This window comes from Malus sylvestris, chromosome 16 (genome assembly GCF_916048215.2).
Source record: "Malus sylvestris chromosome 16, drMalSylv7.2, whole genome shotgun sequence".
NCBI classification, from domain to species: Eukaryota; Viridiplantae; Streptophyta; class Magnoliopsida; order Rosales; family Rosaceae; genus Malus; species Malus sylvestris.
This window is the reverse complement of record NC_062275.1, coordinates 26,319,366-26,463,544: the sequence shown is the minus strand read 5'-3', so window position 1 is coordinate 26,463,544 and position 144,179 is coordinate 26,319,366. Positions and strand designations below refer to the sequence as shown.

Genomic DNA, 144,179 nt, shown 5'->3' with positions numbered 1-144,179 from the left:
GAAGCTCCATTCTTGCACTTCTAAGATCTTGATTTGTCCGACCTCTTCTCTCTTCAACACCTTTGAAAATGTCTGGCCCCTCCGACCGTCGTTTTGACTTGAACCTTGTTGAAGAGGCAACCCCGCCTTCTCCAGACAACATATGGCGCCCATCCTTCGTCTCCCCTACTGGTCCTCTTACCGTTGGGGATTCCGTGATGAAGAATGATATGACCGCTGCGGTAGTGGCCAGGAACCTTCTCACTCCCAAAGATAACAGACTACTTTCCAAACGGTCTGATGAGTTGTCTGTTAAGGATTCTCTGGCTCTCAGTGTTCAGTGTGCAGGTTCTGTGTCTAATATGGCCCAACGCCTATTTGCTCGAACCCGCCAAGTTGAATCATTGGCGGCTGAAGTGATGAGTCTCAAACAGGAGATTAGAGGGCTCAAGCATGAGAATAAACAGTTGCACCGGCTCGCACATGACTATGCTACAAACATGAAGAGGAAGCTTGACCAGATGAAGGAATCTGATGGTCAGGTTTTACTTGATCATCAGAGATTTGTGGGTTTGTTCCAAAGGCATTTATTGCCTTCGTCTTCTGGGGCTGTACCGCGTAATGAGGCTCCAAATGATCAATCTCTGATGCCTCCTCCTTCTAGGGTTTTGTCCAGTACTGAGGCTCCGAATGATCCCCCTCCGGTGCCTTCTCTTTCTGGGGCTCTACCGACTGCTGAGACTTCTCCTAAGCAACCTTTGTGAAGGCTCCCTCTTGTTTGTTTATTTTGACTCAAGTATATGTACATATTTGTAACTTATCGGGGATATCAATAAATAAGCTTTCCTTCATTTCAACGTATTGTGTTAAATACACCAAAGCCTTCTTCGCTAAGTTCTTTGAATTTTCTTTTGTTGAAGCTTGTATGTTGAAGCTTTGTGAGTGGAGCATATAGGTTGAGGTAGTGTTCCCTTAATTTCCCGAGTGAGGAAAACTTCTCGGTTGGAGACTTGGAAAATCCAAGTCACTGAGTGGGATCGGCTATATGAATCTTAGAACGCCATTGTGTTCTGTCCTGTGTCATGTCCTCCGTTAGATCCAAGTACTCTAAGTCTTTTCTTAGGGTCTCTTCCAAAGTTTTCCTAGGTCTTCCTCTGCCCCTTCGGCCCTGAACCTCTGTCCCATAGTCGCATCTTCTAATCGGAGCGTCAGTAGGCCTTCTTTGCACATGTCCAAACCACCGTAACCGATTTTCTCTCATCTTTCCTTCAATTTCGGTTACTCCTACTTTACCCCGGATATCCTCATTCCTAATCTTATCCTTTCTCGTGTGCCCACACATCCAACGAAGCATCCTCATCTCCGCTACACCCATTTTGTGTACGTGTTGATGCTTCACTGCCCAACATTCTGTGCCATACAGCATCGCCGGCCTTATTGCCGTCCTATAAAATTTTCCCTTGAGCTTCAGTGGCATACGGCGGTCACACAACACGCCGGATGCACTCTTCCACTTCATCCATCCAGCTTGTATTCTATGGTTGAGATCTCCATCTAATTCTCCGTTCTTTTGCAAGATAGATCCTAGGTAACGAAAACGGTCGCTCTTTAGTATTTCTTGATCTCCGATCCTCACCCCTAACTCGTTTTGGCCTCCATTTGCACTGAACTTGCACTCCATATATTCTGTCTTTGATCGGCTTAGGCGAAGACCTTTAGATTCCAACACTTCTCTCCAAAGGTTAAGCTTTGCATTTACCCCTTCCTGAGTTTCATCTATCAACACTATATCGTCTGCGAAAAGCATACACCAAGGAATATCACCTTGAATATGTCCTGTTAACTCATCCATTACCAACGCAAAAAGGTAAGGACTTAAGGATGAGCCTTGATGTAATCCTACAGTTATGGGAAAGCTTTCGGTTTGTCCTTCATGAGTTCTTACGGCAGTCTTTGCTCCTTCATACATATCCTGTATAGCTTGGATATATGCTACTCGTACTCCTTTCTTCTCTAAAATCCTCCAAAGAATGTCTCTCGGGACCCTATCATACGCTTTTTCCAAATCTATAAAGACCATGTGTAAATCCTTTTTCCCATCTCTATATCTTTCCATCAATCTTCGTAAGAGATAGATTGCCTCCATGGTTGAGCGCCCTGGCATGAACCCGAATTGGTTGTCCGAAACCCGTGTCTCTTGCCTCAATCTATGCTCAATGACTCTCTCCCAGAGCTTCATTGTATGACTCATTAGCTTAATTCCCCTATAGTTCATGCAATTTTGTACATCGCCCTTATTCTTGTAGATAGGCACCAAAGTGCTCATTCGCCACTCATTCGGCATCTTCTTCGTTTTCAAAATCCTATTAAAAAGGTCAGTGAGCCATGTTATACCTGTCTCTCCCAAAACTTTCCACACTTCGATTGGTATATCGTCTGGGCCTACTGCTTTTCTATGCTTCATCTTCTTCAAAGCTACACCCACTTCTTCCTTCCGGATTCTACGATAAAAAGAGTAGTTTCTACACTCTTCTGAGTTACTCAACTCCCCTAAAGAAGCACTCCTTTCATGTCCTTCATTGAAAAGATTATGAAAATAACCTTTCCATCTGTCTTTAACCGCGTTCTCTGTAGCAAGAACCTTTCCATCCTCATCCTTGATGCACCTCACTTGGTTTAGGTCCTTTGTCTTCTTTTCCCTTGCTCTAGCTAGTTTATAGATATCCAACTCTCCTTCTTTGGTATCTAGTCGCCTATACATATCGTCATAAGCCGCTAACTTAGCTTCTCTCACAGCTTTCTTCGCCTCTTGCTTCGCTTTTCTATACCTTTCACCATTTTCATCGGTCCTATCCTTGTATAAGGCTTTACAACATTCCTTCTTAGCCTTCACCTTTGCTTGTACCTCCTCATTCCACCACCAAGATTCCTTTTGGTGTGGGGCAAAGCCCTTGGACTCTCCTAATACCTCTTTTGCTACTTTTCGGATACAACTAGCCATGGAATCCCACATTTGGTTAGCTTCCCCCTCTCTATCCCACACACACTGGGTGATTACTTTCTCTTTGAAAATGACTTGTTTTTCTTCTTTTAGATTCCACCATCTAGTCCTTGGGCACTTCCAAGTCTTGTTCTTTTTTCTCACTCTTTTGATATGTACATCCATCACCAACAAGCGATGTTGATTAGTCACGCTCTCTCCTGGTATAACTTTGCAATCCTTACAAGTTATACGATCCTCTTTCCTCATTAGAAGAAAATCTATTTGTGTTTTTGACGACCCACTCTTGTAGGTGATCACATGTTCTTCTCTCTTCTTAAAGAAGGTGTTGGCTAAGAAGAGATCATATGCCATTGCAAAATCCAAGATAGCTTCCCCATCCTCGTTTCTCTCCCCAAAACCATGACCACCATGAAAACCTCCATAGTTGCCTGTCTCCCTGCCCACGTGTCCATTTAAATCTCCTCCTATAAATAACTTCTCCGTCTGAGCAATTCCTTGCACCAAGTCTCCAAGGTCTTCCCAAAATTTCTCCTTCGAACTCGTATCCAACCCTACTTGAGGTGCGTACGCACTAATCACATTGATAAGTTCTTGTCCTATTACAATCTTGATTGCCATGATTCTATCTCCTACCCTCTTGACATCTACAACATCTTGTGTCAAGGTCTTGTCCACGATGATGCCAACACCGTTTCTCGTTCTATTTGTGCCCGAATACCATAGTTTAAACCCTGAGTTTTCTAGATCCTTTGCCTTACGACCAACCCACTTAGTTTCTTGTAGGCACATAATATTTATCCTTCTCCTCACCATAACTTCTACTACTTCCATAGATTTTCCCGTCAAGGTTCCTATATTCCACGTTCCTAAACGCATTTTGCTCTCTTGAACTCTACCCTTCTGTCCTAGCTTCTTCACCCTTCCCCGTCTAATAGGATCAAAGTACTTCTTTTGTGTGTCCCGTGTAAAGTTGATAGGAGCATATGCTCCCAAACAACTTTGAGTGGAGTCGTTCGAAAAGAAGTTTCTATAGCCCCCTTGCTCATTTAACACTGTATCCGGGTGCCGATGGAGATACAGCGACCCTTGCTCACTTATCACTGTGCTCAGGCCACACAGCGCGCCACTTACGGGTGACGCCCTAGCTTTAGCGCGATTTCGTTCTGGATTCATATTCATAAGGATTCGACAATTTCACATATTTCGCTGCTTGTCCTGCTGCCTCGTCATCCACACCTCAGTTGTCGACTCGAAAGCAATCCACCATAGTCCAATTATCTGTCTCACCTTACTCTGATTCAGACATACACAGGTATCGATTCAATTGGCAATGGTGCTCACTTACCATATCTCATATTGGCAATTTCATCATCTCTGGTTCACATGGATCTCTCTTTCTCTCTCTCTCTCTCTCTCTCTCTCTCTCTCTCTCTCTCTCTCTCTCTCTCTCTCTCTCTCTCTTACCGATGTTTTATATATTCCAGCCATCAAGAAAAATTAATTGTCAATTTTCGTCGCTTTTATCATGATAATCATTGTTTTTTTTAGATGGACCATGAGTGTTTTCATGTGAAGCTGTTGAACAAGAGAACCGACAGATACTTTTGATTTGGCATAATCATGTCAATCTCTACTATATTTGGATTGCTTCTCATGTCACTTCCAAGATTGTATTTTATGGCGAGCGGACTTCTCGTGATGTGGCATGCCCGCTTGGGCTATCCTTCAATTTTATGAAGTGTCAATAAATAAATACAACATTCCTCTTACTGGTGCAGTCTCCTCCATGCGTGTTGGTTAGCTTTTCTTCCCAGACTTCTACGGCTTCCTATCCTTTGGATCTTCTACATCTTGATGTCTCTGCCTCTCTCCACCGCCCTATCACTTCTCCATATTTCTCTCCTGCGCATCAGAAGTTCAAAAACGCCAATACTCTCACGTATGGCACAGACCTACACCCTCCATCACATGGTTTAACAGCAGATCTCCACGGTCCTCTCCTTTTAAGCCGTCCCACTACACTCGAGCTTCCAAATATTCTAATTGGCAGCCATCGATGAAGTAGGAATATGATTCCCTTCTCTGGAACAGTACGTAGTCCCTTATTCCTGCCAAACCAAATGTGAACATTGTGGGGTGCAAATGGGCCTTTCGATACAAACGGAAAGCAAACGACGGCTCCATTGAGATACACAAAGCTCCTCTCGTTGCTAAGGCGGTACAATCAACAAGTAGGTCTAGACTACCAAGTGACCTTCAGTCCTGTGGTAAAATAGGGAACTGTTCGGACCATTGTTCCCTTAGCCGTCTCCAAAGTTTAGTCATTGCAACATCTCGATGTGCACAATGACTTCTTACATGGGATTTTAGAAGAGGAAGGTCACATGAAATAACCACCTTGCTTCGTTGATCCCCAATCATCTCAGCATGTTTGTCGGCTTTGTAAAGATCTCTATGGGTTGAAAAGAGCCCCTCGAGCTTGGTCCAATGGTTGAATACATTCTTTTGTGGCCAAGGCTTTTCTCAAAGCAAATCCGATGCTTCTTTATTATTCACCACTCATCTGCATATTCATTATATGTTTTAGTATGTTGATGAATTAATCGTCACAAGGTCTAATTTTGATGCCAGTTACTAGTTCATCGGTCTGTTATGTGCTTCTTTTGCTAGTCGTAAGCTAGGGGATCTTAATTTTTTACCTGGAATGGAGGCCAGAGGATCTTAATTTTTTCTTGGAATGGTGGTCACACGAACAACTAGCCATCTTTCACTATCTCAGACTCATTATCCTGTCGACTTGTTCAAGAATTTACAATGGACCTGTTCAAAACAAATCCTACTTCATATCCTTCCTCCATGCGCTTGTCAGCGCTTAAGGTGAACTCGTTTCTAATCCGGAGACTTATCATAGTATGGTGGGTGGGCTCCAATGTTTAACTTTGTCTTGTCCCGACATCACCTATACAGTTAATCAAGTATGTCAATTTATGCATAATCTGGAGTCCACTCATCTTCAAGCAGTCAAGCGTATCTATAGTTATATCAAGGGCACCATCGAGCATGGCATACTCTTCCACTCCTCTCAAGACTACTCCAATTGAGTATTTTCCAAAGCTGATTCAACATGTTCCATTGACAACCATTTGTCTAATAGGGGTGCATGTATTTTTATGGGTCCTCATTGTGGAGCAAAAAATAATCAAGAAAATTATGGAGGCGACACGTGTACTTTTGGGTAAAAGGACAAAATTACCCTTGAGGCACACCGGGATTCCCATGCGCATGCAATGGACAATAATGGCTCAATCAAGGAAGAGTCAAAGGTGATCAAAATGGTATTTATTCAAAACCGTCTCATCACTCTTCATCAAATCCTCACTCAAAAGGTAACTCCCAATTTTCCTATTCAATTTGTGATTAATTGCCAAGTTAATTGCAAGATATTATTTCACATAATATCTTGCAATTACACTCATAATTTGACCATATATGGCCGGCTCCTATTCTCCAAATAGGGCTGGTCACTCCCCTATAAATAGCCATGTTTTCCTACTAAAATGCTAAGCCATTCTCTCCCCAAAAATTCCTAAACACTTTCTCTCTCAAATTCTAACTTTGTCATCGAAGATTCTTCGGCCAAAGCCCCCTCATTCATTGTGGGCGCGTGAGGCTTTGACCTTAATCTTAGGTGTTATTATTTTGTAGGCGCATTTTCGTCAGAGGAGAACACATCAGAAATTTGCATCCACAAATTGGTGCTCTCATTGAGAGTTTGATTCACATGCTTGAAGAATACTCTCACATTCAAAGTTTCTCGTTTCTCATTTCTCATTCGTTTGTAAATTTTTCATACGTTCTTATTTCTAGAATTTTTTAGTTTTTTGAATAGACGTAGGAGAAAAATACAATGTCGAGAAATTTGGAAACCACAACGAACAAAACTTCTTGCATTCAAAGATTCGGATCAAATGATGGAGATTGCCAAGGCTCAACGCGGCGGCAAGTGGATCAACTTTGCCACCCCGGAGCACCACTACCATGGCAGCCACGAGGACCACTGTGGCAGTGGGGAGTGGGCCAGCTCCATGGTAGTAGACCATAACCTTATGCGCTACCACTACAGCAGCCCAAACCCAGGACCAAGCCCAGGCCCAGGCACTGGCAGCAGCTACGCAAGTAACCCAGGAGGCGACCCACTCTGCAACCCACATAGCAGGGCAGCTGAGCTAAGCCAAGTGCGAGCAAGCTTAAACTACTGCCTAAGATGCATTGCAAGCCCGAGCTGCATCGACCATCCCCTCAGCCCAGATCTAACACGCTTCCAACGTTGCACGGCGCCCACACGCCCCGTACGTGGCACAACCCACTTCTGCGGCCCAACCCGCTCTCGTGGCCCACATTGCCATATCGACAAATCCAAAATCAGTTCAACTGTCCCAACTTCAGATTTTTGGACCGACGATTGAACCGGGGGCATTTTACCCTGAGTTTCTGTGGATTTGACCTATCCTAGCTTAAATTTTGCACCCGGAGTCCATTACACTTCCACCACCTATGGAGAAACCTACCATCCAAGCCCTTCTATCCCGCATGGCAAACAACACTGGTCCCGACAAGTCATAGAGTTAACAAGTGCCCTTACACCGGAGACAACCTTGGTTAATCAGTTTTTGCAGCGTACCGAGATACAGCATGCCTCAGATGAGGTGTCCCAAAGCAGGATAAGGGCAGACGACAAACTACTCCAATAGCATCCCGGCAAGCAGCCCCTCAACCAACCACGATCCAAGCCTTATAGCAGTTTACGCTCACACCTGAGTCATCGGGATAGCGTAAACTCTCGTCTTAGCGCGTGGAGGAGCGTGCACTCTCAATCAAGCCCACAGACGAGCATACGTTCACGGTTGAGGCTAGACTTCGATTATCAACAAAGATAACCTTGCGGGCAAAATGTTCATTACAACTAGGCTTGTAAGGAGTTAAAAGGCCCCTGACTGAACGATTGCGCAATTTCTAGAGCAATTAGGCTATTGACGATGCACTTCGATGGGACATTACCAACGTAAGCAAGTCACCATTCACAAATGAGATTGAGCGGACAGATCCACCTCGTGGGTTCACTATGCCTCACTTCACTCTATACAAGGGAGACAAAGATCCAGATCAACATCTCAAGCATTATCGTAGACAAGAACAACAACACGCTTATGTGCAAAATTTGTACCACAACTCTACAAAGCGAGGCACAACACTAGTTTCACACCCTATCGCCGCAGTCGATCTGGAGTTTCAATGAACTTTCCTTAGTTTTCATTAAGGAGTATTTGTCTAACCGCTTAATCAAAAGGACATCCAACCATCTCTTCAGCATCGTAAAAGACCTTTGGGAGACAATTCGCGACTATGTCAAGAGGTTTAAAGCAGAGAAGGCCAAGATTGTTGGCTACAACAAAGACATAGCAACGACAGTATTCAAAAATAGGCTTCCCACTGAACACCCTTTATTCGAAAAATTGATCATGGGAGAAGAACTGACCCTAACAGATTCGTATACTTTGGCGGAAAAGCACGCACTATGAGATGAGGCCAAGCAGTCTAACAAAAAAGAGTCAGAAAAGAAGCGTATGAAGCGTTCCCCGACCAAAGAAGACTCAGGGCCTGAAACATTCACCAAGTTCACAGTTCTAATCGGCCAATTTTTTTGTAAGCTCAAGAACGAACCTTGGTTCGAATTGCCGCCACCCATGAAGTACGATCTTACCAGGCTAGATTAGACAAAGTATTGCGCATTCCATCAAGGACCAGGCTACACTACCAACGGCTACCTGAAGTAGAAGTAGTACCTTGAGAAGCTGACAAATGAAGGCCGGTGCGACGAGTATTTGATAGGATTAAAAGCACACCACAAAGTAGTACACAAATGTCCTATTGATTTTCCTTATTAACACTAATATTTATCAATTGTAGCATATGAAAATAAGGGTCTTTCCCGCAAAAGATTGTTTTATCTAACCACTTAAAATGTCACAAAAACTGGGTTGCTGCCCCTACTGACCAGCCACCCAAAAAATAATTATTAGACCGACTTACACTTATCTAAAGTTTACGAAATTTTATATGAAAACACTAGACACACAGAGCTACACTCATACATATTTTTGGGATTTTTGGAGTTGATTTTCTATTTAAATTAAATCGAACAAAAACAGGACAGAAACAGATTTTAAGTAGTTCACAAATTAAGAAAAACGAGTTAGGGGAATTGCTATCCACCACCAAATAATCATGCAAACATGTTATGTTTCATTCAAATTCCTTTTATTTCCGGATGAAGATCCTCAAGTTGGCTCAATGTTAGAACTCAACCTATTACTCTTTCTTATGTAGTATGTTAAGAGAATGGCATTTTCAACTTAACTTAGGCCCTAGCATGCAATCTAGAATGGCATGTTCATAGATTTAACAAGTAGAAATCATTAAGAACGAAAAGAGTTTGAGTCATCGCAAGGCATCGTAAGTACTAGCGTTGTCTTACTTATCCTAGAAATTGGTTCACATGTTAATCACAATTAACAAGTACTACTCTAGAACATATGTAGGTCCTCATTCGACAAGGGCAGGCACACATATATTCATAGCGTTAGAATCCTAGATATGCTTACTACGTATGCATCCATAGAAAACACATAAAGAATTCATTAATGAGACAAGTAGTGAACCAATTTTCATCCATTCATAAAAGTAATTCAAACGAAATGTCATAACAAACTTGCAATCATATTCAGGGCTTCAAAAAAGCCCCTAACTACTAAAAATTTAGTTACACATAATCCTTAAGTTAAAACAAAAGATAGACATGAGTTTGAGAAGATAGAACCGAAAGAAATCGACTGAGGCCTCCTCCTCCTCTTTCCTTCCTTCCCTAACGCTACTTTTAAACCAATTCTTGCTGCATCATATTCTTCTCCTTAACTCACCTACTAATAGCCATTTAGTGATGACAATAAGTGAGAGGAAATGGTAAAACAATTGTAACTCTTTGGGTAGCCTTTATGCCAATTGCTCCCTCTTAATCCTCATCTTTAATTCCATTCCCTTTTATATTTGAGTAAGTGTCAGCTAGCTTGTTCTTGGCTGCATCAGTTTTGGCTGCTAGATTTATTGGGTTTATTGTTTCATTGTAGTTACAAACTGTCAGTCTCTTGGTAACCTTTCAGTGTTAAAATGGCTATAACTTCTTCTAGACAAATGATATTAACAATTCGTGAAATGCTCCAGACAATAGACATCCGTAGATTTCCAAGACTATAAGGCTCATTCTCTAATTCATTCTGAGCTGCATGCAACTTGCTTCCAAAGTCAGCTGATCTACACAAGCAGTTTTGACGAATTTGTTACTTAAAATCCCACTTGTGCTATTTTTCTTTTCTTTGCTTGACAAATCCTACAAAACACAAAAGAAAAGTACATAGCTCAAAAATATAAGGAACCAACTAAGAAAAGATAAGTGAATTTAATGTAAAATATATAAAAATGAACTTATTAGTATCTGGATAGGTCAACAACACAGCCTACACAAGCATGGGAAGTCTCCATCACCCCTTGAACCCCATTAGGCTTTTCCAAATAAGCTTGAAGTCTCAAGCAGCTCGATAAACAAGACCTTACAAGCAGAGGATTATCCAGTTTGTTATGCAGTTACTACCTTCCAGCACAATTGATCCATTTCTTTATTCTCAATAAAGATTCAAGAAGTTATTCATAAGCCTGGCTCAATTGTTGTCTACAACAATTGCTCAAACCCCTATCTAGGTTTTCTCTCCAGTGTGTGAGGATAAACTAATTGCTCTCCAATGCGATAAGGTAAACTAGTTCCCCGACACCTATCTGGGTCTGCTCTCCAGTGCGAGAGGGTAAACCAATTCCCCAACACCTATATAGGTCTGCTCTCCAGTGAGAGAGGATAAACTAATTGCTCTCCAGTGCGAGAGGGTAAACTAATTCCCCAATACCCATATAGGTCTGCTCTCCAATGTGAGAAGATAAACTAATTGTTCTCTAGTGCGATAGGGTAAACTAATTCCCCGACACCCATCTGGGTCTGCTCTCTAATGCGAGAGGATAAACTAATTACTCTCCAGTACAAGAGGGTAAACTAATTCCCCGACACCCATCTGGGTCTGCTCTCCAGTGCAAGAGGATAAACTAATTGCTTTTCAATGCGAGAAGGCCACACATCTTAAAAGATCAAATACTTGAAAACCAGTTAAGCAGCAAATTGTCAGGGGGCAGTAACCTCTTCGCACTCAACAGTTCGCTCATTTGACACTTCTTCTTCAGTAGCTCTGATCTTGACAGCTCTATCATTGATTGCTCTATCTATAGCAACCGAGAAATCAAACTCAAGCAGTTTCCTCATTCTTGGCAAACAGCCTAGACGTTGCAACCCAAACCATGGCCCATGCCACGCCACTTCCTCAGTCCATACTGAGCCAGCCTTTGGTTTTAGTTAAACCGAGCTCAAGCTATGGCACCTGCCATACCACCTCCTCTGCCCATGCCAAGTCGACTTCTGGCCCCTGTCAACCGACATGCCACACCACCCCGACAACTGCCCCATGGCAGCACCACTCAAAAAGAAAACAAAGAAAATTAAGTTTTTCTTACATTGATGGTGCGCGGAGAAGACAGAGAAATCAACAAAAGACGGTTCTTTGCACTGGCAAGCAAAGAAAAGTGCTAGGGTAGGGGAAAATATCCTCTAGCTTTCTCTCTTTCTTGTAAGGATAAATATTTGCCCTCCGAAGTTGATTTATTCCCCTACTTAAGGTAGGCTTAAATAGGCTTTGGAGGCGATTTATTTCCCTTGCCTAGAAGAGTCTAATTCCATGTCTAAGTGGGAATTTGCATCAAAGTTGGAGATCTCTACACCTGCTGCCCTTTCCTGCAAGCAGCCCAGTAGGTGTGGGGTATTTGTGGAGCCAAAAAATAATAAAAAATACTATGGAGGTGACACGTGTACTTTTGGGTGAAAATGACAAAATTACCCTCGAGGCACAACGGGATTCCCACGCACATGCAACGGACAATAACAACTCAATCAAGGAAGAGTCAAAGGTGGTCAAAATGATATTTATTCAAAAACCTCTCATCAATCCTTATCAAATCCTCACTCAAAATGTAACTCCCAATTTTCCTAATCAATTTAGGATTAATTTCCAAGTTAATTGCAATATATTATTTCAAATAATATCTTGCAATTACACTCACAATTTGACCATATGTGGCATGCCCCTATTCTCCAAATAGGGCCAGTCACTCCCCTATAAATAGCCATGTTTTCCCACTAAAATGCTAAGCCATTCTCTCCCCAAAAATTCCTAAACACTTTCTCTCTCAAATTCTAACTTTGGCATCAGAGATTCTTTGGTCAAAGCCCCTTGCCCTAATTAATCGTGGGCGTGTGAGGCTTTTGGCCTTAATCTTAGGTGTTATTATTTTGCAGGTGCATTTTCGTCAAATGAGAAGACGGCGAAAATTTGCATCCACACTCATCTCCTTACCTTGACAACTAAGAAGCAAAAGCACTGTATCCCGTTCTAGTTCTGAAGCTGAATATCATGATCTTGCCACCGCAACCACTGAACTACGATAGTTCTATTATCTATTTCATAAACCTGTCATTCCTATCCGTACCTCACCTTGCATCTTTGTCAACAATGTCTCCAAACTCCCCAAAATTGCAAATCCAATCTTTCCATGCTCAAACTCATCACATTGAAATTGACTACCATTTTATCAGGGAATTGCTTGCCCAAGGAGTTCTTGCTACACTGTATATCCCCTCTCACCACCAAATCATCGATGTCTTCACCAAAGGCCTTTCACGTGAACGGTTCTCACCAAAGGCCACACACAAAGCTATGCGAATATACAAACCATTGATTTATTCTCCCAAAATACATCTCTTTTTTTTCTTCACAAATTCTCTCCGTGCACGAATTCCTCTATGCAGTTATAATGACGGATAGACCGTGGATAATGTGCTACAATGTAACCCTAGGCCGAGAAATTGGCGGAATATCTGCAGCAGGGTTCTTTTGCATTTTTCAGGTGGAGAAGACTTGGATTTGGACCCTGCAATCTTTGTTTTGCCAATCAACAGAAGGGTTCTTTTGCATGACCGTAACTATAGAAGGCAGTTTATACGAAACTATCTTTACATGTTTCCTTGTTTTTATGTTTCCAAGGGTACATGCTTATTTACTTGTTTCCTTTTTTTCATTGAGATTATAGATATTTTATGAAACTACTACCTTAGAAATTTATGTCATGTGATGATCGGTGACTTACTCCCAAGATATACAATCCTTTCTTTTTATTTCCCTTTTTAATTTAATGTAGTCCTTTTCTTAATTAGGAGTAAATCCCTTACGATATATAAGATCTAACATGCAAAAAGAAAGTTTACCAAAAAGATTAGTTCCTTATATTGTATATCAAGGATAGAATGGTATATAAATAAGCACTGCTCTTCTGCCTAGTCTGCCATTCTGTGTTGAGGGAAGCAAATATGGCAGGCTTATTTGCAAAATCTGCTTCCCTCTCTCTTATTAATCTTGTTATTTTCTTATATTTATCATGCTTAACCACCAATCTCACGGCCTCCACGACCACAACTTCCGCCGTCAAAACACCAAGCCGTTTTGCCACAAAACTCATTCACCGTGATTCGGCTCTCTCTCCGTACTACAATCCTAATGCAACCATCAAAGATCGTGCTATAAGCACATTGAAACGCTCCAGGGCACGTTTAGCATGCTTGGGAGCAAAGGCCGGTTTTTCCAGTGACGATGACACCCGTGCTGGTCTTGTTGCCGAGGACAGTGGAGCACAATTTATGGCCAATTTCTCAATCGGTGAGCCACCAGTTCCACAGCTCTTAACCATAGACACAGGGAGCAACCTCTTGTGGGTTCAATGCCTTCCTTGCACCAAGTGCTTTGAACAAACAAGTCCGATTTTTTACCCTTCCAAGTCCTCTACATACACCCCATTACCATGCTCATCCCCATATTGCACAATTTCCCCTAGTGACAAATGTGACCCCTCAAACAATTGCAAATTCTCTCACACATACTTTGATAGCACCAAAGTAGCTGGACTTATTGGGACCGAAGTTTTCACTTTTGAGACGTCCGACGAAGGCATTAGCACTGTCCCGAATGTTGTTTTTGGTTGTGCCCAGGACAATGATGGTTACAACGGGCAGCCTAGTGGAATAATTGGTCTAGGCCCTTCAAACATATCTTTGGCAAACCACATGGGGTCAAAATTCTCTTATTGCATCGGTAGCATAAGGGATCCTAACTACCCTCATAACCAGTTAGTCTTAGGCGATGGTGCAAAGATAGAAGGCACTTCAACTCCACTAGAAGTCTACAATGAACTTTACTATCTAACCCTAGAGAGCATCAGCCTCGCGGAAAGGCGGCTTGAGATCAATCCGGAAATCTTCAAGAGAACAGAATCAGGCTCGGGTGGAACAGTCATCGATTCCGGAACAACAGTATCCTTCTTAGCTACAGGTGCATACTATGTGCTTAGAGATGAAGTTCGGAAGTTGCTTGATGGAAGATTGGAAAAAGTGGAAGAGCCCGGTGTTCCTTCAGGTTTGTGCTACAAGGGGAATATAAGGGAAGATTTAACAGGGTTTCCAGATGTTGTGTTGAACTTTGCAGGTGGGGCTGAAGTAGGGTTAGACGTAGAGAGCGCTTTTCAAGATTATGGTGAGGGTGAGTTTTGCATGGCAGTGCAACTGTCTCCTGAGGGCAGTGACTTGAACGTTGTTGGGATTATGGCGCAGCAACATTACAATGTTGCCTATGATCTTGCTGCAAGCCAGGTTTATTTCCAGAGGATTGATTGTCAACTTCTTGATGATTAATTGGGGGTTTATTGCGCATGATGTAATAATAATCAGGAAAAACAAAGTAATTAACAGTCACATTGATATGTCATGATGTGTTTTTTATATTAAAAGATTTTTTCTTAAATTTTTGGTTTAGTTGATTTTTGTTTATTTATTGATTTATAAATATGAGAGATGTGGTTGAAGATAGATTAGTCTCTCTAATGCTATATTACGGCAGCTTTTACATAAGGGTTTCTTTATATGATCTAACTACACAAGCCCAAAATCTAATATTATATATGTATAATTTGAAAGAGAATAAAATCACCTGACATAAGCCCCAGAAGAACTAATATAAGATATGTCAAGGTTGTGAAGGGCACTAGGCGTATAGCTGGATGGCGGGCAGAAGCCTAGCGCTTAGGCGTCTAGGCAGGGGCTTTGGTGGCTTTTTAAATTTTCACTAAATTTATTGTGTAACATATAAACATTGTCTACTTATGTTTAAAAAATATGTATATAATTTTATTGGGATACATAAATTGCAAAATAAAATGACATATAAATTATAAAATAACAGAAAATATTGAAAACATGGAGAATAAACATATAGGTACCGTTTGAAACGTGGGACGGGACGGAACGGAGTGGGATGAGATATTCCGTCCCACGTTTGGTGCGTCCAACCGGATTGCAACATAGAAAATATTGAAAACATGGAGAATAAGAGGTATGAGAATTGCAACATAGACGGTATGAAAATATTGAAAACATGGAGAATAAGCGGTATAAACATGAAAAATATTGCAACATAGGCGGGTGCCTAGGCAAGCTATGCATGAGTCTAAGCGGTTGGACGGGCTATTCACTACTTATGTGTAATATATTTTTAATACTTATTTAATTAGTGAATCCATGCCGCTCCCAAATCGGAATTCATTGAGAATTTTCACGCTCCCGAATCTCCTGGCTCTCGAATCTCTATTCAACTCCCGTATTCATGCTTCATAGATCTACACTAAGAGGAAAAAAGAGAGAGTTTGACTCATAAAGTAGTGAGATGAAAAAGAAGGCCCATCTACCAATTGCATCTTCTTAAGATCGATTCTAAACTTTCTTCCTTTTGATTGTAATCATCCTCTTTTACTATACAAAAATGTTATTCTTACTGTATTTTGCATACCACCTTTCTAATAGAGGTGGGACCTATTTGTATTGGTGTACCCTATCTCTGTTAAGAGAACAATTTAAATGGTACGAGTACAGCACCTCATGGCATATGTGTCATATAATATAAATCATTTTCATTATCAGAGAGGTGATACAAACGTGATAAGTTTGTATCTCAATAGTTGTAATTTACTCATGCTCTTCCTATTTATAGCAAGTTGTACATTTGTAATAAACTTGTAATCATGGCTCTCTTTGTTGCCAAAACAAAACCAATTCCGCTGATGGTCAAACTCACGCACCATGATACCATCTTGCATCCGTATTCCACACTAACAACATAACAAGTACGGATTAACACCCTCTCATACGTTGTACAGTTACACTCCAATTAAATTTATACTAGGAGCTATGAGAGAACGATTTGCACAAGAGATTCTTACTCCTAAGAAACTCTTCTAATGAATGTACATTACATACTAGTGTGATTAAGTTGAAAATCGAAAACCTTAATGCAAAGCTGGGCATAGTACTTGGACCAGAAACTCGACCATGATCACTGGCAACATAAGTGATCATCTCTACAACTATAAACAATTGAGGCACATTTTAATGTTGGAGATCACATGGAAAGGGTAGTGTTTATCACAGAAATCCGTACATTATGTTATCAACGCAACACTGCTCTCAAATTTGATGCTTCTTTATTATCAAGGAAGAAAATATCGGTAATATCGGAAATATCGGTAGTCCGAAAACACGGAAATATCGATGGAAATATCGGGATAATATCGATATCGATAAAAATTACATGGAAACCACGGAAATTGTAAGAAAAACTTGGAAATTTTTATTGAAACTTTGCAGGATGTTTATTTAGTCAATTATCTATTAGTTTATCACAAAAAATTGGAAGGAAATGCATTGCATGATGGATTTAACATTATCAAGTTGATTATATAGCGAGCTGACAAACATTGTGAGAATAGAAAATATGTAGAAATTAATGAAAGAAGTCTAAACACACCATAATCATTTATATATAATGAATTAATACAATATTTTACATTTTATACATTGCATGGTAAGATACATGAGTGACTTAGTACCACATAGAGTTCCTATGAGGTTCAAAATTTTCACTATCTTCATCATCTCTATGTGTAGAGTGAGTGTATTTTGAAGAGTAGTTAGCAACCATGGCAATGGTTTTCAAGAACCAAAACCCAAAAGTCAATAAGAAACCGAATACTTCGGTATTTTTCGGGATTACCAAACAAATGGGATTTGGAAACCAATCCCATATCGAAAATTTTGGTATTTTTCGGGATGGGATTCTCGAACTTCAGGATGGTTTTGGTTTGGGATTTTTCGGTTTGGGTTTGGGACTTTTTTGGTTTGGTTTGAGATTTTTCGGAATTTTTTCCAGCCCTACCATGTAAGTGACCAAATAAAAAATAGAAAAATAAAAAACCACATGCCATTGACTAAGTAATTAATTGACACAATTTAAAATATAATACCACAAAAAATTTGGAAAATGTGCAAATTTGTTTCTTGTAAAAAGAATTCAAAAAAAAAAGCATATATATAAATATTGTAGCATATTATCACAACAACATAAGTGGTATGGTGGTTAAGGCGCTAAGGAGTTAATGTGGGAGGGGTTCGAACCCCTCTGTGTTCAAAATTGTGACTTTTCAAAATTTTCAGGGAATTTTTGTACAAAATATCGCGATATCGCGATATTATCGATAATATCGCGATATTTTGACGAAAACTCATTGGATACTCATTAAAATATCGTTAACCCAAAAAAAACGAAAATATCGGCGATATTTCGCCGATATTTTGGATATTTTCTTCCATGTTTATTATTCATCACTCATCTGCATATTCATTATAGGTTTTAGTATGTTGATGAATTAATTGTCACAAAGTCTAATTCTGATGCCAGTCACTAGTTCATCGGTCTGTTATGTGGTACTAAAACCTATAGGTATTAGTTCATCGGTCTGTTATGTGGTACTTTTGCTAGTTGTAAGCTAGAGGATTTTAATTTTTACCTTGGAATGGAGGTCACATGAACAACTAGCCATCTTTCACTCTCTCAGACTCATTATCCTTTCGACTTATTGAAGAATTTAAAATGGACCTGTGCAAAACAAGTCCCAGTTCATATCCTTCCTCTATGCTCTTGTCAGCGCATGAAGGTGATTTCGTTTCTAATCCGGAGACTTATCTCAGTATGGTGGGTGGGCTCCAATGTTTAACTTTGTCTCGTCCCAGCATCGCCGATGCAGTTAATCAAGTATGTCAATTCATGCATAATCTGGAGTCCACTCATCATCAAGCAGTCAAGCGTATCTATAGTTATATCAAGGGCACCATCGAGCATGGCATACTCTTCCACTCCTTTCAGGACTACTCCAATTAAGTATTTTCCGACGCTGATTGGGCAGTTCCATTGACGACCATGGGTCTAATAGGGGTGTATGTATTTTTATGGGTCCTAGGTAATCTCTTTACTGGACAGCTAAGAAGCAAACCATTGTATCCCGTTCTAGTTCTGAATCTCAATATCGTGCTCTTGCCACGGCAGCCATTGAACTAAGATGGTTTTATTATCGATTTCGTAAACCTGGCATTCCAATCCGTACCTCTCCTTGCAACTTTGTTGACAATGTCTCCACTCTCCCCAAACTCGAACTCGTCACATTGAAATTGACTACCATTTTATCAGGAAATTGCTTGCCCAAGGAGTTCTTGCTACTCAGTATATCCCATCTCACCACCAAATGATTGATGTACAAGGTCACTTATATTTGTTGTAATAATTATTACTGTTAGAGTATAACTTACAGAAACTAAATCACAATACCAACTTCATCACATACCTGATGAAGACATTGCTGCTTTAGTTAGAAGGATTCTTCTGCAACTCTGCACTACCGAATACAAGGCTCAATCAATAAGGCTTGAGTATCTGAAAACTTGTGTGTTTGTGAGAGCGCAGGGACCCTAGTTTTATACCATAAACGATGGAGTTCAATAAGGACACTTCCCATTATGTAATCCTAATCAAACTATCTTTATCACCGTGAAAACCCTAATAAACATATCAGATAATAAAGTCCTAGTTCTATCGAGATTGCTTAAGGCTATTATCCTTATTATACAATTTCTGTAAAGCCATTCCATGTAGCTAATGTTAGTCTCCTTATTATTCCAAAACACTTTTACATGATAAACAAGTGTTTGCTCTCTATAGAACTTACATTCTCCCACTAGAGCTAATATTTGTTTATCGTATACACTTACAGAAGTGGAATAATACTTGATTGGCCAAGAGACTAATATCAGCTAAACTCGATTACAAGTTCCTGTCGTTAATAAGCATTCATAAAGAACCAAAGGGCATCACACTCCCACTGAAGAAGTATTGTCCCCATAGTCACTGTAATGAAGCTATATAACACATGAAACTCCAACAAGATATGTAATTCAATGTAAGACATGTTCGCATGTATATTCGAGTAACACATCTTACACTTGGTCCTCCACAAGATTGATAAAACAATCAATTCCAAATACTTCATAGTGAAGTCTTCAAGTTGTTTATTCCTTATAACAATTCTGAGAATCATTATCCATCCTGCATTATAAAGAAATACATGCACTTTCATAACTAACTGCTGAGCTTGATAGGAAAACTTTAACAACCATTCAGCATTTCACTTTATTAGCTAAGTGTTCTTTATTATTAATATTCAAAACATTCAGAACTAGATAACTCGCAGAGGAAGAAATTAATACTTGGCTCCCACTAATTCACTGCATCAAAATTATCCAGCACTCCCATACTCATCACATGCTTCTTGAACACCGCATTGGGCACTGCTTTGTTCATAGGATCTGCAATCATTGAACCTGTCTCCATGTCTCCAAATAATCAATTTTAACTAACCCAGCCACAACTTTCTCTCTCGCAATGAGGTATTTAATGTCCAAGTTCCTGGTTGCAGCTGATCTCTTATTGTTCTTGGAGAAGAATATTGCAGCATTATTGTCACAGTAGATTTGGATTAGCCTTGCAATTGAATCAATAACTTTAAGTCCCATTATGAAATTCTTTAACCAAACAGCTTGGTTAATAGTCTCACAACAAGATAAATATTCAGCTACCATTGTAGATGCAGCCACTGTGTCTTGCTTTACACTTTTCCAAGAAACAGCTCCACATGCCATCAAGAAAACATAACCTGATGTAGATTTAAGATCATCCAAACATCCAGCAAAATCGGAGTCACTGCACCCTTCTAACACCAACTCATTTGTCCTTTTGAAAACCAACATATGTGCTTTAGTTCTTTGAAGATATTGCAACACTCTCTTTGCTGCATTCCAATGAGCTTCACCAGCATTCGATTGGAACCTTCCAAGTACACTTATTGTGAATGCAAGATCAGGTCTTGTGCAGACTTGAGCGTACATTAGGCTTCCTACCAAGGAAGCATATGGCTTATCTTCCATGATCTTTCTTTCCAAATCATTTTTAGGGCACTGCAACTTACTCAACTTTTCTCCCTTTGAAATCGGCACTTCAGTAGTTCCACAACTGGACATGTTGAATCTTTTTAAAACCTTCTCTATGTACCCTATTTGCGATAGTCCCAACAAACCTCTCCTCCTGTCCCTTTTTATCTCAATCCCTAAGACATACGTTGCCTCTCCTAAGTCTTTCATTTCAAAATTTCTTTGCAAGAAAGACTTTGTTTCACTTAATAAACTCTGACTATTAGTGGCAAGCAGTATATCATCAACATAAAGAATTAAAATGATAAAACTGCTCCCACTAACCTTCATGTAAATGCAGTTGTCAGAAAGATTTTCAGTGAAACCATATTCTCTTACCACTTGATGAAACTTGAGGTACCATTGCCTCGATGCCTGCTTGAGTCCGTAAATATATTTCTTCAACTTGCAGACCAATTTATCTTTCCCTTCTTCTTTGAACCCATCTGGTTGTCTCATATAGATACACTCCTCCAAATCTCCATTTAAGAAGGCCGTTTTGACGTCCATTTGATGCAAAGTAAGATCAAAGTGTGCTACCATAGCCATGATAACCCTAAAAACATCTTTGGTTGAAACTGGACTAAAAGTCTCTTTGTAATCAACACCCTCTCTTTGTGTAAATCCTTTCGCGACCAATCTAGTTTTGTGCCTTTATATATTTCCATTCGAATCTTTTTTAGTTTTGAAAACCCACTTGCTTCCTATGAGTTTCATTCCTTCTGTCTGTTCAACTAATTCCCATACACGATTGTTTTCCATTGAGGTCAGCTCACTATTCATTGCTTATATCCACTTGTCAGCATTTGGTCTTGAGATTGCTTCTTTAAAACTTATAGGGTCATTAAATTCTAATAAATCAATGTCACTCTCAGCCAAGTATACAAAATCTTCTAGTGTCGTAGGTTTCCTGACCCTAGTTGATCTTCTGAAATTAGTGATGGTGTCGATGCTGCCCTCTTGTATTTGATGTTGCTGACCCATGGTGGGTGCTGCTGCCTCAATTGTTATGGTACCTTGATCATTGTTTATCACTTCTTGAACTGTTGCATCAACTTCGTGATCCTCATCACATGCATCAGTTTCACTGTCCTCCATGTGCCCAACAATTTTAAGAAGTGAAGCTGCCACACTTATCTCAGTTTCCATTGGTTGGACTGCGATTTCTTTTTCTTCTTCTTCAAACTCAAAAATGTCAACCTCAGTCCTAGAACCAGTATCGGTTTCAAGCTCTAAGAAGATTGCCTTGCCAGTTTCAACTATTTTGGAAGTGTAATTAGGGCAATAAAATCTAAAACCCTTCGACCTTTCTGCATACCCTACGAAAAAACAACTGATGGTCTTGGGATCGAGCTTTTTGTTGTTAGGACTATACACTTTTGCTTCTGCTCTACAACCCCAAACATGAAGATGATTCAAGCTGGGTTTTCTCCTTGTCCACGACTCAAAAGGAGTACCCTCAACAGATTTTGATGGCACCCTATTTAAAATATAATTTGCAGTCTTCACTGCTTCTCCCCACAAAGAACTTGGCAAATTAGTTCTACATATCATGCTTCTTACCATGTCCATTAAGGTCCTGTTTCTTCTTTTTGCAACCCCATTTTGCTTGGGGGTTCCAGGTGTAGTGTATTGAGCTACAATCCCATGTTCTTGCAAGAATAGTGCAAAAGCTCCAGGATGTCTACCAGTTTGAGTATATCTACCATAATATTCTCCACCCCTATCAGACCTAACAATCTTTATTTTCCTTTCCAACTGATTTTCAACTTCATTCTTATAAATTTTGAAAACTTCAAAAGCTTTAGATTTCTCATTGATCAAATAAATGAAACAAAACCTTGAAAAATCATCAATGAAGGTTATAAAAGTATTTGTTTCCTTCTATGGTAGGCGTTGGAAAAGGACCACAAATGTCCGTGTGAATAATTTCTAGGACTTGTTTACTTCTAGTTGATCCTTCTTTCCTACTATTTGTCATTTTACCTTTGATGCAATCCACACAAAAATCAAAGTCATTAAAATTCAAAGATGGTAAAATGTCATTTTTAACAAGCAACTCCATTCTTTGTTTCGAAATATGGCAAAGTCTCTTATGCCATAGGTTTGAAGATTGAGTTTTGGTGTTCCCATTTTGGATGTTAAAAACGTGTTCATCAAGGTTTAACTTTATTTGGAACATCCCATCATTCAAAGAACCAGAACCAATTTGAGATGACTTGTAAAAAATGTTGAAGCCAATATTATTAATAGTAAAATAAAAACCCAACATAACTAGTTTTGAAACCGAAATCAACTTCCTTCTCATAGAAGGTACATAAACGACATTTTCCAATTCTAAACAAAAACCAAATTCTAACTTTAGCCTAACACTTCCTAAAGCTTTGACTTCAACTCTTCTTCCATTGCCAACAGAGACTTTGACTTCATCTTTATTTGGTGTTCTCTTTGTTATGAAGTCCTGCAATGAATTCGTAACATGAATAGAAGAGCCTGAGTCAAGCCACCATGCAGTGCTAGGTATATCAATCAAATTTGATTCAAAACAAGCAAAAATATTTTTACGTTTCTTTGACTCTTGTTTAGCAAGCCAAGCCTTATATTTTGGACAATTTCTCTTCATATGACCTGTTTTCTTGCAAAAATAGCATTTGAAAATCGATGGTTTGTTAGGTTTAAAGTTCCTTTTGGTAGGAGATGGAGCCCTTTTGGTAGTTTCTTTCCTGGTAACATCAACAGCCGAAGGTTTGTGTGCTTTATAGGCACCATGCACAAGGTTGACAGACTCAACCTTTTCCTTTTCATACTTCTCCTTTTTCATCCTTTCTTCTTCACTTACACATATAGCAATTAACTCATTCACATCCCATTTTTCACGCAAAGCATTATAAGATACTTTCAGTTGAGTGTAGCTATCAGGTAGTGAGTTCATTATCACATGCACAAGGAATGTTTCAGATATAGGTACCTCGAGAGCCTTAAGCTTTCCAGCAGCATCCATCATTTTCAAGATATATTCACGTACGCTTTCAATGCCATCATATCTCATGGTGGTAAGTGAGTTCATGAGATTACCTGTCTCGGATTTTGGAGACTCCTTGTACTTTTCTTCGATGGATGCAAGAAATTCCTTGGCATTAGTAGCATCAGGGAAGCCACCTCGAACCACATCAGTCATACTCCTCTTGATAATCATCAGGGAAATCCTGTTTGATTTTTGCCATTTTTCATACTTGGACCGTTGGCTGGATGTGCTCCCATCTGTCGGCATAGGAGGCTCTTCAGTTCTGAGTGCTAAATCCCAATCCATGACTCCCAGCACGATCTCTAGATCCTGTTTCCATTTCTTATAGTTGATACCAGTAAGTGGTTCAACAGTGTTGAGGTTCATGGAGCTAGGATTCATGGCTGTCAAAGCATAAAACTTTCGAATATTAATCCTTATCCCCAAACCATATATCACAAAAATCAACATTCTTTAGATTGATGAAAGCTGTGATTATTTTCTTTGTTCATATCACTTTTGTAGCTGATACATGAATTTCTTTAACTATGATTATAGGTCTTTATGATCTGACAATGATAATTGTATTCATGTATTGGCTGCCAAAACGATATGCCACTCAAAAACTAAATATGAACATCTGAACTTCTTTAGAAGATCAACGTTCACGATTGTTGTTCAAGTGCCATTTTTGGTATACATATTAAGATGAAAAACCCACACGAATAAGAATGGCTTTAACCATCACATACTCGTGTTGTTTTTCCCAGATAATATGTAACCAGTTCTGTAACCTGCACAACAATAAGAAAACAAAAATTCTCGATGCCTCCAACATAGGATTAAGATGATACGTGAAGGCTCTGATACCAACTGTTAGAGTATAACTTAAAGAAACTAAATCACGATACCAACTTCATCACATACCTGATGAAGACATTGCTGCTTTAGTTAGAAGGATTCTTCTGCAACTCTGCACTACCGAATACAAGGCTCAATCAATAGGGCTTGAGTATCTGAAAACTTGTGTGTTTGTGAGAGCTTGTACAAGGTCAACTTGTAATATATATATTCAGAGCTATGTGAATACAAAAACCATTGAGCTATTCTCCCAAAATACATGTCTCTTTCTTTTCTTCACCAATGTTCTTTCTGTGCACGAATTCCTCTATGCAGTTGTAATGACAGATAGACCGTCGATAATGTGCTACAATGGAACTGTAGGCCGAGAAATTGGCGGAATACCTGCAGCAACGTTTCATTTTTCAGGTGGAGTAAACTTGGATTTGGACCCTGCAAGCTTTGTTTTGTCAATCGACAGAAGGGTTTTTTTGCATGACCTTAACTGTAGAAGGCAGTTTATACGAAACCATCTTTACATGTTTCCTTGTTTTTATGTTTCCAAGGGGCACATGCTTATTTACTTGTTTCCTTTTCATTGAGATTATAGATATTTTATGAAACAACAACTACTACCTTAGAAATTTATTTTATGTGACGATCGGTGACACATGCTCAAGATATACAATCCTTCACTTTTTTTTTTCCTATTTAATTTAATGTAGTCCTCTTCTTAATTAGAAGTAATGCATTACGATATATAATATCTAACATGTATAAAGAAAGTTCACGCAAAAAGATTAGTTCCTTATATTGTACATCAAGGATAGAATGTTATATAAATAAGCACAGCTTTTCTGCCTAGTCTGCCATTCTGTGTTGATGGAAGTAAATATGGCAGGCTTATTTGAAAAATCTGCTTCGCTCTCTCTTATTAACTTCGTTATTTTCTTATATTTATCATGCTTAACCACCAATTTCACGGCCTCCACCACCACAACTTCCGCCGTCAAAACACCAAGCCGTTTTGCCACAAAACTCATTCACTGTGATTCGGCTCTCTCTCGGTACTACATATTGGAAAACCAGTACTATATAATATAGGGTAAAGTACAAAAAACTACCTCAACTATTGATGTCATGATACTTTCATACCTCATCTTTTAAAATTGACAATGTCATACCGCATCTTACGAATTTGTGACAATGTCATACCTTCGTCAATTTTTCTGTTAATTTCTCTGTTCAATGCTGACGTGGCCCGACACGTGTCCCACTCACTAATCTAGCTGGATTAAAAAATAATTAAATATATTTTTAATAATTAAATATTAAAAAATTAAGAATAAAAAAAACAAAAAAAAAAAAAACTTCGTAGGGATGCGGCATCCTTTCCTTCTCCCGCACCAATTTCATTTTTTTTTGTTCTTCTCTCTCCTCCTTCTTCTTCATCTTCTTCTTCTCCTGGGCGATTTGTCACCTTTTTTTTTTTTTTTTCCGTTTTCAATTTTTTTTGTTCTTCTCTCTCCTCCTTCTTCATCATCTTCTTCTTCTCCTACGCCGAAACATCCAGTCACTTTTTTTTTTTTCGTTTTCGTTCTTCTTCTTCTTCTTCACTTTTTTTTTTCGGCTTCAATTTTTTTTGTTCTTCTCTCTCCTCCTTCTTCTTCTTCTCCTGGGCCGAAACATCCAGTCACTTTTTTTTTTTTTGCGTTTTCGTTCTTCTTCTTCTTCACTTTTTTTTTCTTCGTTTTCAATTTTTTGTGTTCTTCTCTCTCCTCTTCCTCCTTCTTCTTCTTGGGACGAAACTAGGTTCGAATTTTTTTTTTTTTTTTTTTCTAGGTTGCAGGCCGAAACTGGGTTCAATTTTTTTTCTTTTCTGGGTTGCAGGTAGAGGGAAAAGGGGACGAAGATGAAGATGGGGAGGAGACAGAGAGGGTTCTTCTTCTTCTTCTTGGGCCGAAACTGGGTTCGAATTTTTTTATTTTTTTTATTTTTATTTTTTTTTGTTTCTGGGTTGCAGGTAGAGGGAAAAGGGGAAGAAGATGAAGATGGGGGAGGAGAGATGAGTGTGCGTTGGGTTGGGGGGGACGAACTGGGTTGGCAGAGTGAGGGAGTGGCGAGAAAGGGGGGAGAGAGAGAGAGTGGGTTGCAGAGAAGAGAGAGTGGCGAGAAAGTGACTGGATGTTTTGATTGGTTGGTTTACAGGCATATCAATTTAGTTGGGTGGTTTGATTGGTTGGTTTACAGCCATGAAGAGAGAGAGTGGGAAGGGGTTTTGGGTTGCAGAGAAGAGAGGGTGGCGGGAAAGGGGGGAGAGAGAGAGGAGAGAGTGAGAGAGATTTAATATATATATATATATATATATTATTTTATTATTCTTAATTTTTTAATATTTGATTATTAAAAATATATTTGATTATTTTTTAATCCAATTGGATTAGTGAGTGGGACACGTGTCGGGCCACGTCAGCATTTAACAGAGAAATTAATAGAAAAACTGACGGAGGTATGACATTGTCACAAATTCGTAAGATGCAGTATGACATTGTCAATTTTAAAAGATGAGGTATGAAAGTGTCGTGACACCAATAGTTGAGGTAGTTTTTTGTACTTTACCCTATATAATATTAACAAGTTTCCTAGATTACTAACAGATGTTAACATGATACCTGAGGCAGCCATTGCAAAACAAGAAAATGATATCTTTTACTCGTTGAAAGACTTAATGTTCTTAAGGTGATACACAGAACCTTTCTTTACGAGCAGGGAGTCCTTATATAAATTAACATTCACCAACTTCCCTCTATCATGGAGAGTTGGTTTTTGTCAGTTAACAGCAGTTTCATCAAATAAGTGGGACGTAAGTTATCTCCACAATTGTTATCCATATTTCCTTAATAATAGGTAGCAGTTTTTTTCCACGTTTGCAACTTATGTCAAATTGTATTGTTACCAAATACATTTCTTCCTTCACTAAATGATAGTTTAGTCCAATTAAGTTTCTAACATTCTCCCACTTGGGCGTAAACTGATCATTTCATCGAAATGTTATTACAATTACAATATCAACTCCTTAGTGATCACATCCAGTTACACGTAATTTGCTTCCCCACATCTACCAGTATTAGTTCAAATGTCGAACTCTAGAAAACCATGTGCAGCTCATTGGCACATGCACTCTAAAATCACTATCATTTGAATCTACTGTGTATGATGTCAAACTTTCAATGAACTTAACATTCATTTTTCTATGAATCAATTCAATCAACTTTATGGATCATCTTTGGATAATCACAGTTCCTTTACTGAATTGAAAATCATATACCACTTTGTGTTATATAAGCTATATAACTCAGAATAATCATAAAGATTCAGCACATGCATATTTATTACTGCAACTCAGTCTTAAACCGTCACTTCATAATTGTAATGGCATACTGAAAATCATGCAAATACATATAAATACACATTCATACATGCAATTACCCAGTGTACCTTTATAAAGCTAACTTTATGTTGCCTTCAAACTTAATCACTGGATACTAGCTTTTCAAGCTTCCTGCATAAACATACGAAACCAACATGCTCTTTGGAACATAAGTCAATTGTACTAATATATATCATAAACTGAATCAACATGGCATTATTTACAATAACCACAGGGAAAATAAGTTAAGCCAAGCATCACCATAAGGAAAATAAGATAAGCCAAGCTTCAGGTCCAGATGCTATCAAAATTACGCAGCAGTGCTTTCTTTACTCCCACATTTCAGTTGATTCAAAATCTGGTGCGCTTGGGTGTACGCAACCTCTACACCCATCAAGAAGAGCCTTTGTCTTTCCTTTTCTTGCAATGAATAAAAATTTGGCTATCAAAGACATGAAAAACTTGAAACAACCATTAGTGATTATTAAATGCATGTTTATATCGCACCTTTGGGCAAGAGATATAAGCTGCCATTGACCTTCATTGTATAGCCATCATTCAAGAATCTTATCATGCATTTATTATAAGTCTTAGGACAAGAATATGACCTGATCTACATGATACCATACACTAATTAAAAATACCAAAAACTTATACATCCCCATCTTTGGAAAAGAATGTGAACATTTCATGAGTTTTAAACCACAAATATTCTTCCTTTACTGTAATAGAACAATGTTCTTAACATTTTACTACAAACCAAACTGTCAGTATAGGAGCAGAAAAAATAGAACCGAATTGTGAATGAGATGGAATCGGATTAACGTAGTGAACAAGCAAACATCTGTAAGTGTGAGTTCATCTCCACACAGGTATCTTCAACTGCTTAAATGATCTTCGATCGTGTCCAGTGTGTCGAACGACTTGTTCACCGCTGTATCATTTTCTTATTGAGAAATTGGGGTAGATTATGCTATTCCACTTCTCAATCTTAGGCTTCAATGGTGTTGGTGAAAGATCCAGACCTGGATTACGAACCAACTCATTAAGTCCGGAGTTGAACAATTGGATTATATGGAAGCTCTCGTTGCAGGCCACTTCATTCCTCTTCGCATACTAAAGCATTGGTATTGTGGACCTCCCGTCGTACCTTCGAGCCCGGGATAATGGTATCTCTCGTAGAATCCAAAGTGATGTAGTTATTAACAAAATAGAAACCAGCAATAACTAAAACAGTTGAGTACCATGTTATCTCTGTCATGCAATTTAATTATACAATGGATCTAGGGCCTGCTAAGTTGGCTTTCTGCCACTTTTCATGCTTCAATCTTTGCTCAGCAGTCGAAGTGTCAGTCAGTGGTGCAGGTTCATCCTCTCTTAATGCTAAATCGAGATCCATCAGGCCCAGCAAAATCTCAATGTCTTGTCTCCACCTTTTGAAGTTTCCTCCATTGAGAGGCTCGATCGATGAAAGGCTAAGTGCAGATGATGTTGCTGAGGCAGCCAAATAAAACATTAAATACAATTTTAATTTCATGCATCACTTACACATGTTCATATATCCCCTTTTTGTTAGAAATATAAACACCCCTTCAAAGTCATCATGTACATTCTGACCACTTCAATCATCTTTTATCACAGCTATATCAAGTCTTTGGACAAGATAATTACAAGATTATACAAGGAATGATTCATTGAAACCTTAGGCATTTTATATACTCTTTCCTTTGGAAAAGAGTATGAACATGCAATGAATCTTTAAACCCTTCTTTGCCAGAATATACATCCAAATCATTCACTTTGGTGAATTCAAAATATTATCGTAAGTGATGCATGACATTAAAAAACTTCTGACGCAAGACTACCTCATGCATTTTATTGAAAGTATCGGTGCTGTCATGTGTTGTCGGATGGAATAATGGAAAGCATGAGTGCTACTGTCGATGCTGTCATGTGTTTTGGTTCAACACATTTCATACAAAATTCACATGCTGAAAACATATGCAGTTTGACACATATATTCGAATCTAGGATTTGTTAATTTGGCTCTAATACCAAATGTTGGAAAACTAGTAGTATATAATATTAACAAGTTCCTAGATTACTAACAGATGTTAACATGATACCTGAGGCAGCCATTGCAAAACAAGAAAATGATATCTTCTACTTGTTGAAAGACTTAATGTTCTTAAGGTGATAGAACCCAATAACGCAGAACTTTTCTTTACGAGCAGGGTGTCCTTATATAAATTAACATTCACCAACTTCCCTCTATCATGGAGAGTTGTTTTTTGTCAGTTCACAGTAGTTTCATCAAATAAGTGGGATATAAGTTATCTCCACAATTGTTATCCATATTTCCTTAATAATAGGAAGCAGTTTTTTTCCATGTTTGCAACTAATGTCAAACTGTATTGTTACCAAATACATTTAGTCCTTCACTAAATGATAGTTTAGTCCAATTAAGTTTCTAACACTACAATCCTAATGCAACCATCAAAGACCGTGCTATAAGCACATTGAAACACTCCAGGGCGCGCTTAGCGTGCTTGGGAGCAAAAGCCGGTTTTTCCAATGACGGCGATACCCGTGCTGGTATTGTTGTCGAGGACAGTGGAGCACAATTTATGGCCAATTTCTCAATAGACACAGTGAGCCACCAGTTCCACAGCTTTTAACCATAGACACTGGGAGCAACCTCTTGTGTCTTCAATGCCTTCCTTGCACCAAATGCTTTGAACAAACAAGTCCGACCCTTCCAAGTCCTCATCATACACCACATTACCACGCTCATCCCTATATTGCACAATTTCCCCTAGTGACAAATGTGACCCCTCAAACAATTGCAAATTCTCTCACGAATACCTTGATGGCATCAAAGTAGCTGGACTTATTGGGACCGAAAATTTCACCTTTGATGCGTCCAACAAAGGCATTAGCACCGTCCCGAATGTTGTTTTTGGTTGTGCCCAGGACAATGATGGTTACAATGGGCAGCCTAGTGGACTAGTTGGTCTAGGCCCTTCAAACATATCCTTGGCAAACCACATGGGGTCAAAATTCTCTTATTGCATCGGTAGCATAAGGGATCCCAACTACCCTCATAACAAATTAGTCTTAGGCGATGGTGCAAAGATAGAAGGCACTTTAACTCCAATTCAAGTCTACAATGAACTTTACTATCTAACCCTAGAGAGCATCAGCCTCGCGGAAAGGCGGCTTGAAATTGATCCAGAAATCTTCAAGAGAACAGAATCAGGCTCGGGTGGAACAGTCATCGATTCCGGAACAACAGTAACCTTCTTAGCCACAGGTGCACACGTTGTGCTTAGAGATAAAGTGCAAAAGTTGCTCGATGGAAGATTGGAAAAAGTGGAAAAGCCCGATGTTCCTTCAGGTTTGTGCTACAAGGGGAAAATAAGGCAAGATTTAATAGGGTTTCCAGATGTTGTGTTGAACTTTGCAGGTGGGGATGAGTTAGGGTTAGACATATAGAGCGCTTTTGAAGATTATGGTGAGGGTGAGTTTTGCATGGCAGTACAAGTATCTCCTGAGGGCAGTAACTTGAACGTTGTTGGAATTATGGCGCAGCAGCATTACAATGTTGCCTATGATCTTGCTGCAAGCCAGGTTTACTTCCAGAGTATTGATTGTCAACTTCTTGATAATTAATTAGGGTTCATTGTGCATGATCTAATAATAATCCGGAAAAACAAAGTAATTAACAATTACATTCATATGTCATGATGTGTTTGTTATATTAAAAGAGATTTTTTTTTTTAAATTTTCGTTTTAGTTGATTTTTTTAATTTATTGATTTATAAATGAGACTAGCCTCTCTGCACGCACTAACATGCGTGCGAGAGGCATTTTTGCATCATGCGCCCCTAAAAGTGTATTGTGTTAGTTTTTTTTTTTTCATTGTAATTGTCAAGATATACTTTGAATGTATTCACTAGTAGAAAAACATGTTTGTGCAACGGAATCTTGCGCGACGGAGCAAATTTCGTCGCTCAAAGTATGTTTGCGCGACGCAAAACACAAAACGTCACGCAAAAGGACTTTGCGCGACGAAGACTGGTTTCACGCAAAACAGCTTTGCGCGACGCAAGCCTTCGTCGCGCAAAGGCTATTTGCATGACGTTTTGTGCGTCGCACAAAATTTTGGCACCAAACCATCCCAACTTTGCACGACACAGGTGCACCTACGTTGCGCAACGTAATTGAACCTAAGTCGCGCAAAGCTATTTTGCGCAACGTATGTGGCATCGCGCAAAGTCGACGACTTATTTTTCTAAAATAACCACACACAAGGGCCTTTTTCTTCACACTCAACCTCTCTCTTTCAGATTCTCCATCTTTTTCAACCTTCACCTTCAGGTATTGTATTTATTTGATTAATTAATTAACTATTTATTGATTACATTTATGTTTGCATTTTTTTATTTTTGTGTATTTATGTTTTTCTTTAATTATCTTTGTCAATGCTTATTTTTAACAAGTTGAGTTTTGGTTTTGAACAATTGAATGAGTAGAATGAATGACTTGGCGCCAAACAAAGAATGTTTTACCATTTTTTTCTCCAACTTTGCGCGACGTACATGCACTTGCGTCGCATAAAGATGTTTTGCTCGACACAGTGGCACCTACGTCTCGCAAAGTCTATTTTTATTTTTTTGGGGTTCTTGCATTGTCTTTTTCTCTTGTGGTATCCACTTGTGTAAATGTTTTAAATTGATGATCGAATTAGTTTATTGTATTCATATAGGGTTAACGAGTGTAGCTGTAAAAAATCATCAAAATCAGAGTTAAAATAACCGTTAAATCATTATTTTTCATTTATGACTGTTGTTGATGCACAAAACCGGAGGGGTCTTGGAACAACGTAAATCCGACCGTGAATCTGCTAGAAAGTAAATAACACAAGATGTATCGTGGTTCACCCCAATGTTTGAGCTACGTTGACACTGATATTGTATTTCTCTAAGAGGATTGAGGATGAGAGGGTGAGAGCTTCTAAGGGTGAGAGAGCTCTTCCCATGGCCTAAGAATTGGCCTCCCTTAATGAGGAGAGTGAGGGGTCCTTTTATAAAATAAGGGCTCCTCACTTATTACATATTTGCCCCTTCATTTATTACATAATTACATTTGAGTCCCCCGAGTATTTATACGAGATCTAAATACGGAAGCCCTAAGTATGGTATAAACAGTAGTCCCTCAAGTCTTCAGTTAAGAGAGTCTTTTAGCTGAAGACTTGAAATTCAGTCCATGTGTGGGCTGAAGTAACTAGATGTCGTCTTTAACTAAATACTCGATATGAGGCAGTGCTCAATGTGAAAATGATGCTCAACTAGAAGTAGCACATGTTAGGTTGCTCGGCTTGTAACTTATGTTTCCTTGGTTGGCTCGGTTTGTGGCATTGAAGATGAGGGAGTCCCTTTTATAGAATAAGGGCTCGCTCCTCAATATAAAAATGATGGGCTAAAGTTGATGCTCGCGACGAGGCGGTTGCTCAGTAGGCGGCAATGCTCTCTAATGATGGTGAGGGAGTCCCTTTTTATAGAATAAGGGCTCGCTCCTTAATATAAAAATGATGGGCTAAAGTTGATGCTCGTGGCGAGACGGTTGCTCAGTAGGCGGCGATGCTCTCTAATGATGGTGAGGGAGTCCCTTTTATAGAACAAGGGCTCGCTCTTTAATACATAAGTGATGGGTTAGGAGTGATGCTGGCGGCGAGGCAGTTGCTCAGCTGGCGGCGATGTTCTCTAATGATGGTGAGGGAGTCCCTTTTATAGAATAAGGGCTCGCTCCTCAATACATAAGTGATGGGCTGCTCTCTAATGAAAGTGAGGGAGTCCCTTTTATAGAATAAGGGTTTGCTCCTCACTACATAAAGAATGGGTGTTCTCTAATGAAAGTGAGGGAGTCCCTTTTATAGAATAAGGGTTCGCTCTTCAGTACATAAATAATGGGCTAAGTCCCCCAAGTATTTTTCATGAGGCCCAGTTGAGGCCCAATATATGGTACATAATGTAGTCCCCCAAGTCTGCGGTCAATAGAGTCTGTTGACTGAAGACTTCAAATTGAATCCATGTATGGGTCGAAGTGGTGGTTGTTCGGAGGCGGTATTTGTATACCCTGCACTAAAATCTTGTAGGTGAAGCTTTGCAAGTGAAGCTTTGAAGCTAGACTGACATGAGTGATGCTCATGAATGTTTATGTTGATTGACATAAGTGATGCTCATAGATGTTGACATGAGTGATGCTCATGAATGTTGACATAAATGATGCTCATGAATGTTGACATGAATGATGGTCATGAATGTTTAAGTATGATTGTCATGAGTAATGCTCATGAATGTTTATGTATGAATGACATGAGTGATGCTCATGAATGTTTATGTATGAATGACATGGCTGATGCTCATGTATAATTTTGGAGTACTGGGCGTACTTTTGATCACCTAGTGGGTGATAATAGTGGCAGGTTGCCGAATAATTTGGGAGTACTGGGCGTACTTTTGATCACCTAGTGGGTGATAATAGCGGCAGATTGCTGAATAATTTTGGAGTACTAAGCGTACTTTTGATCACCTGGTTGGTGATAATAACGGCAGGTTGCCGAATAATTTTGGAGCATTGGGCGTACTTTTGATCACCTGGTTGGTGATAATAGCGGCAGGTTGCCGAATAATTTTGGAGTACTGGGTGTATTTTTAATCACCTGGTTGGTGATAATAGCAGCAGGCTACCGAATAATTTTTTGTAGTACTGGACGTACTTTTGATTACCTGGTTGGTGATAATAGCGGCAGGCTACCGAATAATTTTTTGTAGTACTAGGCGTACTTTTGATCACCTGGTTGGTGATAATAAATGACCTGGCTCTTTTGGGCATATGGGCATTCGCCTTCCACATAACACTCTAGCCCATTATTTTGGGCTTGTCGTTTTTTTTTTTTTTTTTTTACCCTCTAATAGGGTTTATACTGATGTCTTCGAAAGATAAGAAAAATAAACTACATCATTCAAAAAACAAGAAAAGTAAATCACATCATTCTGGTGGGTGTTTACTCCTTACTTTTGTAGTGTGGGTGTTTATTCCTTGCTTTTGCTTTTTGCTTTTGTTTCCCACTACGCCTTCCTCTCTGTCTCTGTCTCTGCGCTGCTGTCCATTTGTAAAAAGCATCTTTGGAGGTCATCACTCATGAGCTCTGCGACCACTTTATTTGGAGGTCATCAACCCACATGTGCTTGCATGCACCTGATCCATTTAATCATAGAGAATTAATGGAAATCATCGCCGGGCAAAAGCAAAAGCATACCAATATCAGTCTCCCTTTTTCTTTTTCTTTTTTCTATTATATTCCCTCTGTTTTTAAACCCACGGAGAGACAAAAGAGACAGAAAAGCTGAAGCTCTTCGCAGGATCCTAGAATTTTGAACTAAAGCACTTTGCCTAGCCATTTTCAACCATGTACTCAGAAACAGTTGGAAGAGCACGGCACCAAGGCATGGCCAGAGGAAGCCGGAGACGAGGTAAAGCAATGTCCCTTTCTAGATCTTTGAATGTAGTGGATGTTGAGCTGGAATTTTCTTGGAAAATTCAGGCAGGATTTTCCCGGAAAGTCGCTGTAAAACCCAAAGCAAGAGCTGCACTACATTACCTTCGAATGAGGTGGCTAGAGCGGGGAGCTTGGAGATAAGGCAAGCGGACGCAATGGTGTGGAACGGTTGAAGAAAGCTCAATTCTCGCCTCAACAGCCTCGAGGAAGGGGAGCGACGAGCCATGAAATTGGACGGAATCGAAGGGCATGGCGCTGTTGAAATTCTTGTTCTTGCTGTTGGCGTCGCTGCTCAGAAAAACGCGCGTAGAATTGTCGATCTTCCAGTGATCGAAGCTGACATTTTTTTTAGCTTTGTTCGTCTTCAGTATTCGATGTAAAGAATGCTGATCAGATAAGCAGTCCAGTTCCCCATGATTCCGTAGAAAACCTGGAATATGATTCCCAAGAGCATTCCGAGTTGGGAGAAAAAGTAGGGCACAGTCAGCAGAACCTGAGCAAACTGGTTCGATGCGCAGCTGAACCAGGCGTCGTAGATGGATCCGCCATGCCAGAGGAAGCTTTTAAGGTTAAAACCAGAGTTATCATCTGCTGCGTGTTCTTTTTCTTCCTTCATGTCAACAGTCTGGTTGAAGGTTATGGCTTCCTCTGATTGCTTCTGTGCTGCCATTGCTGACGGATTAAATGATCAAAGCATGAACCCTTTTTCTTCTCAGTTTCTCTGTCTCTGTGTACTGTGTTTCTGTTAACTGTTGCAAAGAAGTTACCTTCTCTCAGTGAACCTCTATCTCTCTTTTTCTCTCTCTCTCTCTCCTCTGTCGATTGAATGGGTGTGTCTCTGAGTGTGGGAGTTGGGTTGTTTGGTTCTTGGGTTTCTGCAGATTCACGGTGGAGGTGAAAAATTGAGAGAGAACTGACATAACTTTTCGTGTCGATTCCCACAGACGATGCCAAATGTTAATGCATAAAACCGAAGGGGTTTTAGAACAACATAAATCCAACCGTGAATTTGCAAGGAAGTAAATAATGCATGATGTATCGTGGTTCATCCCAATGTTTGGGCTACGTCCACACTGATATTGTATTTCTCTGAGAAGATTGAGGATGAGAGGGTGAGAGCTTCTTAGGGTGAGAGAGCTCTTCCCATGGCCTAAGAATTGGCCTCCCTTAATGAGGAAAGTGAGGGGTCCTTTTATAGAATAAGGGCTTCTCACTTATTACATATTTGCCCCTTCATTTATTACATAATTACATTTGAGTCCCTCGAGTATTTATACGAGATCTAAATATAGAGGCCCTAAGTATGGTATAAACAACCGTAAAAAAGTTTTGTCTCATTACTTGATCTCTGAATGTTTGTTTTTTACGATTTTTGGCGTATACGATCTCGAAGCATATACAAACAAGTTTAACGGTTGGATCGTTCAAACTAGTTTCATACAATGCGTTTCCCATCAAAACAATAGATTCACTAACATTTGGAATTTATTAATACTTTCATCAACTATAGCATAAGATTTTGTGGTATCCACTTGTGTAAATATTTTAAATTGACGATCGAATCAGTTCATTGTATTCATATAGGGTCAATGAGTGTAGCTGTAAAAAATCATCAAAATCGGAATTAATATAACCGTTAAATCGTGATTTTTTGTTTATAATCATCAAAAAGTTTTGTCCCGTTACTTGATCTCTGAATGTTTTATTTTTTTTGCGATTTTTTATGTATGCGATCTCAAAGTATACAAACAAGTTTGACAGTTGGATCGTTGAAACTAATTTCATACAATGCGTTTCCCATCAATGATATATGTATTTACTAAGTACATTTTCATTTATTTATTTTGTATTCATAAGCAAAAGGGTAAAAAAAATAAAGACCTTGCGTGACGTAGGTAGAACTACGTCGCGCAAAACCGTTTTGCGTGATGCAGTGGCACCTACATCGCGCAAAGTCTTTTTTTTTTTTTTTTTTTTTGGGTTCTTGCATTGCCCTTTTCTTTTGTGGTATCCACTTGTGTAAATGTTTTAAATTGATGATCGAATTAGTTCATTGTATTCATATAGGGTCAAAGAGTGTAACTGTAAAAAATCATCAAAATCATAGTTAAAATAACCGTTAAATCGTGATTTTTCGTTCATAACCGTCGAAAAGTTTTGTCCCGTACTTGATCTCTGAATGTTTATTTTTTACAATTTTTGGCGCATGCCATATCAAAGCATATACAAATAAGCTTGATTGTTGGATCATTAAAACCAGTTTTGTACAATGCATATCCCATCAAAATCAATGGTATATGTATTTACTAAGTACATTTTCATTTATTTATTTTGTACTTATAAGCAAAGCGGTAAAAAAAAAAAAAGACTTTGCGCGACGTTGGTACAACTACGTCGTGCAAAGCTGTTTTGCGTGACGCAGTGGCACCTACGTCACGCAAAGTCTTTTTTTTTATTTTTTATTTTTTTGGGGTTCTTGCATTCCATTTTTCTTTTGTGGTATCCACTTGTGTAAATATTTTAAATTAATGATCGAATTAGTTCATTGTATTCATATAGGGTTAAAGAATGTAGCTGTAAAAAATCATCAAAATCAGAGTTAAAATAACCGTTAAATCGTGATTTTTCGATCATAACCGTGGAAAAGTTTTGTCCCATACTTGATCTCTGAATGTTTGTTTTTTACGATTTTTGGCATATACGATCTCGAAGCATATACAAACAAGTTTGACTGTTGGATCGTTAAAACTAATTTTGTACAATGCGTATCCCATAAAAATCAATGGTATATGTATTTACTAAGTACATTTTCATTTATTTATTTTGTACTCATAAGCAAAACAGTAAAAAAAATAAAAAAATAAAAAAAAGACTTTAGGCGACGCTGGTACAACTATGTCGTGCAAAGCTGTTTTGTGTGACGCAATGGCACCTACGTCTCGCAAAGTCTTTTTTTTTATTTTTTATTTTTTTGGGGTTCTTGCATTGCATTTTTCTTTTGTGGTATCCACTTGTGTAAATATTTTAAATTGATGATCGAATTAGTTCATTGTATTCATATAGGATTAAAGAATGTAGCTGTAAAAAATCATCAAAATCAGAGTTAAAATAACCATTAAATCGTGATTTTTCTTTTATAACCATAAAAAAGTTTTGTCCCGTACTTGATCTCTGAATGTTTGTTTTTTTCGATTTTTGGCGTATACGATCTCGAAGCATATACAAACAAGTGTGACGGTTGGATCGTTGAAATTATTTTTGTACAATGCGTATCCCTTCTAAACAATAGATTCACTAATACTTGGAGTTTATTTATACTTTCATTAAGTATAACATAAGATTTTGCGGTATCCACTTGTGTAAATATTTTAAATTGACGATCGAATTAGTTTATTGTATTCATATAGGATCAAGTAGTGTAGTTGTAAAAAATCATCAATATCAGAGTTAAAATAACGGTTAAATCGTGATTTTTTCGTTTATAGCCGTCGAAAATGTTTGTCTCGTTACTTCATATCTGAATGTTTATTTTTTCCGATTTTTGGCGTATGCGATCTTGAAGCATATACAAACAAGTTTAACGGTTGGATCGTTGAAATTAGTTTTGTAGAATGCGTACCCCATCAAAACAATAGATTCACTAACACTTAAGAGTTTATTTATACTTTCATTAAGTATAACATAAGATTTTGTGGTATCCACTAGTGTAAATATTTTAAATTGACGATCGAGTTCATTCATTGTATTCACATAGGGTCAAGGAGTGTAACTGTAAAAAATCATCAAATTCAGAGTTAAAATAACTGTTAAATCATGATTTTTCGTTTATAACCGTTGAAATGTTTTGTCTAGCTACTTGAACTCTGAATGTTTTTTTTTTTTTGCAATTTTTAGTGTATGCAATCTTGAAGCATATACAAACAAGTTTGATAGTTTGATCGTTGAAATTAGTTTTGTAGAATTTTATAATAATTTAAAAAAAAAATATATATATATATATATATAACTTGCGCGACGCCTTAATGGGATCGTTGCACAAAACCACTTTGCGCGACGTTGTAATGTATACATGCGTCGCGCAATGTGTTAAAAATTTGGCGGTAGTTTTGTAAAAATTAGGCGCTTTTTTTTTTATTTTCCCAAATTTGGTCTCACTCGGTCTCTCAGGCCATCTCCAATCGAAGGGTCCAGAGGGTCAGAGGGCCAAAAATAACCCTAAAACTGTCTCCAACCGAGGGCTAGGCCAGAGGGCTCGGGAATCTGGGACGGCCCCACGGAATTTCAAAGGGCCAAAGGGCTGACTAATTTTTTTTTTTTTTTATAGTTTTCCTATTGTTGTCAGTTATAATCGACAGCATTAAGGAAGGATTTTTTAATATTGTCGGTTATAACCGACAGTAATAGGTATTCATAGGAATTTTTTTTTTTTATTTACTATTAGTGTCGGTTATAACCGACACTAATAGTTTGAAATTTTTTTTAATATAACAGCTAACTGAGTCAGCTAGCTGTTGCAGCTAGCCGTTGGTTTTCCTTCAATATATTTTCCAATATTTCCTTCATCTATAATATTTGTTTCAATTTTTCAATAATTTCCTTCAATATTTTTTCAATAATTTCCTTCAATAAGTTCCTTCATTTTTTTCCTATAACTTATATATCACAAAATTTGTTTCGTATTTTTTTTAAATTTCATTTTTTTCCTATAACTTCTATTTCACAAAATTTGTTTCATATTTTTTTTAAATTCCATTTTTTTTATAACTTCTATTTCACAAAATTTGTTTCATATATTTTTTTAAATTCTATTTTTTTTCATATAACTTCCTAAGCCATTATACAACATTAAATTAAATTAAATAACATGAAACAACATTAAACAATACGAAACAACATTAAATAACATTAACCAACATAAAAATTATACAACATGAAACTTAAACAATATTTTTAAAAACATTTAAAAACATAAAACGTAAATGTCTACTCCATGCTTCTTTGGGCCCAAAGATGTGCAACAAGATCTTGTTGTAGGTACTTGTTTGTGGTTGGATTTGAATTTAAGTTGTAGTTTTTAAATAATAAATTATATTTGGTCCTATTGCCCTTTGGCCCTCGGTTGGAGACGATTTTATGTAAAAGGGCTAAAACGAGCCATCTGGCTCTGGATTGGAGACGGAGGCAAATATGATCTTATATTGTTCATTAAAATATTAGTATCTTAAAGAATCTTAAAGGACCAGAGGACTAAAACGAGCCACTGTCCAACCTTCCGTTGGCCTCACATCTCGCGTAGCAGCCTGAGCCCTGAGCCTTGAGCCTCCTCTCTCTCTCGGTCTTCAATCACTCTCTCAAACTCTCTGTCTCTCATTCCCAACACCATCTCTCGATTTCTCTCTATTTCTGCCTTCATCCAAAAGAATTTCACACGCCTCCACCTCGGCCAAGCTCGCGCCGCCGTCAATTTCGCTCTATTTCTGGCACATTCAATCTCATTATTTGCATATTTAATTTAATGATTGTGGTCAGATCCATGGTTGAAAAGGATGGGTCTGCAAAGGGAATTGTTTTCAGCCAGTTCACATCGTTCTTGGATATTTCAAGGTTCGAATACACCCAGATGAACAAGTCCAACGACAACGATTGGTTCCGAATCTCCGCCGCCAAACCCAAGGGTACACGATGGACTGGCAAGTGCTGGTACGTCTACAACCTCCTCAAGTACGAGTTCGATCTCCAGTTCAATATCCCCATCACCTACCCCGCCACCGCACCGGAACTCGAGCTCCCTAACTAGACGGCAAGACCCAAAAGGTCGGCCTTATTTTGATTTTACGATTTTCCCTCTTCCCCCATTTTTGTTTTCTGATTGTAATTGAAGTCCGTTAATTTCTGGGTAATTTTGGATTGGTTCAGATGTATAGAGGGGGGAAGATCTACTTGACAGTGCATTTCAAGCCGCTTTGGGCCAAGAACTGGTGATTTTTCTACCTTGCTATCTTTAATTTGTTGTATGTATTAAATTATTGTGAATTTTTTAACTATTTGGTCACTAGAAATTATAAGAAATGAAAGGAAAGTTGTTTTTCTTTTTTTTAATTTTTTGTTGGGAAATTTGTAATATTTGGGTTTACTTAAGATTTCGAAATCAGCTGTGAACTCGGCTCTTAATTTGCTTTAGAAGATATGACATAACAGAACAATAAAAACTCAAATGTTGTTGCAACTGACAAAGAAAACTCGAAATTTGTTTGGCTTTTTGATTATTTGCTTCGAGCAGAAAATTAGGATTCTGAAACCAATTTATGTATTTAGATTAAGTATCTTTGCCTCTGTGAAAGGAATTTCTTTTCGCATAACATGACTTACCTTGCATTTTCTTTGTGGTAGAATTATGTTTGTATTCTTTTCTGTGGATAGAAAATAATTTGTGTAAAACTTGCGCAACGCATTTTCTTTTTCCTTAATTTGAATTGTAGTGAGAAACATCCGTCTGTGGAACTTTTGCTTTTCATGGCATTCACATGGTAATTGATTACCATGAAAGTGTTAGTCTCCCTTTAATCTCCAACAAGGAACGTACTCTAATCTCTTCTGGAAAGCATTAATGCAAACAAACAACGTGCTCATTTGTTTAATTAAACATGTTTGGAGTTATCGGCTAGTAGTACTTATGATCTTTCTCATGTTATGCAGTCCAAGATTTGGTATGGCACATGCACTTTGTTTGGGTCTTGCACCATGGCTTGCTGCATTCATGCTTATAAGAGTAGCACATGATTTTTCTTTTTTATATGAAGTTTATGAAAAGAGGATTGTGGCTGAAGCTGGATGCTTCACAGTATCGTAAGAAATAATGTTTTAGCATTAATTTTCTACGGTTTTGCATCTCAATTATTAATATTAGAACAAAAAAAAAATTTGGGCTTCCAATTGCTGGTAGAATTGAATCCATGGCTGTTTAGCAAGTTCATAATCTATCATGTGTTTATCTTTTTTCAAATGATCCCCCTTAATATGATTTTTCAAGAGTTCTACCTATACAAGTACAAATTTTTTTCTTGATCCATATGCTTATGTCCGTGTAGATAGAGAAAGGCAACAATTGCTGAGGCTTAAGCATTAGGGGCAGTAGTTTTCTCTCAAGGTCCTTTGTTTGCAGGTGTTAAAAAAATGTGAAGGCTTCAAGTGACAATGTCCTTGTTTGTTGGTCTCTGGATAGTTTGATATTTCCTTGTATATCTCATCGTTTTATTGTTTACTTTAGAAGATTACTTGTTTTTTCTTTTTTGTTCGGACATCTTGTATGTACATTTTCATATATTTTATAATTAAATACTTTTGCTTGGTTAATTAATTATTGTTTAGAATTTAATTACAATATTTATAAAAAAAATAAAATTTTGACCAAAACAAAAAAAAGGGCTTGCGCGACGCATGTCCTACGTCGTGCAATATTTATCAAAAATAAAAAAAAATTTGACCTAAACAAAAAAAGGGGTTTGCACGATGCATGACTACGTCGTGCAAAGCGGCTTTGCGTGACGCATGTCCTATGTCGTGCAAAGTAACTTTGCACGACGCACATCCTGCGTCGCACAAAGCGGCTTTGCACGACGCACGTCCTGCGTCGCGCAAAGCCACTTTGCACGACGTAGCCATGCGTCGCGCAAAGTGACTTTGCATGACGGAGGACGTGCGTCGTGCAAAGCCGCTTTGCACGACTCATGTTACTTGTTCATTGCGCAAACCCTTAGGCAACGAATTTTTGCTTTGCACAACGAAGGTACGTACGTCGTGCAAAGTGTTTTTTCTACTAGTGATTGTGCATTCGTATGTATACTCCCTCCAGAAAGCTCGCTAATTCGCAATGTTAAAAGGAACATGGCATTTTTACCATTCATTCTTACTGCACGCATTTATACTTTCAATGTTTTGTGTGTAGTTATTGTATAATTATGCTTCAGTTTTTGCCGTAGTATAGGGCATAGGATTCAGTCATTGAACATTGTATATCATCAACATCATCACGTGCAGCAAAATGCAAAAATACTTTCTTTTTTTTTTTATCAACGCCCCTATCTATCTAATTTGACAAAATAAAAAGAAAAAAAAACTATATAAAAGAATGCAGAAAAATTCAAAAACTGCTTGACAAAAGGGAGTCATCTTTACTCATCAACTTATCACAAATTTGTGCAAGTATTTTTGGGCTCTCCCCTATATATAACTTTCTGCATCCCCATGTAGTTTGTATTTAATTTAATTCCTAATTACATTTGATATATATAGTTTAGCAGTAATACAAATTGGAATTTATATACTTGTAATGTCTAGATTCTCGACATATATACTTGGCCCTTTCTAATCCTAACCGCGGTCGCGTTTTGAAATCCTATAATTTAAAAGTAAGTTCAGTCCTAGTGCTTAAGTTCAAATACAAAGCAAGATGTGAAAAGCAAAATCTCCTCAAACTAAAATATCAAAACGTCCCAAAGCAATATATCAACCAATCATGTTCCCATACCCATGCCCTCTTTGTCCAACTTTTTTTCTATGAACAAAGATTGTCCTTAGGCCTCTCAATTTGAAAGCAAATCTGCATATTTTTGTGTACCTACCGACAAAAATCAACAGAATAGAAGTTAAAAGGTGACTTGATGACTGAAATGAAATACTCTATATCTTAAACCAAGGGCAAGGAAATTATCAAATGAAAAGAGTTAAACTAAATCAGACATTTCGACAAAAAAAATAATAAATAAATAAATCAAGCATTATTCTTAATTTATTATATAAGCTATGACTTGTAGGAGGGCAAAGAAGTCAATTTAGTAATAAAAGCAATAACACATACAATTAATTTATTCTATAATGAATTTGTTCCATACAAATTCGGAGTTTAGGCATTTCTTCCTAACAACACACCCAAAATATGAGTTTTTAGTAGATCCAATTTGTTTCATACATAATTGTGGTAGGGTTATTGTGTTCCTCACTTCCTGTTTTTCTACTCCCAATAAATATAAAACCAAACCTAAAAGCTCACATGTGCACATTCAATCACTCAAATAGAATTATAAGAGAAAATTTTTAACATGAAATTAAAATGATGTCGCATACTTGAATAATTCTCGCCATTTACCTGGAACGCTTCAAAAGATAAAAAAAAATAGAGAAGTCAAAACTCAAGGCATAGATGAAAACTACAGTAAAACTAAATAAACACATAAAATAGAGAGAAAATAATACACTCTCCCATTGTATATCCATAAACTCTTCATTAGCCAAATTGTTTGAGAAATTAGACAAAAAATAAGCCAAAAATAGAAAGAATCAAATCTTAAGAGACAGAATATACAAAACCTCAATTTGAAAATGGCCTTCACGAACTGGCTATAGGAAAGGGATAAAATTTCATAAGAAAGGAGAAGTCGGACGGCGAGGTTTCAATGCAAGCAACCCCTTGTCTGCCAACCCCAAGAGAGTCTGAAAATGAAGAAGTCAATTTGTTATTGTTATTTGGGAGGATTGGGGAAAGGAACCCGAAAAATGCGAGAAGAAACCCAAAAAATTACTCTAAAAAGAGAAGTAAAAGAACATCCAAACCTAAAGACTTTGATTCCATCACTGTGACTTGAGGATGTCCTTAAGTCCTGTGAAGAAAAATAAAAAAAAATGAAAGCCTAACCTATCAATTGATTTATTTGATATGTTAAGAGAATAAAATCCTGCAGAGAACAAAAACCACAATCAAACCACTACAATTAACGTGCAGAATTTTCAATAATCCTGTGAAAATGCATGAGAAGATTAAGGAATAAGAAGCATTGTGATGGAGAACAAAACACACAAATTTAATAATTGAGAACTACAAAACGACCAGTTCTTGTTGGTTTTTTGCCAATTTGATCTTCTCCTCCAAGCTCTAGCACAACAACTTCAAATTGTTCTCTTGAGGTTATTTTATTTTGTGTTTTATTTACATGTCCCACAAGACTACTTCCTCTCCCATGTTTGCTTTTATTTTCATGCATGTTCATGTTTATCGTTCTTCAAAACTGTTTCCTTCACACGCTTGAAGCCAACAACTGCTGAATAGCAGTTCTACTCTAATACATATTAGGTCTCTTTTTTTTTCTTTTTTTTTAATTCCATTAGCAATAACATGAGAGTCTGTAAATTGAAAGCAGTATAGCAGTTCTACTCTATACATATTAGGTCTCTTTTTTTTTTCTTTTTTTCTTTTAATTCCATTAGCAATAACATGAGAGTTTGTAAATTGAAAGCAGTTTGAAAACGTAGTCTCTCTCCCACATTTCTTTCCTCAGTTTCCAATAATTTTTTTATTTTGTTTTTTATTGGTGTTTTTACTGCATCTGTCTCTTTGTGTTTTCATTTTTTTTTATTTTAAAACAAGACCAGTTACCAGTATTGCATTCATCAATTATCAATTACGTGGACTTGTTTTACCAGTATTCGGTTTAATTTCCGTTATTTATTTATTATTATTATTATTATTATTATTATTATTACTAGCATTTGCCTACACACTTTGTGTGTATGAACACATTTTTTAGAAAATGAGGAGAGAGGGAGAGAGGGAGAGAGAGAACGTGGGGGAGTTGGAGGTTTTTTTATTATTTTTTATTATTATTTTAAATTTTAAATATTAGAGATATTTTAACATCACCTGTAGTTGAGGCTTCAATAAAAAACAATAAAATTTGGTCTTGTGAAATTACATTATTGCCCATCATTTTTTTTGTGTGATAGAAGACTAAATTGTCTTTTTATCCTCTTTTGGTTGACAAAAAGGGTTTCATTAATTAATAGAGATTATTATTTTTATTTCTTTCTTTTTAGTAAAAATTTAGTTTTTTCTTTCAATACAGTAAATGTTCGGTTATACGTTTTTACCAGTTTGTCCTATTTTTGTTAATTTTTTTGGACTTTTTTTTTAACAAACGATATTTTATACACTAAAGAAGATGAGATGGGCTAAACTCTTTTTTGAACTTGATTGTAAAAAAAAAAACAGAGTGGCATTTTTGGCATTTCGAAATGCTTCACCATTTTGTTGTTCTGGCTTTATCTATAATAATTAATGAAACTCTCATTGTCAACTAAAAGAGGGTGAAAAGATAACTCAGTCTTCTATCACATAAAAAATTGATGGGCAATAATGTAATTTCATAGGTCCAAATTTTACTGTTTTTTATTAAAGCCTCACCAACAGGTGATGTTAAAATATCTCTAATATTTAAAATTAAAAAAAAACAAAAACAAAAACAAAAACCTCCCACTCCCCCCATGTTCTCTCTCTATCTCTCTCCCCCCCCCCCCTCTCTCTCTCCCCTCTCTCCTTCTCATTTTCTTAAAAAATGTGTTCATACACACAAAGTGTGTAGGAAAATGCTAGTATATATATATATAGATGAGGAACTGGATGCACTTTTTTCTTTAGTTTACTTTTTAGACCGCAAAACTAATAAATTTTAGAGGATAACTATCCAACAGGATCTTCTCCGAATCTTCTTTGTGAGGATCTTGAGGATTCGTGAATCATGTTTGTTAATCGTACATCGTGCGGTCAGTTTTTCGTTTTCACTTTGCATAAAGTAATGATTTAAATGTTATTCATGTAATTGTCAAACAACATGGGATTTTGGATGCAAGTTCCTACCTAAAGTCCATGAGCAATAGAAAGTAGATGAAAACATTAAGTACTCGTAGCAAAATACAAAACAACTTAAATGTCAAAATATAAAACCTACATCACAATATGTACAGTATTCACAATACCCATTAAGTCTATATTGCATTGTTTCTTTTGAAAAGAAAGTTTACATATTTACATCAATGCTGCAATTTCCACCCATTTGTTCCTGATTGATGCTTCAATTTTTCATTGTCAATCTACAAACGATAGTGAGAAAATTAAAAATCAAATAAAAAGAGTTAATTGATAAGTGAGAAATGCATACTGAAAGTTTATCGTTAATAAATTTGTTATCTATTAGGAATCACCATAATTAGCTGGAATGAAGCAAGACTTCTTTGTATACTACATTCCGTGTAAATAAACCTTGTTGGCCTACTATGGAGCCATTTTTTACTAACACGGTTGTGGTTGACTTTGAGACCCCCTCAATAAAGCCACATATAATTGTCCATGACTGAAGACGTGATCTGGAAGGTAAATGCCTACATGTGGTATTGTCTGACCTTGAGATTTGTTTATAGTGATAGAGAAACTTAGTTTCACTGGAAACTGCTTTCCTGTAAGTTCAAATGGAAGCCCAGTAGTATTAGTGTTTTTTAGAGGGATTCTTGGTAAGAAAACTCTAGATCTAGCCAATTGTCCAGTTAGAATTTCAGCATCAATAAGATTTCAGTAAGAACCACAACACAATAATCTTGTACCATTACACAATCCCAATTTCGGATCAATATTTCTCAAAAGCATGATTGGAGCACCTCTTTTTAGAGTTAATTTGTGTAGAGGAAAACCACCAAGTGAGATTGAATTCAAGAACTATGGCTGATACAAATTCCTTGTATCATCCTCAACTGAATCAAATGAATACATTGTCACTTCTAAACATGGAAACATATTGATTATCTTTTCATTCAACTTATCAACGTCTTCATTTATAAGAGTTACCATTGCCTTTTCCACAATGTAGGTTGCATCATTTATATGATCCTCTAAGTCAGGGAAGATTTTGGCAATTAATTGATTAATGGAATGCTCACTCTCCCATGGTATCACCATGCATTCAGGTAGTTTTACCATATCATCCATAATAACATCTTTATTCCCATCACCAACACGAAGTAAAAATTTTGAAAATTCATGATCATTTATGGATCTCATGTTTTGTTTGAGTTTTAAAATATTTACATGTGACCAAAATGATGCTTTAACAACACCGGCTTGGATTAGTTCGGACTTGGTTCCTTTCCAGATAATAGGAAGAACTTGTCAAAAGTCTCCCTCAAATATCATTATCTTCCCCCCAAATCGTAATTCAATATCTGTTAAGTCTCTGAACATTTGATCAAGTGCTTCAAATGCATGACGATGCGTCATTGTTGCTTCATCCCAGATAATTGCCTTTGCCTTGTATTAGCTTTGCTAAATCAAATTGCTTACTGATCGAACACATCGAGACTAAGTGGTATCTTGAATTTAGAATGTGTTGTCTTCCCACCAGGCAATATCATAGCTGCTATTCCAGATGATGTTGTTACTCTACCTCAACCTTCTCAAGTTTGCTAACAATGCTCGATAGAAGTAAGTTTTTCCAGTTCCACCGGGACCATTCACAAAAAAAAAGTTGCATTCTCCGATCGTTGAACTGCACCCATTATTGTGTTAAACACACTTCTTTGGTCATCATTTAAGCGTTCAATTGTATTAAGATTTTGTTGTGGAATACCTATGGATATTTCATCTTCAACACATCTTGTCATTCCTGAACTTGATTCAATTCCTCTTGTCATTCCAGGCAAATCAAACTTGTTTATACTGTTATTAAATTGAACCAAAAGTGTGTTCAACTCACGCAAGAGTCTGTTGGTAGCAAGTCTGGAAGTTATGTTAGTCATGGAAACATAATCTTCTATCATGAATGGACAGAACTCATCCCATAACATTCGAACACCAATTGGTGCACAATATACCAATATGGTGACAAATAATCTTCTTAAAGCCGACGACATCTGAATTGTGGATGCCTCTAGCAAACATTCTTAAATACTGTCGTCTTTTTCTAACGAACCTCGTTGTTCTCCTGCCTGCTTATATGTTGGATACAAAACTCCATTAACTGTTCTCAAGTTTGTGAAGAATGTTGGTCTTCTAACATGATTAAGGGCTGGTTTGGTATTGCTGTGCTTTGAAAAAAAGCTGCTGTGAGAATAAGCGGCTGTGCTGTGAGAATAAGCGGCTGTAAAATAAATCAGCAGAGCGTTTGGTAAACTTTTTTGTAAAAAAGCTTTTGGAAAAAAAAGTAGTCTGATAGTGGGTCTTTTCATTAAAGGAGCACTGTAGCTCCGTGTGCTTTGAAAAAAAGCCAGTTTTCCAAAGCTACAAATAACAGCTTCAGCTTTTTCCTTTGATTTCAGCTTATTCTCACAGCAGCTTCCAAAATAAGCCCTTTTTCAGTTTACCAAACACCTAAAACCCTCACAGCTTTTTTTCATAGGTGCTTTTTTTTTAAGCACCTCACTCCCAAACTAGGTCTAAGAAGAATCTGAAGGTAAAATTTTTCGCCTTCAGCAGGTGAAACTGCATATATTCGCCTAATAACATTATTACGATTCATTCTTTAAGACCACTTTCTTTGAGCTTGAATCCATCTGTAATGTGGTGGGATCTTCATGTATAAGTACCGTCGCGCTTTTGCATCTACATGATTAAGTGTGAAAAATTCAGTCAACATTGTCTTTCTTGTACTCTCATCATGTAGAATATTTGTTATACTCTCGTTGGCACAAAACTGAACTTGGTACATATTAGGAAGATGTATTTGCAATCGCTCGTCGGCACGAAACTAAACTTGGTGCATATTAGGAAGATGTATTTGCAATCGCTCAACAGATGGGTAAATTCAATTAATAATGAACTTGAATATCTTCCATAGTGCCTCTGGTGTGCAAACCCATGTTGCATCTTGAAACTGTCTTATTTCATCGTATTCAGGGTCTGATTGCACTTCGACTGTCACTCTATCTGGGCTTTTGTAAACATACTTATATAAGTACTTCACACTTTTTATGCTTGCAAAAATTTAGGTACTGTTTGGTACGTGGGACGAGACGGAATGGAATGGGATGAGGCGTTCCGTCCCACGTTTGGTGTGCCTAAAACGGGTGGAACGTGTTCTACGGGATAAATTTTGAGTGAATTTTTGTTCCGCCTCACCCCTTGAAACGACTCGTTCCACATCCATGGAACACAAAATTATAACATCTCCATCTCCTTCTTCTTTCTCCTTGTTTCTATCCGAGGGCATCTTTGCTCCCTCTCCGTCCCGTCCCGTCCTGTCCCTTCCCGTCCCGTCCCATTCCGTTCCGTCTCGTCCCGTCTGCATAGCAAACGATGCTAGCAACCATGGATTATATGGAATGACCCAACTATTATCAACCATTATGTTTCCTTGTTGATCAAGTGAGACTGGCAATTGATTTCCTCACCTTTGATAAATTGGATACAAATCATTCCCTTGAACAGTGACTGATGCAAATGGTTTGGGATACTTTCTCTTACAACTCCCATTTTTCATACATGGAGATTGAGGATTATGAATCCCACACGGGCCATGAATCATATGCTTTAACACCACATTGTAAAGTTGAGGCTCTACATCTTCGTTTGGTATTTCAGCTCTAACAATTCGATCATACTCATATAGGTTATTGATCTTATCATTTTCATCTAACACCACCAACATATGCACATGTGGAAGACCACGTTTCTGAAACTCAATAACGTATGCGTAAGCAACACTGCCCAGTACCCCATTTTCAATGATGTCTTCTTTTAGTTGCTCAAGTTTTGCACAAAATACTTTAGTGAGTAAGTCAGGACGATCTTGTGGTGTTTGTCCAACGAGTAATTTGCTTTTGATTTCTTCCCAACTTTGGTTACATGTCATGGTAATAAAAAGATCTGGCTTTCCAAATCTATGAACTAGAGTCATTGCGTCTTGATATTGTTGGTACAATCACGTGGGCTTCCAACAAATGATGATGGTAAAATAATTCTACGCTCGATGCTAGCTGATAATTTTTTATTTTCAATTAGTAGCTATATATATTGTACACACTTTGAACAAAGTTATATTCCTAAATAACAATGAGTTAAATGATATATATACCTACATTGTGTTGACCTGCATTTAAAGAGTCTTCAAGTTCTTTGTAGAGATCCGCTCTAATTGTGGATTGATTAGAACGCCACCATCTAAGTTTTTATGATTCAATTTTAATGTAGTTATGTACAACATATTGTTGCAAGAGACGCCCACCTCAAAGCAAAAGTGATGATTTGTTATGGCATATCTGCAAAAGCAAATTTCATATATTGCTTTTAATATGGGAATCATCATTCATCTATATATACTACTGGAAAGTAAATTATGTTATCGGTACAAACCTATAACATATAAGCATAATAGTCGCAACTTGTTATTGCTCTTCACCATCATCATGACTATTAACATCCCAACCATATGTACCATAAGGTAGCTGATGAGTAGATTTTATATTATATATTTTACCCTAATCTTAGTATATTTTGGTTAATATATTGGAAGAATTTTGATACTTTGAATTGTATTTTCAATATAGGACTTTCGACTTCCTCTGGAGCAAAACAGGACCAAATGGACGAATTTTGGAGTAATTCCAGTTGGAGAACGTTCGTGAGTCACTTAGCTTGATCGTACCAAAATTTGGGATTTTTTCACCAAGCGGTTATTTTCTGGCGATGAAATAAAGAAGCAGCGCGCAGTGCTGGAAAATGACGTTTTTGGGCTTAAATGACGTTTTTGGAGCCCAAGATGACCTCGGATGGGTTCGTGGCCTTCTGGAAAAGTGTTCAGAATATTCCAAACATTAAATCCAGCTATATTGGGCCAGTTTTGGAGCAGCTTATGGGCCAAAACGTGGCTGTTCAGATTTTAGACGAATTTTACTATTTTTATTTAGGGTTTTTATTAATTTTAGTTTGCTAGGGTTTGTGTGGTGGCTTAGCAAATATATTGCTTGGCCGTCTACAGTTTTAGGGTACGCTTTATTTTATGCAATATTGGAGACAGAGAGAAGTGCTAGGGTTTTGAAGATTTTCTACTTGAAGGTGTTTTCAATCCTTTTCTTAAGAGATATTTCTATGATTTCAATTATGAATATGCGGAACTAATTTCTTTTGCTAGGGCGAAGCCTTGAGCCTTAGCATGAATATGTGATTTTTATTTAATTGCTTATGATTGATTGCATGCATATTTTGAATTGTTAATCACCTGAATAAAAACTATCTAATTGTCTTAATGCCTGATCACCATTAGGATCTTTAGAAAAGTAATTTGATGCAATTTTGGTCGGAAGGTTCCCTGAAATTAACGCTGGCTTCTTGTTATTAATAATTGTAATTTCTCTTAGGATGAATATCACGTCTTAAGGATTGCATGGTTTTTCATAGGATTTTCATAAAGCATAATGAGTCTTTCATGTTTAGATTTGATCCGAACGTCCGGACGGGTTGCATGTTAGATATACGTTCTATGTTGGAGGTTCCAAGTAGAATATGAATTAGGAAAATCTAACCTTCAAAGTGGCATGTGTATATCATAAGTAATTGGTAAAAATTCATAGGATTGCTAGGTGATGGTGGAACCCTAGTGCTTTCTTAATTTTATTCTCCCAAAACTGTTTTCTTTCTCTCTAGCTCTAATATTGCAGATTATTTATTTTAATTCATTAATTTCGTTTTTATTTTAATTAGGTTTTAAAATCAATCACTTCAATTTCTACTTTACAATAATTAAATGGAATCTGATTAGTTCGAATTATTTAATAATCCCTGTGGAGATGACCTTGCAAAATCCGTTTATACTACAACAACCTTGTGATTCTTGCAAGTAAAATAGGAGATTTAAGCCCGTTCACATGAGTAGTAAAAATCCTATCAAGAAAATAGCGCCGTTGCTGGGGATTATTTAAAATAATCCCTACAAATCAGATTTTCAATTAGTTATTGCTGTTAATACATAAAAAAATATATAAAAAAAATTTAATTTTCGTTTTATTTTCTTTTTACAGATTACAACAGTACAACAGTGCAGATTTCAGAAATCTGTGCATGGTCAACACCCGCTCAACAGTGCAGAAATTAATTCCATTTGATCCAAAATTTGAGCAGCATTTAAGGAGGAAACGCAGGGAGCAAAATTTGCAGCAGGTTCGTCCTCAGGAGACTTTTCTGCAATCAGTCTTTGACCTGCACAACAAAGAAAAAATGGCGTTTGTAATTCCAGAGGCAGGTCTGCCCCTGGGTGATTCACTGACTGCCCATACCACATCACATATCCGGCAGTGGAGGAAGGGACTGCATTTGAAATAAAACAGCACATGTTGATTATTCTACCTACGTTTCTTGGGTTATCATCTAATGATCCTAACATGCATATTGCAGAATTTTTAATGGGGTGCAAAAACATTTTGGTGAGAGGATTTTCAGCCGAATCTATTAAGCTGCGGTTGTTTCCATACACTTTAAAAGATCAGACACGGAGATGGCTCCTCACACTCCCATCTGGAAGCATTACAACTTGGGCCCAACTCAGTGAAAAATTTCTAAACAAGTATTATCCGGCTTCTAAGACTCTTGACATGAGAACTCAGATTTTATCTTTTGCCCAAAAACCAAACGAAAGGAGTTGATTAGAAAATGTCCACATTTGGGTATTAACACTACTGATCAAATGCACATATTTTTCAGAGGGTTGAATATGACTACAAAAACTCTCGTCAACGCTTCAAGCGAAGGTACGTACAAAGACAAAAATGCACAAGAAACTTGTTTGTTATTTGAAAAAATGGCAGAAGATACTCAGCAGTGGGCAGTTGAGCAGCCACAATCTAGGTCTGTTTTTGAGATGTCGAATGGTTCACCATACGTGTCGGCACAAATTGAAAAAATGGAGAAAAAGCTTGAAAGATTTGATGCAAAATTTGACATGTTTTTACAAAGAATTTCAGGTTCACAGGTTGCTGTACAGCAGCCTTTACAAGCTGCCTGCAGCATTTGCAGCTTGACAAATCATGATTTTTTGAGCTGTCCACATAAAGATGCTTATCCGGAGTTTACAGCGGAGCAGGTTAATTCATTTAACAATTTCCAGCGTCCCCGATATGACCCGTATTCTAATTTCTACAACCCAGGTTGGAAAGATCATCTTAATTTAAGGTGGGATAAGGAACAGCACACTAGGCCTCAATTTCAACAGCAGGTACAGCAACCTGCTGCACCTAAGGCTGCTTGGGAGGTTGCAATTGAAAAAATTGGCAAATACTACCACCCAAGAAATTCAAAATCTACATGCAGCAGTGAAAAACATAGAAAAACAAATGGGGCAGATTGCTTTACAGGTTTCAGAAAGAGCTCCGGGTACATTTCCTAATCAAACAGTACCAAATCCAAGAGGACGAGAAGAATGCAATGTTATACGGACTCTACGGTCCGGCAAAAGTTACAACAACAAACATGAAAATTCTGTTGGGAATTCACAGGCAGCAGAACTACCCCAAACTAAATCTGCAATTTTTGCAGATTCTGGGCAGTCCCAATACAGATCCGAAAATACTGCAGAAGCTTCCACAAAAACTGCAGAACGTGTTTACGAGCCCCCTATGCCTTATCCAGAAAGGTTGAGACCTAAAGCTAAAGATCAACAGTTAACAGATTTTTTGAAAACTTTGGCTAAAGTTCAAATTAATCTGCCGTTGATTTATGCCATCAAGAACATTCCGTCTTATGCCAAGTTTTTTAAGGATGTTTGCACAAAGAAAAAGAAGCTTGTTGATTTTGAGAAAGTAATTCTTACAGAACAGTGCAGCGCTGTTCTGCTTCATAAATTGCCTACAAAGAACAATGATCCAGGGAGTTTTACTATCTCTTGCACCATTGGAAATTGTGATTTTAGTAGTGCTTTAATTGATTTAGGTGCTAGTGTAAACTTAATGCCACATTCTGTTTTCAAACGTTTAGGTGAAGGTGAGCTGAAGCCAACCTCCAGTATTATTCAATTGGCTGACCATTCAATTACCTACCCTAGAGGAGTCATTGAAGATGTTATTGTGAAGGTTGACAATTTATATTTACCGGCTGATTTTGTGGTGCTGGACATGGATGAGGATTTGACAACGCCCAAAATAACCATTTCTGGCAACAGCCCGGACTCTTATTGACGTTGAAGCAGGAACATTAACATTCCGGGTTGAAGATCAAACTGTTGTTTTCAAGTTGTTTGAAGCAAGCATACATTCAGGTGACAAGCAAGAATGCATGCGTGTTGATGCACTTGATGGTTTACCAAGTGCCAAGTTTATGAACAGATCATCAACTGACCATCTGTCCATAAAGCCCCCAAATTTAACTCGTGATTGTACAAGTCCTAAACCACAGCAGCAAAGGGTGATACATGAAGACCAGCCAATTGACACTATGAAAAAACATGAAAATTTGGCAAGCAGCCCAAATTTTAAGAAAATACAGCCTGGTAAAAAAGTGTGGTTATTAAGTTCAGATTTCAAGTCATTTCCAGGGAAACAAGAATCTCGATGGAAAGGCCCTTTTCTGGTTACAAGAGTTTTTCAGAATGGTAATGTGGACATTAAGGCTAAGGGCACAGATTTCTCATTGAAGATGACCAAACATCAACTAAAACCATGCATAGAGAAATTTGGTGTATTTGAGTCTTTGACTCTGAAGGCACCAGTGATCTAGCCACCGGACTTCCGCAACGTCTAGCTACAGACTTAAAATAAAACGCTTATTGAGAGGCAACCCAATTTTTCTAAACTCTTTCCTAATTTTAATTTTCGTTTGATTTTCTCTTTAATATAAAAATAAAAAATAAAAACAACATACATAAAAAATAAAATAAAAAATAAAAAAAAATTAAAAAAAAAATGGAAGATTGCATATTGATTTTATTTACCCAGTTTATTTGATTTTATTTTAATTTTTTTACGCATATTGGTTAATTGCAGGTGGCGAACGTGGAAAATAAAGCGCGTCCTATGCTGGAATCCTGCACCCAGCAGCAAGTCTAACGTTCACATCAACCACATCTACACTATGCTGAAAATTTAAAGCAGTCAACATAACAAGTCATTCACAGATGCAAGTTTGGGGGTGATTGTTGCAGATCCAGCACATAAACAGAATTTAGAGCAGTTAATTTCTGCAGCTCAGTTTTGCGATGCATGGAGGAAGCACAATTAAATCACAGATCCATACACCACAGAACTGAGTACAGCTATTATTACCAGATGTACAACAATTCCACTTGCAAGGATATGAAATTTTACCTCCCAGATTCACCGATCTGGGCTCTTGGAAGCTTGTGCTGTTTGTTTATTGAAGCCGAGATTTGTCCACCCTTCTGTTTCCTTGGCTCTATCATTAATCCGTATACCCCTACACAAAGAGCACAAATATGAGTACATGCAGGACATCAAACGAACACCTATACATGTCAAAACAGAACTAACCAGATTCGTTAGTTCGCAATCAGACTATTTTTCACCTGATTTATTATTCATGCATTGAAGTTGAATAGTATGTCATTATTCAAGTCTGGGATGGTTCTTCATTATGTCCTCGAACGGTTCTTGTTCATATGGTCTCCGGTATGTTCTCAGATCAGATCTTGGGCGTACTTCATTTTCTTTCTGGGAGCCCATGTGTTTTAGTTCGCAGTTGTTACCAGTTCAGAGATCCAAGTTATTCAAGTGATTATATGTGTTCAGTTCGTATGGCATCATAAATAAAATGTAGTTGAATATGTAAATGTTGAGTCCAGCAGAAGCAGAATACAAGATCGTTACCTTACTTATTTGCAGAGGCCGAGACATTTGTCATTTATGCTGCCTTCAGGAACCACTAGACCGGAAGCTCACGGTTGTTGTCTCTCGGTTGTACGCTGGAGTTGAGGGAAAATTTTTCAGTCCCAGTAGTGGTTATTATTCCAGTATCAGATCTTAATCAATCAATCAAAAGGGTTATGGTTTCTACCTCACAATTTGCAGATCCGTGAGTTTGGAAGCTTTTCGACTTTGTCTCTTCTGTCTCTTTGTGCATCTCGGACACGTACTACAGAAAAAAAAAATCCCTGTAAGCTTCTCCAGAGACGCATCACGCAACTATAACTTTAAGAGATTTTTCGCAAGCTGAGAGACAGGGATCTTGAGCTAGGTAAGAGTGATTACCGTGGCATGTGCAAAATGGTACTCAAATTTCTGATGTCTTGAGGCTTGGGAGACATGATTTTGTGGAGTTGAGACGGCGATTCAGGGTGATGTTGTCTCGGATTCGAAATTATTGGGGGTCCTCACATAGCTAAAACGACATGCATGTGTTAGATTTAGTTCTATTCCTCTAAAACAAATAAATCTGAGACATGAAAACAAAAGATTGGAAGATGATTTTACCTTTAGGTTTCAGTTGTTCCGATTTTCCACCACGGCTGGGTACTCACGGAGGTGTGTTGTTGTTGGATTATGGATGGTTACGGATGGGGGCTGCGAGGGTTGAGAAAGAATGTGGGGGAAGGATGGCTATTTTTCATTTTAAAGAGATATGGGGTCTGAGTGAAACAGAGAGAAGGTGGCTGAATTTCTAAGAGACCGAAGGATTTTGCGTTTCTGAGAGCCATGATTTTAGAGAGAGCAGAGGAATGGGGTCCTAAGGCAATGCGGAGAAAGAAGGACTTGCTGAAAAAATGGAGAGAGTAGTAGTATTTTCATATTTTCTAGAGAGAAAGAGATGGGCAAAAGGGGTTGATCTTAACCCTTGATTTGGAATCCTATGGACCTTCTCTTTCCGATGCATGACAAGTGGGCGCATCCTCCTCTTTTAGGTTCCCTAGGACATGGTTTGAAGAGAGGGAAGAGAGCCGTTTGGGCTCTGTGTTTGATGACTGAGCCTGATGCTGCACGCCACTTTTCACATTTCCAAGAAGAGAATCCAATGCTTTTCACAAGTTGGTGCTAGGAGTTGGTGCACATGTGCCGTGCACATGGCCTTGGTTGTGGGCCGGTTCTCCATGCATGGGTTCGTGGCCTTTATTTGGCCACTCATTTATCAACCAGCACTTCCTTTTCAACGCCCAGGTAGTCTTTTTCTTTTTCTTTGGTTTTGTTCCTCATTTTCCCTTTTATAATTCTTATATGTTAGTTTAAGTTTATTTCATTTTTGTCATTTTTCTTTTATTTTCCACACCTTGAGGACAAAGTGTGAAATAAGTTTGGGGGTGGGAAAGTAAATTTTAGTTTTTTTTTATTATTGTGTCCGTTTAAAAATTTTCATTCTTGTTAAGTTAAGATCCATAGATTATTTTAAACATTAGAACAAATGGACATGGTGAAAGTTAATCCCACATTAGAGTCTTTTCTATTTATCGTTGCTTAGACACTAATTCATGAATTATACTTTGAACTTTGCACATCACACCAACATGGTTTGTGGGGAGTGAGATTGAAACACTTGTTTTTAGTCTAAGTTTATTTTTAATTTTTGTTTTAAGTAAAGTCAGTTATTATTGTGAATAAAGTAATAATTGTCTCACCCGAGGTTTTGCCTAGTAACCGGGTCAGTCCTGCCTAATCAGCAGTGATTCTCGCGTCAAACGGTAGAGTTTTGGCATGGGGCAGGGTGGTTAGTTGGTTTCGTAGCCTTTTCAGCTCGGGTTAATAAGTCCTTAGGGGTGTTCTACACCTAGTGCCCTAAAACCCTAGTGGTTTGGGAGTCATTGACCTAAAGCTCGCTACATGGGTTGGATCGAAAGCTTAAGTAAACCGACATTGCACGACCACTACTGTTACTAAAAAAAAAAAAAAAAATTTGTTATATAAAAAAAAACAGAGAAAAAAAACAAAAAATTGAAGAGAAAAGAAAAAGAAAAATAGTTATATTTAAAGTTAGTATGTGTGAAATAAAGAAGGACGAGAGGTAAGGGTTTTAGTCGAGTCTCTTTAATTATGATGGTTCACTTTACACCAAAGGAAGTTTGTGAATTCTTTTCTAATTGATTCTAAATGGCTTAGACTCTGTGATGGGATTGGTTGGAACTTTTGCAAAAATGTTCCAGTTTTTAAAATTTGATATGGATTGCAACTTTGAAGGTGAAAATTTTTGTCAGTTAATTTTAGCTAGTTGTCTAGTTTGTTAAGTTTTTATTTTTGTTTGAGTCTTGTTTTGCTTGAGGACAAGCAAAAAGCTAAGTTTGGGGGTATTTGATGAGTAGATTTTATATTATATATTTTACCCTAATCTTAGTATATTTTGGTTAATATATTGGAAGAATTTTGATACTTTGAATTGTATTTTCAATATAGGACTTTCGACTTCCTCTGGAGCAAAACAGGACCAAATGGACGAATTTTGGAGTAATTCCAGTTGGAGAACGTTCGTGAGTCACTTAGCTTGATCGTACCAAAATTTGGGATTTTTTCACCAAGCGGTTATTTTCTGGCGATGAAATAAAGAAGCAGCGCGCAGTGCTGGAAAATGACGTTTTTGGGCTTAAATGACGTTTTTGGAGCCCAAGATGACCTCGGATGGGTTCGTGGCCTTCTGGAAAAGTGTTCAGAATATTCCAAACATTAAATCCAGCTATATTGGGCCAGTTTTGGAGCAGCTTATGGGCCAAAACGTGGCTGTTCAGATTTTAGACGAATTTTACTATTTTTATTTAGGGTTTTTATTAATTTTAGTTTGCTAGGGTTTGTGTGGTGGCTTAGCAAATATATTGCTTGGCCGTCTACAGTTTTAGGGTACGCTTTATTTTATGCAATATTGGAGACAGAGAGAAGTGCTAGGGTTTTGAAGATTTTCTACTTGAAGGTGTTTTCAATCCTTTTCTTAAGAGATATTTCTATGATTTCAATTATGAATATGCGGAACTAATTTCTTTTGCTAGGGCGAAGCCTTGAGCCTTAGCATGAATATGTGATTTTTATTTAATTGCTTATGATTGATTGCATGCATATTTTGAATTGTTAATCACCGGGATAAAAACTATCTAATTGTCTTAATGCTTGATCACCATTAGGATCTTTATAAAAGTAATTTGATGCAATTTTGGTCGGAAGGTTCCCTGAAATTGACGTTGGCTTCTTGTGATTAATAATTGTAATTTCTCTTAGGATGAATATCACGTCTTAAGGATTGCATGGTTTTTCAAAGGATTTTCATAAAGCATAATGAGTCTTTCATGTTTAGATTTGATCCGAACGTCCGGACGGGTTGCATGTTAGATATACGTTCTATGTTGGAGGTTCCAAGTAGAATATGAATTAGGAAAATCTAACCTTCAAAGTGGCATGTGTAGATCATAAGTAATTGGTAAAAATTCATAGGATTGCTAGGTGATGGTGGAACCCTAGTGCTTTCTTAATTTTATTCTCCCAAAACTGTTTTCTTTCTCTCTAGCTCTAATATTGCAGATTGTTTATTTTAATTCATTAATTTCGTTTTTATTTTAATTAGGTTTTAAAATCAATCACTTCAATTTCTACTTTACAATAATTAAATGGAATCTGATTAGTTCGAATTATTTAATAATCCCTGTGGAGATGACCTTGCAAAATCCGTTTATACTACAACAACCTTGTGATTCTTGCAAGTAAAATAGGAGATTTAAGCCCGTTCACATGAGTAGTAAAAATCATATCAGTAGCAATAGTGGATTTTGTAACAAATCATAAAATCTGACATAGTCTCGGATGTGAGAAAGTCGTCCATTAATTGTCTCCACCACGATATCCCTTCCATTTGCAATTGTGGCATTATCTCCATCTATTATAATTGCCGCAACTTGTGAAGCTAAAGGTAAACTATACTGACGCCGATCTATTGGTTGCTCTTTTAGGATCAACTTGCAATTCGACAAATCTTGGCGTTGTCCGAGGCTTCGCAATGTATGAATAAAAGGATTATGGTTGTTCAACATCTGTTGTATCTTTTCAACCACACGTCTATCTAAAACTTCACTTTCACACATTCGATTTTCAACTTCATGCTCAATGTCATATATATAAGCTTGTAAAAATCACGGTATGTTCCCTTCATTTGGTAAAAATCCACAAATCTTGTGATATAATGCACCTTGAGCACGAAATGTGTAAATCTCATGACCACCAATATTTATTCTTTCATCCACGTGTACTCCCATTGAAGTGAATGAAAATGCGTGATTGTAAGCTCAAATATTTTGCTTGAAGTGTCTACCCTCAGTTGTTTGGTTAGAGAAATGAGCAACCATTTCTAGTGGAGACTATATTGGGGGTAAAGCAACTCTTCCTTTCAAGCAACACATATTCAAAGTTTCTCGAGTAAACAATCATTCATAGTAGTAAGGACATGTGGTTGGAGTAGGTAATTGGCAACCTAAGATACCCCGGTTCTTATTGTAATTTCTAGCACAATTGTGGTTTCTTCTTCCTCTGCTTTGGCACACATGATGATTGGTTCTATTAGCATGTTCTTCTTCTGATATTTTTACATGAATATCCAACACTCAGTATAAGAATTTTCTTTGTAACTTGTTTATACCATATTTAAGGCCTCCGTATTTAGACCTCGTATAAATACTCGGGGGACTCAAATGTAATTATGTAAAAAATGAAGGGGCAAATATGTAATAAGTGAGGAGCCCTTATTCTATAAAGGACTCCTCACTCTCCTCATTAGGGGGGGCCAAGTTTTAGGCCATGGGAAGAGAGCACACAGAAAATAGGCTAGAGAGCACATTACCTCTAGCCTTCTTGTATATTCACCATTTAGAGTGAAAAAATATCAACATTAGTGTGGACGCAGCCTAAACATTGGGGTGAACCACGATACATCTTGTGCTCTTTAATTTCTTGCAGATTCACGGTCGGATTTAAATTGTTCCAAGACCCCTCCGGTTTTGTGCATCAACATTTGGCGCCGTATGTGGGAAACGACACAAAAAATTACGTCGGTTCTCTTTTCATTTTTTCATATCATACTCCACTGTGAATCTGCAGAAACCCAAGAACCAAAAACCTACAGAGTCACTGCAAAACCCATGCATTCCGCTCCAGCTCCCCGTCACGACAACAGCTACAAACGAGCTTCACAATACTCATATTTGTCTATCTCCTCTCTCTCTCCTATGAGTAATCTGTCTGTTTGTCTTCATACATATAAATCTCTTTGCTTCCCAGCTATTTTGACAACCAAAACTCTCTCTGCCTCTCTCATGCTTCTGATCTCTTTCACCTCAACAAACTCAACAAACCAAACAACTTTCAACTGAGAGAGAGGGATAAATGGGCGGACGAGATTTATCTGGAGAGAGAGGCAGGGGTAGCGTAGTGCAGGTAAAGAGAAAGCAAAATCAAAAGCGATGGCGGAAGAGAAAATAAGGGCGAGAGTTAGATTCCTTCCTTCATTCTCTCTCCTCCTCATAAAAGCCGAACGTATTTCCCAACTGCAACTCCCGAGCACACATCCATGGTGTGACTGGGTGTGGAAACACCCAAATCCTCAAAATTCCTCAGTCGACGATTCCAACGGTGTTAATGTCCGGCATTTACTCTGCTTCTCCGACGATCACGTGCCACCTGAAACCGGCGAGTTCGCTGCAGAAGGATTCCGTTCCTGTTTCTGTTGCATTTCCCGGCCGTGTCAGATTTACATTGGTCGATCGTGGCTTTGCTCTGTCGATGGCTCGGGAGGTCTCGGCGGAGTTAGCAAAGACCACCGATGGGTTTCCGAGTAAGAAGAAAAGGCTGGTGAATGACCCATATGCTCTGTGGCGGAGGTACATTGACTGGCTGTACCAGCACAAGGAGCTCGGTTTATTTCTGGATGTGAGTCAGGTCGGGTTCACGGACGAGTTTGTTTCCAAAATGGAGCCCCAGTTCCAGGTGGTGTTCAAGGCCATGGATGAGCTGGAGAAGGGCACGATTGCTAATCCCGATGAAGGCCGCATGGTCGACCATTACTGGCTCTGAAACCCAAAGCTCGCCCCCACCTCCTTCTTCAGATGGTAGATTGAGAACACCCTCAAGGCACTTCTGAAGTTCTCGAACGACGTCATCAGCGGTAAGATTAAGCCGCCATCTTCGCCGAAAGGTCGGTTTACTCAAGTACTATCAGTTGGAATTAGAGGCTCAGCACTTTGACCACAGTTCATTGCTGAGGAATTAGCTCTTGATAACCCTCCTCTTAAGATAAGATCTATGAAGCATGGATACAGATACGGATACGGCGATACGATACGACACGACACGGTGATACGAAAAATCTCTAAAAATTAAGATATGATACGCTATGGATACGGCAAATAAAAATGTATATAGCAACAAAAATATACATTTTAAAACATAATTCATCATTCAAATTCAAGTACATTTGAGTTGTTAGAGAAGGAAAATTCGAAATCTAATCCTCTTTATACAATAGAAGAAGTGTGAGAGTCGTATTCATGGTTTTAATTAGAGGGAAGCTCTTTTTATTTAGCAAATTTCAATTATAGATGTCTCCTATTAATTTTCTCTTCCTCATTATCTTTTTTTGAAAGTGTAAATGTATCTTAAAAGCAGGATATGTGTATCCTAAATGTAGGATACGCATATCCATCATGTCAAATTCGTGTCAATCAACCAGGATATGTGTCGGACGAGTATCCGAGAGTATCGGGCAAGTATCGTATCCGATCAAGTATCGGATACGGAATACGGGACCAAACAGAAGTATCCGTGCATCATAGGATAAGATTTATTGACAATACTGATCCAGGAGGAATTGATCATCAGATTGTACAGCTTGGGCCCGAGTTGGCTTCAACACTTATCATTGTGATTTCAAAGAGTGGAGGTACTCCTGAAACTATAAATGGGTTACTGGAAGTATAGAAGGCCTTCCGTAAGGCCGGCCTGAACTTTGCAAAACAGTGTTGGGCAGTGCTTGCTGTTCCACAGTGATGTAACTTGTTGTAGAGGCCCCTGCCACTTTCGGTGAGCATGGAAGCCATGATTGCGGATCCGGCCCCTACCACTGTCGATGAGCATGGAAACCATGATTACGGATCCGGACAGCAGTCATCCACCATCCCACTGAAAAACCCACGGGAGAACAAAGTAAAAGCAAAGCAGAAAAAACCGAGAAAAAGCAAAAGCAAAAGCAAAAGCTTAAATTCCCTTCAATTGTGCATATGGGCTCTGCCAACCTTAACGTTTTGAAAGTTGCAGGAAATGGAATGGGAAAAGCAAAAGCAGAAAGCAAAAGAAGATAAAAAAAAAGCAGACATAATTGTGGTGGTGATGGATAAGGGAATTATGGGTGTGACCCATCGAGCAGGTCCTGCCCCCGCAACTGCCAGCTGCACATGTTATCCCATTATCCAACCATCTGCTATACCCACCTTCTGCAGCAGCTTTTTTGAATGATATGATTTACTTTTCTTATCTTTTGCAAACATTTGTATAAACCCACCAGAGGGTAATCATAAATAAAGAAAGAAGGCAACACGCCAAAAAAAAAAAAAAGGATAAGCCCAATATAATGGGCTAGAATGTTATGTGGAAGGCGAAGACCTATAAGCCCAAAATAACACCAACCAGGTGATTAAAAGTACGTCCAGTACTCTAAAATTATTTGGTAGCCTGACGCTATTATCACCAACCAGGTGATCAAAAGTACGTCCAATACTCCAAAATTATTCGGCAGCCTACCGCTATTATCTCCAATTAGGTGATCAAAAGTACGTTCAGTACTTCAAAATTATACATGAGCATCACTCATGTCAATCATACATAAACATTCATGAGCATCACTCATGTCAACATTCATGAGCATCACTCATGTCAACATCCATGAGCATCACTCATGTCAATCAACATAAACATTCATGAGCATCACTCATGTTAAACAGCTTTGAAAGCTTTATTTACAGAGCTCCAGCTTCAAAAGCTTCATTTACAAAAGCTTCACCTACAAAGCTTCAGTGGAGAGTATACAAAGACCACATTCGAACAACCGCCAATTCGGCCCATACATGGATTCAATTTGAAGTCTCCAGCCAACAAACTCTATTGACTGAAGACTTTGAGGACTACACTATGTACCATATATCGGGCTTCCGCAACTGGGCCTTATGAAAAATACATGGGGGACTTAGCCCATCACTTATATATTGAGGAGCAAACCCTTATTTTATAAAAGGGACTCCCTCACCTTCATTAGAGAAAGACTCTTAGCCCATCACTTATGTATTAAGGAGCGAACCCTTATTTTATAAAAGGGACTCCCTCACCATCATTAGAGAGCATTGCCGCCTGCTGAGCAACTGCTTCACCGCGAGCATCACTCCTAACCCATCATTTATGTATTGAGGAGCGAGTCCTTATTTTATAAAAGGGACTCCCTCACCATTATTAGAGAGCATCACCGCCTGCTGAGCAACCGCCACGCCGCGAGCATCACTCCTAACCCATCACTTATGTATTGAGGAGCGAGCCCTTATTCTATAAAAGGGACCCCCTCACTATCATTAAAGAGCATCGCCGCCTGCTGAGCAACCAACTCGCCGCGAGCATCGACTCTAGCCCATCATTTATGTATTGAGGAGCGAGCCCTTATTCTATAAAAGGGACTCCATCACCTTCAACGTCACAAGCCGAGCCAACCAACGCAACATAAGCCACAAGCCGAGCAGCCTCGTAACATGTGATACTTCTAGTTGAGCATCATTTCACATTGAGCACCGCCTCATATCGAGTATCAGTTCTAAACGACATCTAGTTACTTTGGCCCACACATGGACTGAATTTCAAGTCTCCAGCTAAAAGACTCTCTTAACTAAAGACTTAGGGAACTACTGTTTATACCATATTTAGGGTCTCCGTATTTAGACCTCGTATAGATACTCGGGGGACTCAAATGTAATTATGTAATAAATGAAGGGGCAAATATCTAATAAGTGAAAAGCCCTTATTCTATAAAAGGACTCCCCACTCTCTTCATTAGTGGAGGCCAAGTTTTAGGCCATGGGAAGATAGCGCACATAAAATAGGCTAGAGAGCACATTGCCTCTAGCCTTTTTGTATATTCACCATTCAAAGTGAAACAATATCAACATCAATGTGGACGTAGCCCAAACATTGGGGTGAACCACGATACATCTTGTGCTCTTTACTTTCTTGCAGATTCACGGTCAGATTTACGTTGTTCCAAGATCCCTCCGGTTTTGTGCATCAACATAACTAATAATATATCTATCTATAGATAGAATTATATACTAAGCTCACCATTGTGGGGAGGAATTAAGAGCATCCCATCAGATATTTGTGACCTATTCGAATGTGCTAATTGTCCTATATGAGTACGCATTCTAACAAAAGTATGGTCATCATGATTTGTGATATCTGACAGAACCCTTGAACTCACGATTTCATGCTCAATTTGTTCTAATAAATAGACCACATTATAATATGATTAGTTAAAAATTTTGTGTTTAATATTTAATATATTTAGTTGTGAGTCTAATATTTCGTAAGACTACCACTAAAAATAACTACATCATTGAGATCAATATGATTTCCAAGGAACTGCTAGAGGTATCAGCGTGCAATTGATATGCCGCAAGTTGAAGACAAGTTGTTATTTCCATGGAGCTCCCACAGACTAACTTCTTCAACTTGAGCTTCTCAACCTCTAATTCCTTACGCTGCAATTCGAGAGCACGCGTCAATTTGCTAACTTTAACAAATTAACACAGGACACTTTTTTCCTTTTCAAGCCGAAGCCCAAACATGGTATCGCGTAACTCTCCCAATTTCTTGACTAAGGAACCCACTGGCACACCCAAAGCTACCACATCGTTAATCATGTCTTGCTAACATAGCAACCTATGCTCTGTGATTTCCAATGTGGAAGTATGTTCCATGCCATAAAGTAAGGTCCCTAGTTCCTCAAAAATCATTCCACGTATGAAGGAAAATAAACCTATCAAGCTCACATTTGCATCATCGGCACGCTCAAAGAACTTGCCCAACGCCTCAGCTAGTCTAGAGCGAACCTTTACTCTCATAAAGTCAACCCGAGAAGAGAAAGCTTCGCTCGAAGGGATCAGTTCCTCAATCGAATTTAATACCCTAGTTTCATTAGTGATATTATGCTTAAGCTTCCTGAGGGCTTCAACACCTACTCTGGCCCCCTAAAACATTTACTCTGACCCCTACAACATCAGTATTCACCTATAAGGGAAAACGAGAAAATATGCACAAGTAAGGAAACAAATCAACAAGCAGAGGCACAAACTAGCACAGCCTACAGATGCTATCTGATATAGAATTCCAATAGACCAACATGCTTATACATGCACAAGAAAAAACACGAAGAAAACATGCTAGGCGAAATTAGCTACTTTCTACATGCACATGCAAGTCTAAACAAGATTCAAATACTCAAAGAGAAGGTAAACAGTAGCAAATTCACGCAAGAGCAAGCATCAACGAAGAAATGTACCTCTGTACCTTCCATTTCTGCCTAAACATCATCATTCAAAAATCCATCAACTTCGTCAAGATCAACATCCTCTGTTGCTTTACTATCATCCTTGTCACTTGGCTCACTGCCATTCTCTTCACCCTCTGTGTCCTTCCCTAAGGAAGCCTGAGGATGTTCTCTGCTTCCAAGGTCAGACTCGACACTTGTATTGCTACTTTCATCAGTGGCCAAGCCTCCTTCAACTGCCTTATTGTCGTCAGCTTCCCCAGCGCTCCACTTTTCCTCACTTGCTTTAGTGATATCGAGGAACTCATGAGGCTTAGAAGTGCCAAAAGAAGCAGACGCTTAGGCACTCTTAGTCCTACGAGCAGAGCCAGCAAGAGCTACTTCCTTGGTGAGAGCCTTAGATGTAACAAAGTTATAATTAGCATGTAACCACAAAGTGAGATGAGCAAGAAACAAGGGAACAAGGTCTATTACCAGTCTTTGGCTTCACTGTGAAATCTTCACTCTTCAATTTCTTCAGAGTATGGGAAGAGTCAAGCTTGTTGCTAGGTAGACTGTCCTTCACCACCCGAGGCCTGAAGTGTTTCACTGCGTCATCTGAGGCATAACATGTGAAATAGTTTGGAAAAGCATGCAAGAGGAAAGTTAATAAGATAAGTCAAGCTAAGAAAATATACCTGAAGTCACCTTCTTCCCTCGACTTGTAGACTTCCTGTTGTCAACACTAGACGCCCTACTCTTCTTCATACTCCGAGAAGAAGCACCGGAAGCATTGATTTCCTCAGTTACGGTAGGGTACCGACGCTTCAAACCGGAAGCAGCCGATGTAGGCTCTAGCACTAGTCGGGGATGGTTGATAACATTGGAAGACAACCACGATTGTTTGTCACCATAAAACTTGGCAATGGTAAAGAAACATTTCAACCAGTAAGCAGCATAACCTTTAAAGATGGCACCTACTCGGGTTCGATTGGTAATGCATTAGAAATGACGAAAACATGCCGGAGGCTATACACGGAACTCTAAAACAGATTGTTGAAAGAGGTCTTAGCTTCAACAAGGAAACATATTAGCATACCTTAATCAAAACCCAGTTGCCGTCACACTCGGAAATGAGAGTAAATTACACTCATTTCCTCACTATCATCCCCTTTGAAATGGACTGAAGAAGCTAACATAGCTAATGATTTTTCGATGAGCGAAGGAAAATCTAGATTCTCGGAGAGAGGAGTTGATGTCACACTTTAATCATCTTCAAATGCAACATCAGTAAAAGAACATCACAGAGGCAAAACCTTTAAGGACTACATGTATGAATGAAAAATAAAACTGTTCACATCATCCAAAAGCTCCAGGAAGTCCTGCTTCTTAGGTAAATAAAAGGCGAAGTCAATAATGTAACGGCTTTTCATTGCGCCAGAGGGGTAAAGAGTTATCTTCAAACCATTGATAAAAATTTTGAAGAAAGGTAGCACATACAAAAATTTTCAATGGGGCACTACCCGCGACTGCTCTTCCAAGGTGTGAAGTTGGTCCAATTCATGGTAGAGGAGCCCGAGGAACAACGAAGCCAGCGAAACCACTTGGCCACGTGCGATTACCATGGCCCAATAAATCACTTAGCGACTAAAGGTATCCTTGTTATCACAGAAGATGAAGCAATCTAGCCATAAGCACAACATGGCTTTGAACTTGCAGTTCGACTCTTGTTTATTCTGCCAAAAGTGTTTGATCCATTCCTTGAAGCGAAAAACCTTGCTTGGAGAAGTAAGAGCACATTTCTTCAAAACATCAAAAATGTCAATGTCTGCCGAAGGAATGAAGTAACGGAAGGGATCCACGTTACCCACAATCCAAAGTGGGGGTGAATTCTCCCCAAGCATAAATAAAGGTGTGGGTCTCTGTACTCCACCTCTTAACCATGTGGCGAAAAAACTCGGGCTCGAGGCGAACAACCTGCTTCTTGGTCATGAACACAGTGTCCAAAAACTTGGCCTTGTTAAGGTCACACATTGGTTCTTAAAGTTGAGCTCGGTCTTTACCCAATTCGCCCAGCCAGTAGCCTCGCAACGGGAAAACTCAAAGTGGATCGGCACGGCGGTAAACATCCTGTTTTCGATGCAACATCGAGAAATATGTCTGGGATCAATAAGAGACACTGAATCTAAGAAGGGCTCTTCATCCTTGAAGGTCTTGCTCTGAGGACCAAGAGGAGGCAGCGGCCTGCCTCGTTGAAGAGGGTCATCGGTAATGATGGAACCATCAACGACAGTAAGACACTTTAGTGATTCTACGGCCATTATGCACCTATAGAAAGAAAACGTCAAGCTATAGACATTACAAGCCAGTGCATAAGGAATGCACCCCGAAAAACAAGCAAGCGCATCTTGGGAAAGCAAGCGAAAGCGCCCCAGGAAAGCAAAAGGGTATATGCATAAACTTCAAAGCTTTTCATGCAAAAGTCTATGACTTTAATATGGGACTATTTTCCCTACATGCTATCATGCAAAGCACATGCATCTTTCCTTACACATGCCATGCTATCAAAGTTTTAAAAGATCTAGCTAGGGAAAGTGTGCCTTACGTGTACCCAAGCAAAACACAGGTTATATCCAGTCAAGCTAACATGCCAAGCAGATCAATGCAATTAATCAATCGATCCCACTCAAGTGCACACCAACATGCAAAAAGGCTTAGCTAAACGACAATTGCATAACATATATGTGGAAAGCAAGAGAGAAATCGCAGAGGGCAAACACACATAATTTTGAAGCTGCAAGGCTACCTAAGGATTGGAGTTCGATTTCCCGAAGGAAACCCCTTGCACGTCCGTGCTGAAACCCTAAAATCTTTAGAACACATAATCAAGAAAGAATGATGCATGCTTAATTTCATCACCATGGCAAACACAAAAGACAAAAATGAGAAGAAAAATTCAAAAAGTGGTTAAAGGAAGAATTTCTTTACCTGAACAAAGCCTTGTCGCAGAACTTGAAGAAGTATGAATGGGAGAACACAACCCAACACAAAACGCTGAGAAGACTTTAGAGAGAAAAGTAGTTATGAAAAATTTGAAGAAGGAAAGAGAATTAAAGGAGGATAGGAAGAGTAAGGACAAATTAAATACTTGTCCTCGGGAGAAGAGCAGTTTGTAAAGGTTACCAAGTGAAGGCGGGAGAATACCCAGAATTTTTCTATATGATTGGATATGCCGAGAAGCAAAGGAGCATAATGGTAGGAAGTGATCAGCTACCACGCAGGAAGAAGAAGGGTCCCATCAGGAAGCCCACGTTCCAAAAAATGAGGGAAAGAAATCCCTTGGGCCTGGGGTTGATTATTTAGCCCACTCAAAGTATCTCATAACCCAAATAATCAAGGGGGCTAATGTTGAGGCCCAAAAAGGTCACACACCAATCCAACCAAGTCTCAAGGCCTAATTATCATGCAAAGCCTACATTCAAGCCCATGCACATGCCAAGGCACAAGATCAACAAGGAATATATTTACAAACATGTCATGCCACGGTGATTAAGCCAGATATTCACTCCATGCTCAAGCCTATTCATCACGCCATGCTTCTTTAGCCACAATTCATGTTAAGCCCAAGTCGCATATTCGGAGCTTGCCAAGTGGATTATGGTGTGGATAAGCTGCTTGGCAGCTCAAAGATCTAAGCCCATACTCTTTGCATTTTACATGGGCAACATTGAGAAAGAACTAGCCTAGTTTATCCCTTTCCCTGGTAGGCCAACTCCCTTAGTCAGGATAAAACTTGATTCTTGAATTAAATGCATGTTAAGCCTAACAAGTCAAGCATTTAATGATGACTTTCCCTTCCCAGCTTGCACAAATAGCCAACACACAAAAGTCGCAAGGCGCGCTACCAGAATTAGCGCTTGTGGAAGGCTGCCTTGGGGAAGCTGCATCTCAAGAAGAAGCGATCTGCAGGTCTCAACAGTGCAGCTAGTTTACATCAAAATGAGAATAGTATGAGAGATATGGAGAAAGGAAGGGAAAACCAAGCCACAAAGGGATGTTCCCTTGAAGCCTAGAGAGGAACCTTTCACTTACATGAGGAGGGGGAGAAGCCATTAGAGGGATTCAAGGGAAAAACACAGAGGGAGAGATAGAGAAAACATGGTGAATGAACCACCCAGGAAAAAGCCCATAAAGTTCCATTTAGTCCAGAAGTATATTCCAAGCCTCAAGCATCACGTTCCATGCAACCTTAGTAATTCCTACAACCTTCCATCAAACTTGTCAACCATTAGTAGCTTTACTATCACCCTAGGAAAGCCTAAATCATGTAGCTAAGAATGCCATGCAACCATGTGAACCTTCTCTTTCATGTAAACTACTAATAATCTTCTAGCTTCGACACCACGCTTCACTTGAGCAAGTCATTATCTTGATCTTTCATGCTATCTCTGAGCCGTTGATGTTACCGTTTCCTAAGACAAGCTATCTCTTTCAAGATATCTCAGGACTTGTTGTGAACCCGCACCAAGGGAGACAAGAGGACATTCTCAAAGACCAAGTCCACCTCGACCTAAAAGTCCCCCAACAGATGGCTTATTCACTAGTTAAATGTAATATATTTTTAATATTTATTTAATTAGTGAATCCATGCCGCTCCCAAATCAGGAGTCATTGAGAATTTTTACATTGCCGAATCTCTATTGAACTCCTGTATTCATGCTTTATAGATCTACATTAAAAGAAAGTGAGAGAGTTTGAATCCATAAAGTAATGAGATGAAAACAAAGGCCTATCTACCAGTTGCATCTTCTTAAGATCGATTATAAACTTTCTTCCTTTTGATTGTGATCATCCTCTTATACCATACAAAAATGCTACTCTAATCATATTCTGCACACCACCTTTCTAATAGAGGCGCAACCTACTTGTATTGGTAAACCCTATCTCTATTAAGAAAATTGTTTAAATGATATGAGTACAGCATCACATGCAATAGGTGCCATATAGTATAAATCATTTCCCTTATCAAAGAGGTGATTCAAACGTGATAAGTTTGTATCTCAGTTGTTGTAATTTACACATGCTCTTCCTTTTTATAGCAAGTTGTACATTTGTAATAAACTTGTAATCATCTCTTCGTTGCCAAAATAAAACCAAATCCGCCGGTGGTCAAATTCACTCACCATGATACCATTTTGCATCTGCATTCCACACTAACAACATAACAAGTAGGGATTATCACATTCTCATACGTTGTGCAGTTACACTCCAATTAAATTTATACTAGGCGCTATGAGAGAACGATTTGTACAAGAGATTCTTGCTCCTAGGAACCTCATCTAATGAATGTACATTACATGCTAGTGTGATTAAGTTGAAAATTGAAAACCTTATCGGAAAGCTGGGCAGAGTAATTGGACCGGAAACTCAACCCTAACCGCTGGCAACATATGCGACCATCTCTACAACAATTGAGGCACATTTGAATGTTGGAGATCACATGGAGGGGGTTGTGTATATCATGGAAATCCATACATTACGCTATCATCGCAAGACAACCATGCAAGAGTCAAATTTGACGTTGAGCAATCTGAACGGTTGAGATTTTACTTAATTGTGTCGTCACTAGAATAAAGTAGCAACAAAAAACAAAGCACCAGAAGAAACAAATAAAAAAAATTAAAAAAATATTCCTGCTCATTCCTTTAACATGGTACTGTAATCAAACCCGGTGGTTCCAGTCCATGCTGCAAAAAGAAATGGATTGTATAAGGATGTCCATCGAAGACGGAAACAGGACAAGGAATTCTACATGAAAATGGTAAAGACAAAAACGCATCTTTCCTGGCTTAGATGTTTTTGACTTGTTACAGAGACCCATTTATGCCTAACACGTACCTCTAAGCCTCTATCCTTTAGTTTAATAACCATCATCAGATAACACCAACTCTACCAGCAGCTGTTTGCTATTGGTTGTTCAATGATAGCACAAACGTAAAATAACAAAAGCTTATGCGCCCTTTGTTAAATGCACAATATAGTTTAACCCAACAAAATGATAACAAGACCCGAAATACCAACATTCACCAACAGCAAAATCTTTCATCAAAATAATTGAAAAGGTAAACACTGAAAATAACTCAAGATAAACAAAGGTCTTCCAACACCAAGCATGCTTCTAAAGATATCAAAGACTCGAAGCCATAATAAGACAATGAGCACATATTTTCCGAGGAGAAAACTGAATTGCAAAAAGGAGCAGTAATTAGATATTTTATTAAATAACTTGGTCTGGTCAAGGAAAAGAAGTTGATCGACTTCCCATTGTCCTTGAGAGACACTCACCAAGGCACCAAATCTGTAGTAGAAACGACATTAGCAATCAGTTTAAACTTTAAAGACAACAATAATATGTCAAACAAAATCATCCTATCAACACATGACCAGCATATAATCTCCTATATAACATCAAAGAAAGTAGAATAAAAGTGCCCCACATGATAACTTGCACATTCTCATGGTAACAAGAAAATTCCAACAAGAACCTTAATCACCCAGGTCACATAATATGTTCGTCTCTTTCTTCCACCACGCTCCCTTAATGAAAGAGTAAGTGTTTCTCCTGCTCCAACATTGTAAAATGCAAGTGACATGTTATCCTTAAGAAAACTAGGTTTTCCACTCAACTTCTGTTTGTTTGCTGGAAGCTGGATCTCCCCAGAAATTTTCTCTTTCAAACACCGAACAGTTTCTGACAAAGACTGCACCGTGATCTCCAAAAGTTGTCCTTTTAGATTACCTTCATCCACATTGGGCACAGATACTGTGATGCGAACAGGTCCCTGTAACCAGAAAGATAAAAAGAATATAAAAGAATAGTTTATGTCAGGCTACTAACAATCCATTATACAATAGCATTGTACTTACTAAAGAATTTATGGTAGAAAGACAAGGATATCGAAAAAATCCATACCGGATGTTGTGCCGGAAACTGATCTTCTGAAATAAGCATAGAATCGTCAAGCTTCTGCCGTTTTGGATCAAGTTCTTCTGGAAGCGGTGGAGAAGCTCCTTCAAGGAGTGGTGGAGGCATTCCCTAAGGCAAAGGTGGGGGTGGCATCATTTGCATTGTAGGTGGAGGAACGAGAAGAGGCATATAAGGTCGGGAAACTTGCATTGGTGTAAACTGAGAACCAGGTGGAGGTGGTACAGAAATACCTGGTGCATTGATAGACATGGATGAAGGCATAGGAGGTGGTCAATTGAGCATAGAGGACTACTATCCAGAACTCATGGGCATTGGAGGTCCAGGAGGTCGAATTCATTGATATTGGACAACTGAGGGCCTTGGTGGAGGAGCAGGGAGACCATCGCTAGTTGAAGTAAAATACTGGACTGTGTTTGGAGGACGAGGTAGATTCAAGGCAAGACCAGGTGGTGGAGGAAGAGGACGAATTGAAGGCACACCAGGTTTTGGAGGAAGAGCTTCAGGACCAGGAAGGTTCCTAGCATCATTGTTGAAACCATCATTTTGGTCCTCTCCATTGATATTCTGCGACATTGCTTGATTTGTTGTGTGGCCAATACTTCCAGTGTGACCATCCCAAATGACCTGCTTTGGTTGCTCATCTTTCTTTTTCTCAATCTCAGCCTTGACTGCATTAGAAACTTCTTCCTCTATGGTACCAAAAATATCAGGACGGGTTCGTGCAAGGCCCACAATGTTTCTTGAGATTTCATCATCTTGAGCAAGAGTAGTCTCCCGAATCTTAGCAAACATCATTTCCTTTTGCTCTTTGTATTTTGGATCAATGAGAGAAATCTTCATGTGTTCAGACATCTCGTTAATAGGGATAAGCTCTCCAGTGATTGTGGAAATAACATACTTTGTTGGGTCTCTTTCGGCAGGGATCCTGTCCTCGGGTCTCTTCCAATTCTTCACAATTCTCATTGGTAGTTCGGGGTCCTCTGTCACCATGTTCTCATTCTTCTTTTCATCATCATTCTTTTCAAGTCTGGATGTCCTCAAGCCCTCTTCAACAAGTTGCATCTCTTCTTCATTCATTTCCATTTCCACCTGCTTACCAGGCTCAACGTCTTCTTCCATATCTGCAACCTTGCTTCTCCTTATAACCTCTTCAAGGGTCATCAGAGGAGGTAAATCCTCATCCTCATCATCTGCGAAGTCTATCATTTTAACCACAACAAAATCATGCCAATCAATCATAGCCATTTGTATCCTTTCCTGCTCAATCTCATCTTCAGCCTTCTGTCTTGCTTGCTCTTATGAACGCTCCCACTCTAGTCGATGGACACACCTTTCGAGCACAGTTGTCATGTTTGCAACACTTTTCTTAAGCTTATCTGGCAAATTCTCTGGAGGCATCAACACCTTAGAATACGCATCAGCCAGAGAAGTGAAAAACGTGAACATACTATGCATAGGCTTCAAAAAATGGAACTAGTGGTTGTTCATTCCCCAGTAATACCTTCAGGAAGACGAACCGTATACTTCTCAGCTTGTGGTGGTTTGAGCACTTTGCGGACTGGTTTAAACTGGGCAGAGGGATCAGGCTTTGGGGCTCTTATTTCACCATCGACAGCTGGAGTTGGTGGAGCAGACTCAGGTGAAGCAAAATCCACAGGCTGTGTATACGGTCGCTGTCCAGAAGACTGATTCTGGGCACGGAATTCAGACAACCGATGTTGATAGTATGCATGGTAGGGATCGGTCGAAATCAAGAAATTGAACTTTGCATTTCCGATATTATTAGCCATAATCCTTTTCTCAAATTCCAGTCCATTCTTTGCCACGAATTGGGCAGTTTTGTCAACAATATTTCTAATGTCTGGAGGAGGATGTATGATACCAATAGCCCTGGTATGCGTCGCAACAAATGTAGAGTTGGCTTTGCTCAACTCCTCGTCCAATTGCTTCTCATCCTGATTGACTTCAGTCACTTGGGATTCCGGAAGAGGCCCTAGGTCTCCATCAGAAGGAGGAGCTGGTAAGGGCAAAATGGACCCTATCATTTTCCGTTGAGAAAGAAAAACAGAACACTTAAGTATGAATCAACTAATTAACAGGCATCAAAACAGCCTTGTGCTAACTACAACCTGCACATTACAAATTTCAGGAAAACTCATGCGAATTGTCCAAGCATTTATAAATACGCATGACCACTTTAGTAAGTACCGAGTTGTTTTACTACTAAATACAGAAAACCCGAATTAATGTCGACTAGAAAAACTTTTAAAGATGGACCCCAAAACAATGGGAACACAAACCATGATAGGATTCAAGCACCAAAAAATAAAATAAAAAAGAATTGCATTATTAAGCAAAACATACATAAAATTTTGTAGCAAAGCCTAGTTAAGAGATTAGTCCCGCCTACCCTGCCGATGTGGGCGACAAACGAGATCTTCGAACTTTTGGGAGTACGCAAAATATTAGGGTTTAAGGCAGAGAGAGAGAGTGTGTGTACCTTAGGGTTCTAACCCGATGATTGCACCTGCTCTAAGTAGAGATGGGCAACGGTTATGGCGGGCAAGTAACCGCGGTTAATTATCCATAACCGTTTATATTCATACCCACATAACCGTTTATCCATTGGGTAATTGCATAAACGGTTATACTCATACCTATAACCATTTATAAACGGTTAACCATACCCATAACCGTGTACCCATTTAACCATAACCATTTACCCGTTTTTGAACCCGTTTGTCATTTTTTTACCCATTTTCCCTTTTTTTCACCCGTCTACATGTATTTTTTTAACAACTTGAAAATTACAAAAGAAAATTTTGTCATAATTTTCGTTTTCTGACAATTAAACACCGTTATAGGTAGATTTTAGCATACATTTCCCTATTTTAATCATTTAAATCCTCATACAATTCCAATAATTGAAATAATAGTTTACGAACGATATTTTTCTCCTACACCCAAACAAGTCTTTAATTTCAAGACCGATCCCAAACCAAAATTTCGGAAATCCCAAAATAGTTTCGGAATTTTGGAACGAATCAGGAATCCCGAAATTGCTTACTGTAACTCAACCATCGTTCCATTCTACAGAAGTTTATCTGGTGGATACCACCATACTAGTAAAATGACAAATACATTCATCACTCGATATTGCAAAAAGCATATTTTTCAGTGCATTGCCAGGTAATATACTAGACAACACAAAGCATCAAACTTCTTCCAGCCTTAGAAACATATAAACACGGGAAAAAAAAAAAAAACCTATCAGATACGATTATTAAATTATATATATATTAAATTAAATGGGTAAATAGATATCAGTTATAACTGTGGGTAATAACCAAAGCAGCCCACTTAAATTTTACGAATAAACGTTGTTCGTCTAAAAGGTTATTCATAACCGTAATTGTGAACTTTAAATGAGCGGGTAACTGCGGTTACCCAAACCCATAGATATTTTGTCCATCTAGGGTTTTGAAGCTCCAATGTTATCGAGGCAAATGAAGATGGGCATTCGGTCTTCTAACTCAAAAGAGTGCAGCCGTACTTTTTCATCAATTCCATTACAATTTTATCAAAATCAGTTATGGCAGAAGGATATTATTATAATTGGGTTAAAGTTGGAGGATCATTTCTTCACTTGGATTAAAATTAGAGAAAACTAATGAAAATAACTTGAAAACTTTGAGTTTTAACGATAAGGACAAAATAAAAGGTAAAGTAAATAGTACCAAGATTGATTTTTTAGTGTAAAAATGTGATTTTTCGTTAAAGTGAACAGTACTGAAAGTTTTTCGTTAAAGTGCCCTTAAAATTAAGAAATTATTGCTACAATTTTTTTCATTTTGTTTTTCATACTTGCCATTTGATTCAGCCAACGTGACTCAACGGAAGTTCTAGCGGATTTGACGAAAATGATTATAACTATATATTTTGATGATTTAAAGAATTAATAGCCACATAATTTTAGTTAATGGGTCATTACTCTAATGGGTTTAAATTGAAGGACTATTGATATAATTTCCTTCGTAAACAAAACAATGCTTAGTACGAGGGCAGCATTGTAATTTTAGCCCATGTTTTGAGTGTCTCCCGAACTTCCAAGTACCACCTCTTTATATGATGATAAGGTTCCGAACAAGAACTCATGTACGACATTTCTCTCCGGACAAGAACTATAGTCCAAGAGAGATGGCAGAAGTTGGTCATCTGTTATCAGCAAGGCATATTAAGCTTCTCTCTGTAACTCCGGCAAACCCCAAATTCTCCGCTTCGGTGTCTCGTTCTTTCACAATCAGAGCTTCTTCTAAAAGGAACTCTCTCTCTCTGGTACTAACCTCAAACAACACAGATTTCTCTCATGCTTTTTTGCTTTCTTCATTTATGTTGTGTATATTAAGATGCTTATGGTGTCGAACTATAAGTCTGTGTACCATTGATCACGTCGGTTGTTATATGGATGTGTGGTTTTTTGTATGCATACGCGATATAGATTCACAGTCTGATTACGTAAGTCTATAAACCGAACATTGTTCTAGGCATAACTACTCCATAGTTATAAATATAGTTGAGTTGCCACTTGTGCTTCAGGGTAACAAAAAGAACAGCAGGAGCAGTAGCCCACGGAGTGTGATCAGATTATCAACAGCAGATGGGAAATGGCATGGGAATTGGAGCTGTGATTACATTCTCTCCCTCCAAGACCTGCGTTTGGATGATTTGATCGAAGATGAAAATACACATGACGCTCAAATTTCGGTTAATCTCTGCGTCCACAAGGTCGCTCCCATTTTTTTCGAATAGCAAATTAGATAATCGTCCTTAACGAGACAGTTTTTTCGATTAAGCACCAGTGTTAATTCCCTACTGCTTATACCTACCTGCAGCATGCTAGCTTTGGCTTCTCCGTTGATGGAAGGATATTAACATCATTCAACAGAAAATGTAGCAACTGCTCTTCTACCTACTGCAGAAAGGTATTTATTTTCTTAGCAGAAGCATGAAATCTTATTCGTTACTTCAATTATATATAAATTCCAGACAACACATTCACCAAATTATGCGTTGGTAAACATATTAACATCGTACTTTATGGAAATAAACGAGACACAAAGTTTGCAGCGCTCATCTGGTTATGCTGTGTCTAAACAGATTGACACACAATTCAACGTGTGGGTTCTGTCATCAAGCAGAGACGAACACACGGTTCAACTTCCTGAAATCGGTGGCGATGATCCATCATTAAGTCCCTAAACTCTCTGTATCTCTTGCTCTCTTTCTCTCCCTCAGCCCCCCATGATAGTGTGTTAACACAGCTGCATGCTGCAACAGGTTATCTACGTGAAGCCTGGAAATGAAGCAGAACTTGATTCACTCATACAGGACACGATACGGCTTGCAACCTCCATTAAAGTATGAACCAGTAATGAAATAGTTTCGATCATAATACGGACATAAGGCACGAAAGGAAGACCCTTAATGATTGATTAACGACGGGGTGAAATTGTCCTTTGCAGGATACTTGTTCAGAGCTGTGTGAGAAATCATATCCCACCGTGCAGTGTGAGTGTTGCGTGACAAGAAAAAATTAGCAATTATTTTAAGCAAGGAAAGTAATTAATTCCCCATACAATTTGTGATTTGCAGATATTGGTGGAAAAAGCACTGCTTCTGTTGATAAGAGATGGTCTAGGCTTTTGGAGCTAAAGAATATGCAATAATATATGCCTATGATATTATCTGATATTAAGCTCATATATTTTGAACAAGTGTGTGCAATGTACTGTAAATAGTATAACGCAGTTGGAACTACGGTTTAGCGATACACATTTTTAGTAATAAGTTGAAGAGAAATTCTGATATAGACGCTTCAAATTTCAAATTTTTAAATCAAGTATCTATAGATTAAGCTTTTCTTTTACTAATTTTTTTTAATTTAAAATTTACAACTTTTCAACTTGTATCAATTTTTTCAAGAGCAAAAGTTCCACAGGATTTATGGCCATTCTATATACATTGTCAAATCCTCCCAATCCTACAGCATACCCTTCATCGAGTGACTCACATATGTGTCAAACATTGTGTAATTTTAATTGGGGTATGTATAAATATGTTGGTACGTTATGTAATTCTTCTGTTGGTCTCAATCCCAATGTGAATGATCAGTCTCTCGGAATCATCGCCTTAATAAACTATTGTCTCAACAGCTTCTGAGCCTCTGATTTAAGATTATCTTCAGCGGCATGGCTTGCTGTTACATTTTGTTGTAATTGTCATCAACTTGTGTGCATCTATTCCTGGTGCCATACAAGAGCCATTGCTTGGGCATGAGGTTGCCGAGGAATACGTGCAAGCCCTTGTAGAAAATGAAGTCCATGTGATCCTTAAAAGATGTGGCTTGTCGCAGAAGATGCCTTACTTTCGCGACTCACTCAGCAAGGACACTGGCACTACCCTATTGGTAGAGAATAGAGATAGATGACACTTCTCCAGCCTCTCTTTCCGAGTGTTTCAAGGCTTTCTTTGGGCTTGTTTTGGGAAGCGAGAGTTCTCTGCCGGAATTTGAGCAGATGCAGGGTCCAAAGTAGCGTTCTGAAGCTTGTATCCAAGTGGCTAAATCATTGGCCCAAGCATATGACATTACATATGAAGCAATTATGGATCCCAAAAATGGCTCCTCAGATCCCAAGTCACCGGCAAGGCATCCTCCAGAGTCCAGACCAGATAAGGACCATTTTGGGAATTTGAAGCACCCATGAAGCATCTTATTTCCGTCGAACAAGTTCTACTTACTGTTTGATTGTGATTGTGAGATATTAGGTGAAGAAAATGAAGAAACTCTACATTTCTGCATTTGCAGCAAAGAAATCGTAATTCGCGTGTCTTTTTTCAAACCAAATGTTAACCAAGCCCAAATCATCCGGAGGTGATGAAACAACGTGCATGGTCCTACAAACACCGTTTTCTTAAGGCTGCTTTAACACTACTTTCTCTTCTGTTATAGAGCAGGTTGACAACAGGTTTCACCAGACCCCATTTGTTGAGTAATACAGGATTTCATACAAGTTCGGATAATACTAAATCGAACTAGTATCACCGGGTTGTGGCAAGTCCCTTGGCTAAGATTAAAGAGAGAAATTGTTAGCTCATCAATCAATACCGTACAACAACAACAACAACAACAAAGCCTTTTCCCACTAAGTGGGGTCGGCTATATGAATCCTAGAACGCTATTGCGCTCGGTTTTGTGTCATGTCCTCCGTTAGATCCAAGTACTCTAAGTCTTTTCTTAGAGTCTCTTCCAAAGTTTTCCTAGGTCTTCCTCTACCCCTTTGGCCCTGAACCTCTGTCCCGTAGTCACATCTTCGAACCGGAGCGTCAGTCGGCCTTCTTTGCACATGTCCAAATCATCGGAGCCGATTTTCTCTCATCTTTCCTACAATTTCGGCTACTCCTACTTTACCTCGGATATCCTCATTCCCAATCTTATCCTTTCTCGTGTGCCCACACATCCCACGAAGCATCCTCATCTCCGCTACACCCATTTTGTGTACGTGTTGATGCTTCACCGCCCAACATTCTGTGCCATACAACATCGCTGGCCTTATTGCCGTCCTATAAAATTTTCCCTTGAGCTTCAGTGGCCTACGACGGTCACACAACACGCCGGATGCACTCTTACACTTCATCCATCCAGCTCGTATTCTATGGTTGAGATCTCCATCTAATTCTCCGTTCTCTTGCAAGATAGATCCTAGGTAGCGAAAACGGTCGTTTTTTGTGATCTTCGCTAGATTGCTCCGGTCATTAGTGTGGATAAGTATATAAATGGATAGAGATAGGAAAGCAAACACAAGATGTACGTGGTTCACCCAGATTGGCTACGTCCACGGAATAGAAGAGTTCTCATTAATTGTGAAGGGTTTACACAAGTACATAGGTTCAAGCTCTCCTTTAGTGAGTACAAGTGAATGATTTAGTACAAATGACATTAGGAAATATTGTGGGAGAATGATCTCGTAATCACGAAACTTCTAAGTATCGGAGTGTGGTGTCGTCTTGACTTGCCTTATCTGTCTCATAGGTAAATGTGGCATCTTCTCTGGAAGTACTCTTCCTCCATCCAGGGGTGGTATCTTTAACTGGTGGAGATGCACAATGTAATGTATCAATTTCACTTGAAGCTTACTTGTAGTCTCAGGCTTGGTCAAGCGCGATACAAACCATGTAGTAGGAGTCCCCCAAGTCGCCGAGCTAGGGGGTCTGCTGAAAGAGGTGACAGACAAGGTAAGCAATCAGAGCTCCGACTGATTGTTCACCTTCTCCCCATCTTGCAGCAGCATGAAGGATAAAGAGAAGAAAAATGAGAAGAGATGATATGAGATACTTTTGCTTTTGAAGAAGTAACTTTCCACAGGCTTATTCTTGAACTGAGCTGGAGGGTTTTCTGGTTTCCTCCAGAGTATAAGGCCGACTGAAGAATTTGAGGGTCAAAACAAGTCCATCAAATCTAGAGTACGTTCCACCCTGCTGATATGGGATACTTTTGCTTTTGACAGAGTAATGGGTGTATCGGCACGTGTGCTGTTACGCTTGTCTCCACATGCTTCCTTGTATCCTTCGCACTTGCCCTATCTGTTCCTCAAGCAGATGCGGAATCTTCCCTGGAAACATAAGATGTTGAAGATGAGTACTCGAGAGCAATGCTAGGTAAGTAATCAGGTAAGGGGTTCCAGGCAGTCAGTTCCTGGCTGGAAGCTTGATCCAAGTGCTGACTGATTGCTCTCTTTCTCCTTGTCTTGCAAGTAAAAACAAGGCCAAAGGAAAAGACAGGGAAAAAGCATGATATGGGATACTCTTGCTTTTAACCCTGATGATATGAGATATTCTTGCTCTAGTATAGCTTGTTTGCAGAGGTATTATCGGGGGGAAAGAAAGCTGAATATTTCGAAAGGCTTCGTTGGGAGTGCCCTCTCAGATATGATGAAGGGTTGAGCATTTTTGCAGGTCTGCCTGTCCGTTGGGGATGGAGGTCGACATATATAGGAGTCTCCCTAACAACAGGTAGTAATGCTATTCATTTACCCTGCTTGGTCATAGCACGGTAGTGGGAGCTGCCAGTTTCACATGTTTTAACTCTGTCAGAGCACTTTGAAAAAGTGGTCTGTGGTATCTGGCTCTCGAGATTCGGAGAACGATGCCTCTTCGATTTTTGAGAAAGCAATCATGCTGGGGGTCTGGCTCTCGAGATTCGTAGAGCAGTGTCTCTTCGATTTTTGAGGAAGTAATCATGTTGGGAGTCTGGCTCTCGAGATTCGGAGGGCGGTGCCTCTTCGATTTTGGAGCAAGCAATCCTGTTGGGAGTGTTGTCTCGAATGTGAGTAAAGGTTGGGCATGTTTGCTAGTCTACCTTGCCACGAAGCACAAAGGTTGACACACAGAGACTTTCCAATTATCCAGCAATGGTACTGTTCCTTTACCCTCTCTTCGCTTTTGAGAAAGTAGTCATGTTGGGAGTCTGGCTCTCGAGATTCGGAGGACGGTGCCTCTTCGATTTTGGAGCAAGCAATCTTGTTGGGAGTGTTTTCTCGAAAGTGAGTAAAGGTTGGACATGTTTGCTAGTCTACCTTGCCACGAAGCACAGAGGTTGACACACAGGGACTTTCCAATTATCCAGCAGTGGTACTGTTCCTTTACCCTTGTGGGTAATAATATGGTAGCTAGACCTTCAAAATTTATGTGTCTAAACTTTGTTAGTGATGTTTCTTTGCTATTCTTTTACCTTTCTTGGTCAGAGCGATGTAGTGGGAGCTGCAAGCTTCACGTGCTCAACTTTGGCAGAGAACTTTGGCAAAGTTATCTGTGGTACCCATGAGCTATTGTTGCGTGTGGGAAGTGGGTGATTGAACAGTAAGATTCATGTGCTTTCTACTTCACCAGAAGTCTTCGACAGAATGCCCATAATTTCTGCAAAGCTGAGTGTGCGTGTGACAGGTGCTGACAAGGCTAGAAAAGTAGGTGCCTCTTCGATTTCTGAGATCGGCCCTCGTGGTCTCTGAGCAGCCCAGCTTTTGAGAAAGCAAGCGCCTCTTCGATTGATTCGGAGAACGATGCCTCATCGATTTTTGAGAAAGCAATCATGTTGGGGGTCTGGCTCTCGAAGATTCGGGGAGCAGTGTCTCTTCGATTTTTGAGAAAGTAATCACGTTGGGAGTCTGGCTCTCGAGATTCGGAGGGCGGTGCCTCTTCGATTTTGGAGCAAGCAATCTTGTTGGGAGTGTTTTCTCGAATGTGAGTAAAGGTTGGGCATGTTTGCTAGTCTACCTTGCCACGAAGCACAGAAGTTGACACACAGGGACTTTCCAATTATCCAGCAATGGTACTGTTCCTTTACCCTCTCTTCGATTTTTAAGAAAGTAGTCATGTTGGGAGTCTGGCTCTCGAGATTCGGAGGACGGTGCCTCTTCGATTTTGGAGCAAGCAATCTTATTGGGAGTGTTTTCTCGAATGTGAGTAAAGGTTGGGCATGTTTGCTAGTCTACCTTGCCACGAAGCACAGAGGTTGACACACAGGGACTTTCCAATTATCCAGCAGTGGTACTGTTCCTTTACCCTTGTGGGTAATAATATGGTAGCTAGACCTTCAAAATTTATGGGTCTAAACTTTGTTAGTGCTGTTTCTTTGCTATTCTTTTACCCTTCTTGGTCAGAGCGATGTAGTGGGAGCTGCAAGCTTCACGTGCTCAACTTTGGCAGAGAACTTTGGCAAAGTTATCTGTGGTACCCATGAGCTATTGTTGCGTGTGAGAAGTGGGTGATTGAACAGTAAGATTCATGTGTTTTCTACTTCCCTAGAAGTCTTCGACAGAATGCCCATAATTTCTGCAAAGCTGAGTGTGCGTGTGACGGGTGCTGACAAGGCTGGAAAAGTAGGTGCCTCTTCGATTTCTGAGATCGGCCCTCGTGGTCTCTGGGGAGCCCAGCTTTTGAGAAAACGAGCGCCTCTTCGATTTCTGAGATCGGCCTTCGTGGTCTTTGAGCAGCCCAACTTTTGAGAAAGCAAACGCCTCTTCGATTTCTGAGATCAACCCTCGTGATCTCTAAGCAGCCCAGCTTTTGAGAAAGCAAACGCCTCTTCGATTTCTGAGCAAGCGCCTCTTCGATTTCCGAAGCTCCGTCGAGTGCAGATTTTTATAGAGGCTGACATTAAGTTCCAAAGCACACTTGAATCTCCACCAGTAGAAGCTTCATTCTTGCACTTCTAAGATCTTGATTTGTCCGACCTCTTCTCTCTTCAACACCTTTGAAAATGTCTGGCCCCTCCGACCGTCGTTTTGACTTGAACCTTGTTGAAGAGGCAGCCCCGCCTTCTCCAGACAACATATGGCGCCCATCCTTCGTCTCCCCTACTGGTCCTCTTACCGTTGGGGATTCCGTGATGAAGAATGATATGACCGCTGCGGTGGTGGCCAGGAACCTTCTCACTCCCAAAGATAACAGACTACTTTCCAAACGGTCTGATGAGTTAGCTGTTAAGGATTCGCTGGCTCTCAGTGTTCAGTGTGCAGGTTCTGTGTCTAATATGGCCCAACGCCTATTTGCTCGAACCCGCCAAGTTGAATCCTTGGCGGCTGAAGTGATGAGTCTCAAACAGGAGATTAGAGGGCTCAAGCATGAGAATAAACAGTTGCACCGGCTCGCACATGACTATGTTACAAACATGAAGAGGAAGCTTGACCAGATGAAGGAAACTGATGGTCAGGTTTTACTTGATCATCAGAGATTTGTGGGTTTGTTCCAAAGGCATTTATTGCCTTCGTCTTCTGGGGCTGTACCGCGTAATGAAGCTCCGAATGATCAACCTCTGATGCCTCCTCCTTCTAGGGTTCTGTCCAGTACTGAGGCTCCAAATGATCCCCCTCCGGTGCCTTCTCTTTCTGGGGCTTTACCGACTGCTGAGACTTCTCCTAAGCAACCTTTGTGAAGGCTCTGTCTTGTGTGTTTATTTTGACTCATGTATATGTACATATTTGTAGCTGATCGGGGATATCAATAAATAAGCTTTCCTTCATTTCAACGTATTGTGTTAAATACACCAAAGCCTTCTTCGCTAAGTTCTTTGAATTTTCTTTTGTTGAAGCTTGTATGTTGAAGCTTTCTGAGTGGAGCATGTAGGTTGGGGTAGTGTTCCCTTAATTTCCCGAGTGAGGAAAACTTCTCGATTGAAGACTTGGAAAATCCAAGTCACTGAGTGGGATCGGCTATATGAATCTTAGAACGCCATTGTGCTCGATCCTATGTCATGTCCTCCGTTAGATCCAAGTACTCTAAGTCTTTTCTTAGAGTCCCTTCCAAAGTTTTCCTAGGTCTTCCTCTACCCCTTCGGCCCTGAACCTCTGTCCCATAGTCGCATCTTCTAATCGGAGCGTCAGTAGGCCTTCTTTGCACATGTCCAAACCACCGTAACCGATTTTCTCTCATCTTTCCTTCAATTTCGGCTACTCCTACTTTACCCCGGATATCCTCATTCCTAATCTTATCCTTTTTCGTGTGCCCACACATCCAACGAAGCATCCTCATCTCCGCTACACCCATTTTGTGTACGTGTTGATGTTTCACCGCCCAACATTCTGTGCCATACAGCATCGCCGGCCTTATTGCCGTCCTATAAAATTTTCCCTTGAGCTTCAATGGCATACGGCGGTCACACAACACACCGGATGCACTCTTCCACTTCATCCATCCAGCTTGTATTCTATGGTTGAGATCTCCATCTAATTCTCCGTTCTTTTGCAAGATAGATCCTAGGTAACGAAAACGGTCGCTTTTTGGTATTTCTTGATCTCCGATCCTCACCCCTAACTCGTTTTGGTCTCCATTTGCACCGAAAGAAAAGAATGAACATGATTTAGGTGTTATCATACACAATAATCTATTCAGACTCCGCAGTTAAGGTTGCTTACAAGAGAGAAATGTTTGATAATCTGGCGTCATGCTGCAGCTCTCCTCTATAATTATGGAAACGAAAAGTACTTATAGCAGAGGAATCTGCAAGAGGTTCAAGAAAAAAACAATGACAATTCAAGAGAAAAGACAAAGAAGAAAAAGAAAATGGGTCTTTTGCAGATATACAGACAGAAAGAAAAAAGGCAAACGAAGCAAAATAATCATCACGCCCCAGATTTAAGTACGAAGCGAGTAGGGAACTGTATATAAAATTTAAAACTTACTTTGAATACAGAGTATCATCAAGAAAGTCTCAATCCTAGACTAGGTAGCCCAAATATTTGGGGAGGCAATGAAAAAACAGCGCACGTTACAAAATAAAAAATAAAATAAAATAAAAATAAAAACCGGTGAGAGTTTAACCTGTTACTCATGCATCTGAGCTGGTGAATTACCTGGGGCACAAATAACCATCCAGTTTTTCCATCATATGCTTTGACGGCAGCAAGGGCGACTTAAGGTTGAACACCACACTGTGCAGCAGGTTTCCGTAACTAAGCAATAAATACCAATAGACAAAAGAAACAAATAAACAACGAAAGAATTGAAACAATATAGAGGGTTACCTTTTCATCTTCATGATGCCAAAGCAACGAAAAAGTTTATATGGCGCAAACCTTTTCATAATAACCATCGGTTTCAAGTTCCACCAGCTGATACTGTTTAGTTTGACAGTACTCTGTTGCAGGCAAAACTTATACTTAGGGCATAGTGATCCAAAGAGGTATGTATACATATATGTAAGAACGTCAGTACATATAAATATGCGTTCACATAGATGCAGAGATTAACATAAGCAAAAATACAAATATTAACAGCAAATCATAACAGTGTCAGAACAAAGATATTGAACCATGAAGTATGTTGTTAAATTTTAAACTTTCCATCAATATGTTGAGAAAGATAGCTTATCTGGAAGTCCAAAAGTCTTCAGATACCACCAGGAAAAAGCGGATAAATAATGTCACTCATATCACTTATATCATCAATTGAATATATGCATACAAAGATTGCAGATAAACAATACATATGTCTTTCCAAGCTTAAAAATCAAATGGCATAACATAAACAAATAAATAACGAGAGCACACTTACATACCACACACGCAATTAACAATTATCTAATTTGAAAGGGTAGAAAAACCTTCAAAGAATGAGAAGATATACCTGTAGCTGCTTTCACGGTACCTGGTCCCTTATTGAAGGGGAAGGAAGTTACAACACCATTTTAGCCAGATTTTTCAATTATACTAAGTGGCCCTGCCAAAATTGGGAACCATCTCCTTTGCTAGCTGGCTAGCCTTTTGTATCTCCCCACTTGAACAGAGTATATTAATTTGTTTATAGCAATAGTCAAAGTCATTAAACTGAGACCTTCTCTCCATGCCATCATAATTTTCCGCCACCTTCTCTACTTTCTTCATTTCAGAAAGCAGACTATCCAACTCTGCATCGGTGTTGGTTACAGAAGTTGAAACAACTGTACCAGAAGCCTCCCTATCGAATTCTTTTGTCTAGTTTATGAGATTGTTGGTGAGTATTAGGTGAACCTCTAACAGGGAAAAACATGCACCCAATTTCATTACGGACAGTAAGTGCTTTTTCGATACGGCCTTGTTCACACAAAGAAACAAGAAAACCTTCTAAAGAATCTGTCTCAACCTCAACATCAACTCTGTTTATTAGCTCAACAACAGATTGGGAGTGAAGCATTTCTTTCAAGATGGTTCAGGCTTCTTCCATCCTTCCCTTGGCGCATAGACCTCTTAGTAAATACAAGAAACCCAAAAAATCAGGTAATGTACCCTTTCCTTTAAGCTCAACAAAGAATTCGATAGCCCCTTCCATATCACCCTTTAGACAAAAGCCATTGATTACAATGCTAACAGTGAATTCATCAGGCTTGAGGGATTTTAAGTGCAATTCATAAAGAACCTTCAAGGCATCATATCTCCAATTTTGTAATAACCATCAATAATCGAGTTGTATACATGTGTATTTGGTTTAAAGCCCTTGAGAACCATCCTCTCAAAAAACTCCTTGGCATCCAGAAGAAACCCCTCTCTACGTAAGGCATCAATCAATGTAGCATACGTGATTTCCGTGGGTACCAAATTAATTCTCTCTAATGAATCAAATAGCCAAAATGCTTCAACAAGGTGGCCTTGGCGGCATAATCCATTTATAACTGAATTATAAATGATGATATCAAGGGTCACCCATTTATTTTTAGCAAAACTACACAGATCTAATGCCTCATTGATATATCCTAATTTACAAAGACTATCAACTATAAGCGAATAATCAAATGCATCCAGCATAGATAGACCATCTCCAGCCACCATGACAAGTTTATATGCATCCAAAACTCTACCATTCTTTATAAGTGTGTTAAAAAGAGTAACAGGCAAAGTGACGGTCGCAGGCTTGTCCTTCATTTTGTCTAGAAATCGGAGGGCATCATCAACGCCCTTCAGACATAGGTAGTAAGCCAGAATCCTGCTTACCTTGGGTTCTTCTAGGCCATACTCTTTCAGAAAGATGTTCAAGAAAGACTGAGTTAGTGAATCTTTCCCATCACCAATTAGACCTTTTAAAATTGTATAGTAAGTTTTTCTTGTGGTAATTGACCCTTTCCTCCTCATCACCAAATACACTTCACATGCAGACTCAGGAAAACCTCTCTTGCACAAGAAACTGATAGCATCATTGCTTATAATATCATACACTTCTATCTCCATTTTATCAATTCGTCGAACCAAATTTAAAACTCCAGCTGAACTTTTTTCTTCAAAAATTGCTTTCAACAGAATTTTATAGATACCAGCATCCTCAAATGCCCCCACCATGAACAGTGCTTTATTAAGTATGTTACACATAACAACATCTATGTAGACTCCAGCTTCCTCCAATCTCATCTTCGTTTCCAGAATCCCAGCGATATTTTCTTCCTCAATATATCCATGTAGCAATGTACAATATGTTATTGTATCTCCAAGTATACCCTTTGAGATCTCATTGGCCTCGGATGTCCTCCCAGATTTGCATAATCCATTCATCACAGTATTGTATGTGACAATGCTTGGATTAATCCCCCTTTTCACCATTTCATGTAGCAAATCAAAAACACCATCGAGATCCCCTATAATGCAAGACCCGTGAATTAAAGTTGCATATATAAACTCATCAACTTCAATTCCCAAATCTTCAACCATCTTGAAAATAGCAAATGCCTCCTCCATTTTTCCTTTCTTGCAGAACCCCGACATGATGGCAGTATACGTAATCAAATTGGGTTCTAATCCACCTTTCCTCATCTTTATCACAAAACCAAGCACCTTTTCTACATCTCCTAGCTTGGAAAACCCACATATCATAATAGTATGGCTAATTGTATCTGATCTTATGCCTTTATCCACCATCTGTTTATTCTTGTCAAATACCTCCATCAGAACCCCGTCCAAAATATAACCACAAATCCAACTACTAAACAAAACAACATCCAATGCCAAACCTTGCTTCTCAATCCTACAAACCAAATCACAAACCTCATTAACTCTGCCCAATTTACAAAGAGCAGCAACTAGTGCTGCATAAGTCACAATATTAGGCTCCAAAGCTCCTGAATCCACGGTATTCTCAAGAAATTTGACTGCGATTTCCGGCTTCCCAATCTTACAAAACCCGGAAATTACTGAACTAGAAACAAAATTATCAAAAGGGTACTTAACTTTCTCATCAGTCATCAAGTCCAGCACCTCAATTGCCTTGCTCATATCTCCCTCATTGCTAAACGAATGAATTAACGAGCAAAACGTGAAAGAAGAAGGAAAAATACCGTGGGTCCCCAAGAATCCCGCAACACCAACAAAGCCTTCTCGGGGTCCTTCCGGTTGATACACAGGCCTTGAATGAGAGAGTCCCACATCCGATTCCGCCGCAACTTTGAAGCTTCGGTCATCTGGGTCCTCATAAAATGCTCTGCTTCTTCGTATTTCTGCAGATCTAGGAGAGCCCAGGTCACGATGGAGTGCGCCTGGGAGTTGCCTTTGATTTGGTTGGACTCCATTTGGTAGAAGAAGTGGAGGAGGGTGTTGAACCGGCGGGTTCGAGAGAGGAATTGGACGATGGATTTGAGCGTGGGAGTGAAGCCGCCTTTGAGTAGAGTTTGAAGGGGTAGGGGTTCCGGAAGACTGGTTCGGCAAGAAGAAGAAGAAAAGGATCGAATTAGTCTGGTGTGGAAGATTGGAGAGAAGATTATCATTGTTTGGGGAACTTTTGAAGAAACAATTAGTATCCGTCCCTAGTTAAAATGTTATTATTTGTCAGATTTTGATTAAAGTTCTTAACGATAATGCAATTGTCATGTGCCGGTCCGGCCCCGTCACATCCGAGTTCGATTCCACCGTTATGATATTGTATGTTTTGAGGTCCGGTCACATCTTCACGGTTTTGTTTCTGGAAATTCAGACGAGAACTTTTCTAATGGGTCACCCATCGCCCAAAGGTGTGGATCATATAAGCCTTATATGTATATTCTCATCTTTACCTAGCACAAGGCATTTTGAGAGTTCACTAGCTTCGGGTTCCATCGGAACTTCGAAGTTAAGCGAGTTCGCGTAAAAGCAATCCCATGATGGGTCCACTAGGAAGTTCTCGTATAAGTTCCCAGAAACAAAACCGTGAAGGCGTGGTCGGGGCACAAAGCGGATAATATCGTGCTACGGTGAAGTCGAGCCCGAGATGTGGTGAGGACCCGGGCCGGGATGTGACACAATAATGAATTTATATGTAAGTTACATAATTTTTAAAATAAAAATTAATATTTGATTTAGGATTTTAATACATACACCTTTATTAAACTTCTAGCTAATTTTCAATTCAAAACATTTCCAAGAGAAAAAAAAAATTAGATAAGTTTGTACCCCTTAATTTTTTATAAAAATGTTTTCAATTTTTTAATCTCACAATGTGCACATTCTTAAATATACCAATTTGTTGTATGTAAAATGAATCATTATATATATAAAATCTAATCAATTTTTAAACTGGATACATTTTTTTTCTTGATTTGAGAATGTATCCATATCAAGTTTAATTGAATAAATTTACTAATGTTACTAAGTCTAATATCTATTATTTTTTGTGTGATTTTGAAGTATGTGCCCATATCTGGTACAATAATTTTTTTATTAATTTTGATGAATGTAGCTATGTTTATATACATACATATATATACATACACAAAATATATTGGACAGTATAATTTATATTTTAATATTTTTAATCCCACAAATTATAGTTTTTTAAATTTAAAATCTCAGGTTCAGAACCAAAGAGATAGAGGAAGATCTAGGAAGCCTGTAGAAGAGACTCTATGAAAAAACTTAGTGTACTTGGATCTAACAGAATACGTGGCACATAACGGAGCGTAATGGTGTTCTAGGATTTATAAAGCCTACCTCACTTAGTGGGAAAATACTTTGTTTTTGTATTGCCCTACTTCTTAGTCTAGCATTGCACCAAAACGTTTCACTCCAACTTAGTATATTATAAGTTCGTCCAGCTTAGTTGTTGAAGCTAGTTCAATCCGAGATAATTCGGGGCAACAAATGCACCTAAAACTTTGAGTTCCCCAAATTTTTAAAGTTGGGGCAATCTCAACTTGGACCATTGGACTCTCACTTCAAGAGGGTAATGCTAGGTAGAGTAAGTTTTGTAAACTAAATGACATGGAAGTTGATAATTAGATTATTACTTAAATATTGATTAACGGGCTTATTTATAAATTTAGTCTATCTAGCATTGTTTCTTTCCAACTTTTTCTCAGCTCCCAAGCACTTGGAACTAGAATAACCACAACAAGTGGTCCGACGATAAGTGCGCATACTGCGGCTCCTTAATAAATAAATAAATGTTGGAGATTTCGGTTCGATACTCTAAGTTGGTGAGTTTGCTTGATTGTGGCCACGGACATAATAAAATTCCCATAGCCTCTCCGGATTCAAAAACGATAAGTAACTATGGCTAGTCATCAGTTGTCCTCCTTTTAAAAAAAAAATTAATAAAAAGGATTTGAAAACTTTGAATTTTAACGATAAGAACAAAATAAAAAATAAAATAAATAGTATCATGATTGATTTTTAGTGTAAAAATATAATTTTTCTTTAAAATAAACAGTACCAAAACTTTTGATTAAAGTTCCGAGAAAAAAAAAAAACCTGGAGCTAGAAAAACAGTTCCCAATAAAATATGAGCAACGCCAGAAGCGCCCTTCTATCCCCAAATCCGTTAGTTGAAAACCCCACCCAAACCCCACGCCAGAAAGTTCCCCAAATTTCTTACCAGTCTCCGCTCGTCTCAACGATTCGAGCAGCACCTCCAACCCACAACTCAAGCTCTCCGTCCACCGCTTCACACTAGGTATCTCTCTCTCTAGATTGAGATTTTGAATGTGATTGGTTGATGGGGTTTGTGTAGGAATCCTTGGGATGGACGAGTCCTACTTACCCAGATGGATTGGATACGGCTTCGGTTCGCTTTTGATTTTGAACCATTTTGTTGGCTCAACTGCAACCCCAGCACAGCTTGTAAGAGAACGAAACGATTTTTCGTGTGTTAATTTTGTTTCAGTTTGTGTTGGATTTTATGTTAATTTCTGTGGGTTTGTTTTGTTTTCGATTTTCGGAATTAGGACGGAAGCTTTGGGTCTGTCTTTGGCTGCATTCTCCGTAGCACTTCCTTCAACAACAAAGTCTTTTCCCACTAAATGAGGTCGGGTCAGCTATATATTCATTCTAGATTCATTTTCATAAGGATTCGATGTAACCTAAGAGTGCTGGCTGTTGACTACCTAACGCCCTCCCCCTCCTCCTTTATCTGGGCTTGTGACCGGCAATGTAAGATAGTCTTACACAGGCGGAGCTTCCGTAGCACTTCCCTATCTTGCAAAATTTCTCAAGGTATAATTTCCAAGGCCCTTATAAACTCCATTTGATTAGATGTCAATGTGCACAGAACTTGTAAAAATGCAAAGGCGGCTTAAAGTGAGATTCGATACATGAGCCCTTATGGTGTGCTTTGGATGAGGGACTTTAAAGTTCCATGGAACTTTGGCTAAATTTGTTAAGAGTGCACCACAAAAATTACAAGGAGCGACTTAAAAATGACTAGATGCAATAGGTTTGAGAGAAATTTCAAATGACTCGTTGAAAGGTGTTATTTTGAAGGTCCGTGTAGCGCAGTTGTTGTGTTTTTGTAGTGGCTTTGTAGTGCTCGAATAGTTCATTGGTGGTGTCCATGTAACTTTTTATAATTGAGTTTATAGTTCATTGGTACTTTGAAAATCCATCATCCAAGTATAGGGTTAATCCATTTTACTTTTTAATATGAAAGAACATACGTGATTCTCAACGGCTGAATCGGATAAGAGAGTAGAATTTCTTTATGTGGGTTAAAATAGCTAGAACTAGTACAATTTATAGACCAATTCACACCAAGATTTCAATCCCTATCCATGGGAATATCAGGATCTTACATTCTTAAGCGCCCATCTACTGAGACTGGATCACGATGACTCTGTGTTTCTCTCATAAAAGTTTGTGAATAGCTTGTTGTATGCACTGCCAAATCAGCATTTTTGTATGCCTGACTATGTGGAATTTATTGCAGGGTGCTATTCCGATGGATCAAACAAGCATCCCACAAGGGTGTGAGCAAATATTTATCACAAAATGTCTTAGATACTCAGGAGGAGGACTTGGCTTGGGCTATGTACATCTTGTTGCGCAATACAAACACGATAGCAGTGGTACATAGCAGGTTTTTATTACATTTTGGCACTTCACAGTTATAAAATTTACCTGGCGGATAGATGAAGGGGAAAAATCCATATTATTTTGGAGGACAAGGTACATTTTGTCACGTTAAGTGAGAGTAAATAAAATTGTGCTCTTGGGTTTTTAGATGTTTTGTTTAAGGTCTTAAAATGCAGTTGCTAATTTTTCAGATAATATATATTGAAAATAAATTGTGAGTACGCGGCTAATTTTTCAGATGAGGTTTCAATAGCCAACGTACTTGGTTGGTTTGAGAAACAGATTGAAAGCATTAGCATTTCTGATGTGAAGGAGACCCTATACCTTTCTCAGATTGAGGGTAGCTATAACTTGGGTATTATTTAATCACCGTTGTTTCCAAAAATGACTTCCTTTACTTACAACAGTATGAAACTTATGTCCATGTTCCAGATTCTGGACTCTGGGAGATGCTACCGCAGGGGACTTGTTCCCTCCTTGTACAACCGATTCTGCAAGTTCAGCATTCAAGTGACGATGAGATCCAAAAAGTTGAAGGATTTGTCTTGTTGGCTTCCAGCATGGGGTATGCATGCAGTGATAAGGACAGAGCCTGGATTGGAGCTCTCACAAACAAGATCAGAGGTAAGCGATAAAGATAGAGCCTGGATAGGAGCTCTCTCGAAGAAACAAAACTAAACCAGCAAATAAGTGTAGTTATATAGCATATGAATTGGAATGCAGGATTGTTCTTTAAAATGCAACTTTATGGTTTGATTTTTGCTGATACAATCGTAGCTGGTATTAGTTTCGTAGGTACCAATTGCTGTGTTGGAATTCATATAAGATTTGAATGAGAAGTGCACAAATACAATCCTTGCTTGATTTGCAAACTACAGTAAAAGTATAGACATTTTGCTTACTTCTTTTAGGATACCAGAATTAAGTGAACTAGCTTTCATGCACGCGCTCATGCTCGTGCAGAAAGCATTTTTTAAATCACGACGTGTTACACGCAACTTACAAGTTTTAAATGTATTTATATGCGTGAATTAACAAAAGGAAAGTCAAATATTTGAAGTAAATGAATAATCTTAGATCATGCTAGAAAAAAACCCCTCACAAACCAATCAAAGCAGCTAAATTCACATAATAAAATCGGTCTTTCAATTTTCATCTACATTCTATTGAATTTACATTAAGAATAGATAAAATAATATTTAATAAACAACTGATTGAATCACATTAATGTTAGTCCATTGTGAGGCTAAGCTTATCCCCCTCTCCCTTAGTGTAGATAATATTTTTTGTTAAAAAAAAAAAACAATCATTTGACAACTAATTTAATCATATTATTATGCGTGTGCGAAAGACCTTTTTTATAATCGGTATTACACGCATCTTAAGATGTTTCGAACGTGTTAAAAAATAGAAAAAATAATATTTAATGAACATTGATTGAATCATATTATTGTTAGACTATTGTGAGGTACTAATTAAAAAAAATGTACAAAAAGAATTAATTATTAAAAAAATACTGTGAAAATGATGAAAATACTGTTGGATTATTTGGTGTATTATTTTGAATTGCTTTTGAAGTTTTTTATTTTGGAGGCATTTTTGTTCAAAACTTTTTGAGGTAGTTTGTGATCTCAATAGGGGTTGTTGGCTTTATATATAAAATAAAGATTGGAAAGTACATAAGAAGAACTTTGCAGCTTCCCTCATGGTCAGCCCTTGCTATTGGTCTCCACGTAGCGTCAGCAACATTGTTTTGACAAGAAACGACAGCGGTATTTCATTGATCACACAAACAAATATAAAGGTGCCAATTAGATACATTTGCTCCAGTGACTACTACATTGATCTAGAGTGAATTCGCACAAACAATCAATTGATTAAAAACCCTTACACGGCTACTGCAAGTGCACTAATACAAATTTGTCACAAGACGGATAGACGTATCTGTGTTGTGTGCTGTCGTTCCTCCTTTTCTCGATGGTTTTTGGAATTCGACATCAATTGTTTTCACACAATGGAACGAATCGACTCACCCCAATCTCCTCCACCACTTCTTTCCTGCTCCAGTGCTCCATTTTGGATAGCCAAACCTCCTCTTTCAACGAGATTCTTCTGTTAAAATAAAAAATAAATAAAAAAATAAAAAAACCACCGCCAACCCTAAACCAATTCACCCAAATCCGGCGACTAGATCCACAGCACACGCGAGAACCGCGACGCACCACCGGTCCATCCGCGCATTTTCCATAACCCTATTTACAGAAGGTAAGCAATTTATCCTAATTTAGATTTTAAAAAACTCTTCACCAAAGAAATTTATCTTCTGGTGATTTTTCTAGGGATCCAAGATTGAAAATACAGAGTTTTTGTTTCTTGATTTCTACATTGCGGTGAAAATTCCCCTTTCTCAATTGATTCAAAGCATAGCATTAGAAAAAATATGCAACTATTGAGGTATTTTTGTTCCAATTTTTCAGATTTTGAGGGTTTTGTATCCAGGCTCAAACGTTGTTCGTCGTCTTTCAAATCCCTCTATGCTCATGGTAAGCAATTTAAACTTTTGGGGTTATTGAAATATGTTTGATTATATGGGCATGGAACTTAGTATTCTAGGTTATTGAATTTGAATAACTATTATTGGGGTTATTAAATTTGGTATTCTGTATTATATTGGAGTTATAATAGGTTTGATTTCAGTAACTTTTTGGGCTTATTGAATTTGTATGCTCTGTTTGGTATTGTGATTATTAGGCAGCAACAACACCAACAACAAAGCTTTTTTTTCACTAAGTGAGGTCGGCTATATGAATCCTAGAACGTCATTGCGCTCGATTTTGTATCATGTCCTCCGTTAGATCAAAGTACTCTAAGTCTTTTTTTAGAATCTCTTACAAAGTTTTCCTAGATCTTCCTCTACCCCTTCGGCCCTGGACCTCTGTCCCGTAGTCATATCTTCTAACTGGAGCGTTAGTAGGCCTTCTTTGCACATGTCCAAACCATTGTAACCGATTTTCTCTCATATTTCCTTCAATTTTGCTACTCCTACTTTACCTCGGATATCCTCATTCCTAATCTTATCATTTCTTGTGTGCCCACACATACAACGAAGCATCTTCATCTCTGCTACACCAATTTTATGTACGTGTTGATGGTTCACCACCCAACATTCCGTGCCATACAGCATCGCTGACGTTATTGCCGTCCTATTAAATTTTCCATTGAGATTCAATGGTATATGACGGTCACACAACACGCCAGATGCACTCTTCCACTTCATCCACTCAGCTTGTATTCTATGGTTTATTTGGTGCAGAAGAGTGTATTCTGGTTTATTTGGCATTTGAGTCTGCATTAGAATTTGAATTGCTCATCTCTAAGTTATTCTAAAAACAGTCCTATCGTTTGTATGGAATATCCAGTTTATTTGATGTTTATTTTCTGATTTATTTGTTATTCCGCTTAAATTTCATGGCTGTATTTTTTTAATAGCTATGCAGTGGAATGGACGAGAATGTTCTGGGTTCCAGTGCTGAACTCTTTTTTGCTCCAATTGATGTTTCTTTTGCTGATGATGCACCTCTTCTACCATCTGGTTTTCGCATCATTCCTCTTGATTATGGGAAGGTTAGCCTCTAAACTAAATCCCATTCCCAAGATGTTATATGACAGCTTTTATACCGCACTATGTCTTTAAAGGAAATGTTCATTAGCGCTCTGAAAAATGTTTGCGGAAGATTCCAGCCCAAATCGTACCATGGACTCTGCTGGTTCTTTTATGATTGTATTTTGTTGTTTTTAATTTATTTTGTTGCATTTTGTTCTTCTTTCAGAATTGCCATTTCATTATCTTTTTGCTCTTTTTTTTTCTTTTTAATTTTTTATAGGTGCTAAAGTCCAGATTTTACTCTTTTTATAGGGTATGTTCTGTTGGATGCTCAGAGAGATAGGAAACTGCAATTTACTTTTGGATATGCTCTATAACAAACTGCAACTTACATTTGGATTTGATTCTTCACTGATGTGGATGTTGTGATGGGGTTTTGTAATTTTCAATATTCTTCAATTCTTTTTAGTCTGCAAAAATCAAATTGCCCATGGAATTAAATTGATATTGCATTAATATGTATGCTAGAGGACTTTACAGTATGCCATCAAGTTTAAACTGACAACAATGAATGACCAACTTAGGATTAATGCCTCTATTTGTTTATTGAAATTTGATGCTCTCTCATATGGTCGAGAAATATATATAGTTGTCATATATTTTATAAGAAAAATTAAGTACATTGACAACATCATTCATCCTCTATGTTTATTTTTAATAATCTGTTTTTCCCGTCTTTTTTTTTTCTGCTATGTAATGTCATTTGATTTTTACTGAGAAATCGAGAAAAAAAGGGAGAGAGAGAGAGAGAGAGAGAGAAAGAAGGCGAGTATGAGCATGACGTTGAGGATCAAGAGGGTTCCCACCGTCGTTTCGAATTACCAGAAAGATGAGGCGGAGGAAGGTGCTCGCCGCGTCGGGGGCTGTGGCCGCAACTGCCTTAACCAATGTTGCATTCCAGGTATTTGTTGAAACGTCCTCCACTTTGAATTTGAATTTTTGTGCTTTATCTTTTACGTACTGAATTGGTGTTTTCCAAAACAAACCTCCCTATGTGATATGTTGTCAAGAAATTGCTTCATTTGGTTATTTTCTGGTTTTTCGACGGGTTCGGGCGTTATTTCTTATCTGGGTATTTGTCAGTTACTCAATCTATACGGGTTGGAGTAGTAGCGAAGCTTCTTTCTATTTTTTTTTTTTTTTTTTTTTTTTTTTTTTTTTTGGGATTTGAAGAAAATGAACTCCGCCGTGTAAGTTTATCTTACATTTCCGGTCCCAAGCCCGAATAAAGGAGGAGGGGGAGGGCGTTAGGTAGTCGACAGCCGGCACTCCATGATCACGTCGAATCCTTATGAAAATGAATCCAGAACGAAATCGCGCTAAAGCTAGGGCGTCACCCGTAAGTGGCGCGCTGTGTGGCCTGAGCACAGTGATAAGTGAGCAAGGGTCGCTGTATCTCCATCGGCACCCGGATACAGTGTTAAATGAGCAAGGGGGCTATAGAAACTTCTTTTCGAACGACTCCACTCAAAGTTGTTTGGAAGCATATGCTCCTATCAACTTTGCACGGGACACACAAAAGAAGTACTTTGATCCTATTAGACGGGGAAGGGTGAAGAAGCTAGGACAGAAGGGTAGAGTTCAAGAGAGCAAAATGCGTTTAGGAACGTGGAATATAGGAACCTTGACGGGAAAATCTATGGAAGTAGTAGAAGTTATGGTGAGGAGAAGGATAAATATTATGTGCCTACAAGAAACTAAGTGGGTTGGTCGTAAGGCAAAGGATCTAGAAAACTCAGGGTTTAAACTATGGTATTCGGGCACAAATAGAACGAGAAACGGTGTTGGCATCATCGTGGACAAGACCTTGACACAAGATGTTGTAGATGTCAAGAGGGTAGGAGATAGAATCATGGCAATCAAGATTGTAATAGGACAAGAACTTATCAATGTGATTAGTGCGTACGCACCTCAAGTAGGGTTGGATACGAGTTCGAAGGAGAAATTTTGGGAAGACCTTGGAGACTTGGTGCAAGGAATTGCTCAGACGGAGAAGTTATTTATAGGAGGAGATTTAAATGGACACGTGGGCAGGGAGACAGGCAACTATGGAGGTTTTCATGGTGGCCATGGTTTTGGGGAGAGAAACGAGGATGGGGAAGCTATCTTGGATTTTGCAATGGCATATGATCTCTTCTTAGCCAACACCTTCTTTAAGAAGAGAGAAGAACATGTGATCACCTACAAGAGTGGGTCGTCAAAAACACAAATAGATTTTCTTCTAATGAGGAAAGGGGATCGTATAACTTGTAAGGATTGCAAAGTTATACCAGGAGAGAGCGTGACTAATCAACATCGCTTGTTGGTGATGGATGTACATATCAAAAGAGTGAGAAAAAAGAACAAGACTTGGAAGTGCCCAAGGACTAGATGGTGGAATCTAAAAGAAGAAAAACAAGCCATTTTCAAAGAGAAAGTAATCATCCAGTGTGTGTGGGATAGAGAGAGGGAAGCTAACCAAATGTGGGATTCCATGGCTAGTTGTATCCGAAAAGTAGCAAAAGAGGTATTAGGAGAGTCCAAGGGCTTTGCCCCACACCAAAAGGAATCTTGGTGGTGGAATGAGGAGGTACAAGCAAAGGTGAAGGCTAAGAAGGAATGTTGTAAAGCCTTATATAAGGATAGGACCGATGAAAATGGTGAAAGGTATAGAAAAGTGAAGCAAGAGGCGAAGAAAGCTGTGAGAGAAGCTAAGTTAGCGGCTTATGACGATATGTATAAGCGACTAGATACCAAAGAAGGAGAGTTGGATATCTATAAACTAGCTAGAGCAAGGGAAAAGAAGACAAAGGTCCTAAACCAAGTGAGGTGCATCAAGGATGAAGATGGAAAGGTTCTTGCTACAGAGAACGCGGTTAAAGACAGATGGAAAGGTTATTTTCATAATCTTTTCAATGAAGGACATGAAATGAGTGATTCTTTAGGGGAGTTGAGTAACTCAAAAGAGTGTAGAAACTACTCTTTTTATCGTAGAATCCGGAAGGAAGAAGTGGGTGTAGCTTTGAAGAAGATGAAGCATAGAAAAGCAGTAGGCCCAGACGATATACCAATCGAAGTGTGGAAAGTTTTGGGAGAGATAGGTATAACATGGCTCACTAACCTTTTCAATAGGATTTTGAAAACGAAGAAAATGCCGAATGAGTGGCGAATGAGCACTTTGGTGCCTATCTACAAGAATAAGGGTGATGTACAAAATTGCATGAACTATAGGGGAATTAAGCTAATGAGTCATACAATGAAGCTCTGGGAGAGAGTCATTGAGCATAGATTGAGGCAAGAGACACGGGTTTCGGACAACCAATTCGGGTTCATGCCAGGGCGCTCAACCATGGAGGCAATCTATCTCTTACGAAGATTGATGGAAAGATATAGAGATGGGAAAAAGGATTTACACATGGTCTTTATAGATTTGGAAAAAGCGTATGATAGGGTCCCAAGAGACATTCTTTGGAGGATTTTAGAGAAGAAAGGAGTACGAGTAGCATATATCCAAGCTATACAGGATATGTATGAAGGAGCAAAGACTGCCGTAAGAACTCATGAAGGACAAACCGAAAGCTTTCCCATAACTGTAGGATTACATCAAGGCTCATCCTTAAGTCCTTACCTTTTTGCGTTGGTAATGGATGAGTTAACAGGACATATTCAAGGTGATATTCCTTGGTGTATGCTTTTCGCAGACGATATAGTGTTGATAGATGAAACTCAGGAAGGGGTAAATGCAAAGCTTAACCTTTGGAGAGAAGTGTTGGAATCTAAAGGTCTTCGCCTAAGCCGATCAAAGACAGAATATATGGAGTGCAAGTTCAGTGCAAATGGAGGCCAAAACGAGTTAGGGGTGAGGATCGGAGATCAAGAAATACCAAAGAGCGACCGTTTTCGTTACCTAGGATCTATCTTGCAAAAGAACGGAGAATTAGATGGAGATCTCAACCATAGAATACAAGCTGGATGGATGAAGTGGAATAGTGCATCCGGCGTGTTGTGTGACCGCCGTATGCCACTGAAGCTCAAGGGAAAATTTTATAGGACGACAATAAGGCCGGCAATGCTGTATGGCACAGAATGTTGGGCGGTGAAGCATCAACACGTACACAAAATGGGTGTAGCGGAGATGAGGATGCTTCGTTGGATGTGTGGGCACACGAGAAAGGATAAGATTAGGAATGAGGATATCCGGGGTAAAGTAGGAGTAGCCGAAATTGAAGGAAAGATGAGAGAAAATCGGTTACGGTGGTTTGGACATGTGCAAAGAAGGCCTACTGACGCTCCGATTAGAAGATGCGACTATGGGACAGAGGTTCAGGGCCGAAGGGGCAGAGGAAGACCTAGGAAAACTTTGGAAGAGACCCTAAGAAAAGACTTAGAGTACTTGGATCTAACGGAGGACATGACACAGGACAGAACACAATGGCGTTCTAAGATTCATATAGCCGATCCCACTCAGTGACTTGGATTTTCCAAGTCTCCAACCGAGAAGTTTTCCTCACTCGGGAAATTAAGGGAACACTACCTCAACCTATATGCTCCACTCACAAAGCTTCAACATACAAGCTTCAACAAAAGAAAATTCAAAGAACTTAGCGAAGAAGGCTTTGGTGTATTTAAGACAATACGTTGAAATGAAGGAAAGCTTATTTATTGATATCCCCGATAAGTTACAAATATGTACATATACTTGAGTCAAAATAAACAAACAAGAGGGAGCCTTCACAAAGGTTGCTTAGGAGAAGTCTCAGCAGTCGGTAGAGCCCCAGAAAGAGAAGGCACCGGAGGGGGATCATTCGGAGCCTCAGTACTGGACAAAACCCTAGAAGGAGGAGGCATCAGAGATTGATCATTTGGAGCTTCATTACGCGGTACAGCCCAGAAGACGAAGGCAATAAATGCCTTTGGAACAAACCCACAAATCTCTGATGATCAAGTAAAACCTGACCATCAGATTCCTTCATCTGGTCAAGCTTCCTCTTCATGTTTGTAGCATAGTCATGTGCGAGCCGGTGCAACTGTTTATTCTCATGCTTGAGCCCTCTAATCTCCTGTTTGAGACTCATCACTTCAGCCGCCAATGATTCAACTTGGCGGGTTCGAGCAAATAGGCGTTGTGCCATATTAGACACAGAACCTGCACACTGAACACTGAGAGCCAGAGAATCCTTAACAGACAACTCATCAGACAGTTTGGAAAGTAGTCTGTTATCTTTGGGAGTGAGAAGGTTCCTGGCCACTACCGCAGCGGTCATATCATTCTTCATCACGGAATCCCCAACGGTAAGAGGACCAGTAGGGGAGACGAAGGATGGGCGCCATATGTTGTCTGGAGAAGGCGGGGCTGCCTCTTCAACAAGGTTCAAGTCAAAACGACGGTCGGAGGGGCCAGACATTTTCAAAGGTGTTGAAGAGAGAAGAGGTCGGACAAATCAAGATCTTAGAAGTGCAAGAATGGAGCTTCTACTGGTGGATATTCAAGTGTGCTTTGGAACTTAATGTCAGCCCCTATAAAAATCTGCACTCGACGAAGCTTCAGAAATCGAAGAGGCGCCTGCTCAGAAATCGAAGAGGCGTTTGCTTTCTCAAAAGCTGGGCTGCTCAGAGACCACGAGGGTCGATCTCAGAAATCGAAGAGGTGTTTGCTTTCTCAAAAGCTGGGCTGCTCAAAGACCACAAAGGCCGATCTCAGAAATCGAAGAGGCTTGCTTTCTCAAAAGCTGGGCTGCTCAGAGACCACGAGGGCCGATTTCAGAAATCGAAGAGGCACCTACTTTTCCAGCCTTGTCAGCACCTGTCACACGCACACTCAGCTTTGCGGAAATTATGGGCATTCTGTCGAAGATTTCTGGCGAAGTAGAAAGCACATGAATCGTACTGTTCAATCACCCACTTCCCACACGCAACAGTAGCTCATGGGTACCACAGATAACTTTGCCAAAGTTCTCTGACAAAGTTGAGACACGTGAAGCTTGCAGCTCCCACTACATCGCTCTGACCAAGAAGGGTAAAAGAATTGCAAAGAAACAACACTAACAAAGTTTAGACACATAAATTTTGAAGGTCTAGCTACCATATTATTACCCACAAGGGTAAAGGAACAGTACCACTGCTGGATAATTGGAAAGTCCCGGTGTGTCAACCTCTGTGCTTCGTGGCAAGGTAGACTAGCAAACATGCCCAACCTTTACTCACATTCGAGAAAACACTCCTAACAAGATTGCTTGCTCCAAAATCGAAGAGGCACCGCCCTCCGAATTTCGAGAGCCAGACTCCCAACATGATTACTTTCTCAAAAATCGAAGAGAGGGTAAAGGAACAGTACCACTGCTGGATAATTGGAAAGTCCCTGTGTGTCAACCTTTGTGCTTCGTGGCAAGGTAGACTAGCAAACATGCCCAACCTTTACTCACATTCGAGAAAACACTCCCAACAAGATTGCTTGCTCCAAAATCGAAGAGGCACCGCCCTCCGAATCTCGAGAGCCAGACTCCCAACATGATTACTTTCTCAAAATCGAAGAGAGGGTAAAGGAACAGTACCACTGCTGGATAATTGGAAAGTCCCTGTCTGTCAACCTCCGTGCTTCGTGGCAAGGTAGACTAGCAAACATGCCCAACCTTTACTCACATTCGAGAAAACACTCCCAACAAGATTGCTTGCTCCAAAATCGAAGAGGCACGGCCCTCCGAATCTCGAGAGCCAGACTCCCAACATGATTACTTTCTCAAAAATCGAAGAGGCATCGTTCTCCGAATCTCGAGAGCCAGACCCCCAGCAGGATTGCTTTCTCAAAAATCGAAGAGGCATCGTTCTCCGAATCTCGAGAGCCAGACCCCCGACAGGTCTGTAATCTTCACACGCAACATCAGCTTTCCAGATACCACAAACCACTTTTTCAAAGTGCTCTGACAGAGTTAAAACATGTGAAGCTGGCAGCTCCCACTACCGTGCTATAACCAAGCAGGGTAAAGGAATAGCATTATTACTTGATGTTAGGGAGACTCCTATATATGTCGACTTCCATCCCTAACGGACAGGCAGACCTGCAAAAATGCTCAACCCTTTCTCTTATCTGAGAGGGCACTCCCAACAAAGCCTTTCGAAATATTCAGCTTTCTTTCCCCCCGATAATACCTCTGTAAACAAGCTATACTAGAGCAAGATTATCTCATATCATCAGGGTTAAAAACAAGAGTATCCCATATCATGCTTTTTCCCTGTCTTTTCCTTTGGCCTTGTTCTTACCTGTAAGACAAGGAGAAAGAGAGCAATCAGTCAGCACTTGGAATCAAGCTTCCAGCCAGGAACTGACTGCCTGGAACCCCTTACCTGATTACTTACCTGGCATTGCTCTCGAGTACTCATCTTCAACATCTTATGCTTCCAGGGAAGATACCGCATCTGCCTGAGGAACAGATAGGGCAAGTGAGAAGGATACAAGGAAGCATGTGGAGACAAGCGTAACAGCACACGTGCCGATACATCCACTACTCTATCAAAAGCAAAAGTATCCCATATCAGCAGGGTCGAACGTACTCTAGATTTGATGGACTTGTTTTGACCCTCAAATTCTTCAGTCGGCCTTATACTCTGGAGGAAACCAGAAAACCCTCCAGCCCAGTTCAAGAATAAGCCTGTGGAAAGTTACTTCTTCAAAAGCAAAAGTATCCCATATCATCTCTCCTCATTTTTCTTCTCTTTATCCTTCATGCTGCCTGCAAGATAGGGAGAATGTGAACAATCAGCCGGAACTCTGATTGCTTACCTTGTCTGTCACCTCTTTCAGCAGATCCCCCAGCTCGGCGACTTGGGGGACTCCTACTACATGGTTTGTATCTTGCTTGACCAAGCATGAAACTACAAGTAAGCTTCAAGTGAAATTGATACATTACCTTGTGCATCTCCACCAGTTACAGATACCACCCCTGGATGGAGGAAGAGTACTACCTATGAGACAGATAAGGCAAGTCAAGACGATACCACACTCCGGTACTTAGAAGTTTCGTGGCTACGAGATCATTCTCCCACAATATTTCCTAATGTCATTTGTACTAAATCATTCACTTGTCCCCACTAAAGGAGAGCTTGAACCTATGTACTTGTGTAAACCCTTCACAATTAATAAGAACTCCTCCGTGGACGTAGCCAATCTGGGTGAACCACGTACATCTTGTGTTTGCTTTCCTATCTCTATCCATTTATATACTTATCCACACTAATGACCGGAGCAATCTAGCGAAGATCACAAAAAGTGACCGTTTTCGCTACCTAGGATCTATCTTGCAAGAGAACGGAGAATTAGATGGAGATCTCAACCATAGAATACAAGCTGGATGGATGAAGTGTAAGAGTGTATCCGGCGTGTTGTGTGACCGTCGTAGGCCACTGAAGCTCAAGGGAAAATTTTATAGGACGGCAATAAGGCCAGCGATGTTGTATGGCACAGAATGTTGGGCGGTGAAGCATCAACGTACACAAAATGGGTGTAGCGGAGATGAGGATGCTTCGTGGGATGTATGGGCACACGAGAAAGGATAAGATTGGGAATTAGGATATCCGAGGTAAAGTAGGAGTAGCCAAAATTGAAGGAAATATAAGAGAAAATCGGTTCCGGTGGTTTGGACATGTGCAAAGAAGGCCTACTGACGCTCCGGTTCGAAAATGTGACTACGGGACAGAGGTTCGGGGCAGAAGGAGTAGAGGAAGACCTAGGAAAACTTTGGAAGAGACCCTAAGAAAAGACTTGAGTACTTGGATCTAACGGAGGACATGACACAAATGAGCGCAATGGCGTTCTAGGATTCATATAGCCGACCCCACTTAATGGGAAAAGGCTTTGTTGTTGTTGTTTGCTTAATCATTATTTTCTTTTTACTACATTTTGAATCTTCCCCCAATGATTTATTATTATTATTTTTTTTTTTTTTAAGAAGAGCAAGTTGGTTCTGCTTCAAACCTGCAACGAGTAAGTTCCTCCGATCTGTGATTTTTAGGGTTTCGAAAAAGGTTATCGGCTAGAAATAGTTTGAGATTTTGGGAGTTAATGTTTTGAGAAATAGCTCTGAATTTTTTGTTTTATTTTTGCTGATTTTTGAAGTGGTTGTGTAAACCGGTTCTTTTGAACCAGTTTAATCGGTTTTAGTGATTGCATGTGGAGAGGGTTTTTTAATTTGTTTAGCCTATCTCAAAAGGTCAAGATTATATTTTCCTTTATTTTCTAACTAACTAAACAGAAAATTAGCTCTCTTTCCCTTGTTTGGTTTAATTTTACCAATTGATACTTTATAAGTTTCTTAAGTTACTTCAACTATTAAGTTTGAAATAATTGAATACTTGAAAGTTGGGTTTCGTTTCATTGTTTGTGCTAATTGAGCTAATCTTTTGTTTTGTAGCAACAAGGAGAAATGAGTCGGCGGGAGGACTCTGAAAGATGATTGTTGTTGCTGCTGCTATAGATATGCCGGCGGATCCTTCGGAGGGAGAGTTAAGCTTCGATTGAGAAATGAGATAATCCTCTGCAATGCTATCAATAAAGTTCAAATTGGAGCTGTGCCCAAGGTGACCCTGATCCTTTGATCATTTTCCAAATTCTCACATTTGTGGTTGTTATTGAATGGTATGCATATGGAAGAAATATGGGAACCATTGAAATGTTGAATACTTTGATTTTATGTATTTTTTCAAGGAATGGGAGAACCTTTGAATAAGTATGGTTCCTTAATTGAAGCAATTCATGTTATGACTGGATCACTATTTCACCTATCGCCGATGAAAATTATTGTCGACAGTAGGCATTGAAAACTGCCATTATGTCTAAGATGTTTTTATCTGTAAAAACATTCAGATATGGTGTATCTTAATAACTTTCTCATGACCGCCAAAGAAAATTACCGTATCAACTAGGCATTGAAAACTGCCATTATTTCTAAGATGTTTTTATCTGCAAAAACATTCACATATGGTGTATCTTAATAACTTTCTCATGCTATTTTATTTGATTCTATAATCAAAATTTTGTAGCTTTTAGATTTTGTGGATCTTAGTAAATTAGGTAGTACAAAGTACTCTTTTGCTTATTTCATTGAATGTGGGTGAATCATAGTTGCATAAGTAATGATGTAGTTCGCAATTGCTAAAAACATTTGGCTTATTACTCTGTCAGTTGTGCATCTAATCTTCTGTAGGTCGGCATTATTCATGCTATCAAAAAGCTCCATAGTGATCTTCTAGCTATGTATTAGCGGTTTCACTTATGCATCCGTCCAAGAAATCTGTTGTCAGATAATGCCTGCAGCTCGGGCTTTTCCTTTAGTAAAGCTTATGGATGCATTGCAAGACTACCAAGAGAGCACGTAAAGTTTTATTACACCTCATGTGTTTAATAAATTCTTTTAACTTTCATTTGTTTGCAATGAAACTTTTACTATCGTTTTACACTCCTAGAGAATCTCACTATACCCCCTTTTATGTGATTATGCAGTCTACAAAAAATCTTAATTGAATACATAATGTTTGATGGAGTGACTGTGAAGAGCAACATGCACACCTACTCGGGAAAAACTCGGGAAATTGCTAGACATTTCAAGTGGTGAGTTCTAATCTTTATGTACTTGCAGAATAGGAGGAACTTCAATCCCTTTTGTGTGTTTCGTATAATATATACACAACATAACCTTTGCATTTTTTGTCTCCTTTCCTACAATTCATGAATTAATACCTTTTCATCAAATTGGTATTCTGAGTAAATTCACAACCAGTAATGAAAGCAAAGTAATGAGCTTTTTTCTTTTCTTAACAATTTTTTGTTTTTTTGATCATGGAATGCTTTTCTCATGCTAAGATTGTAACCCAATCAATAAGCAAGTGAAACACAGAAGTTCTTCATCGCATGTTAGTTTTGATCCATTTCTAATAATCTCATGCATGGTACAAGAAAAACATCTCTTTAGCAGCAAAAGAAGAAAGAAGAGTGAACTACTGAGCAACAATGTGAAAAGTTGGGACATAGAAAACAAGATATTTTTCATGTATTATAACCGTATGGATGTAAATAAGATAATTTTTATGTATGATTTGTTCTTTATAGAACATAGGGATGTAAATAGATTTTGATATGGATGTAAATCAATTTCAAAAGTCCCACACATTTAACAAAGTTTTAAAACCCACGCGAGTTCTTTTGCTCATATTACTTCAAAACATAAAAATACTTTTGTCTTTCAAGTATTTTATACCCCTAAATAAGAGCCTAAAGAAAAATTTTAGTACATTACTACAAAATATCAAATGTTCAAGAATATGCAAAATGAAGAGAGTTCAAGGTTGTGGAGCCTTTCTCCAAAGTCAGAACCTTGCCAATGAGACTCAAGGCTTGCACTTTTGTGGAGATGTCAACTCCACCTTTACAATCGCATAAACCATAGATTTAAATTTAATCATTGATTGTTGTTTACGTTTACGCTCTATTCTTCTCACCCAATTAATTTTTTTCTTTTCTTTTTTTTCCTTCAGATTGTTCTCTTTCGAAAACATGGTCTTTTAGCAGATGCAGGAAGATGAACGGTTTGAATCGTTGGTATCACGTTCAGATTTTTAGGGTTAGTGAAAATATTGCTCGAAGTTATAAAGTCTTTAGAAACTATATAACACGACTCATATTTCAATTAACTGTAAACATTAGAATGTGATATCAACCATCCGAATTGTTCATTTTTTTGGACCTGCTAAAAGATCATGTTTTCAAAAAACAAAATTTTAAAAACGAAATCCAATGAGAAGAATAGAGCGTAAATGACAATCAACGGTTAAATATAAAGTTAGGGTTTATGGGTTTTGGTGTTGGATTTCGAAATTGAGCCTTTCAAGAAAATTGTAAAACTTGTCATTACGAGCAATTGTATATATCTTTTTACTTTTTTACATTTTTCAGCTTGTACATTAATTATTATTAATTTTGCACTCAAACAAAAAAATGAGTGGTTGCATATTTTTTAACATTTGCGGTCATGAGCATTTGCATATTTTTTATGAATTTTTATTAATTTTGCAATCACGAGCATTTGAATATTTTTAACATTTTTCACACTTGTAAATGATTTATTTAATGTGTTTTGGTATTTTTCAATTGCTTTGTATTTTTAATATGCTTTGGGAATTTTAGGACTAGATTTGCTAGTGGAGTACACTACGAGGGTTTAGATCCTAATATTTTTACCACAGGAGTTATCTTCCGATTACCTTACTACCACGTACTATGGTTATTTTTTTGTTAAATATAAGGATAAAAACTAATTTTTTTCTTAACGGGTTGAAACGAGCTACTCGCGTATAAACGAGTGATTTGATAAGGACTTGATTAGTTACCATATTAACTCGAAATCTTTTATTTTCGTATTGTATTAATAGTCATGTAAGAAATTATCAAATCTACCTCCAACATTAATTCTTGCATGCTCAACATGTGCATGTTAGCACTTAGTCCCATACCTCCCATACCTTTGCTTTTCTAACATCACGTTGTGGTGCCGACTTCTATGCAACTTTTTACTTCTTGAGAACAAATTCACTTGCATCGGTAGCTATCAGCCGTTAATAAAAATGGATCTCATATTTGAAGTGGAAGAGTCAAAGAGTTGTTTTGGAGTCATGAGTTAGTCTCACCACATGATGCCCCGTGCATAAAACGTCGAGAAAATTTCTTGTTTACTTCACCACTAAAGCAGTAAAGCTAGAATTAATAATGCTCCAAATCATACGACATTGAAATCATTATCAATCACAACCTTCACACAATTAATTATGTTTACTTTAACTGAAATCCAAACTCAAGAACAAGAACAAAAATATTGAATTCAATTTTGAGTCATAGCAAGGTTCTAAAACAAGTTAGGCGCTAGTTGGGCAACATGTTAGGATCTAGCGGTTAGGGGGTTTAGGCGAATTTAAGTAAATTTATTATATAAATTATATAGTATTAGAACATATTAAAAACATGGGGGATAAGCATATAATGAGTGTCCATTTATGTATTCAACAAGTCTCTACATTTTATTGACAAAATAAAATGCAAAACGAAAATTATTGTTTTCTATCCAAGTGAAAGTTGCGACTTAAGCGGGTTTAGGTGGGCTAGGTAAACACCTAAGCATACTAGGTAGGCATCCAAGTGGGTATAGATGCACTTTTTTAATTTTCAAACGTCTATGGACTAGGCAAAATTTTTTAGAACAGTGAGTTATAGTCATTATCCATTGTTTTATTAGCGTCTTACGAATATTCATAATTCTATTACGCTCTTGTGTAAAGCATGTACCGAGATAATTGATGATTAAATATACAATCAAGGGTTCCATGAATCCGAGGTTTCATTTGATGTTTGAATCTTATCTTGGTTACTGATGCAAGTCAACAACACGTGGCCTCTTTTCATTGCAAAATCAAGGACAATGTAAATTTCAACTTAGAATTCGTAATTAATCTACATCTTGATAAAGACTTGTTTATTTTTTAATTGAGTAAAATGTAGATTTTTTTTTTCTATTAAACACCACCACTCATTTAAGTTCACACCATTATTAAGTTTAATTTTTTTTAGTTTTTAATTATGTAAAAAAACAAAAAGGACATATTACTTAAAACTTAACAATATTTCTATCTACACCCCACAAACCCTAATCTTTTCTTCTTCTTCCTCAAACAAAGAACAAGATCATAGTTCATATATTACGTAAACCAATTGTCAGTCCAAGTTATATTTAAACAGTAGAATATAAATCTGGATATTCTATCTATGATTAGGGTCCAATTCCAATATCATTGTTTCATTCATCCATCAAGCTCTTACAGATTGTTGTTATTTTGGTATTTTTGATAGTCTTATCAAGTTGTAATCAATTGTATGACCTTACCTTTGATTATGCATAGCACAATACATACTTTTGTGATCTACTGTTGTATGCATATTGTTATGCTCCGAATGATGTGATAACAAAGGATTTAATTCTAGAACTTGTAGGATAAATTTTAAATAATTAATAAAAGAGACTTTCCATTCATATTTATTCACATCATCATTTCCTTGATTACAGCTTCATCATTAGGTTGATGGTGGTTCGTCACCTTTACGGTGAGGTTATATTGTCAATTTAGTGTTGACTAGTACATTTTCACCCTTAGCTAGACGGTTAATCGGGTTAGAGCGTGTTAGAAAGTAGCTATAAAACAAGTTTTTAGTAAAACAACTTTCCCACATTCCTACCTAATCACGTGTTTAATTGAATCCGTCACATGTATTAAGAAACATGATTCAATTAACTCATATTCGAGGACAATATCAATAAGATTATCCATAAGTAAAACATACACCAAACTTGAATCTAGGAACATGGAAAAATGTTCACAAAGTAAATGGTTTATTAAGGGGATTCGGCCAACAAGGCCATCCATGTCAAAATTCTGCTCTTCCAACGGTGTTTGGTGGAGCAAAATTAGTCTCACGTATAGACTACTAGAATGGTACTTCCTTAACAACATTGGTAGGGACGCGAACAGGTGCATAACCAATGGTCTATTCCATCGAGACGGAAATAGATCTGTAGGGTTAAGGTTCGTGAATATTTTCCCTTATTCTTGAAGTTTTAGGTCTTAGGTACCAAAGATCATGCTTCGAGCATGATGCCACACCTTGGCATGCCGTGATTCTACCTTATGTTGTAGAAACAAACTCGAAATTGGATTGTGAGAGAGTATGCCATTCGGTGTATCCTTGCCAAAGTAGTGCATCACATTTGGTAGGCTTTGACCGAAATGGGTCGAGCCATTTGGTAGACTCCAGCAGAACTGAGTCTATACCGTTCAGTAGTTTCTAGCCAAACTAGGTCTATACCTTTCTCTCACATTTGTGGTAGTAATCAGATCCGAGAATTTGGTAAACTTTCGTTATCTACATTGCTACTTCAAGGGCGAGTTAGAAACAAGGAAGGACGAAAAAATTATTCTCTAGTCAAAATTCGATCAGATTTATAAACTTTAGAATTGTACTCATTCATGGACGTAATCATGGTGTGCTTCAGGCAATGTCTTTCATGATTAGACAATCCGTAAGAGCGAACCAAAGAGCCATGGAATCCCGGGAGGTATTTCCATTTGTAATTCTTTGAGCATAAGTCTTTAATGAAAATCATGGCAAAGGCTTATTCAGCTCTTCCATGTCATTGTTGGCGTCAATGGTTTCTCAACTTCTTGATAGTCAAGTGGAGATTCACGTCTTGTACCCCACATAAAGTGGTTTCTATTAGAAACGTCCAAATCAGGAAAATCGAACTTGTGATGGTTCGACAATCTACTGAATTGGAAGGAACAATATTGTGATTGGTGCTATGGGAATGAATCATCCATAAGCATCAAAGTTAGAACATTCGTGTTCTAAAACATGGTTTTCATGAAAAACGTCGGGTTTTCATGGGTGTATTGTTTTATGAAAACTTCGGGTTTCAAAGGCACCAAATTTGAAACTATAGGTTCAATTTAGTTAATGAACGTTTAGTTCATAAAATAGAGGTTCCTGCAAAAACACATAATGCAATATACAACTAAGTGTAGTGGATTTGGGTTGCTTCAGGAACTCAAATATGAGTGCTTCGGGACTACGAAAGTATGTCAACGGTTCAAAGTATAAAAATAAATTATTGAATTGTTAATGTTCAAAAGCGATCTTCAGGTCAATAATTTTGGATTCATTATTAGATTAATGGACTGCAGGTCACTTTTAATTAATTCAATAAATCAGGCCATACATGGTCAATTGTAGAAGCAAAATAATATTAAAATAATATTATTGGATCGAAAGTATAGCCCCAAAATAATTTGGGCTAGGTGCCATGGGTAAGAGGCACATGTTGGGTGCCTTAAGTAGAAAAGGCAGGGCCTAAAAAGGGCCTCGGGTGTAAAATTCCGGTCACGGGGGTGAGGTGAAATCCCAGCTGTAGTTGGGTTTCAAATCTGGGTCGAAGGGGGGGCACGGGTGAGGTCCAATGTAAGCTGGCCGTGGGTTTTGGGCGCGCAGGAGCTAATCCTAGCCGCATGGGTTGCTGCAGGGACCAAGCCTAACCATGTGGGCTGTGTGAAGTACACGGGCCATGGCAGAAAACTCAGCCAACTGGGCTGAATTGGATGAAGGTTGCAGGCCTGGGCTGCATGGAACCCAAGCCGAGGCTTGGTTCAGTTCGAGAAAAACCAGTAGGCCATGAGTCAAGGTACAAACAGGTAGAGGGCTTCAGGCCCATCAAATTGACCCCAGGTCGAAGCCTGGTTTCTGTTTGCACAGTGATGGTGCGGTGGGTGTGCCGCACCATGCCCAATTCCCTTTTTTTTTCAAAAATCCCTTAGGGTTTAGAAAACCCATATTTGCTTCTAATTTAATTTGATATTTTGACTCACATATTCCACATAACAATTTAATTGTGCGATGCATGAAACAAATATATATATATATATATATATATATTGACAAATATATGAACATATACAATATATATATCAGAAGGAAAATATAAACATAGGGGGGTTCATGCATCATGGGGAATGTTTTCATGCTTCAAGGTCATTTCAAATATCTTACTTTATTTTAAGCATACCTGATTGGCAGAAAACAACAAAAGCCTTTGAACTTGTAGAAGATCCTTCTCATAAAGCCGGAATTGCATCTCCAATGCATTGTATCACGTTCAACACAGAAAAAAATTAAATTGAATCAATAACATGTAGATCAATTCAATAAAATAAGAATTAATCATAAAAAGAATGATTAAAACGTAATACTCTCTTGATTGAAAATCAAAGTCTCTTTAGCACAGCGTCAAGAGCGTGCTGATAACGTGTTGTAGGCATAATTTACTAAATAATTATGAAGGCCTTAGAGAGAGAGAAAGGTGCGACAATGGAGAAGAAGAAGAGATAGATGTGTAATTGTGGGTGTGTTCTATTCCACCCCATTGTACCTTTATTTATAGTAGTAGGATAGGTAAAAACCTTTCCCTTTAGGATTACAACATTTAATAAGTAATCTACTCCTAATAGGAATATAAGATACATTCTCATATCTACTAGGATTTACACAATTACATTCCTAATCTAATAGGACTGCAACAGTTTTTACTATTTGGTTTTAAGTGTTCAGTTTTTGTTTTTCATTTTTTTTAAATGAAAACTGAAAATAGTTACCAAACGGGTTTTTAGATTTCAAAAAGTAAAAACGAAACAGCCGTTTGATAACCATTGTCACACCCCGATCCCAAGATACACCCAGAATCAACAAGTGAAAATAAGATAGTAGCGGTACAATATAGAATCACTGAGACTCATTCATATAATATACATCAGATCTTTAACAAAAATAATTTACAACAAAAGGTGACAATACCTACTCTCGAGTGCGCTGCCCACATCAGCTACATCAATTGGAATCTTTTCCTCTAACCGCTACCCATTACTCTGCAAAACAATGTTATGATGTGGGAATTGTGCACCGAGCAAAACAAAACCCGGATAAATTGCAAAGCTCATGTGAGTGAAAATAATACAACATAAGTGAAAACTAGTGAGATTAATGATTAAATGAAAAAGTAATGCTAGTTCACATAGGACTTTTCTCTGAATAATGGATCAATCCCTCACTGTGAGTACTGTTAATATCATTCCATCATTCTCTTCGGATTGTGACTCACCACTCGCTTTTCGTCAATTTAGAATAATCACGAGGCTCCAACTGCGACATATTTCATAATTTAACCACCATACGCCACATTAATACATATAGGAATGGTTCTTAACTCTGAATCTCACCACACGTCTTTCGAAATAACAATCAATCATCACATAGCCCGAAGTTGTGTATGAATAATGCACCATCAATAATACAACCACGTGTAGGAATGGGATCGGCATCTCTTTCATCACATCATCTCTTTTTATATTGAGTATGAATGAGTCACATTTGAATTCATTCTCTTTTAGGAAAAACTATCATGTAAACCATTTGATTTAATCGTTACTTTCCATATTAAGCCATACAAGTCTTCAATCTCATCTTTCATATATGTAACAAACACGATCTCTAGAGCTATAAAGAGACACAGTTTGGCCGAAGCCTATAATAGGTAACCAAATAGGATGTGGTCCCCCATTGTGGATTAACATGTGTCTGGTCAAAGCCTACAATAGGTAATCACATATGATGTGGTCCCCATTGCAAATTAACTAAGCGGAACCACTCCTTAGAACACTGATTGACAATGATCACCCAATGCGAATTAATTAGGCGTGATCACCCCTAAACTACTTATGGTCATACCTAGGTAACGAGGATCGCCCAATGCGGATTAACTAGGCACAACCTATAAATAGTATAGTCCACCAGGCAAGACCATCCATGTATCACTGCTACATGGTACAGATTCTGATTCGATGGCATATCACCCCATGTAATGGGTTAGTGATCCTCTACTAGCTTTTACATTTCACATTTGAAGCATGGCATATATATAATATATATTTTTGATACCACTATCAAGTTAACATAGCATAGTAGCACATATTTTCATAAAATCATTTGTAATTCAATGTTATATCCACATAGTATATAACAAGGAAGCTTCATGGGTAATAACCATATCACATAATATTAAAGTCACTCACCTGGGTCATTCACACATCCATATTCATCGACATTACTCCAAGAAACCTAATACAATGCATGAAACCCCACTTAGGAAACTTAGTAATGCTGACACACAAAACGAGACCAATACCACTTGCACGTGAATTGAGACGTCCGTCAACCAGGAACGACACATCATCGTGATAAGCCAACTAAGATCCATCAAGTCTAAAAAACATTCTATAAAATAAAAGACACATTAGGATAATTCGACGCACGTTGACTAAAAATCAACCATCGATCAAAGGTTAATGATAAGGTCCATAACCCTAGTAATTCAATCCAGAAGATCCGCATATCGGATTTCTGATCCGTAACATTTTAAAGGCATCATTATGCTTATAAACAAAATACTAAAAATTCACGACGATCCAATAGTCAAATCTTTATCAATCATACAAAAGAGTGGTGGTCCAATTTGATCACTACACCAAACAATTGAATCTCTGGAAACTGAGCTAGACATAAGATCACTAAAAGGTCTTTGATACTTGGACAATACATGTGGATGGGTCCCACGCTACGCACCGCCACGTGCGGTGGTAGCCATTGGTGGAGGGTTTGAGAAACTCAAAATTTCAACCTTAACCAAATGGGCTCAAACTTCCAGGGTAACTAGAGCTCAACAAGGGAAACACTTTAACAACAACGCCGACAACAAATTCTAGTCGGAAACTGTCCAAAAACACTGGAGAAAACCATATTTCTAGGGTTATGAAGACCCAACTCTAAAACAACTACCAATACACGAACCAAACACATCACCTTGAAGATCATGAAGAATAGATGAAGTTTCATACCTCACTCTAAGAAAATTGGAAATCAAACACAATGATAACTCATATATTTCATACATTTATACCATCCATTCCTAGTCTCTTTGTGATATTTTTGAGTTAAACTGGTTGCATTTTACTGTCTTTTGTGTTAATGTGTAGTTAATTGTATTTTAGAGCCATTTAAGGGTAAATAAGGCAAAATGGTGCTGAAAGTGGAGAATTGAATAAGAATTCCGATGTAGAGAGAGATTCAAAGTGTACAATTGAATATGGAGATGAATATGGCCCTTTAAGAGACCAATAACATCAAAAAAATGTCTGAAATAAATGCTCCATTACTAGGATGTCTTGGCATTCTATAATAGCTTCTTTAACCTTATAAAACTAGGAGTTTCAACCACTTTTACACAAGCTCCCTTGGGGGTCGCCTAGAGCTCTCTCTTTTCTCTTTCTTTAGCCTTGCTTCCAAAAACAAAACCCTATTTCCCTTCACCATCCACTGCCACTGAAGAAACCACGCAACCACGCAATTCTTGGAGAAGTTCAACATTAGAATTGCTTCAAGAGGGTTTCTTCTATGAACTTTAATTTCACTCATGTTGTTCTTGATATTTATATATTCTGTAATCATGTTGTGTAATTAAGTTCATAACTGGGGATTTCGATGTAGCCTTGCAAAACTACTCTATGTTATTAAGTTAAAGTATTCAAACTATCAATCTGTGTTCTTGTTTCATTCAGTGATTTTATAGTATAATTTGTTTTTTAATCTTAATGTTTGATCACCATTAGGGTTGGATATGAATTATTTGATCAAGGTTATAGTACACATCATGCTTAATCTTGGTGGACATGTGAATGAATGAAGAAACTGCTATGCATACATCCTGCCATGTGATTTCTTTGATTCTTTGAAGTTTTCTTGTTCTTAATGTATTCTTACTTGCTATTCTAAGTTGAACATCACAAATAGGTTACAGATTAGGAGTACTTGATCACAACCACACATCAAATGGATGATCATAAATAAGTAAAATGAACCCTAGTTGCAGATTGGAGAGTTGAATGCGTTTTGACTTAATTTTCATGGAATTGACTTGTAATGGTGAAATCGGTATCCCTAGTTCCATTCCCATCGTTTCTTAATCAACTTATCATTTATCTTTATCTTTCTTGCATTTTTAAGTTATTTTAGTTTTCTATTGAAAAATCTAAATTCAGTTTTCATTTTCATTGTGTAGTTAGAGTTCTCATAAAGCTAGTAATTTGTAGAGTTCTAATCAATCCTTGTGGTTCGACACCCTTACTTGTGCCATTATACTATCCTTATATTTGCACTTGAAAGGAGCACAACACACAACGTTGACGTTGGGCTCGTCGAGAGCTTTCCATAGATACCAAGATCACCCAAAAAGGAGGTTGGATGGACGAGAAATGATCGAGTCAACCAACCAGGTCGCGGACCCGATTACCCCCAAAATGGGTTTGATGTCAAGCTTCCATTTTTGAAAGCTTCTGGAAGTTTCCGGAAGTTCTTATATATTTAAAGCACTCTGGCCAAATTACCAAAATATCCTCCAACTTCAGACGTCTCTAACTCGGAATTGTGATCCATTTGCGCCTCTGCACTCGTGGGATCGAGCTCTACCTAACCAACTCAGGAATTGACCGAAAAGGTCGAGAAAAATTCAAAATGACCAAAATACCATAAATACACTTTTTCTCAAACTTGAGAATTTAACAAACTAATTTCAATTGAATCTCCAAAACACTTCTAAAATGAAATAAAATACTAAAATTTGGGACAGGATATCAAAATCATTTTGTTTTCAGTTTTCACATTTTTGGATATTGAAAACTGAAATCTTATTTGGTAGTTTTAAGTTTTTTTAAAAAATGAAAATTGCAAACCAAAAACTAAAATCTATTTCCTTGAGTTTTCACTTTTTGATTTTTTAGTTTTTGGAAAACTTAAAACTGAAAGTAGTTACCAAACAAGATTTTAGTTTCAAAAAAGTAAAAACTAATAACAAAATAGTTTAGTGTGCTTGATACACGAGATGTTACACTACGTGTTACTATTCAAGTGGTGAGGTACTTGTGTTGAAAAATTAAGAACCTAAAAAATAAAATTTCCTTTCACTTATATAATAACACTTGATGAGTACCCGTGTTCCAAGCATAATGAAATATTTCTGGTGTGCAAGTGCAACACACTACGTGATGCAAATAAAATATAGAAGAAAAAGGGGTCCTCATAATTTTCTTCTGTTCAATTTTTTTGAATTCTGAATTTGTAATCACGGAAGAAGAGCTAGCAGAAGCAAGACGTGGTCATCATCTCCATAACATGTTCTATTTTCCAGAAGTCATTAGGCTGCCAATGCCCGACGCCCCACGCCCACGAAATACATGCCAACAAGAAGTCAAATGAGTCATCGGATGAAAATAATCTAATCTATCGTTTCAACCTTTTCTTTCCAAAGACCAGACCAAAAGTTTATGGATCCTTCTATTCTATGTAGATGAGGATCCTTTCCGGCTTCTCTTTGTGAGGATCTTAGAGATCCTCTTTGTGAGTATCGTAGAAACTCTTACATTCTATCAATTCATCATGCATCATGCGACCATCTCTCGTTAGGTACTATTGTGTTTAATTTTAAAGAAAAAATTCAAAATAATTTCTACCGTTTGATGTACGATGAACAGATAAAATGTGAGAAATCATAGAATCCTCACAAAAAAATCCTGATGAAATGCAAATTATTTCTATGTCACATGCTTTCAATTTGGTCGACTGCTTCAACGGCTAGTCATTGACTCTTGCCCAAATTTAAATTAATATGTAATCATGACTTACAACCGTTAAAATTATTGCAAAATTTAATTCAAAATAAATTTCATGTTAATGTATATTATATTTGATAAGTTATGACTATTTATGAATACGGTTGTGATTGTTCAACTAAAGGGATAATGTGCAATTTTTGCCTTTTAATTCAAGAGATACAACTATTGTCTCTTCAAGAAAAGACACAACTATTTTAAAAAGTTACTTATATATCTATATAAATGCCTCATCATACGAGTCATATCATATTTACAAATTTAGTAAGTCTCTAAGAAAGTTTAGCAGAATCGTGATTTGTTGAAGCCTTACACTGAACTTCAATTTAACCCCGTTAAGTTTTGGTAAATTACAAAAAATTAAATTTTATAGAAAAATGTTAATTCAAAATAATCAAACAGGGGAATAAAAAAGATGAAAGATAACATGAAGACGATTGATGAGGAATGAGATTTTCTCAATGCCTCTGGTCTTTGTCATGTCCATATACTAAATGAATCAAAAGTATTACATAAATGTATAACTCTCTCGAAACCCTTTCAATCTCATTCGGATGCATGCATTCCCCCTAAATGGTAGGGCTGGTTAACCCCGTTTTGAAGGTGATTGACTAGAATGATTTGGATGACTTAAAATATTAGCTTCAACATCCAATTGATATATAATATAACTTCTACAAGCCCCACTAGAATTTTTTTATAATATTCCACATGTATAGTTGGGAAGCCAGCCAAATGCTGCATTTAAGTCAAGAGAAATGCAAAAGGGAACTTTCTAAAATTGAGTCTCTCGATCAATCAGCTTATAATTTAACGTTAGTTTATATACTAGTATTATAAAATATTGTATAAAAAATATAAAATTTAAAAGGATTTATGACGAGTCTCCTTTTTAACTTTTAAAAAAGTCTCTTTCACATTTCTCGCAAGCCAAAAACAGCACAAAGTTTTCCCGTTCTTTAAATTCTCATTAGTCGTATCTACATATATATATATATATATAAACACACACACACACATATATAGATATCCCTTAAGGTAATAAGGTGTGCCTCTCCATTCTTCTTTTGTATCTAGAACACACTGAAAAAAAACAAAGATGGGTGGTTGCTTTTCTTGCAGACAAAAAGTTGAACTCCAGAATGTGAGGGTGGTGCATCTGAATGGGTATGTGGAGGATTTTGAGCACCCAATCTCGGTAGGGCAAGTGACAGGGAAGCCCACAAAGCACTTTGTGTGCACTCCAGTTCAGCTCCTCTCAAGTGGGTCGAAGCCATTAAAGCATGACACCGTCCTCCAACCAGGGCAGGTCTACTTCCTCCTCCCCTACTCTGCATTGCAGAGTGATGTTTCTCCTCTGGACTTGGCCTCCATTGCCAGAAAGCTCACATCTGCAGCAGCAAAGAGCAGCAGGAAGCAGTCTACGTCTGCCCCTCAGTCTCCTGTGGCTTATTCTTCAAGCATGAGCGGCCAGTTTTGCCCAAGCCCTGTGTGGAGCTCTACGTCGTCGCCGGGGAGGAGTCCGGGGAGGAGTCCAGGGAGGAGTCCGCTAAGGTTTGTGGAGCAGGAGAATTTGAGTATGATGATGGATTATGGCTCTCAGAGATCGTCGCGGGGCCGGTCATGGAAACCGCTGTTGGATACGATAACGGAGAGATCGTTGAACAAAAGGAGCGAGTCTGACTTGCAGGAGATGCATGTGGAGGTTGTTGTCAAGTAGTTTTTGGTTTTGCAATTTTATCAGGTACAGTAAAATGAATATAAAAAAAATGGTGATTGATGTAATCGGAACTTTCTTGTGGGACGATGAAATAGAAAAACTCGCTTGATAATTATTACGTTTGTAATTTTTCAGTTTTTTTTTTTCCTAAATCAGAAACCGAAATACCAGTTCATCATAGCAATTGAAAGTAGGAAGTTCTGGTCGTGGTTCTTTCTCGTTTTGGTCTTCTTGTTCAAGAGTCAAAAATGATATGTTGAAAACACGATCTCAAATATTCATAATTCTTCAGATGCAAATATCGCATCTGAACCTTATCGCCCCTTGAATTTGCAACTAGAGTAGAAGAAAATTTGCAAGTTCTTCTAATTCACGGTAAAACTTTCACACGGTGACTAGGATTGAACTCGATTAGATTACTCATTTTTTGAGGTATACTGAGGAAAGAAGTGAAAATTTTGTCCAACTTAAAAGTAGAAGGTGAATTACTCATTACCAAAGCCTATTCATTTCAATCCCTCTAAAATAGTATGATTAAAAGGAAAAATGTTTTCTTCGCGTTATTTGTTATAATCTCCTTAAAATAAAAATAATCCACTTTTGCTTTCAACGGTACCTTAAATTTTACGAGTTATTGGCCGTCCAATTCTAAGCAATAATTTCAAGATTAAATATTATTTGTGGTTGTGGGTACGCTTTTGATATGTCAAGAGACCAAGAGCTGATTTGAGATTGTAATGCTTTAAAAAAAAAATAGCTTATTAAAAAACAATCCGGAACATCAAATATGTTTGGTAAAACAAAAAAATAAATGTTTTTTTTATCAACTGATGTCAATAACAACAAAAAAAGCATAAAAAATAGAAGCAGAGTTTACCATACTTCTAAAAAAATGTGTTTTTTTTTAAAACATAGCAATCAATGCTCATTTAATGAAATTTTTAAATGGCAAGTATACCTCCCCATATTTTACAAAATTACAATAATTGTCCCTACATTATTTTTTTTAACAATTATTGTATCACATTAAATATGTTTTTTAATCATTTAACATATTCACAATAATTTATATAAAAGGTTACCAAACACTTAAACACTATTTTTTTTTTATTAAAAGCACTTTTACAAAAAAATATTTTATCCAATATTCAACAACTTTATTTTACACATATTTATTTTCACGGCACAACAGGAAGCCTGTAATCTTTGCAATTATAGATGTGTCCTTTAAAAGGTAGCTTTTTCAGGCCCTTGTCCTTGGCATCCATAAATGAGTGGAAGTATTCTAATGCCATCAAGCATGAGTGTGACATCTATGCAAAAAAAGACAACATTTTCCTTCAAATGCCACTAAAATTTGAAAATTCATTTAATTTTTTGCTATCCTTTTACAATCATTTAATTCTTTGCTAGAGAAGAAGGAAACAGAAGAAGATGATGCTTAATTCCACAATTTCAACTAACACCATGAATGTGAGAATTTTTTCTAGAATGTCAGTAATATCATCTCGAATTTCTTCTGGAATGCCAGTTATCAATATACACAAATAATAACACTTACACAAATGTGATGGAAAGTGTTTTTGAAATAAATAAAGCATTTTTAGAACCGATTTGTAATAAAAATGAAAGTGAATTCTGACAAAAAAAAAAAAAAAAAAAACCACTTGAAGTGCTTCTTGCATGAAGCACATAAGTGGTGATTCTTTCCAATGCTCTTCAAGTGCTTTTGGAACCCAAAAACATTTCACCAAAAGCGCTTTCGATCACTTGAAAGCACTTCAAAACGAAAAAACCTAGATTGTACATATGTATTATAATTTGTTTGGAATTCCACAACTACGTCATTTGTTTGAAGAAAACCAGGTTTGGTAGATCTTTTCATCTGTATGTAGTTGGAAACTCTAAAATTCTAACCAAGAAACTTAAAATTTGTAACCATTACAGGTAAGCTAGGCAAGCTACTAACAGTTACAACAACAACATCATCATCATCATAGTCTACCAATTCACATAGGTTGATCAGAAGTTGCCAAGTTTCAAGTTTTATGATGATGTCAAATAGTTACAAGGGTACAGAAATAGGAGCCAGCGGGACCAGCTGCTGGATGGGTGAGCAGTCCCACCCACAACCTTCTTTGCTATGAGTGACTGTAAAATGTTTGGGAATCCAAGTTTCACCTCTCGATTCTCTCTCTCGCAGGAGCTCCCTGTGTTTTTCTTCCACTGCTTTCTTCGCTTCTCTTGCTTTGCCCCAGTCCTTCCCAATAATTGCTTGGCTCAGCAGTCCCCAGACCGCAGCTGATTCACTTGGCCACACCCCCTGATTATTCAAAATTTTGATAAAATAATCCAATATTTTAATAAATCATTATTGATAAGTCCACGTGAAATGTACAAATGGCTACATCATCCATGCATATTTTTCTTTTCTTTATACAAGAAAAACATACCAACCCAAAGAAATTAAAAAATACATATATATTGGAAGTGTACCGATATGACCGGCGGCTCATCGCCGACTAAGGGATAACTTATTATACAAGGTTACTCAATTTTCTAATGCGTGAGATTTCTCAATATTTTCATGCGTCTCCTCACATATAGGTATAACTACAGTAAAGTCAAACACATAACGAAGAATGAAAAGCATGTGGGGCCATTGGGACTTTAACATGGATTGAAAAACCTGCTTGGATACAATTCAATTAGTTGAGGCAAACCCAATTGGGAATATGATTGTAGCACAATTCCTTATAAGTCTATGTAAGTTTCCGTAACCTTCGGATGTTGACAATTCTCTACAATCTCATATATGCTAACATGTGGGCAGAGAGACTACTGGATTTAGGAAAGGGATAATTAACTACACTAATTTTTGTATCTTATTCTTATTGAGCATGAAGGGGAACAAAAACAGAAACAAAAGAAATCTCTCTACTTAAAATGGCAAAGACTTTACATGGATGAAGAGAAATCATTCTGCAGGTTTTGTAGGGCACATTGATTGAATGCAAGGAAAGTTAACGGAAACGAAGATAGAGAGGCAGAAACTATACCTTCAAATCCGTAACAATCGGAGTTTTCAGTTCTGAAATGACTTCATTTGCATTGTATATAACGGTTTCTTTCCCGCTACTGACGTCCTTCATTTTGACAGTTCTGCATTGAAATCAAAGATCCAGAGTTACAGCTAGATAGAAATAGATGTCTTAACAAATGTCAGTACAATTTTTCAAGGCTAATCATAAGTATAGTTAGTAGACAAGCTGATAGAGACAGTATGAGAGAACACTTGTTACGGTTAAAGATTGTTGCGTAAAATGTATCTGTAGCATCAAGGTGTAACTTCAAAGTAATCAGTGTTGGGTTATTTTTTTAATTTCTTTAAATGCATGCAATAAAACCACTGTTTTCGATCTGTATTCAAATTACATAGCAGCACTTTGAAAGAAGAATGAAGCCTTAAATTACCTATCCCACCGACCATGTATCTCATAAAGAAGTTCATATGTTGTTGAGTCAAAGATCTTTCCCTTAATTGTTCTAGGATTTCCCCTAATCCATGAATTACTTCCATAATATAACTCAGCTTCAAGGCCCGTCTCATGACACCGGATTCTATTTTCACCAACCCAATCAACCCAAGGCAATGGGAGGAACTTGATTAAGAGTTTCGGCGAGTTCATTTCATAAGTTTCTCCGTGATTCAGGAGCTTCAACTGCCGTTTTCCACGCACCTCAGTTTCCACTGAAGTACCTGCAACATGGTTCTTGAGAAAAATTAATATGACATTTAAGCACAACAGAATATTTAAAGAAAATACTTAAAAAGTCAATTAGCATAAACACCGGTAAAGTTAAGACGAGACTGAAGTCTTTGTTATTATTGGTGAGTTCAAAGTTCTTGACAAGACGAATATTATTACATGGTTTTTGAGCTCCCGACCAGTATAAAGTAAACTATTAGAGTGAACTGAAAACATATGCAAATCCTTGTATCGTATGAGTAACATCTGAAGAGTTAACTAGATCACAAATGAAAAACAGCTTGTCAAGGACAAGATAAAAGAACCCTTTCGGACTGATATTTGGTATAATCTTACAGTTAGAGACTGAAACTAAAATGTACTAAAGAATGATTCGCAAAGGAGCTTGAATAGCACTTTCAGGGAAAAGGAAGATATGTCCTAAGCAGTCTGTAACAAGTATATTTTCTTTTCCATTTTTCTAAGAACTTGACATTTAGTTTATTAAACATGCGAGGTCTATAATAACCGGAAAACCTAGGATTAGGATTGCTTCTCTTATATTGATCTTTGTTATGATCTTACGAAGAAGAGCATACCATAGAAATTGGGAGTAGGATGTTGACACCATATCATTTCAAGGTTTTCTTTTTCATCAGTTGCGTGAAGAGCGGTAACTGGTGGATGATGTGAAACCTGCAAGAATGCAACCAAGAAAGAAATCATCTTAGTCCATCTATACAAAAAGATACACAAACTCGCCACTCGCCAGGTAGTTAGTGACATCAAGTTCAAGCTTGGCCATCATGGCAGCATCAATTTGAGCAAGGTGTAGCAGAAATAACAAATAGAGTTACCTGCTCAAGTAGAACATTGAGATTCCCTCTTGTAACATGATGGGTTTCTCCAAGAATGGGGTTGTACGGAGCAATTCCGAAGATCACTGGACGCAAAGTAGAAATGCTCCACGATACAACAGCTGTGAACCTGTCATGAGGGGTTTCTGCTTTGTTGCACCTTCCTAACAAATCATTACCCACGCAGTACACTGATTCACCGAAACATTGGAGGTGTGACTTTGGTATGTTAAACAGCGGTGACAGCTGAAATTGCAGGAGAAGTAAAAAATATCAGTTACATTGACCATACAATCAAGAAGACACTGGTGTGTGATATTTAGTTTTTCAACAGAAGTGCATGAAGTAAAAAAAATATCAGTTACAGATGTAATATATATGTTAATCTTCGTATGCAAGCACAGTAGATGCACAAAGGTCTGCTAAATATTTACTAACATATCACTGAAATGATATATAGTCAACAACACGACGGATCATCGATGGAGCAATAGTGGCGCTAGTAGAAAATAGACTCGAGAGCCAAGAATCTCAATCTGCAGATACAACTCCCGAGGCGGTAGAGACAACACCGTGGAGAGTCAACAATCAAGACTCGAGAGAGTTGCAGACATATGTAAAGACTCGTACGTATTATTGATCCATACAACATGTGAAAGGAGAGTAATAAAATTGCCATAGAATTATTCAGAGTTGTGTTTCTTTTAGGTTTAATTACTCAGATCTCATTCTACTGCTATTTCCCTTGGATCTTGGCAAATTTACTTGTTGGATGAAACTATGCTGCTACTGGGAATTTAGGATGAAACACCGGTTTTGGAAGTGCAAGCAGTTAAGGACCTAAACATTTCTCAACCTTTCATCCAGTTAGCCGTGAACTTTAGGGGAAAAGTAGTAGTATATATAGAAAGGGTAATGCTGGGGTAAGGAAGCCAACTTTGTAGACAGTTCGGAGAGTCCTCCTTCCACCCTCATCCCTCCACTCCACCCTCCACCTCAATTCGTCAGCGTCCCCAGACCACCAACCCCTTGTCCGTGCCCGCTCCGGCAGGCCTAGGGCAGCCTGGATGCGCACATCAACTGCCTTGGAGCGGCTCATGAAAAGCACGAAGCGTGAGGTTCGTGATTTCCATGACAAGGCAAGAGGCATAGTGACGAGAAGTGGAGGAAGAAGGCCAGCGATAATAAGCCGAACCAAAAGATGAATACGGTCATGATCGTTCTGATGTATTAAAAACAAGAAGTTAGCGCGGTAAGAAATTAAATTAAAAATCAAACGGAATGTAAGAACAAAAGGGTGGACATAATGTTAATGGCGTCGAGAACTTGTCTCCGGGGAATTTTGGGAGAGGGAGGAGGGGCATGAGCAACCAGCGGAAGAGACATAGGAACTAACCAAGAGTATCTTCAAAGCGAATATTTTTTAGTGTACCAGAAACACGGTTAGGTATGACACAAGTAGTTGAATACTCAATTATATTTTACCTCTTATATTTGGAGTCACTTGCAACTTTATACAACATATTTTAAAACATTTCAGTCTTATACATTTTTTATTATTTTATAAATTCATTCAATTTACATTCAAAGTCATTTGCAACCTCATATAACATCTTTTAAAATATCCTAAACTGCTCCATCAATTACATCCTAAGCTGCAACATTCGAGTCAAAGTCACCGCACATGCTCGCTTTGCAAACAAAGGCAGGTGGCATTGATGGTATTTCCTGAAAACTCCTTATACCGAATGGATATGGAAATGGGCTTGGTCCAGTAAGCCAGAAATGAAAAGCTATATACTCTGGAGAGAAGGTGGGTAGGGCTCACTGCGTTTTAATTTAGTTTAGTTTTTAAATTGACTTTTTAATGTTTAAATTTTTTTTCTGTCACGTAATCACTTAATTTAACGGATTAATTAATAGTTGTACGAAAGTGAAGTGAAATATTATTAATTTTAGAATATTAAAATGTTTTAATAATATTGTATGAGGTTGTAATTGTATCCAAACTTGAGGGTGTAAATTGTAATTTACCTAAAGAAAATGTCAAATTTTAAACAAAAAATTTAAATTTTATAGCTTATGTGACACTTTGACATCTTTTAAAGTTTTGATCTTCACCCGATATGTCAAATTAAATTAATATTTTATTGTATTAAACTATTATAATAAATGTTTTAAAAGAAAAAAAAACAACAATAAATTACATTTAATAATTAATTAAAAAAGATTTGAAGTTGTTGTCAATTTTGGCAACAAGGGTGGGGTTGTCAATCTTTGTCATGCCACATCAAATTTGGCTTTTTAGTTAGAAATATTTTTGTTCCCTTTTTTTTTTTTTTTTTACTGTTAATGTTGATTTGCACATTTTGACATTTCTTTTAGAGATTTTCCAAATGTTTTTGGATTTCACATAATCAATTATGCATTCAAAATAATAATTTATTCCTAAAAAATGATTAATAATAAATAAGACTTTTTCAAACTTCAATTTAATTAAGGTTTTTTAGCCAAAATAGTTCCTGAGATTTGCCTAACTCCGCACTTTGGTCCCTGAGATTTGAAATCAATAGTAGTGGTCTCTGAGAGTGTCCATCATCAATCATTTTCGTCATTCGGTGAAAAATTATGTTAAATAAGGATCAAAGTGATAAAATTACCCTCAATATAATAAAGAATAAGCCAACATGATTTGACAAATTTTGAGGGTATTTTTGTCATTTTATCCTTATTTTATGGAAATTTTTCATGGAATAGCCAAAACGATTAATTGTGGACAAATTCAAGGACCAATTCTATTGATTTCAAATCTCAGGGACCAAAGTGATGAATTATGCAAATATCAGGGAGTGTTTTGGCTAAAAAGCCTTTAATTAAGGATGTGGCATAGCTGCATCAACAACCACCATATATGGTCTACAAAGTTGATCTCCCTAACATTAGTGGAAAATAGTTGAGTCATTGCATGACGGCGTGGGTTCAAACCTCGTCGGTGGCTAATTTAACACCTAATCTAACAAATCTATCGTTTGACCCAAAAAAAAAAAAAAAAAAAGCTTGCCCATATAGAATTAATTAAATATAATTAAGAACTGAAAAAATAGATATTTATATCTTTTCAACCTATCGTTTTACCAAACTGTCCCTGTGGAGCAAAAAATAATCTTAAAATCCTAAAAATGACACATGGACTTTTTTTTCCGAAGAAGATGAGATTGCCTCATTAAGTGGGCAAGGCACACAAATTTTTTTACAGGCAACTCAGCATTCCTAGAGGTCCAAGCAGCTAACTACGATTTCTCAAAGCTCTTCTTCTCGTGCCATGAAAAAGTAACTGGCATTAAATATAAAATTAATCACCAAATCCTACCTTTAATGCATTCCCAATTGAAGATCAACTCAATCAAGTAAGGAATCCCTGTCACAATCAATCAATGATGCTTCTCTCATCATCTCAATATATTATCTCCTAATTAATATCATGGTAATATTATTTCCGCATTCATCCTACATATGATATAACCTTGGCCAATGGGAAGTCGCCACGTGTAGGACGAAACTCTATACCTAGGTCGGCCACTTCCTTATAAATACTTCATCTCCACCAAACTTTGGTATGTTTTTGCTACGCATACAAGCCTTAAACACTCACTCTTTTCAGAAAAGCTGACTTAGGCATCAGAGATTCATTGGCCAAACCACCCCCCACCTCGGGAGCAAGTGAGGTTTTGGTCCTTGATCAAAGGTGTAATTTGTTTTGAAGATACAATTTTGTAGACTGAAGACGGTGGAATTTTGCTACCATAGCCACTACCTCTCTTTTTCGTGATCCCTAACTAGGGCTGGAAACAACCGATCCAAACCTAGCATCACTATAATCAAGCTTGGGTTGTTAGTTTTTTTCGAGCTTGAGGCTTGCTTCTTAATTATACAAGCAGCTCGACTGAGCTTCCAAAATTCAGGGTCTTTTTTTGTCCAAGTTTATTAAAATAAGTTGAAATTTCAAGTTTATTTCCCACGTTGAAGTGAAAAGTTAAAGGGGCGTTTGAAAATCATTTTGTTTTTATTTTTTGGTTTTTTTTTTCATTTATTTTGGAACTATTTCTAATTCTCAATTTTCAAAAATAATGAAAACTAAAACTACTTTCTTAAGTGCCATTTGATAGTTATTTTGTTTTTCAGTTTTTATTTTTTGTTTCACTTTTTTTTAAAATTGAAACCTTGCTTAGTAATTACTTTCGATCAAAACCAAATATTGAAAATTACTTTCTTGAGTTTTCAAACTTTACCCTTCAGTTTTTATTTTTTATTTTTCAAAGTAGTTACTAAACATGATTTCAATTTAAAAGAAAAATGAAAACTAAAAAGGAAAGTAGTTATTAAACGACCCTAGAGTTTTCAAAATTTGGTGTTTAGATTTTGCGTTCTGGTTTTTTTTTTTTGTGCTTTTAGTTTCATTTAAAAAAACAAAATTAAAAACCAAAAAACGAAATAGTTATCAAATGACCTCTAAATTATTTCTTTCAAGTGTAAAACTATTGAGTAAATGCTACATTTTCCCATTTACTAAAATTGAAAAAAGTGGTCGTTGAGATTGTCCACTGTCAATCATTTTGGTCATTGTGTTAAAAATCTCCATTAAATTGAAGAAAACACCAGTTCAAGGGGAGGGGTAGAAGAAACTACCCATGGTGGACAATCTTAATTTAACGGAGATTTTTCACAAAATTACCAAAATTGTTAACGGTGGACAACCTTAGGACCACTTCTTTAAATTGAAGAAAACACCAATTCAAGGGGAGGGGTTGAAGAAACTACCCATGTTGGACAATCTCAATTTAACGGAGATTTTTCATAGAATGACTAAAATTGTTGACAGTGGACAACTTCAGGACCACTTCTTTAAATTGAAGAAAACATTAATTCAAGGGGAGGGGGTTGAAGAAACTACCCATGGTGGACAATCTCAATTTAACGGAGAATTTTCACAGAAGGACCAAAATTGTTGACGTTGGACAACCTCATGACAACTTCTTTAAATTGAAGAAAAGACCAGTTCAAGGGGAGGGGTTGAAGAAACTACCCATGGTGGACAATCTCAATTTTTGAAGAAACTACCCATGGTGGACAATCTCAATTTAATGGAGATTTTTCGCAGAATGACCAAAATTGTTGACGGTGGATAACCTCAGGTCCACTTCTTTAAATTGAAGAAAATGCCAATTCAAAAGGAGGGGTTGAAGAAACTATCCATGGTGGTCAATCTCAATTTAACGGACATTTTTCACAGAATGACTAAAATTATTGATGGTGAACAAACTCAGGACAAATTGTATCGATTTTAAATATCAGAGACCAAAGTAAAGAGTTATACCAATTTAAAAAAACCATTTTAACTAAAACGCATACTAAATGAATAGAACAAAATACTTGCCTGGAAGCTTGTGAGATCAGATCCAGGCCGTACGTTTTTAAACAGGCTTACGACGCGTTGAAGTAGATTAGGAGCTCTGTAATCAACATCGGAATCCCCTTCCAGTGACAATGGCTTTGTCAAAAGAATAACTCCGGTATTCTCTTCCTCCTTCACCTACACCACACCAAATCATTCCCATTATTAATTAATTATTAGATTTCTCAATACCATCATCTTAAGGAAAACATTATTTGGCTGCATAAGTTGCCATTTGAAAAACGACAGAGTATAGTGCTATATGTGGCCTATAAATTGACACAAACAATGGAGGACAATAATTCTTTCCCCTCCTCTTTCCATCTCCTTCCATCCTCTCCTTTTATATTATCTATTTTGTTTTTCTCCTTCTATAAAAAAATTAATATAAGATGTTGATGTGACTTAACTGTGACCATTCAAATAGGAGGGGAGAGAAGGAGAGAAAAAAAAAGAGATAAGAGAATCCTACACATGGGACACAGAAAAGAAAGAAAATTTAGAATATTTTCAAATTTTTTAATGATAGAATGTTATTGAAACGAAGCAGTTACTAATACGTGTACATGTCTCTAATGACCAATTATTAATCCTCCGACGAATCACCTAAAAAATTCAGAAAGAATTGTCCACAAACATGAAGTTAAACTCACAATTCAATCACAAAAATGACGCATGCCACCAGTATAAATATGTTGTTCTGGTAGCTGAATCAGGGAATTAATGTCAAGTTAAATCCTAAAAGAGGACGAAAATGAGTAATGTTTCGTGTGCGACCGTTGCAAAACAAAAATTGTAATAAAAGATAAAGTAACAACAAATATGTGAGGATTATTTGTTGCTTGCTCATGAAGGCAATTTAGATACTCAAAAAAAGGGGGGGGGGGGGGGGGAAATGGAGGAGGTTTCCCTACGCATACAACTACTGCCTTAAAGTTTCTGCATCGGCTTTTTTTAAGAAAAGAAAAAGAAAATTATTTTCTATCACAGATTTAACGGAACTTTTAGAGAAAGCTGGTTTTACTTAAAAAAGCAAAAAAAACAAAGGACTCCAAATTGAAAACGAGAATTGAAATGAAACTTATTTCAAACGATAACAAAACAAATATGAAAAATAAGTTTATTATTTGAACAAACAATATTATCTATCCTAAGGAGGTGAGAGAGTGCTAAACCATACAATGAGTCAACTATAATAATGTGGTTCAAATTCGCTTTTTGCGAGAATCGAACTTAAGATCTCTTATTTACAAATACAGAGGAATATCACTAACCGTAGTCCAAAGTAGCATAAAAGACAAGATTTAAATTCGGAAATTAAGGGATTAAACAAAAACGTAGGACAAGGTATACTAGAAACAGTGGGCATGTTACAAGATACAAAAGCTATCTTAACGTTAAACAAGTGGCATTATACAACATAAAAAAATAATAATAAGGAACGAAAAAGATGCCACCATCACAATTCACAAAGCTATTTTCATTTCCTTTGCACGAAAAACCAATATATATATATATATATATATATATATATATATTTAATACATAAGAGGGTCTGAGTCCGAGTCCAATAAAAAAACCCGACGGTAACATTCTGAAAACAGCCGTTTCAATGTCTCATGAGCCGGAAAACAGCTCATTTTTTGATAAAGTGTTTGCTGGGTTTGATTTGACCATCAATGCTCGAAACCAATACAAGCAAATGATACAAAACCATTGCTGGGCTTGATTTCATCTCTGATTTTTCTGAGTTGTGTACACAGATATATGAAATTAATACTAAACCAATTAATTAAGCAATCAATCAAACACACACAAAAACCGTTGTAAGAGAGAGAAGCACAGAGAGAGAAAGAGAGAGAGAGAGAGAGAGAGAGAGAGAGAGAGAGGTGTTCACAGACCATTTGAAGAGACGGAGAGCTGAGGCACAGACGGTGGAGAGAGAGAGAGAGAAGTGTGCTTTTATTTTTGTGAAATGTAATTGAAAGAGAGAAGTGGCGGAAACTAAGAATCGAAGAGGGGTTGTTTGGCTGGTTTTGTTTTTATCACGGGAAGAAGGCCTTTTTATTGGCCCCTTCCTTCGAACAACGCGATGGGGTTGGTGGTGGTACTAATGGGGTATAAATTTTAGGAAAGTAATTTTCACATGTATTTTTAGATTTTCATTCCAAATTTTTTTTTTGTTGAGAAAAATTAATTGATATGTTTGAGCGAATACGTATAAAATAGAGGATAGGGTGCAATAAAATGGGCATCGATAAAGATCTTGCCGAGGATTTCAATCTGATTGAAGGGATGAAAGAGTGTCCTGCACCAAAATTACATAAAAGTAGTATCCTCAAATAAAGGGAGACTTTGGATGTGGTCTCTAACCACTAATACTCATTGATTAAAACCTTTGTAGTTTTCAATTTTTGACCAACAAAAAATATGGAAATCTTTTCAAAAATTTGATTGAATAAAAAATCAATATAACAATATAATTGCTTTTGAAAATGCATATTAATAGATGTCAAGTACATGTACGCATATATATATATATATTGGATACATTCTTTTGGCACCTTTTTAACATTGTTTCCAATTGATTGATACATACATATATGGGTAAATTACATAGTAGCCTTCAGGTTTGAGGTCTATTTGCAATTTTATACAACATCTTTAAAACCTTTCACTTTCATACCTCAAGTACTATTTTATTTCAATTTCATACAACCGTTACATTTTCCATACATGGATATGTTAAATGTTGACGTGGCTGCCACATATATGCCATGTGGCTGCCAAATGTCTGCCACATGACAAATAAAATAATTTTTTAATTTTTTTTAAAAACCTGAAATTGGAAGGAAAAAAAAAAGGGACCGAACCCCTGCAACCTAGAAGAAGAAGGAGGAAGAAGAAGAAGAGAAGAAGAAGTAAAAAAAAAAAAAAGAATGATCGAACCCTTTGCAACCCAGAAGAAGAAGGAGGAAGAAGAAGAAGAGAAGGAGGAGGAGGAGGAAGAAGAAGAAGAGAAGAAGAAGTAAAAAAAAAAAAAAAGGGACCGAACCCAGAAGAAGAAGAAGAAGAAGAAAGAGAAAAAGAAAAAGTGGCAAACAGGTTTTTTCAAAAAAAATTAAAAAATTATTTTATTTGCCACGTGGCAGACATTTGGCAGCCACGTGGCATATATGTGGCAGCCACGTCAGCATTTAACAGATCCATTGATGGAAAATGTAACGGTTGTATGAAATTAAAATAAAATAGTACTTGAGGTATGAAAGTGAAATGTTTTAAAGATGTTGTATAAGATTGCAATAGACTTCAAACCTGAGGGGCTACTATGTAATTTACCATATATATATATATATATATATATATATATATATATATATATATATATTGTTCCAAAAGTGAAATGTTTTAATATGTAACTCATAAAAATGTTTAAAAAGAATGTACCCATATAATTATATGAATACAAGGGTGCACGTAATTACAAATTAAAAAAATGTGGGTACATTTTATACAAAAAATGGGTAAGTTTTATATAAAATAAAATAGGTACATTTTATATAGAAAACAGTGAACATTTTATATAAACAACAATGGATACATTTTAGATAAAATAAATAAATAGATTTTAAATTAAAAAATGAGTACATTTTACATATAACAAGTGATACATTTTTAAAGAAACATGGGTACATTATAATAAATTATGGGTACAAATAAAAGGGGAAAAAATTATGAGTACAATAAAAATTTAAAAAACATTGCAGTCATATTGAATTAGGAATGTGATTGTGTAAATCTTAGTGTATCTAGGAGTATCTTGTATATTTCCTTTAGTAGTTTAATTCCTATTAGAGATGTAATCCTATTAGGGTAAGAATTCTACCTATCCTACTACTATAAATAAAGGCATAAGGGGGTGATACAACACACACCTTAGAATTACATATATCTCTTCTCTCTTTGTTGTCGCTGGCCCTTCTCCCTCTCTGTCCTTTATACAGTTTAGTCAAATAGGCTTACAATACGTTATCAGCACACTCTTTCTAGAAGCTAAGGAATTGAAGGATCATAGGAGGAAGCTCTCTTCTACAAAATCAAAGGTTTTCAATTGTTTTCTGCCAATCAAGTTTTTCTAAAATAAATTAAGATATTTGAAAAAACCTTGAAGCATGAAAACATTCCCTATTATACATGAACCCCTTATATTTATATTTTCCTTTCAACTATATATATATATTGTATATATGTTCATATATTCTATCAATAGATATATTTGTTCATGCATTACGCAATTATGCTATGTAGAATTGTGAGTCAAAGCATCAAAATTAATTTGGAAGCAATTAGGGTTTTTAACCTTAGAATTCGAAAAAGAAAAAAAAGAAGGAATTGTGGCACTACTGTGGCACCATCGCCGAACCACCACACTAACCTGAAGACCAGCCACATAGGGAATGGTGTTGTTTGACACCCTAGACCATGCGCGCAGCCCTTCTAGGCTTGTTGCTTCTCTTGAACCCAACCAGGCTTCGACCTGGGTTAATTACCACACTAGCCTACGGCCCCCAGTCCAACCGGAGCCCATACTCACATGCCTGAAGCCATGCTGGTCTTGTCTCTGACAGTGCTTGAAAACCCGGCCCACGCCAGCACGGCCTGTTGCCGTGTGCTGGGCTTTTGCCCTTGCCACAACCCTCGAATTTGAAGCCAGCCTTGCTGACTTCGCGCGCACCCACATTGCAGGGCAGCCCCATGCTGGGCTTAGCACCCGCGGTGTTTTGGCCCAAAATGCCAGAAGCCTTGCTGCTGGGCTTCCCACTTCTCGGGCCGTGGCCTGCAACCATGTTTTGGGCTGTTTTTGTAGCCACCCGAGCCCACTAAGCCCTTTAGGGCTTTGCCCTACTCACGGCACCCAAGCCCATCGTAATTGGGCTATGATTTTTTTTAATCCAATGCTAATTTTTGACATTTTAAATAATTTTAAACCAAACGTTATTATCATTTTTTGCTTCTATGATCGACCCTATATGGTCCAATCCATTGAATTAATTAAAGTGACTAGCAGTCCATTAATATGACAATTAATCCAAAGTTATTGGCTTGAAGTCCACTTTTTGGCATTAACGATTCAATAAATTATTTCATTTCTTTGAACCGTTGACTCTTTCGTAGTCCCAACACACTCACACTTTGGTTCTTGAAGCAATCCACAAAGCCACTACACTTTATTGTATATTGTATTTTGTGTTCTTGCAGGTACCCCTACATCAACCAAACGTTCATAACTAAATCGAACCTGTAGTTTTGAATTTAGTGCCTTTGAAACCCGAAGTTTTCATTCAAAACTTACCACATGAAACCCATAGCTTTCATGCTTAAATTAAACCAATACATGTCTATAGAACCCAAACGTTCTACAATGTATGTCTATGGCTTCCCATACGACTAACTACGTTTTGTTGTACCCTCTGTTTAGAGACATGTCGAACTTGAACAACACTACAAGAAAACATGGATTAGGTGACCGAATTTTTTGTGGCGTGTGAAAATTCATCACATATAGGTAAAACAAGTGACGCTTTTTTAAAAATCGTCACTTTAAGATTTTTGCAGGACACCAAAATATTTTGCATCACTTATACTTTTGGATTCGCCATAAAAAAGTGGGCAGGAAAGTTTTCCGCCAAACGAAACTTTAATAAGTGACGCAATGTTAAATTCATTACATAAGAAGAGGGAAGGCCACCTGGCCATTCCTCACATATAATATTGAATTAAAAATAAAAAATATAGATGAAATTATCAAAACCTCCAAATAACAAAATCTATCCATTTATTCTCATTTCTTCCCATTCTTCAGCACCCTTTCGTCTACTCCTTCACCCTAACTTCGACGACCGGCTACTTGGTGGTTGCCAGCGACGGTGACTACCACCTCTCCTTTGTCTCCCTCCCTCAGCCATTCTCCCACCCTTTGATTCTCATTCACTAACTCTCTTATCTCTTTGACATAACAAGATCAAATTGGGGAAAGAGAAGTTCTATTTTTTCTCAAGTTCTTTCAGTTGACAACAAGGTACTTTGTTTCTCTATATTTCTTTAATTGTTTTTGGTTTTTTTTTCTTTAATTGTTCCCCAAATTCTGATTTTCTTTCGCTAAAGATCCTATTATTGGTGAATTGTTCTCTGCTTCAGGGAGAGTTATACTAGCAGTGAGTTTTCTGTTCCAGTCTTGATTCTTCTTTACTCTTTGGAGTCAAAATTTTGGTCTTGGTGGTTAATATATGTTTTTATATTTTTTCTTAGTCCCCTGACTAAGTGTTAACTTTTTGTTTTTTGTTTTTGTTCAAATGTTGGAAGTCTGTAACCATTAAGTTGTGTGTTGTCTTTCTTGAGAGTGGTGTTGTCAAGAGTCAAGACTAGGTTCGCCTTGAAAATTTTTAGGTAGGGCCTACAAAGATCTTAGTGCCGTTTCTTACTAGCTACTTGTGATGGGAATTCTTTAGTTGTGAACTTTCTTGTGTTTTGGCTGGCTGAAAAAGGGTGATGGTAGGAGATCTGGTAGCACATAAATATAAGAAATGATTAAAACTACTTACATCCCTCCAATAGAGCTCTGCAAATCACTTGTAGAGTTCTCTAGAAATTTTAGGTTTGTTTGAATGTATTTTTCATAGATTGATTGAATGTACAAGAGGGGATATATAATGAGGTAGAAGGTTACAAGCAACCCTACCTTGGAAAATCCTACTAACTCGGTAAACCCTAAAGTTGTCACTCCTTAAATTAAGGGAGTGCAGCAAGTAGCTAGCATTCAACTATCAACAAGTCATCTAGATGTCAATCTTCCTCAAATTAAGGGATTGGACTTAATAGAGAATCCCATGGAAATATGAAAAATAAAATCTAGCAGCATCAGTCACCCTATATGCATGCAGCATCAGTCACCCCATATGTATGCAGCATCAGTCACCCCATATGTATGCAACATCAGTCATATGCAACATCAGTTATGTAGTATCAGTCACCCCATATGTATGCATCATCAGTCATATGCAGCATCAGTCACCCCATATGTATGCAGCATCAGTTACCTCATATGTATGCAGCATCAATCATATGTAGCATTAGTCACCCCATATGTATGCAGCATCAATTTTTCATTGTGATTCGAGGAAAAAAGAGTGTTTATATGACATGGAGAGGAAATGTGGGAAAAGGTGAATATGATAGTTTGAGATGATGGATTAAGAGCCGCAGAGTGGACTCCATCTAGCACTTTACGATTGCGCTCTCATTTAACTATACTGTAATGCACATTTATCTTTGTACATATATGAAATTTTTATACTTTCATGATTTTCAGGATTGAAGGTGCTCAAGGTCAAGATTACTTAATTACAAGACCAAAGCTCCAAGTTGGTATGTTGTCTTTAATGCTTTCAATTTACAATGACATATTATTAATGCTACCGCTAGCCAAATAATCATTGCATTTGAATAGTAATGATGAATACAAAGTATTGTGCATGTATATGCTAAAAGCATGGTGGTTTTTCTGTTAGATTCTTGCAAATTTAGTATCTAGCATGGTGATTTTTGTATGATTTCTCTATTTTCTAGTACGTTTGTTTTAGCATCTAGTTGTTGTTAAGTTGGGACATGTGAATTTTTCAATTGAGCTTCTTGATGTTTTTTGTTGTTATATTATACGTCTATCTTAACAATTTTACATATATATTCATATATAATTTTTTTATTATGGCAACCTATTGAAATATGTCAAAGTCTGTAGCTCAATACTAGGATTGAAGTGATCTGATTTCATGGATCGATAATGGATTCGTAGTCGGGATCGCCTTAGTTCCGAATATAGAAAAGGGATCAAGTCATTTATTGACATTGCTTGTTACCATGTGAACGAGAATAATCAAATACCATGTCCTTGTAGAGTTTGCCATAACACATTTTTTCACTTAGTTGAAGGTGTTCATCTCCATTTATTGAATTCCGGTATGGATATGAATTATGATAGATGGATATATCATAGGGAGCATATCCAACAAGTGCAAGAAGAATCTTTGGTATCTACGAACAATGAGCCAACCAGTAACTCTAATGTCAACATGTTTAATATGATTGAGGATGTATTTGAAGGAATAGATGATGATGATGATACAATGGGGAATCAAGATACCATGTGGGGTGGTGATATGACCAATGCGTGGACAGATGTTGATACTTATGAGATGTTGCTTGGTGAAGCTCAAAAGGAACTATACATTGGATGTAAGCAATATACAGTTTTGACATACGTAGTGGAGTTGATTCACACCAAAGTTGACAACCATATGACAAACAAGGCAATTGATAAGATGTTAGCAATGATGAAGAAGATGTGTCCCAAGCCTAACAATGTTCCTAACTCATTTCGTGAGTGCAAGAAGATATTGAAAAGTCTTGGATTAGGGTGTGAAAATATACATGTTTGCTACTATGATTGTGCATTATTTTATAAAGAACACGAAAAGAAAGATAGATGTCCAGTCTGTAATGAGCCAAGGTATAAGGATAGTCATTATGAGCTGAGGAAGAAAGTTCCAAGAAAAGTGTTGCGATACTTTCCACTTAAGCCAAGGCTACAGAGGTTGTTCATATTGAGACATACGAGCGAAGACATGAGGTGTCACAAGGAGAAAAGAATCAATGATGGGAACACAATAAGGCATCCAGCAGACTCGAGTGCTTGGAAAGAATTTGACCAAATGTATCCTAATTTTGCTCGAGACCCACGAAATGTCTGATTGGGCCTTACGAGTGATGGGTTTACTCCTTATTCAAATATAAGCAAGCCGTATAGTATGTGGCCAGTTGTTGTATTTCCATATAATTTGCCCCTATGGAAATGCATGAAAAAACCTTTTTCTTTTCTGACCTTATTAATTCCTGGACCAAAAGCACCTGGAAATGAGATTGATGTTTATTTGCGTCCATTGGTTGATGAGCTTAAGGAATTGTGGGAAAATGGTGTTCCAACCCATGATAAGATGATTGAGAGTACATTTAATTTGCGTGCAGCTGTTATGTGGACCATTAACGACTTCCTGACTTATGGAAATTTATCAGGTTGGAGCACTCATGGCAAGTTGGCATGTCCAGTGTGCAATGAGGATGGATCTTACACTAAGTTGAGAGACAAGTATTGTCATATTGGGCACCGTTGTTACTTACCTATGAATCACTCATGGCGCAAAAATTCTCAATTCTTTAATGGTTGCCAAGAGATGAGACATCATCCTAAAGAATTCTTAGGTGATGACATACTTGATCAACTTGATTCCCTTTTACCTCGTACACTTGGCAAGCATCGTACTAATAAAGATAAGAAGAGGAAGCGGAATGCCGAAGAATTAAATTGGACAAGGAAGAGTATTTTTTTTCGAGTTGGAATACTGGTCCAAATTGAAGATTCGACATAATCTTGATGTTATGCATATTGAGAAGAATATATTTGACTGTTTGATTGGGGCATTGCTGAATACGGGGAAGTCGAAGGATACCCTTAAGGCACGGATGAATTTACAAGACATGAATATTAGAGAGAGTTTGCATTTGAAACTAAATGCACGTAACACATTGGATAAGCCTTTGGCTCAGTATGTATTTAAGCCATATGAGCGTAAAAATTTCTTGTATTGGTTGAAATCAATTAAATTTCCAGATGGTTATACAGCAAATATATCACATAAAGTGAATGTGGATGAATGAGGTATATTTGGTTTGAAGAGCTATGATTGTCATGTGTTGATGCAACGTGTGCTTCATGTGGGAATTCGAAAATATTTGAAAAAGCATATCTATGGTCCAATTGTTGAGTTTTCTAGTTTTTTTCAACAAATATGTGCAAAGACTTTGACTGTTACTGATCTTGACAAGTTGGAAGAAGATATTGTCCTCATATTGTGCAAACTAGAAAAAAATTTCCCGTCTGCATTCTTCGTTCTCATGGTTCACTTAACAATGCACTTACCACGCGAAGCAAAATTGGCAGGATTAGTCGGATATCGATGGATGTATCCTGTAGAAAGGTAAATGGCCATGATGTTTCTATTAGTTGAATAATTTTTTTATATCTACGTACTAACAATTGTTCATTTATCTATTTTGTTGGGTTTGTACAAGAAATCTGTTCGTAACAAAGCTCGTCCTGAAGGCTCTATTGTAGAAGCACACTTGGCATACGAGTCTTCAACTTTTTGCTCAATGTATTTATGTGAAGTTGTGACTGAATTCTCTCAACCAGAAAGAAATGATGATGGTAGTAATCCCAATGCGCTCATTTCAGTGTTTGCTCAAAAAGCACGTCCATTTGGTGCTTATGTAATGGTTCAACTTTCAAGGGAAGATATAGAAGTGGCTTATTGGTATATCTTAGATAATTGTGACGAAATAGAAGACTTCAGAAAGTATGTGATAGTAATAGTTGAACATTTATTTAAATAATTATAATTCCACAACTTTCACTTACATTTTATTTATTTATGCAGCGAGCATATCGAGATTTTGGAAAGAGATAGTCATGCTAATGTACAACAAAGGCATAGGCAGTTGTTTCCAGAATGGTTTAGGCAGCGGGTCACGTCATTGTATTATCAAGAGCCTAGATTGGTTAGTGAAGAGATTTTTTCATTAGCCCAAGGTCCAGATCAACGTATTGTCTAATACACAAGTTGTATTGTGAACGGCATTCGATATTTGGTCAGACATGTTGATCAAAACCGTACGACATAGAATAGTGGGGTTATGACGCCGAGGTCGCATAATGGTGAAACATGTAACTTTTATG

The 144,179-nt window shown here is 37.9% G+C and overlaps 7 protein-coding genes, 4 long non-coding RNA genes and 3 pseudogenes across 23 annotated transcripts; 8 read left to right on the top strand and 6 right to left on the bottom strand.

The window, feature by feature from the left end:
* Nucleotides 1–13,304: 13,304 nt before the first annotated feature.
* On the top strand, nt 13,305–15,039 carry LOC126608174 (aspartic proteinase CDR1-like). Its single transcript, XM_050275992.1, has one exon. It carries the CDS (start codon nt 13,557–13,559, stop codon nt 14,928–14,930), a length of 1,374 nt encoding a protein of 457 aa, XP_050131949.1. The 5' UTR covers nt 13,305–13,556; the 3' UTR covers nt 14,931–15,039.
* A 7,854-nt stretch (nt 15,040–22,893) lies between these two features.
* On the bottom strand, nt 22,894–24,660 carry LOC126608184 (uncharacterized). Its single transcript, XM_050276015.1, has 3 exons — nt 24,574–24,660; nt 23,718–24,050; nt 22,894–23,103 (listed from the first exon to the last, which is right to left on the bottom strand). The coding sequence occupies exons 1-3, from the start codon at nt 24,584–24,586 to the stop codon at nt 23,075–23,077; spliced, it is 375 nt and encodes a 124-aa protein (XP_050131972.1). The 5' UTR covers nt 24,587–24,660; the 3' UTR covers nt 22,894–23,074.
* Nucleotides 24,661–30,543: 5,883 nt separating this feature from the next.
* LOC126608180 (aspartic proteinase nepenthesin-1-like) lies at nt 30,544–31,588 on the top strand (annotated as a pseudogene).
* Nucleotides 31,589–40,748: 9,160 nt separating this feature from the next.
* Nucleotides 40,749–42,833, top strand: LOC126608186 (uncharacterized). The gene is made up of 3 exons (XR_007617768.1): nt 40,749–41,294; nt 41,397–41,458; nt 42,569–42,833. It is a non-coding gene; the product is annotated as an uncharacterized LOC126608186 (long non-coding RNA).
* A 475-nt stretch (nt 42,834–43,308) lies between these two features.
* On the bottom strand, nt 43,309–45,175 carry LOC126608188 (uncharacterized). 2 transcript variants are annotated; one of them, XR_007617770.1, is made up of 4 exons: nt 45,090–45,175; nt 44,847–44,969; nt 44,604–44,633; nt 43,309–44,097 (listed from the first exon to the last, which is right to left on the bottom strand). It is a non-coding gene; the product is annotated as an uncharacterized LOC126608188 (long non-coding RNA). The 2 variants fall into 2 exon arrangements; XR_007617771.1 differs by lacking the exon at nt 43,309–44,097 and having other exon boundaries at nt 44,327–44,633.
* Nucleotides 45,176–51,737: 6,562 nt separating this feature from the next.
* Nucleotides 51,738–60,127, top strand: LOC126608187 (uncharacterized). Its single transcript, XR_007617769.1, has 2 exons — nt 51,738–52,269; nt 60,041–60,127. It is a non-coding gene; the product is annotated as an uncharacterized LOC126608187 (long non-coding RNA).
* Nucleotides 60,128–62,822: 2,695 nt separating this feature from the next.
* Nucleotides 62,823–64,229, top strand: LOC126609246 (glucose-6-phosphate isomerase 1, chloroplastic-like; annotated as a pseudogene).
* Nucleotides 64,230–67,794: 3,565 nt separating this feature from the next.
* On the bottom strand, nt 67,795–76,773 carry LOC126609245 (probable splicing factor 3A subunit 1; annotated as a pseudogene).
* A 2,103-nt stretch (nt 76,774–78,876) lies between these two features.
* Nucleotides 78,877–80,623, top strand: LOC126608182 (large ribosomal RNA subunit accumulation protein YCED homolog 2, chloroplastic). Of its 2 annotated transcripts, XM_050276009.1 has the most exons (7): nt 78,878–79,063; nt 79,325–79,513; nt 79,621–79,710; nt 79,886–79,975; nt 80,066–80,146; nt 80,251–80,296; nt 80,381–80,623. In XM_050276009.1, the coding sequence occupies exons 1-7, from the start codon at nt 78,926–78,928 to the stop codon at nt 80,452–80,454; spliced, it is 708 nt and encodes a 235-aa protein (XP_050131966.1). In that variant the 5' UTR covers nt 78,878–78,925; the 3' UTR covers nt 80,455–80,623. The 2 variants fall into 2 exon arrangements, with proteins under 2 accessions (XP_050131967.1, XP_050131966.1); XM_050276010.1 differs by lacking the exon at nt 79,886–79,975 and having other exon boundaries at nt 78,877–79,063.
* A 60-nt stretch (nt 80,624–80,683) lies between these two features.
* Nucleotides 80,684–92,050, bottom strand: LOC126608173 (pentatricopeptide repeat-containing protein At5g57250, mitochondrial-like). The gene is given in 7 exon segments (XM_050275991.1): nt 80,684–81,852; nt 87,697–88,212; nt 88,306–88,418; nt 88,907–89,250; nt 89,252–89,688; nt 89,691–91,592; nt 91,595–92,050. Coding segments are annotated over 4 exon segments (3,009 nt in total). The 5' UTR covers nt 92,004–92,050; the 3' UTR covers nt 80,684–81,852; nt 87,697–88,212; nt 88,306–88,418; nt 88,907–88,989.
* LOC126608183 (uncharacterized) lies at nt 83,566–86,717 on the top strand. Of its 4 annotated transcripts, XM_050276014.1 has the most exons (3): nt 83,566–84,337; nt 85,035–85,076; nt 85,295–86,717. In XM_050276014.1, exon 3 carries the CDS (start codon nt 86,043–86,045, stop codon nt 86,715–86,717), a length of 675 nt encoding a protein of 224 aa, XP_050131971.1. In that variant the 5' UTR covers nt 83,566–84,337; nt 85,035–85,076; nt 85,295–86,042. The 4 variants fall into 4 exon arrangements, with proteins under 4 accessions (XP_050131971.1, XP_050131968.1, XP_050131969.1 ...); XM_050276011.1 differs by lacking the exon at nt 85,035–85,076 and having other exon boundaries at nt 85,253–86,717; XM_050276012.1 differs by having other exon boundaries at nt 85,035–86,717.
* Nucleotides 92,051–93,970: 1,920 nt separating the features above from the next.
* LOC126608185 (protein COFACTOR ASSEMBLY OF COMPLEX C SUBUNIT B CCB2, chloroplastic-like) lies at nt 93,971–110,366 on the top strand. Of its 8 annotated transcripts, none has more exons than XR_007617764.1 (8): nt 93,984–94,329; nt 94,434–94,701; nt 95,411–95,560; nt 95,795–97,821; nt 98,034–98,099; nt 108,604–108,769; nt 109,396–109,563; nt 109,692–110,366. XR_007617764.1 is itself a non-coding variant. In XM_050276016.1 (5 exons), exons 3-5 carry the CDS (start codon nt 95,613–95,615, stop codon nt 96,189–96,191), a joined length of 357 nt encoding a protein of 118 aa, XP_050131973.1. In that variant the 5' UTR covers nt 93,971–94,329; nt 94,434–94,701; nt 95,411–95,612; the 3' UTR covers nt 96,192–96,409. The 8 variants fall into 8 exon arrangements, 3 of the variants coding, with proteins under 3 accessions (XP_050131973.1, XP_050131976.1, XP_050131974.1); XR_007617763.1 differs by having other exon boundaries at nt 95,411–95,649; XM_050276016.1 differs by lacking the exons at nt 98,034–98,099; nt 108,604–108,769; nt 109,396–109,563; nt 109,692–110,366 and having other exon boundaries at nt 93,971–94,329; nt 95,411–95,649; nt 95,795–95,911; nt 95,989–96,409.
* Nucleotides 110,367–125,182: 14,816 nt separating this feature from the next.
* Nucleotides 125,183–135,410, bottom strand: LOC126608506 (oxysterol-binding protein-related protein 4C-like). The gene is made up of 7 exons (XM_050276447.1): nt 135,232–135,410; nt 133,313–133,468; nt 127,879–128,124; nt 127,621–127,717; nt 126,747–127,032; nt 126,332–126,434; nt 125,183–125,595 (listed from the first exon to the last, which is right to left on the bottom strand). The coding sequence occupies exons 1-7, from the start codon at nt 135,232–135,234 to the stop codon at nt 125,338–125,340; spliced, it is 1,149 nt and encodes a 382-aa protein (XP_050132404.1). The 5' UTR covers nt 135,235–135,410; the 3' UTR covers nt 125,183–125,337.
* Nucleotides 128,492–133,306, bottom strand: LOC126608507 (uncharacterized). The gene is made up of 2 exons (XR_007617891.1): nt 133,066–133,306; nt 128,492–132,633 (listed from the first exon to the last, which is right to left on the bottom strand). It is a non-coding gene; the product is annotated as an uncharacterized LOC126608507 (long non-coding RNA).
* Nucleotides 135,411–144,179: the final 8,769 nt, after the last annotated feature.

Excerpts from the sequence above, each read along its gene's own strand:
- LOC126608185 (XM_050276016.1), top strand. The coding sequence starts at position 95,613 with ATGAAGGGGAAAAATCCATATTATTTTGGAGGACAAG. Across the intron at positions 95,650-95,794 it reads ATATTATTTTGGAGGACAAG|ATGAGGTTTCAATAGCCAAC; the intron begins GTACATTTTGTC and ends CTAATTTTTCAG. Across the intron at positions 95,912-95,988 it reads TGAGGGTAGCTATAACTTGG|ATTCTGGACTCTGGGAGATG; the intron begins GTATTATTTAAT and ends TCCATGTTCCAG.
- LOC126608183 (XM_050276011.1), top strand. The coding sequence starts at position 86,043 with ATGTCTGGCCCCTCCGACCGTCGTTTTGACTTGAACCTTGTTGAAGAG.
- LOC126608174 (XM_050275992.1), top strand. The coding sequence starts at position 13,557 with ATGGCAGGCTTATTTGCAAAATCTGCTTCCCTCTCTCTTATTAATCTT.
- LOC126608506 (XM_050276447.1), bottom strand. Across the intron at positions 126,435-126,746 it reads ATACATGGTCGGTGGGATAG|AACTGTCAAAATGAAGGACG; the intron begins GTAATTTAAGGC and ends ATTTCAATGCAG. Across the intron at positions 125,596-126,331 it reads CGATTGTTACGGATTTGAAG|GGGGTGTGGCCAAGTGAATC; the intron begins GTATAGTTTCTG and ends TTGAATAATCAG.
- LOC126608182 (XM_050276009.1), top strand. The coding sequence starts at position 78,926 with ATGGCAGAAGTTGGTCATCTGTTATCAGCAAGGCATATTAAGCTTCTC. Across the intron at positions 79,711-79,885 it reads CTTCTACCTACTGCAGAAAG|ATTGACACACAATTCAACGT; the intron begins GTATTTATTTTC and ends GTGTCTAAACAG. Across the intron at positions 80,297-80,380 it reads ATCATATCCCACCGTGCAGT|ATATTGGTGGAAAAAGCACT; the intron begins GTGAGTGTTGCG and ends TGTGATTTGCAG.
- LOC126608184 (XM_050276015.1), bottom strand. Across the intron at positions 23,104-23,717 it reads GTCTCCAAAATCCGAGACAG|GACTTCATAACAAAGAGAAC; the intron begins GTAATCTCATGA and ends AATTCATTGCAG.